Genomic DNA, 109129 nt, shown 5'->3' with positions numbered 1-109129 from the left:
TTTTCGCTTAATTAGTTTAAAAAAAAAAAAATTGATATTGATATGCGAAACTGAAGAAAGACTCAAGTCTTTATGAACAGTTTCGGGAAAGGGGTGGATGCTTTCATTATCAATGTTCCTTCCAAAGTTTTAAGAAATAACCCTCTTCTTCACATACCTCTTGTTTCATCTAATTATAGGCAAAATTCATATTTATGGCGAACTTTTAATAATTTTAATGTACTAAATAAATCATTTAACATAGATTTATTTGAAAATAATCTTAATAACGTGCGGCGTTTGCTTTCAAAATAACTCGTAGTATTTTTTTTCTTTTCTTTTAAATTTACATTTAATTACTATTCATTTTATGTTCGAGAATCTTTTTTAACTTACTGTGATGCTACTTGTGAAAACCTGTAATTGGCTTATTTGTTATTTGTTTTGTTATATAAATATGATATAATTATAGCTGTTGGTTATCCAAATAAATAAAATAAAATAAAATAAATAAAAGCTGTACCGCTGTCACTTACCAATATTTCTAGGTTTCCAAAATATGAAAAGAAAAATCGTAATTTTATTTATTAAGGTTCACAAACAATAAACAATACAAATGACATTGGTATAATATCCACAAATTGTTATTTTAGATATTGTTTATCTATTATATGTATTGCTCGAATATTTTTTATTTAAGATTTTGTCTCCACCTTGGACTATGATAAAACAGATTTTTTTCTCAATGTTATTGTGCATTACCGAACAGTTTACACTAAGTACATTTGATTAAAGATTGTTTTTATATGTTTTTTTTTATCTTGTACTACATTCTCTGGGAGTAAACTAACACTGATCCTGAATCTTAAATTTATACTTCGAAAATGGATTTTCTGTATTTACCTTAAATTTGTTTAACATTTATTTTTTATAATTATATTAACGAGCTTTACTAGACATTTTTTTTTATGTTTCCTACCGTTTTACATTTGAAACACGTAGTTTCTTTAAATTTTACAATTTTTAGGTAGAATATCCTTTTTTCAACATATTTTACAAATTTTTTATTTACTTGTTGATCGATATGTAGATCATCGATCTGTGGATCGATCGATCTTTCTAGAGTTTCTTTCTCTGAATTCACAAATCATATTATAGATAAGAATCATTCTTACCATTCACATAAAATCAAACCTTTGCACTATGTTACAAATAAAGAACATAAAAATATAGATATCAAAAAAAAAATATTCTGACAAAACTGCCTTACCCTTTCCACCCCACCCAACCTCATCCTTTCCACCCCATCATGCCTTACCCCCTTCAACCCTATCAGTACCTATTTACTATTCTGTATTCTGTACTAAGGTTTAGTCAATAGTTACACCTGATGATGGGTAATCAGAATACCTGAAACTGGTAATGTTATAATAATAAACTTGTGTGTAGTCAATATTATGTACAAAGTGTTTTATTTTAAATATATACTCAAAATGTTAATCTACAAAGTAAATGATGAAACAAGTTTAATTTAGACAAAATAGTAATAATAAATATAAACGAGAACTGATAAATGTGGTGAGTTTTGTCATTAGGCGCCATCTGCTGGCTGAGCTGGCTCCCCGGGGCGCGGCGCGGGTCGTGAGGACGCTCCGTTGTAAACATGATTCGCCGTTCCTACTCGTAACATAATAATATATCTACCATCGTCTTATTCTAGCATAATATTATAGTACCCAGTACCCTTATGCCGGTATTCCGTATATTCTGTGCCCGGACGGATGAAGAATACAGTTCTGTGTGATAAGTCCAGTCCGCCTTGTTGGCGCATTTTTGGACCATTCTTAAGGTTAACATCATAGAATTAAGAATAGTCCAGAAACCGCATACGCACATAAAACAGAAGGCGACTCAGCTACTCATAAATGAGTAGGTTTACGTTTTGACCCATTAGTTTCTTTGTAGACGTCGCTAAGTACGCAACTCCTGATCTGAATTCAACTATGCCGTGTTGTGTCCTTTGAAAGTTTAGAAATACTGCTAGGATCTTAAAAAATCAGGATGCTATTACATTTCATCTGTAATTTGCAAAAGAATGTGTATATATCAAATGCATTACTAAAAATTGATTTTTTTTCAAACAAAATGGAAATTTCGTTAGTGTTGCCAGGGTAGTAAATTTTTTTACCCTACCTTGCTCATCTAATGAAAGAATTAATGAAAATTAGACCTCAGATTAAACAACACCGTAGGAGACATTTGAACGACATTATCTTTAAAACAACAAATATTATTTAACATGGTATAAAAATATTCGTTTTATGTCAAATATATTTTTTAGTATTTTACGTTCATTAATTCAATTACTCTTATTAAATGACCCTTTACTTATCTACTCTGTTGTGTCAATCAATGTTTCCGCGTCCACAATAAAATTTCAGTGAAATTAACAAATTACTTTTGTTTTACTTTACATTTGTTTTATGTTTTTTTTTTTCCCATTTAGCAACATTACCCGGCGACTTCACGAATGCACGCGGCGAAAGTAAGGCGGAGTGAGGGAATTATTAGACACAGTCCGAAGTATTCAAATATGATTCTACGCTCTTTCTGGACTATTCTTAATTCTATGGTTAACATATTACAACAGAGATGAAGAACATTTTCGAGAAGACAATTTAAAAGTCTAGGCATCTACAGGGCTTATGACCGGTCATTGGCTGGTTTAAGTGGCCACTTTACACACTGTTCAACATTCACCGTTTTGCCCATATTTGAACATCTATATTCCTTCAATTCTTTAATCTGTTGATGTTTGTGAAGTGAAAGAGCTGAAACCTTGATTTATGCGCGTGAGATTCATCAAATTGAATTATTTCAGCAACATACTCGTACTAGGCAACAAACACCTGAAAATTATATTTGTTACAATTTCTATACTTCTTCATGGACCAGGTGGATTTATCAACAATGTTTTGAGTGTGTCCAAATGTTCTTTATCTCTGTTGTAAAGTGATAATATTAACAGCTCCCCAGGGAGTTGAATCCAGTCCTTGTCTACAAAAATTTGGACAAACTCAAAATATTGTTGTCATTCTTAAGGTACTGGGTTCGATTTTTGTACAAACAATAATATTTCATTGTTCCTATACTGCGACCTGAAGCTTAATACTGATCACCTTATCTTCACGTAACGTAATGAAAATCAATTGCGGAGAAAATGTGTGGATTTCGGCCTGGCGCGGCGCGGCGCGGCGGGGTCATTCGCCCGTGATTCTTTTAAAATGAACAGGTACCGCCGTAACTGCCAACAACTAGAGGTACAGGTCGATGATAACCAATTTTCGGTAGTTTGAATTGAAAGATATGGATCTCAACAACATGCGGTTCAAACAAAACGACGCTACGTGCCATACAGCGCAAGCCACAATGGATCTTCCAAACGACGAATTCGACGTGGTTACTTCGCGTTTCGGCGACAATAACTGGCCACCGAGATCGTGTGATTTAACGCCATCAGACTTTTTCTTGTGAGGCTCCGTTAATTCACTGGTATCTGCGAATACGACGCAGATGTTAGATGCTTTAAAAGTCAATATTATGAACAATGCCATCAATGATATGGAGCCCGATTTATGGGGTCGAGTCATCAAAAATTGGACCAATGGGATACGCTTAGTCCTGCGAAGCTGCGGAAACCAGTTAGCCGATATGATATTCCATTTTTAATGTAATCAAAAATTGATTAGTTTGGTGTTTATTTTGTAGAACTCCATATTTAAACTTATAATTAGATTTAAACTTATAATTAGATGATCAAAAATTCTTTCGAAAATATTAAAAAAAATTAAATTAATTGATGTTTTATTTTAATTAAAAGCTCGAGTGTCGTTAGTGGAAAACCCCTTTATTAAGAAATATAAAAATGAGAAAAAAATAATAAATTAAAAATCCAAATTTATTTATTAAAAACAAAATATGATCAAAAGTTTAAATATATCATCACTTTAAGCTAAATCTCTAAAATTTGGTATAAATTTTTTTACAGCTGTTACGCAGTAATTTTGTCAAATCGTCGCTTCAGTTAGTTTTTATCCAGCAGACCAAAACACAAATCTCCAGAAATAGAGCTTTAAAGTTTTTTTTTACGAAATAGGCAAAAATAATGACCACAACTTAAAACAAAATTCGTTAAAAAATCCATTAAACAATGAACAAAATGTATCTTTATCACTTTAATTTTAAAAATAAAGGTTTTCTGAGAACTCCTGAACACGTAATTCAACTTCGTTGAAAATGGTATGTTGTACAAAAACGAACCAAAGCGACAAAAAGCTTGTTTAATAGCCGCTAACGATGTTTTGATTTTACAAACTTCATAGAGATGTGATGTCAGCTCAGGTGTTTGTTTAAGGGCATTTAAAGTTTTTTTTTAGTAGCGGGAAAAGAGTACTTTACGGGACGCTAAAAAATCTTCATTATTTGTCGTATAATGTCGCCGCATAATATTGTGTATCCTCGGTCGGAGAATATAATATGTATCTAGTTGTGGATCGCCCACTGCTGCGTTCACATCTGTCATTTTCTAACCATGTTTTGGGTTGTTTTTTTTTGTTTCACCGTGATCTGTGATCGTCGCGCTGTCTCCCAGTCTCCACAAAGTTACTGGTTTACACACAAATCACCCGTGACACGGAGAGAAACACACATAAACCATTATACACATTCAATCTTGGACCTTTAAGTTAACATTTATATTTGTTAACTAATATTCGATAGTAAAATATTACAAGGAATATCGACGTAACAGAAAATTCAAACTATAATGTTTAAAACAAATTACAACAGGTATGGAGAATACCTTAAAGAAGGGAATATTAAAGTTTATGCATTTACAGGGCTTATGAACTGTCATTAGCTGGTTTACGTGGCCACTTTACACACTTTGTAACATTTACCCTTTTGCCTATGTTTAAAAATCATATTTCTTCAATTCTTCCATTTGTTGATTTTAGTAAAGTTAATGATCTGAAACCTTTATTGTTGTGAAAAGATTTGGTCCAAGAAGAAGTTTAAAAAACGGAAAATTGTTTTCAGGCGTTGCCTAGTATGTGAAATAATTCGATCAGATGAATCTCTTCGTGAAATGAAAATCAGAGGAATGATTATTCAAATATGCTGGATAAGAGGACATGCTGGTATCGTAGGAAAGGAGAGAGCGGATGAACGAGCAAGAGCCGCAACCTGCATTAATTAAGCATCTAAAATTAAGAGGGATGATCATTCAAATATGCTGGATAAGAGGACATGCTGGTATCGTAGGGAATGAGAGAGCGGATGAACGAGCAAGAGCCGCAACCTGTAAAAGAACGGCACCTTACTTCTCAGAATTTCCCCTTTGCTTTGCTAAACGCTGTATAAAACAAAATACGCAACATTACCGCGCTTCTTCTACAGGTAAAATCACTAAAATGTTTTTCCCAACGCTGGCTGATGCAGCAAACTTCCTTCGTCATCACCAAAGTACTTTCGAAACGACCCAAATTTTTACCGGACACGGAGTTATGAGAAGTTATCTATTTGGGTTTAAATTAAGGAATGATGACTATTGTCCATGCGATGATATTTCTTTACAGAGTATCGAACATTTGTTATTTCAGTGCCCATTTTTCAGTTTACAACACCATAATCTTGAAGCAGAATGCAGGAAAGATGGAATATCCTTAAAATATATCCACACTGTCGTTAAAAGTAGTTCACCCTGGACTTTGCAACAATGGTGATTGGACTTATAAAGGTAATAAACCAAAATCAGTGATCGAACATACCCTTTCCAAGACAAACAAAAATGATTTTTCCGAGTACCTTAGCCTTGTACATGACACGTAAGGGTACTAAATACAGGGGTCCAAATATATATTTTTTTTAAAGGCACCCCTACATCTGGATTGATAATCGACTGATCGGTTAGTTGGAAATCATCAGTAAACTATCATCATAATCATAATCGGTAGCATGGTTCACAAGAAAGCAATTATTTAACATTTATAAATGAAACTAGCTTTTGGCGGCGGCTTCGCTCAAGTAATACCTATTAGGGAGACATTATTTAGGTAATTAATTAATGGCGGCGTTTATCAAAAATATTTTGTGTTTATATGAAAATAGCTTGGTCTTCCAATGAGGAAGTTTACTGTTTTTTTTTTTAAATATTAATTTGTAAATAGACTATTTAACTAAGCCAAATTAAAAAAATATATAAATAAAAATACCGTATTATCAGCGTTACGATTTTTAAAGTCAGAGGTTCTCTTCCGTTTATTCCCGATCAGTTCTGCCCATTAATCCAGAAACCGGAAATCTTCTATAACTCTCTTATCATTAGTTGATTCATTCAACCAGTGACTTCGTTCAAAGTAGTCAGTTTTTAAAACATTTATTGTATCCAATTTCCCGTAGGGCTGAAGTTCCTCATTATCGCTATGAAATAAATACGATGATCCGTTAGACTATGGTATCTACGACCAGAAGACTACGTAGCATCGTTATTCGGTTGGCAATTCTAAGTTCCTACTACAAAACCGAAATGAAAAATAAACTTACTAAAATAGCTTTTTAAATATAAAAAATTTAAAGAATTCATTTCAAATCGATTATTTTTGACCTTCCCCTTACCGCCTACTAATTTTCAAATAATGTGGTTCATTGTTGACAATTAATTTTTTCCAATGAACTTGTTTTTAATTTGGGATAAAAAATAAGTATCCTTTTTCGCTTCTCATCTTGTCGGCTATCTCTATGCAAAACAAATATGTCAATGAGGAAACGTGAAGGAAACATAAACAAACACACTTTCAATATGTTTTTTTTTGGGTGATACGGTGTGTTGGATTTGTTCCGACGTTTCAGCTACCATTGCAGGAGCCATCTTCAGGATAAACTAAGTGTAATCTGAGAGCCATCTTCAGAGTAAACTTACTCAATTTACCCTGAAGATGGCTTCTGCAATGGTAACCGAAATGTCGAAACAAATCCAACACACACGGTATCACCTAAAAAGAAATATATTGATAACAGTGACCGTGAAAACCTTCGCACCTATTAAACACACTTTCGCATTTATAATATTAGTATTGGTTGCGCGAGTGGTTTGTGGCTGGATGGACCGCCAGTTGATGAAGGTTCACCTATTCTACCCATCCTGTGATTTCCCAACTTCCAATGTTTATTTGTTCTCTTCATCGCTAGGGCTATGAGTAGCTACGTTTGCTATGAAAACCATTTTCCATATCCATAGCAACCAACATCCATAATCTCGTTTTTCCTCTTGATAATTTGTATTGTCAACATAATTTGCATGCATCATAATTTTGTCTGCCCGCACCCACTCGCCTTTTAATCATCAGCCCGCATCCGCACACCTTTACGTATTCTGACCACCGCGCCGCCACATTCATCTAGGTTAGATTAGGTCATCCCTTCTTTGATTCTGCTGAGAACCTCGTCATTCGTGATGAGGTCTTTCCAGGAAAGTCTAGTAAACTAAATATTTTTCTGTAGCACCACATCAAAGGCCTTTAGTCTATTTTTATCTCTTTCGGTAAGGCACCATGTCTCACGACCGTACATATGCTCCATACATATGTCTTGGCAAGTTGCTTGCGAAGTTTTAGGTTTATATAATATTATTTGACAAGAAAATCTATGAACTTTCGTTTAAAGTAAACCTTGCTTGATGTATTAAGGGGAAAACCAATTAAAAGTATTTAAGTAAAACTATTTATAATTTTTTAGAAGTATTTGCGTTCTAATGATTCACCCAATATTTTAATTTTGGGGGCCATTTTCAACGAGTTGTAAATAACTCACTATTAGAAAATGGGAACCGAGTTGTGCTAGAGCGGGGTGCGAACCTCGGACCTCTGATCCGTGAGTCCGCGACACTAGCCACAGCATCACAACCCGGCTCTGAAATTCTTCGAGTTAGTGCTACAAATATACGTTTCATAAATATTTATATATTTTTAATCTATTATCAAGAGGGGAGGGATTTGAGTTGGATGATTTTCCAATTATTTTCCTATATTAGTCCACCTCAAGATCAGCGCGTTTGCCTACCGTTTAAAAGGTGGCTGTAAATGCCTAGACTACCATATTCTCCTCTCAAAAATGTTTTCCTTCTCTGTTGCAACAAATTTAGTTGAATGAAAATGACTGGGTGCGTATAATGGTGATGATGATGATGCATGAATGTTACCTACTACTTAAAGTTACACAAATCTAATTTTTGATTATAAGAATATACCTACATCATCCATTAAAAAAGTTAAATATTTTTGCTTTTAACAAAATAACGTTTCCTCACTAATAACCAGTATCCGGGACGCTTTACGGTGTGGGTACTTTTTTTATTTCTTTTACGTATGATAACAGTCCCATAAATATTTTTTAATAACATTATTAAAAGGAATCTGTGTTGATTGCCTTTCTTAACATAATTACTCAATCTTGTTTACAGTCCTCAAAAACATAGAACTTTTATCCGATGTAGATATGATATTTATGTAGAGAAGGGGGACAATACGGGATGACGGATGGAGTCTAGTTATGATTTGTCTTGTCGTGGGTCGTGGCCCTCGCAGTAGGGAGTCCTGGACACGAGACTCGGGCTCCGCGGGAAGCCCTCCGACCGAGATAGGTTTCCGTCTCCATAGTAGACTGTGAATTATAGGCACTAGTTGAGTCGGCAACGGGTGTTGTCTCCTGTCAAATAATGATGACAGTGATCAAACTCCTCACGAACATTTTCACGGCCGTTCAGATGCGCAATGAGTTTTTCTGGGTTATTATGCCGTGTGTCGTTCGGACGGTTTACTGACTTTCGGATCGCATTACAGCGTCCATAATCAGGGTTGATGTTATTTGTAAAGATATACAGGGTGTTCTTTAAACCCTGTCACAACCGAAACCACAATAATCAGTATGGGCAAAAAGACATATTAGCATGTATAATATTTAGAACAAAGAAAATTAAAAAAATAAAGTGTTGGTAGCGCGGCGCAATATCATGCTTCCCCCTTTCCCCTCCTCGTTTCTCCCCTGCAGAAGTAAGCAACCATTTGCTTTTTTTGATCTTTAATTTTTTTAAATTTTATTCGTTCTAAAAAATATTTTAATGTACCAATGTGTCTTCTTGCTCATACTGATCGTCGTGGTTTCGGATGTGACAGGATTTAATGAACACCCTGTATGTGTAACCTTAAGTACTAAGGATGTGTACTGTTTCAAAGTCGTTACCGTCAATTTGAAATCTGTGGCGCTTCACAATATACGCTTTAATCATCAATAAAGTTCTATTACGAGGTAAGTTTGGCAAAAGCATTATTTCAAGGACCCATGTAAATAGGATGCAGAGTTACTTTAATCATCTATAAAGTTCAATAAAATTTCTATTTTAAAAATATAATAAGTAGTATCAAATTACAATAGGGATGGATGTCATTTTCGAGAAGGGAATATGAATAAATTAAAATTAGAAAATTGTTTTCAGGCGTTGCCTAGTATGTGAAATAATTCGATCAGATGAATCTCGATTCAATAATAATTCGAATAGTTCGAACAGATGGAAGAATTGAAGAAATATGGATGTTCCAACATGGGCAAAATGGTTAATGTTACACAGTGTGTAAAGTGGCCACTTCGACCAGCCAATGACGACAGGTCATAAGATCTATAAATGCCTTGACTTCCATATTCCCTTCTCTAAAATTTTCTCCATTCCTGTTGTAATTTGTTAATCTTAATGACTCCCTAGGGGGTGAAATCCAGTATTTTGTCTCCAAACATTTGGACATACTCAAAATATGGTAATAAAAAGCAATTTAAAACATATTTTTAGAGATGTTATATAACAGGTTCCGACAATCAAACAAAAAATTTTGTATTTGCTGAAAATAGTTTTCAAAAAAAAAATTGTATTCAATTATTTGAAAAGCACGTATGTTAAATTTGTTAAGATACATTTATTTATATATATTTTTTTAGTTTTATTATTTAACGTATTAAATCACAAAGCCAGAGCTTCAAATAGGTATAAATTTCATTACCTTATTTTTTTGATAAATGTGTATTTTCACTCTTTTGAACACAATAAAAACAAACTTATCCCAACAAATATGTAGTTCTTTTATTTCAATTCAATGTTACATCATACAAAGAAAAACACCGTAAAGGCTCATTTCACACGGATCGTCTAAATCTACACGGCACGGTAAAATTGTGGATTGACATTTATTATATTATTTTGTATTTATTTTTTAAAATTCAGCGGCTTCTCTCAGGTAAAAATTCTGCAAAAACCACGTAAAAATCACGTGGAGATAATTCGGCCCCATGGTGTAGATATTGTGTATGCCTGGCATTAAATAAAAACATTAAAAAAAGAGATTAGCAAAAATTGACTTATCTGCTTTCCTTCCATACTTTTTGCTTATTTTGCTTATTATATGTATATATTTTTTTTGTTTTATTTAATGAGTACTCACTGTTGTTTGGCACATTATTTATTACACTAATTTCGTACTATAATATAGAGTGAGATTAGAGAAACCTAAATAAGAAACATAAATTATCATTTAAATTTTGTTTTTGTATTATTTTCTATTGATTTCAACGATACTACCATTTTGTATATTTGATTATGCATGTAACAAAATTTGTACAATTTATATTTAAATATTTATATCTGACTATTTTTTTACGTTGTCTTGTTTGGAATTTCATTATTTATTATTCTTAATTTGTTTTCTGGATTGCTATTCTATCGCATGTTATAACAATTTAATTGATTTTGCCATGTATTTTTTATTGTTGATTATTATGGCTTAGCACAGGCACAGCCTTAAAAGCTTTAATATATTCACGAATGTGTAAACGAGTGTAATTTTGAACAAATAAATAAAATAAATAAAATGAATAAAATGAATAAAATGAATAAAATGAATAAAATGAATAAAATGAATAAAATGAATAAAATGAATAAAATGAATAAAATGAACAAAATGAATAAAATGAATAAAATGAATAAAATGAATAAAATGAATAAAATGATTAAAATGAATAAAATGAATAAAATGAATAAAATGAATAAAATGAATAAAATGAATAAAATGAATAAAATGAATAAAATGAATAAAACGAATAAAACGAATAAAATGAATAAAACGAATAAAACGAATAAAACGAATAAAATGAATAAAATGAATAAAATGAATAAAATGAATAAAATGAATAAAATGAATAAAATGAATAAAATGAATAAAATGAATAAAATGAATAAAATGAATAAAATGAATAAAATGAATAAAATGAATAAAATGAATAAAATGAATAAATGAAATCCACCTTATATTGTTTTATCGTGCCGTGTAGATTTTACCATGTTGTTAATTGAGTCATACGTGTATCTAGGACAACTAAAATGTCTAGCTTATTAACTCCGGAATTTCCAATAATTTTCAATTCAATTTTCCTAATGTTTGAGTTTACTGTTTACCATATTGATGCCTTATATTTTGTTTTTTAAAAAATATTTTTAGGTTTCTGATCGTATATAATATTTGTGATGATAATATACTTATGTGTCTTTGTCAACTAATTGCTCGTCCCAACTCAACGCACGACTTTTAGTCCCATGGAGTTGGGACTTATGTCTCAAATAATGTGTAATAAACAACCTATAAGTATTTAAATTAGGCAGCCTCGGTGGTGTAGTGGTCAAGACGCACAACTCACACATGGAAGGTTCCGGGTTCGTTTCCCGGTGAGAACACAAAAAAATAATGTGATTTTTCTCATGCCTTGGTGTTCAGTGATGTAATTCACCACTGTAATTGGGCCTCCTGGCCTGTTGTGGAGCAAAAAAATAAATTATTGCAATAGAGAGGGATACATTTTTGAGAAGGGAATATGTGTTTTCAGGCGTTGCCTAGGGGGTGAATTGGTTCAGCCGGATGAATCTCACCCACATGATAAAGGTTTCAGCTTTTTCTCTTCGCAAAAGTCAACAGATGTTAAAACATAGGCAGAATGGTGAATGTTACACAGTGTGTAAAGTGGCAAATTAAATCAGTCAATGACAGGTCATAAACCCTGTAAATGCATAGACTCCCATATTCGCTTCTCAACAATGTTTTCCCTCTCTGTTGCAACAAATTTAAATATGAACAACTCCCTAGGGAGAAAATCCAGCCAGTCTGCAAGCATTTGGACACATTTTCAAAACATTGTTGGACCTATAAGTAAATCAATAAATAATGAAAAATGTAAAATGATAGATGAACATTCAATTTGTAATATGATAGATGGGGTGTACCATCAAAACTAATAATGCCCGGGTTCCCGGGTAAAGAATTTAATGCATGTTTCATTTATGAATTTCGCAATGACAATTAACGAACAACGCTTAATTAAATATCAAAGCACACTCCGTTTTCGAAATAATTGACTGTACCATTTCACGTGAATTGCCCTCATCCACCCGGGCCGCGACTCATTTATTATTTTCATTTTCAGCTTCAGCTCCAGGTGCATAAGGAGAGCCTCCCATCGGACCGTATTACGGGAAGGTTAAGAACAGGATGCCTCGCTCTACAGATAATTAAAACTACCACGGCCAAACATCATTATACTTACAGAGGACGGAAGCTTTTCAATAATTTACCACAAAATCTGCGTCAAGAAATAAATTACGGAAAATTTAAGGATAAATGAAAGAAAAGCTTCTTGACATAAATAACATTAACTGTATTTTGAAAATAGGGATGTATGTTTAATATGTGCCTGTGTTTATAAATTTTGTGTTATATTTTTTAGTGTTATATTTTCTCAATTTTTAAAATTCTGAAATTTTTTATTTATTTTATAATTTTGTTGTGCATTTTTTGTTTCTTTTTTATGTTATTTTGTAAACTTGCCAAACACAAGAGCCAGACTCTTTTTTGGCAAGTTCAACCTTAAGTGTTCCATTTTTTTTACTGAGTGTATTGTTTATAAAAATTTTTTTTTCGTTTAATTCATTTAGATTCTTAGTTGTTAGTAAAATAAATATTAAACTGAAGGAAAAATATTTTTATGATGTATTTATTTAAAATGGGTGTTTCCACACTTAAATATTTCGTAGGCCCTGGACTGGTATCTGAAGCGTAAGACTGATCATCTATCCTTCATGTAAAAAAATGATCGAGATACGCTGCGCTTAGTGTATCAATGTAGCGCCCTATGTACCATTAAGTGCGGAAAGGGAATGATGATAATGATAATTGTCCCCGTATCTGGACGAAATAAATAATACATTAATTATGTCTGTGAAATAGAATTAGAACTTCGGACGAGTGTAATCGACTTGACGCTTACTCTCGGGTGAAAAATCTGAAAAGGGGAAAGCGAATTGGGATAAGTCCACAGTCAAGTCTGGTGTAGTGGTTAGTGGATACGTTCGCCTGCCGTGCTCGAGGTCCAGGGTTGGATTTCTGGCAAGGTTCGCAATTCGCAAGAAACATTTCGAAAAGTTGTCTTACACTGCAATATTTCATTGTCCCCCTATTGGCATCTAAAGCGGAAGACTGACCATCTTACCTCCACGTTCAAAAGATCGAGTTACTCTGTATTTGTTGTGCTATTGCACTGTAGTGCAATATAAGGTGGAGATAAAAGTATGATTAATTAATTCATACATTAATTCATAAACTCTAAAGAGCCATAAAATTTAAAATAGGTCATTAAAGGAGACAAGTTTCTGTCCATTCTCCATTGTGTCCATTCTCTCTGCCTACCCCTTTAGAAAATGGCGTTATGGTTGCAGTATTCGTAGTAGTCAACATTTACAACATTGGTTTAACATTCACTAATTTGCCTATGTTCGAACATCCATATTTCTTCAATTTTTCCATCCGTTGATATTACTGAAGTTGAAGAGCTGAAACCTTTATTGCTGTGAAGAGATTCATCTGATCGAGTTATTCCACAAATTAGGCAATGCCTTTAGGTAAAAAATAGGGGGCGAAATCTAGTCTTTGTTTACAAACATTTGGACAAATTCAAAATATTGTGAACATTTTGTATTCGTTTTTTCTTTCATCTTTCCTGTTATTTGTTTTCAAACACTTACTTTCCAAGTTTTAGATGTTGTTTTGTGTACTTAGAAAAAAAGACTACTTCGGAAATGGCGCGTGCCACAAAAACACCTTACAAAATGACCGTATTTGAGGATAATTTTACCAAAAAACGGTAAATTGCCAGAAAATACTTCGGTAATATTACCGCTTTACATTTTTATTCCTGACCCGGACCAATAAAGTATCGGTTGGTACTTTATTGGACTTTGTTTACTTACGTTCTTAAAGAAAATAACATTTTGTTATTATTTTCGCATAATTTGTTTGTTCGCAATGTAGGTACTTTAAATTTTATTGAACACATTTTCTTTAAATGTTGAAACTACAGTATTAAGTTAAATAAAAAATATATTAGCTTTAAATGCGTGGTCCTCTCTCTTGGGCACATAAAATAATTTTTATGTGTTAATGGGTCGACGACATTGCCTCTATTGCCAGTAAAACGAGGATAATGAAAGCGGGTGATAGGAAGGAATGGAGACGTTTGGAAGAGGCAGTGGAAAGAACAAGGCTGAAGAAGAAGAAAAATAATCGTTTCTCATGTCTCGGTAAGTATTTTATTATTTAATGTCTAAAAAGATTGTTCTATTTTAGAGAGTTATTCGGAATGAATTTCGCGTTTCGCTATGCAAATCCTCAGTAACTTTAAAATAAGGAACGCGGGATGATTAATTAACACGGTGAAACTAGAGATAACCCCAAATTAATTTCTAGTGTAACATTAAGGTGGTGAATAACATTGCTTTGGTGAAATACTGTTGATTTAGAATTTAATTTAACGAAATAAAAGCCAACTTTCAGGCACTAATCTATTTTATTAATATAAATAGTTCTGATTTAACCGGTTTTCAACACATATTTATAATGTATTAGGAAAAATAACTATGCCACTAAATTATTTGAACTGTTAATATGTATTGTTAGTTTTTTACTGATAAATTTTTGAAGATCCTCATGACTTTTTCATTTGTTTTCACTATGTTTTTATTATTTTTTTAAATATATGTTTTCTTTGCTAAATACTTATACAATTTTTTTATTACATCTTTTACTATGTTTTCTACTATGTTTTTTTCTCTTTCTACTCGGTATTTTACTATGTTTTTTCAAATATGCTTTTTGCCATATATTTATTATTTTCACTGTGACTATAAGATATTTCTTTCTTACTATGCATTCTGTTTTTACTTCGCATTTTCCCGAGTTTTAATATATATATTTAATGTGTTCTACTATGTTTTCAGTATATTTTTACTATGTTTTCACGACTTTTATTACTTTGTTTTTACTATGTTTTGTACTACATTTTTTACTCTTTGTCCACTATCTGTTTGTATATTTTGATTACTGTATTAATATATTTTTTTACTGTCTTGGAACGGGGTAAATAACCCTAGTTAGGAAGTCAAAGCAACTTTGTATATATTATAATTTTATGTATGTAATATAATATGATAATAAATAAAAATAATAAAACTTTGAATTCGGGAAAAGAATTGTAAGGTTTTTTGGATCCTAAATTTTCAATGTATTGCCCAAACATTGTGAAACCATAGCCCGGAATCAAATGAATAAATTTATAAAAAAAATGGTTAGTGAGTTTGGATAGATGGAGGTCAGAAGAATTACTTAAACAATTTTTTTTTTAAATGCAAAATATGCACATGACATAATTGTAGTCCCTTGAGTTTGCAAATTCATTCGGGGACAGTTACAAGTTACAAGTTATTAGATTGAGACATCATTAGTTATTTGCAGGTAAACAATTCAATATAAATAAAACATAAAGTGGATAAATCCCAAAAACTTTAAAGGATAACTAAAATAAACACTAGCAAAAGTCAAGAGTTATCGAGGAACAGTTTCAGACATGGTTAATATTTAAAGACTGGATAGAAGTTGATTTAAAATTAATAGAAAAAAGGTTGTACTGAGTGGAAACAATGTAAACGATAAGTAATCGTAAGGATAACTTCTGCCTTGCATTAACATCGCACAGTATCAAAAAATTTCAAATCTCAAACAAAAGTGGCCCTTTACAGAATTTGTCAATTAAAATCACTGATACCGTTCAAAGAAGGTTTGAGGTCTTTGATTAGCATAAAAGGAATAGATAGACACCTTCTTAAAAAAAATAATTAAAATTTATAATGATATACTGCAAATAAATCTTGTCTTTTGTTCTATCAGCATATGTTAATCTCGTTCGTTTTTTTCTTTTCTTTCTTCATGGTTATGTCATACCTTTGGCCTTTGATACTGTCGACCATGATGTCTTATTAAATAAGCTGTATGAGATCGGTTTCTCGGATGGTATGTTAAAATTAATGGCGAGCTACCTCCAAAACAGAAACCAATACGTCTCCTACGGTCTATTCGCGTCAGAGTGTTTCCATACTTTCTCGGGTGTCCCGCAAGGCTCTAACCTGGGTCCATTGTTGTTCTCAATTTTCATTAATAATATTAAAAATGTAATTTTGAACTCGCGTTTTCTGTTGTTTGCGGATGACTTAAAACTGTTTTTAAAGGTGACAACTTCTGACGATTTTCGTCTTCTCCAAGCGGATATATCTAATATATCTGAATGGGGAAGGCGAAACAAACTTGGGTTTAATGTTTCCAAGTGTTCGGTCACGTCCTTCACTAGGGCCCAAAAAACTCTTTTTTTTCGCTACAAAATGAATGACCAGAATCTGATACGAACATCGAATGTTAAGGATCTGGGCGTTAGATTTGTAAGCACTCTGACATTTCATGAACACATAGAGACAATCAGTGGTGATGCATTGAAGATGTTAGGATTTGTTCTGCGTACTGCCAGGGTTTTCGAAAATACCCGCGTACTGAGAACTCTTTACAACTCCTTGGTGCGAAGTAGACTCGAGAGTGGCTCGATGATTTGGGGGCCACATGAACTGAAGTACTCTCTTATGATAGAGAAAATCCAAAAGAAGTTTCTGAGATATCTCTACATGAGAGAGTGCGGGTATTATCCTTGGCTCTACCCGACCGAGTTTCTCCAGGGTATGCTTGGCTACAACAGTTTAGAGACTAGAAGGAATGTGTATTTGACCACACATTTTTATCGATTGTTGCGCGGTATGATCGATAATTCTGAAATTATAATGAGCATTGGTTTGTATGTTCCTGATAATTACCTAAGACAGCGTCAGCATAGATTGTTTCATATTCCGATATTCAGGACCAACCTGCCTATGGTTATGCCTGTTGGAAGAGCTACCGCTATGTTGAACAACATCGCTCTGGATATTGATCTGTTCCATGTATCCGAAGGGGTTTTCCGGAGCAGGATTCTTCGACTCCTTTGACATGAGTCTCTTTCGTGTATTTTTTTTCCTTTTTTATAATATGTACGTATTGAATATATTTTTGTAATGTATATGTTATATTTAAAATAAATAAATTGAATTGAATTGAAATTGAAATACCATATTTATATGCTATAAACTTTTAAATCATTTAAAAAAGAATGGCCCACGCTCAGACGCTGAAGTCTTTGTGGGCATTTATCCAAATTATGTTATAGCTTAATTTTAAGATGTATTTTTAAAGTGTTTTTTTTTGTTATTAAAATTCTATGTAAATATATGTAAGGATTTTTTTTTTAACTATGCAACACCGACAACAGTGGGCGCTGTCTTTATAAAAGAAGAGATCGTTCTCTTTTCCACACCGACACCCTCCGAACGAATATGTGACGTATACTCTTTAAAGCTCATGATTGTAAATTATTCTTACCATCGTGAATTCAGTGAAAAATAATTATTTAAGTTATTCAATTCGCGTGTCGTGTTATAATCGTAATATAGAAATTCAAAATAACTGTAATTAAATCAGAATAGTGGTAGAAGTATGGTTGTAGTTTTTATATGAATCTCTTTTGTAAATATTTTAGCGCGCAGTTTGGAGAATTAATAAAGGAGCCCTTATTAATAAAGTGTGTATTAGAGCCAAGTAAGAGTTAAATAGGACGAGTGTCTGCGGAGTGGATGGAGAGTGGGGAGCGGAGGAATGTGACCGAGGCTGCCAATAGGTGGTGACACACAAAAAGACAAACGTCCTTTTGAAAGGACCGCACTCCGCGGCTACCGTAATTAATTGCTTACCTCGACTCCATGGGAATATAATGCGCCGCGACAGTGATCCGGATCCGAAATGCCATAAAACTTCGACTCCGCAACCGGGTAAAATAACGACAAAAGCACCAACCAATAGATACCAGATTCCTTTGCGTCTGTGAGTTCCTTAGCAGCCTTTGTCTTGTAGATGCTTTTGGAACTTTGCACTACTATTTTGTTTGTATCTGTTTTTTATCTCGGTCTGTTACCTATGTCGTAAAAACAATAAAGCTTCTTGTTAACTTTGATTTGTGCTAGGGTCAAATTAGATAGATTTTCAGCTAGAGATCTTATAAATTATTTAATGATCACTCAGTGAAATAAGCTGTCCGTATTATGATGCTCATTTAATATGAATACCGCACACCGCATCCGAGGACTCAAGTCTCCTCGGCGGTGCCGGGAGAAAAACGACAAAATCTGCCGAAGGAGCTCTCTGCAATCTGGTATCCTTGGTTAATTTCCGCTGAAATAAGGTAATCCAGAAGTAAATAATAATATTTACTTTATTAGATCGAGGAAGAGGTAAATTAATTCTTCACTGACTGGGATTAAACTGATCAATTTGTCGAAATGATTAGAAAACTTTTTTAAAGTATTAAAGTTCTTTTTGAAAGGCACTAGTCTGTATATCTGACAAGACCTATAGAAAGGCCATGGATAGAAGCGAGAAATTCTGTTCCGTATTCATAGAGAAGGAGAAAGGAACAATACCACAAGATGTATTCAAAAGATTGATTAGGATATCCGCAGCAGCACGAAGCCGATAGAAATAAAATACAATATGAATGACAGTAAAATATTATGCCGTTTTCTGCCTTGCGATGAAGTTGTTGGAGCGTTTGAGCACCGGGCATGTGGTCCCGGGATTGATTCCCGACAAGGTTAACATTAGGGAGGTTCCGATGTCTTCCAGGACACCCGCTGGCACATGCGGGCTTAAACGGTGAAACTCGGTTAAGCTTAGACTTAACCCTGTCTGCGTAATCTGTAAGTGTGAAAGCGCTAAAATAAATTATGTGCATCATAAAGGTATAATATTCTCATACTTCCATGTACATTTTACACACGCATCCTCACACAAAAAAAAACTCGCACACATGCACTTCTATGAATTATATCTAACTAACTGGATTTTTATAATTTTATTTATGTGGAAAACTGATTTAGCTTTATTTTATGTTCTTTTATAATGTTGTGAATATTTTTTGTATTGCTGTTGTTTTTCTGAATAAACAAAATTAAAAAATTTAAATTAATTTAAAAAAATAAAATTAAGTAACAAATTAGCGAGACACGCTGACATTTTTGTATCATTATAGTACCCTGTTCACCAGTGATTGCCGATATGCAAATCATTAAACAATATTAAATTAACAATATTTTTTTTTCCTGAATTTGTATTGCCTATGTAAGATTTACAAACCTAAAATGCATCTCTTTTTTACTACTTTACTACTTTTCTTCTATACTTCACTGTTTTACTATAAATATTTTGTTCTTTTTTCAATAGACATTACTTTTACTAAGTTTAACCATAACTTTGTATTTAACTTTAATTTTGTACAAATTGGCTACGGCCGCTAGTTATAATAATAAATAAATAAATATACAAAACGAAAAATACCTAAATATCTTGAAACTGTAGCAAATATAGATAATACGATAAAAGAAATAATCTTTTATTTTGATTGTGGTCAAATAATTTAATGGAAGTTCCATTAAACATTGTATTTTAAAAAGAACTATTATTATGGTGAAGGTAAAATGGGTATTGCATGTTGATGAATAAGAGTCCCGACGAAGAGACTTAGAAAAGTATCTATATATATTATTTACTAACATTTAATGAAATCATAAACATTCGAACCTGCATTTAAGGATACATAAAATAACAGAAAACAATGAGCCGTCGAAATAATGTTAAAAAGCAATATAATAATGTAGACATATACGTGTTGATAAAACGTACAATTTAGTTTCTTGTTTATGTTTAGCGCATAACAACATAACAACATAATAATAATTCTACATAATGTTTTAGGGTATAAATACTGCAGGAAAGAAACCCCTTCCATAAATACATTTAAATTAAAACAAATTTACAAATAAAGTTTCCAACATATTACTTGTTATTGAAATAATGCAGATTAATTGTGAATTGCGTTCCTCACAGTAATAAAAAATGACGTTTATTAAATTCATCATATTACTGGCGTCTGTTTTACCGACTAGTTTTCCAATAAACGCGCTCAATCTTGTCATTATAACATGTGACATTTGGTTCACATTGTAAAGTTGAGCCTAAAACAATTTTGTATATGAGTAAAAAATAAATAAATAATGTGAAATATTGAAGACGAAATGGGCTTACCGGAAGAAAGGCGTAAGTTACATAAATATTGAAAGTCATATATAAGCAATCCCTGTATTTAAATGGGAATTTCATCTTCTGAGTCGATGACTGTGGCAGGTCCACCAATATCCTTCCGCATGTAAACCTTTCCGCTACTGGGCCCGATTACAATGGAAAGTTAACATTTATCTTCAATTTTATCTACATAGTAGATAAAATTAAGCTTTCTGTATGAAAAGCAGAATACGCAAACATTTTTTCTTCTAAACAAGTTTAATTATAGGTTACCGACGATGATACTTTAAATGTTCATGCAAATATACTCATTTTCGTACAGAAATATCGGTTTTTCTTTATAGACCGTCGAAGATAACTCTGCATTGTAAGGCGAGATTGAATAAACAATTAGCACGAAAGTTTAGGCCTTCGGTAACGTATATTGGCGAATTACTCTCATCCAGTCGAATTGAGTTTTTGATCCTTAATTTTGTCGACGTTGAAATTTTTATGCTTCTGAGTTCCTCTCGCTTTGCTATGCATTTTAATTTAATGATAATGGGTTTGTGATAATTATTTTTAGTATGAGTTTTTGATCTGTAGGCTGACTCAACGTATGAAGCGCAGATAGTTGATTGAGTTACATTGCAGATTTTGTAAAGTTTTCAAGAATGTTGTCATTTTTTTCCTGTATGCCTCTAATTTAAATGTTATTAAGTTTGATTAATCTCTCACGCTTCTCTTGATTCCGGTCCAAGTAAGCGATTCTTGCCTCCATTTCCTGATTTTTCACTGTAAGTTTACATATAGTGGTTTCAACGGACTAATTTTTCGATGAGCTTTACCCACCTGTCACTCTCGATGGAAAGACACATCTTCGGTTCATCATAGCTGTCTGCTATCCGTCTGAGATCTGTTTGTAAAGCTGTTATTGCGTTGCTAACATCTAAGTTAGCCGAAAATGGGGACTGTGGAGAGGAGTTAATGTCCGCTCCCAGGAATTTTCTCTTGACATCTTTTTTGGGGGCCATTTCGATATTCGGAAAAATCCACATTAGTATCAGCAAGAGATAATTTTGTATTGTTTAGTATTTGCGCCTTCGCTCTTGCAAATCCGCAATCTTGCTAGCACGAAATACGAATGACGACAGTTTGATCCACGAATGAGACAGCCAGGATATTCAAATGACCTCACTGCCCGCCAATAGAAATCGGGAAAATCAAAGGCCAATGAGAGAAGCACTGCAACTATTCGTCCTACTTGTTTATAGCACTCTTTAATTACTACAAAGATTTTCAAGGATTCATTTATTATCGTTTCCATCTCATTTGACACTCAATGTTCAGTCCCTTCACAGGTTGGTATTGGGATCTTTAAACGTTTCTTTAACAATAGTGCAGACGGAAAAAAATATGAAAAAAAGCAGTTGAAAACACAGTAAATAAGCACCCAAAAAACTAACAACCTTCCCTTATTTTTTTAATTTGATGAGAAATTTAATCATAATTCTACAAACAAATGACAATTTCAAAGGATTTTGTTGCGTACATTTTCCAAATGGTTTTTTTCTTTTTTTAAATTAAGTACTAATAATTACGTTTTAAGATTAAGATAACTTATTTAACTTTACAGTACCACGTCCCCATCACATTACGTTTTTTTTTATTAAAAATTTAAATTGTTTTTTTTTAACAATAGGTTTCGTTATTGCCAAATATTTAAATCGACTTGATTACGGAAATTGATACGTATACAGAGTTCATCACCTGAACAAGATGAACTAGCTCTCCCTAAATTCAATGATAAATACGGGAAAAGAACACTAAAGTACAATATATAAAAAAATGTATAATATGCTCCCATTCAATATAAAAAATTAAAAAAACTTATCTGGCTCAAGAGAGAGACGTCTGCTGAGAATCTGGCTTTTAGAACGTGTTTTTTTTATTTTAAAAAAACGTGTTTTTCTTTTTTATTTGGAGAATTTTTTTATTTTCGATGCACATATTTTTTTCCACGGTAATAAGAGTTTTTTATATGTTTATAGAATTTAAGAGATAATATTATGTACATATATTAGAACTTAACCATACGCACCTGCTGACGAACTGCATTTTATGCAGTTCAGTAGGACTTGATAATTTATATTTATATTATGTTAATTTTTGTATGCTTTTGATAAATAATAAAAAAAATAAAAATTGCTTTCGGTAAAGACACTGAACAGTGAACACAAACCTTGTGGAGTGGAAGCCTAATAATATCATAGACTAATCAGCTTCAATTTTCTCAATTTAGAGTTCATATACAAAATATATCTTGAAATTAAGAATTTAAATTATTTTATTAAGAAATGGCAAAATTGCACTTTACCATAATATGCACATATTTGGATTAATTACTTTTAAAAAAAACCTACGTTACTTTTTACCCAAGATTTAAAAACAAACATTAAACCTAAAAATTATGTGGCACATTCAGTAGAAGTTTAAAACAATTAAAAAATAAATTTGAAAATAAAATTAATTAACTATCATTTCATTATAAATGACTATTTTTTCATTATAAACGAACAAATGTTAAGAAAATGATTCAACTTCTAGATATCATGACAATTGATCAAAGAATCAAATTCAATGTTGCCAATGAAATAAACAAAATTATTAAAGGAATAGTTCCGAGATATTTTCAAAATAAACTAAAAAATAATGAGTTCTTTCATAACTATGCAACAAGAGGATCTAAAAATATAAGACTGGAAAAGAAATCAAAAGCAATGTCCCAGAACTGCCTTATGTACAAGGGAATAAAACTATTTGAAGAAATGCCAGAAAGCATAAAAAATGAAATTAATGTAAATATATATAAAAATTAAATGTTAAAAGTATATATGTGAAAAATATTAGGTAGTATATAGTGTAAATAGTGAATATAATTAATGAAAATGTACATATGAAACAGTTAATATTATAAATTAGGATACTAAGTGTATAATAGTGATAAATAATGTTAGAATAAGTATAGATGTAAATATTGTGTTGTAAATATATATTAGACTGTGTTACATAGAACTAAATAAATAAATAAATAAATAAATGTGAAAGTTCTTAGTATGGTGTTTGTTCAAAATTGATGTAGTTGGTGCCTATTTAACTATTAATTTATTTTAAAGAACTTGGTGTTGTTTCATCACAGGATCATTTATTCATACAGATGAAATAAAAAATACGGTTAAAAGTCAACCGCCCCCTTTTTAATAAAAAATCAAATAACCAAATTCTGCATGTCACCAACAGCAAAGAATTTTAGCAATGTGTTATATGGGGGAAGAAATAACCCTCTTCTTACCCTCCCCTTGTAATGTATACGAATACGCGCAAAGTTGTACATATACCTACATGCACACCATATTACATGGTGAGAATATGACTCCTTCGGAAAAGCCTTTGATCTTTTCAACCTGCTGTCGAAGATTTTACGGTGAAGTTTCATAATATACATATCATTGAATGGATATATTGTATCTTAATTCGCGTTCCTTTTTATGAATTATTATCGAGATAGTTAAGTTTTTTTCTGAAATGACAACTCAGATAAATAATAGATAATTTAGTTCCGGTTGTTATTATTATTATTACTATTATTATGGATAACTTATATAGCGCCATGCTCGTGATATACTTCAAGAGCGCATAACAAAGTAATTCTAAAAATATTTACTTTATTTAAACTTATTCTACATACCCATATACCTATGTTGGGACATTCTCTTATTTTTACTTATTATTGTATGTTTTAATTTGTATTATGTTATCTTTAATTTTAAATAAATGTACATACTTTTGTTTCACTGCTGCACTTAAATGTATTTCTAATAAATGTAAAAGCCCATAAGGCGTGTAAAATAAATAAATATAATTGAAATAAAACAATTTACTTAGTTATCACAAGTTACGGATTTATTCAAATAGTTTACGAGAACGAGTGAGTTTTGTTTTTTTTTTCCGAAACATCACTTCACTTTCACAGTTTCACACTTTTGCCGGGAGAGCATTCATGACGCATGGTATGTGACCAAAAATGCGCGTTCACGAAATTTAGTGCGCTGGTTGAGTCTATGAATAATAACTTTTTCTCTCGCTGTATATGTAGCTGGTCTAAGCGTAACACGCCTGTCAGCTGTTTCATCTGGAATGAATAGTTCCTTAGATATTCCTTAGCAGATTTGTACTGTGACTTGTACAAAGCCGACCAAGTTTATATTCCACCCTCTGTGGAAAACGTAGGCAGTGTAATTCCCGAAGTGTAGTGATATGACTGAACTTAGAGATTTCAAAAATAATTGTCGCTGCGGTATTTCAAATGTGATATAATTTTCACAATCTCTATTGGATTAGAGGGCTGTGAATGAGAGAAAAAAACAATGGGGTAGTAAAATGTAAAATATGTATTTATTTTTACACGAGTACATTTTTGAAAAAAAAAACATGTAGACATACATTTAAATAATTAATTTTCCATAATTTATAAAAATAAACGGATAGTTTACCTCTGTTATGGCAAAATAAATAAATAAATCATAATTTCACCGGTCATTTTACATGCGTGCGTACATGCCACATCACTGTAAAAAAATACTGAATCTCTTTTCTCACAATCACCGATCAAAGAACAGCGTCTTTAATTTTTTGTTGAGAGTTCTATCTTCGTGCTCTCTCTCTTATACATATTTATTGCTGTATTGGCGTCATTTTCATTTTTTGCATAGTAAGGATAAATATTTTTTGTATTAAAATCCAGCCCAGTTAAAGATATTCTACATTCCAAATTCGGTGTGGAAATGTCCATTTAGAGATTACAAAAAATACAACTTCATCATTTTAAAGGGAGAGGTTCATCTTGTCTCGTATCGTATGTAGACTAGTGTGACATCCAGCCACACAAGAGTTAAACGAGCAAAAATAAAACTAGGAGAACGTTTCACATAAATTAAAAATAATAATAAAAAAACAAACTCACCAGCACGCCGTTTCCCCGTAAGGGTAGGCAGAGAGGATAGAACGCCATATAACTCTATCTTTGCATAAATACCTCGCTTCCTCTTCATTCATACATCTTCTCATGCACGCACGCTGAACTCCGACTCGATCATGCCATATCTTTCTCGGTCTTCCTCGTTTTCTGCATTCATCAACATTTGCGTCGTAGATCCTTTTAGCCGTTCTTTCGCTGTTTATTCGCTCTACATGTCCAAACCAACGCCGCACCCCATTCTTGATTCTGTCGATAATGCGTGTCTCAGCCTTACACAGTTTACGGATCTCGACATTTGTGCACCTATCATACATCGTTTTACCACACATTCGCCTGAGGGATCGCATTTCGACAGCATTTAACTACTTTCATAATTATTTTTCCGATTCCATACTTCGCTCCCATACATTAGAGTTGGCAATAGGAGTCCATTGTGAACTGCTAGTTTTGCCTCCTGCGATAACAATTTGTTTGCCAAAAAAGATTTCAGTGCACCGTTCACCCTGTTCCCGGCACTCATTCCCCTTTTAATATATTTCTCAGTCTTTCTATCCCCAATAAACATACTTCCCAGATACACAAATTCTGATTCAGAATATCTCCGTTCACACTGATCTCACATTTAGTTATATTTTTATCCCTTTCAAAAACCATCACTTTCGATTTATCAACATTCATAAGCAAATCGCTTGTCTTGCATACATCGTACACTTTTGTTACCAAGAATTGATTAAATAATAATCTGTGTAAAAAAATCACATTTATTTATGAAGTGTCATATTAGTGGTTAAGTTAATGGTTTTCATAATTTACTGTCAGTTGGGTTTAATTAAAAACCTGAAGTATTCATATTGAGGGTAATAAATCAGTGAGGCCATTGATGCATTATGCGTCTTCATGCACGAGCCGACAAGTGCAATAAAGGTACTCACTATCTATAGACATAATGTGATCCTACCTAGAGGGGTTGGTGGATAATAAAATGCAATAATATAAAATTAATTGATTAGATACAGATGGAGGCACTCTCCCCTCGCCGTCACCCCTAGCTGTAGTGTTGTGGGACCTAATAAAGCGCATATTATACGCTTTCAAAAGAATAAGGGCGGAAAGTGCACAAATCATCCCTATGCATATTCCTATAAAGGGTGCACGAGTGAACCGGATCAAGTAATTAATAATGAAAACATATTGGGTACGTCTAAATCTTTGTGGACCAAGCCTATAATTTAAGATTCTTAGGATTTCACCTAAATACACCAATATTTCAACGCAGACGAAGGAAATATGTATTTTTTAAGTCAAACCTTTTTGCAAAATACGCACTCGAAATACAGTATCTGCAGTGCGTTCAATTGTTAATAAGCCTATGCTAATGTATTAGTGCCGGTCGGTGAACCAAGTTAACATAATAATCTCGGTTGTGTTAGTAGGATAGAATATTTTATTTAAAACGTTCTGTCACGCATAAATAAGCAAAATTTATAGGAGATTTCAATGGACTGTACAGATATATTATTAGTTACAAGATTACCGAGCTAAGTAATATGGCTTGTCTGTGTACATTATTTATTTAATTCCAAATACTACTCGTTTTAAAACTTACGGTTTTTCTAGTAAAGAAATGACCTGGTTTAAAAGTTAGATGAGTAACCGATCACAGCAAGTTAAATTTAATAACGTTATTATGAAAAACATCCAGATTGGCTTGGTGTTCCACAAGGCAGTGTACTAGGGCCAACCCTCTTCAGTATTATATACATTAATGATATAAAAGTACAGTGACCCCATTTGAAAAATTTATTGCACGAAGCCCAATCTTTCTAACGTGTATATTTTTTATATAATTAAAGGTAAAAGGCACACCATACACTTCAGGATCTTCAACATTGCATTTCGATTCATTGAGCAGAAAGGACTCTTCATCTGAAGACCTTGAAGAGTTGACTTCTAGTTACTTTTTCACCGTTTCCCGGTGGCGACTGATTTTGAGTATTCGAAATTATGGACAGTGCTGTCTAACAGGCACACAGCTGCTGTGTACCTGAAAATAGGACACTACCAAAAATATTTTTCAAGTTGCATGTCAACATAACCTCATAAACTTTGACGTAAAATAGACGTGACATAGCAAATAGATTATGACACCTTCATATGAAACTATACAATAAAGTATTGATGCTCGCCAATTGCTGTTTAGTTCGGCTCAAATCCAATATTGTCAAAAACTAGATTTCCACGATTAAAATAATATATATATCGTTCTTAACACGCAGCTTCAATGCTCAGGTACTTTCTTCTATTAAAAAATGTCAACGTTATGAGCGCAAAAAAACCTTTCTAAAAATCATTTTGATTCAAATCCTAAAATATACTCGTACAACAAAGCATACATATTATTCAAAAAAGAAGTATTCAGGCAAAGAATTTGTGAAAGTTCTTTGATTCATAACAGTGAGCGGACAGCAAAGTCGCCGGTTCATGGGACCGAGCGTCTTCAACGGCTTGTCGCAGACGCTCGGGAATTAAAAAACAAAAAAAAGATTGGACTGTGGAACTGTAAGAGAAACAAGTTAATATCCAATGACCCAACTGATAAAACAAAAGTAATTTCTGTTTCGATACAGAGCTACTTAGTTGGGCAGGTAATTATAAAATAAAATATTTTTAGCAATTTTTTAAAAAATAATTATCCTACAATACTTCTCAATTTCATACATCTTAGACCAGTAGCCTATTTTTTATTTGTTTATTAATCTTTTTGTACCTACTGTTATTTGTACATTGGCCGGCTTATTGCCAAATGGCAATTGAATTAGAAATAATAACATATCACAACCGATGCTCGCATAAATATGTAGAATAGGCACGGCACATACAAAGCAACTATTGCTAAGCCAGCAACATGTATATAACTGGCCACAGCGAACAAATTGCAAGAAATAAATTAACAAAATTATTGAAAAAAATAAAATAAAACAATATAAACAAAATAAATTCAAAAGTTCGGTAAGCAAGCATATACAAGGATGATCTAGGGCAACAATGGGAAACTCCCCACCCCTATTACTTATATCAATAATATTATGACAAAATTATTATTATCAACCTTTAAAAAAGAGTAAAACACAACTAAGGGCATATTTTAGATGTTCGTCAGAGAGGATATGGTAAAAAATTATGAAAAATACATCACAACACAGGACGAATTCAGAAAAAATCTTTCCACGATTTTTTTGTTAAATAAAACGTGTTTTTTATGCTGTATTGGACATTTTATAATATATAAACCTTTTTGCAAATGTCATCCAAGTTCAGTCCTGCCTTTGCAGAGTCTTAGTGGGGCGTTCAGTGTTCACGAGTCCATCGCTAATCCGTTACAAGGGGTCGGGTTGAGGAAGCCAATATTAAAAACAGGTTGTTTTATTACTTTGGCAAATATTGGGGATAGTTTGAAGGGTGATTACATCTGACGGGGAGGATGCTCCAGATTCCACTCGACGCGAGAGGATCATCATACCCACTGTCCTGGATCTATTCATGTTATTGCTCTACTCATCATCGCAGATATCGCTAACGAATTATTTTTATTTATTCATTCAAACATCTGATAAGTTCCGTACCAGCCTGAGGTACAGTGAGTTTAGAATAAAATACTAAGTGGGTATTGATTTGAGTTTTTGTTTGGTTTCATAAATTGCTGAATGTGTATTATATTGTATTATTATTTTTTACTCGTTAAAATAATAATTTACTATCGAAGGAAATCCAGCCAGTCTACAAGCTTTTGGACATACTCAGAACATTGTTAAATTAACTACCTGGTAAAAAAAGAAGTACAAAAACTGAAAAATTGTTTTCAGGCGTTACCTAGTAGGTGAATTGGTTCAGCCGGATGAATTTCACCCACAAGATAAAGGTTTCAGCTCTTTTACTTCACAAAAGTCAACAGATGGAAGAGTTGTAAATGTTACACAGTGTGTGAAGTGGTCACTTAAACTGGCCAATGACCGATCATAAGCCCAGCAAATGCCTAGACTTCCATGTTTCATTCTCAGAAAATGATTTCCATCTTCGTTTTAATATGTTATTAGTTAAACTTTGTTTTACAGTGTTTTTATTTTATTCAGGAAGCATACAGTACAATATCTTAGTTATTCGGAACTCATCAGAAAATGAAAAAAAAATGTTAAACGAACCCTCCTCTAAACACGAGTTTTTATTCTATTGATGAGGTAAAAACGTCATTATAATTTATGTATCTACAAACCTTACGTTATTTATTTTTTATTTTGTAAACTAATTTTGATAAATAAATACATACATTTAAAAAAAGATTACCTACACATGTCATAAAAGCGCTATTAGTGAAATTTAAGCTGAGATATAATTTTGTAAGTATTTACAAAACATTATGTACGTTCAATGACATGCACCATAATGGTGCTATTAGTGAAATTAGAATATTTTTTAAAGTGGGTAATTCAGTTTTATGGGGAAAACACTAAATTATTGGAAAGGATAATACAAGGAGGGAGGGTAATATACATTCATAATCTGATGCAACCGGTTATTGGTCAATCAAAGTGAGCGAATTAAAGCGGCAACCTGTCATTACCAAGAAATTACATCAAATTAATTGAATATTAAATACATATGTGTTTTAATTTGTTTATGTATTTTTTATGCATTGATAAGGGACCCTTCAGAATAGCTGTCAATTGTTAGATTGACATATTATATGTGTTGCATAATACATTTTGTCGTTTGCAAGTTTGACAGATTTACTGCGTGCCATCAATACCCGACGCTATTTATAATTAGTTGGCAATGAACCGTGAACTGTCAATCGTTGTTGTACTATATGACAAGTTCCAAGTAGAGATTGTGCATACATTGACATCATTCCCTTTCCGCACCTAATGGTGGATAAGTCAATAGATTGGTACACCAATTGCAACGCATCGTGATCATTTTAGTTACATGTAGGTAAGATGATGAATCTTATGCTTCAGGTGCCCGTCCAGGAACTATGAAAGATTCTTATGAAAAACACTTGTTTTTGTAAATATCAACCATGCCAGGAATCGAACCCGAAACCTCTTGCATTAGACCGCGAGCCAGACAATATACAATACGTGATAATTAAACACGGTCAATTAAATTTTCATAGTAGCAACTGGTGATGCTACATCCGTTTGAAGTAATAAGTCAGATAGTCTGACCCGTTGAGATAGTCAGCGTCAAGTTTGAACAAGTTGTGATTCACAAGTCGGCTTCCAGAGTCAGAAGAGTAAGGTCGTGTTTATCGTGTCTGTCGCTCATCGTGGATTTCAAACAGCGCAATAGCATTAAGATTTATTTTAAGTTGCAAAAAGTACTAAAGAAGCTCATTAAATGCAATTTAAACTCTGGAGTACAGAAGAGCGATTGCAGATCAATTATGCTTATTGAAACTTGTGAACAATGTCATAGATTGCCCTGTACTTACAAGTTCTTTAGAATATCTTGTGCCCAACAGGACAAGACTCCAAACTACATTCAATTTGCCGATACCCAGGACGAATTAAAAAAAGAATGATTTTTTTTCTATAGAGCATATCATTATTACAATACCGTTCTCTGCGGTCACCCAAACATTTTTCATCTTTCCTATACTAAATATAAAAGATTACCAATAGGCGTTGATAACACGCTTGTATTATTATATGAGTATCCCATTAAATTGTATATTCATGTTTATATTTTGTACCTTCTTCAATATTATTACATAAGTTGAGTTTATTAAAATTTTATTTTCTTATTTAAAAAAATATATTTGTTAATGTACTAATGTTTCATATATTTATTTTATTTTTATTTATTATTATTTTTATTATTTTGTTTAATAAACTTTATCATTATTTTATTATTTATTACAGTAACATATTTTATCTGCAGTTTCTAAATTACTATCATTTCTTGACTTAAATATTATTCTATTACTAGGTTATTTTAATGAGTACACTTAATTTATAACTTACATAGCCGTGGAAATGATAATTGACTGTTTTTAAAATAAATAAACAAATGTTTAAATTGGCGTATGGCAATAATGTGGTGACTCAGAAGACTGTCTCCAAGTGGAGTGAGCGATGCAGAAATGAGCCGGTTGAAGACGAGCAACGGTCAGGACGTCCTTCGACCTAAAAAACACAAACGGGCGATAGTCTATTCGAGACCTTACCGAAGAAACGAATATCTCGTACGGGACCCTACAAAGCATTTTGATTGATAATTTCCAAATGAGATGAGTGAGTGCGAAATTTATCGCAAAAACTCGCCTTTGATCGGCAAGTTTTTGGCAAAAAAAAACTCCTGCCTGTCCACATCCGTCTTACTCTCCAGATTCAGCAACATCTAAAGGCCCTTTTCAAAATTTATATCCATGCTAAAACGAATACGTTTTGACACCATTAAAGGGTCAGACGGAACAGCTGATGGCCCATCCCAAAGGAGCCTTCCAGAAATGCTTCAAATCATGGAATCAGCGTTGGCATAAGGGTCAATAGTTAAGTATAGTTTACTTTACAGGAAAATAATGAAAATTTGACGTAAGCTTATTTTTTTTTATTTTTTATTTTTTTTATTTAAATTTTATTGATAAACCCTTACGGGTTACATAGATTTAACAAAATGTTTTCACTTTTAAAATTCACATTCTACTGTTAATAATAATATTTTTAACATCTTTTGTAAAGGTTGTCTGAGTCTTTTGTTTAGTTTTGTCTGGTAGTTTATTGTATAATTTCAGTCCATGGTTTATAAGTCTCGATTGTCCTTTTCTCGTTTTAAAAGATTGTATGTGATATTTTTCTGGTATTCTCGTATTGTGTTCATGTTTACCACAATTTTTTTCAAGTTTTAATTTATTACTTTGTTCGTGATAAAATTATTCACCGTATTTTTTTTATCAAAGGTAGGTAGAGATAATCTTTTAGATATTTCGAGTATTTCCGAATATGTGTAGACTACTGATGGATATAATTAGCGCTTCCATTCGCGACAAGATTTTCAATATCTAGACTTGAGATGCTGGTATCGAAATTTCGAGACCAGAAGTGCGACTTTGAACGCTTCGCTAGCATTTACCTACTAATTACGTGCTAGCAACGCCTTTTCTACCCCTTTAAGAGTGTTCAGAATTGCACTAAAGGTGTTAAAAAGAATGTCTATCACAGTCAAGGAATGGTGCTCGCTGGATAATATCATTTCGATACAGGTAAAATTTTGGTTCTGTTTAAGGAAATTAGACATGATCCGCGGACGCTTCTCTTTACTATATGACATTGTGATATAATTTTTAATACCTGTCTTGTAAATAAATATAATATAAGAAATCGTTTATCAATAAAAACATGTATAACTTATATCGACTTTTAAGTTGACAGGTAGGTGGTAGTTTGGTAGAGCATTCGGACTATCAGTATTTTTCAGATAGTTTTCAAATAAAAATAAAAACTATTGTTGACGTTCACTGCACACATTTGAACAGAACATATTTTCTGAACTCTGCAGTATTTACTACATTCACTATTTTTTTATACAAATTATCATTAGTATCGAAAAGTCTCGAAGTGTCGAGACTTGGTCTCCCCGTCTCGTCTCAGGCTCGAGACTCAAATTTGCGTCGAGGCTGGAAGCTCTAGATATAACCTTTAAGATCTAGATAGTGGTTTACAAACTTTAGGAATAATTTGAAATTATTTTTTTTCACGTTATATTATTATTATTGTGTTGGTTTTTTTTGCAGGTAGTTTGATATTTACTTTCTTTTATTACGTCTTCCATTCTCTCCTTTTCTGTTGTTTTTAATTTCCTTCAACTCCAGGCGGTTCCTATGTGAAATCCGTAATTTTCTGTCTAGTTATTACTTTCTACCTATGTATTGTATAATTTTGTATAACTTTGCTGTTTTTATATTGTTGTTTCTATGTGGAACCCGTAATTAGTCTAATTGTTTGTTATTACTTTGTGCCTTTATATTGTGATAGTGTACTGTCAGTTCCAGGATGCAGGACTAAGTTCGCATAGAGGCACTCCTTACATGTTGGTCCAAGATCCTTCAATCTTTTAACCAAGGAACTACAAAACATTAAATCACTGGTACAGTTTAAAGTAGGTTTGAGGTCTTGGATTAGCATGGAAGGAGCAGATAGACACATTCAAAAAAAAAAAAAAATGCATACTGCAAATAAATAATATTTTCGTAATATCAGCATATGTTAATTTGGTTTTTATTTTTATTTTCTTTCTTTCCATGGTCATGTCATACCATATATATGTGCTATAAACTTTTTAATTATTAAAAAAGGAATGGCCTACGCTCAGACGCTGTAGTCTTTGTGGGCATTTTTTCCAATTAATGTTATAGCTTAATTTTAAGATGTAGTTTTCTAAAGTGTATTTTTGTAATTATATTTCCATGTAAATTAATATATATATGGAAAAATAAACAGATAATTTATTTTTATTTATTTATTTTATTTTATTTGGGATTTTCACAGCTATTACATAAACAAAATAATTAGAAAAATCTTAACAATACTAAAGCCAATTAAAAAAATCCACTGTAAATATAATGACACATAATATATAAGAAAATAAGTTTAGTAATTGTATTTGTGTGACGTTTGTATTCATGTGTATGTGAATGTGTGTATGCGTGAATGAATGAGGGAGAGGATACATGTGCGTGTGGGAATGAATGAGGAGAGGGTGCGTGTGTATGGGTGCCGAAGTATGAAAATAATATATTTGCTTAAAACTTGTAAATTGTATTGAAAATGGTACAATAAAGAGCTTAGTAAAAAGTTAGAAACCTTTTTGTTAAAATTCAAATTACGAAATGATTTTTTTTAAATGTATAATTTTTGATGACTTTGTTGTTTTAAATAAATAAGCCTCGGCCTCGTGGTGTAATGGTCAGTGCGTTGGCCTAACACGCAAGAGGTCTCTGGTTCGATTCCCGACATGGTTGATTTAAATTATTTATTTTTTATAATTAACCCAGATTTTTTAATTTTAGGGCCACTCTCAGCTAGTCGGGAAAAACGGTACATAAATTTTTTTCCCATTTCAAAACTCTTTTTACGGGACCACAACCAGGTCCTGAATTTGAAATGATTATTTTTACTACATTTGTAATTTCAATTTGCAATAATTAATAAAATAAAATGTACGCGTCACGTGGGGTTCACTAAAAAATAATCGATATAAGTTTTAAGTGCTCCCTGTAGCTCTTTGGTGACGTATCACACACGTGCAAGTACACGTGCGATTGAATTCACAGTTTAGTAAAATTGAACCAGGAAATTTGCCCGTTGTAGGGCACGGATACCCACCCCATCATAGACCGCAGAACCATCGGGGACTTGTTAAATAAATCATTTTAGTAATACAAAAATGAGGGACCCTACTCATGGAAACATTTACAAATAATGTTGATTAATGTTGTGATATATATGATAGTATAATGTTGCAAATTTTATTCATAAAATAATTAAAGATTTGGGCATTTATCATGTTTAGTACAAAAACGCATTAATCATTAATCAGCATCATTTTTTGGCCGATTGTCTTTCATCCATAGCTGCTCCTTGATACATCTCGATGGTACTATATGATAATAATAAAGGTGACTCATGCCCTTGCCCCTTTTCTCAAATATATCCACCACAAATTGGAGCTACTTTTTCATGCATATGCATCATCACCTCACTTTTCGTAAATATATTATTTTACAGAAACAGCATACCAGCCTACATTAAGGGAAACGCAACAAAAGGATGTAAAGGAAAACAATGTAAGAAGAAAGAAAAAAAGGACACAGAAAGAAAGGAACACAGCTGTTATTTTTTTATTTTTGTTTCACGTTTTACATAACACTTTTGTTTTTAAATATGAATACCTCACTGGGCACAACCCATGTCGAGGCATTTATTTACATGATTTAGTATATACTTATGGTGTCTAAAAATATAAAATAATACATATTCATACTTAAATCCACACAGATACATAAATAATAGTAAGGAAAAAAATAAAAAATAAACAAAATAACAAATGTCGCCGCCAATTAATTAAAAGGGTGTTCATCAAATTGCGGCATTCAATCGAATGGCTAACAATAATAATTGTTTTATTTTTTAATTTACTTGGTTTTGTGGAGTTATGGTAGGTAAGGATAAAGAAGGAAGGAACTGGTGGGAATCGAACCCGCGACGCTACTTTCACAGTTAGCTGTTTAACCAACTGCGCCACGGCGCCTGTTTATTATTAAACTCAGCCCAACCTAGTCTAATCTAACCCGACGCTTTTTGGTTTGGCCGTTTCCAGAGAGCTAGCTTTCCACCAGCCAACACGTTGAACGTTAAGCTATCTTAATTGATTCAATAAACCCCTAGCCATTCAATTGAATGATGGCCTAGCCGCCGCGCCAATAGCCGATTTAACTATTTGGCGGCGACATAAACACTAATTCCTAGCAAACTCTTTAACAAAAGCAAAAATAGTGAACTACATAAATACACATTACGTAAAAAAAATTGTTAATGAGTCATGTCCCTTTAGCTCTATAAAGTCCACGCAGATAAAAACATGTAGTCCTAAAATGTCCGTTGATTCCTATTAGTAGATGTAATAATATGACACACAACATGGACTGATTGGACAGTGCTGATGGGGGACACGATGACCTGCAACCTGCAATGCTTAACAAATGAATCAGGATCAATATCTTGCTGAACGATTGACGTCAATCGAGGAAGGAAGCGAAGCCAATCGGCCAGTGTAATAATTATTTTCACTAGCAGTCTGTTACATGCTAGGGAAATCAGCGTACCAATCTAGATCATTTTTCGTTACATAGAAGGTGAGGTGATCAGACTGATCAGTCTAATGTTTCAGGTGCCTGTTCACGTATATTTTGTAATTAAAATATTTATTTAAATGTTATTAACTATTTGTATATAACCACTTACCGACTTTTCTATGTCTACTGGTTTCGAGACGCATCCGTCTCTTCGTCATGACACCAATTAAACCAACATGTAAACCAACATTTTCACGAATTCGCAAATCACCAAATCAATTTGAATCATGACTTTAATAAAAATACAGGAGTTAAAATCTTACAAACAAATGATATAGGATTAAAAATAAATAATATGGAAATATTTCACATTAGGAAAGCTTTAAAAAATAATGTTCCTTTGATCAATAATCAAACAAACTTTCAATAAAGCCAGTTATACGATGTTACACTGCAATGGTCACTCTAAACCTCTTAAGCTCACCCCCTCTCTCCATACCCTCTACCTTTTTTCAACTATTTCTCAAACAACATTTAAAATTTTCATAATTCAATCAGTGCATGTGCTTATTAAAATGCATGTCGTGTTGGTTTTATATTTTTGTGCAACAACTATGGTGAAGGTGTATAGTGGGTTTTGCATGTTGGTTTGCATGTTGGTTTAATTGGTGTCCTGACGAAGAGACGGGTGCGTTTCGAAACCGGTAGACATAGAAAAGTCGTTAAGTGGTTATATACAAATATTAAATAATATTAAAAAATTTTGACCACAAAGTTAATGATTAACAATAAAACATTTAAATGTCATGCCTATAATACGTGCCTATAATACGTGCCTTCAATACGTCAATAGGTACGCACGTTTTACAAATCAATTTTATGAGTCTACTTTATGGAGTCTCAAAGATTCTGGCCGCGAAATAACGAATGATTATTGCCGATTTTACTGGACACCTTTATTTTTTGTCACTTTGTGAGATATACATAAAAAGATAAGTAGTTTCAGTAAAATTGTTGGTGGATACCTAGATAAAACGTGGATGTAGCACCTAAAGATATCCAAAGGAAGATTGCGCATGTATACGTACGGGGGGACGGTGTAACGGTGGGGGGAGCGAGGGATACCTTCTGTGAATTTAATTAAAGCCCAGTAAATCTCGTCCAGGAGATGGAATAAATCAATCCGCTGTCCCATTGGATGGCAGCGCCGGGAGCACAAAAGACGAAGTGCTAAATTGCCACGCAAATTTCTCTTTGTGCATGTATTCTCGAATAAGACGCCGCGAGTGAGCTTTCACTGGGTAGATACCAGGGGCGAACCGTGTATAAAAGCGATTATGCGCAGCTTACCATTAGCTTACTGTAACTTTATTTACAGAAAAACAAATAAATAATTACCATTTATTTTAAATCATTTACACAGTTTGTATTTTTATCCTAAAATAAATATTAATATTAATAAAGCGCGCCTAGCGCCTGCGGTGAGCTAAAAAACTAGCCGATTATTCTAGCTTATTTTTTCATACAAACAAGTATACTTTATTTTGAGTGTCTTAGCCCTAGTGCGGGTTTTTTCTCCTAGATTAAACTTGCAGATTACACAAATTATTTGAAGATTCTTGATTTGGAAAACAGTATTTTAAACATTTTTTCTTAAGGGCTATTATTCTTTGAGATGGTGCTTTTGACATAAGACCATAATTACTTTCATGCGTCATATTACAGGACATATGGCGCTCGACGCGGCCGTTTTTGGCATTATTAATTTCTAGAACAATTCGGCCAGTTGACATTTCAATTGAATACCTAATATCGACTAAATTCATAGTGTTATTTTTTTATGAGTTATATATGAGTTAGTTAATTAATGAATAATATATCTAGTTGAAATAATATATTATGAAGTTACGTTGTTTGAGTTGATTTCACGGATGAGAGTTGTTGTATCACACAGAACCACATAAAAATATCCATTTATATTATATATTACTTACATAATAGTATGTACCTTCTATGTAGGAACAAATATGATATTTTTTTATGGCTTACCTGTAAATAAAATCACCATTCGTCACTGGTAGATACCGACTGAATGACACTTTTCATCCGGGATATTGGCCGTTTTTACAGCCACTTCATGGTATTACTTGTTCGCCAGTAGTAATAACTAATTGATTTATTTATTTTTTAGAGATATATAAATTAATTTACTTTGTTTTATGAACTCCTTTTTATTAACACAACCGACTAGTTTCGGCAACTGCACGTTGCCCTCTTCAGGGTTATAGAATAACTAAAATTAAAACAAAGAACTGAGATTCAAACAAAGATTAAAATTTAAAAAAAAAACTTTTATTAAAACAAAATAGGTTTATTTATATATCTCTGAAATATAACAATGATCAATAAAGTTAGTGCTACAAATATCCAAAAGATTTATACTCATTAAAAAAATAAACTCTTAAAATAATTACATTTGATACAAAGCTAGATTAAAAAACATGTATTCGATTATTTAAAACATAAAATAGTTAAGTTTTGTAAAAACCTTGCTGAAAATTGAAGTTCAACATAGCTCAATCCTTAAAAAAACTTTAGAAACTTCAACTTTCTCGCACGTTTAAATATATCACATTGACAGTTGGTTTTGAATGGGAATACCAACATAATAATAACGATTAATTGTGGCCAGTATTTAACAATAGAATTAAACTTGATAAATGTAAGTACCCTGTTTTCAAAACCAAAATTACCAACGTTCTTTTTTGAGATTTAATATGAGAGTCCCAATTACCAGGGGGGTGCCGACAATACTCCGGTTTACCCTACAAATTTAAAAATTGTTCTTTAATCTTTTTGGAATAGTCAGCCTTTTAAATGGAAATTGTTTTCATTATATAATAATATATTTTACAGGTACTTATAGGATCGATACCGACTGTTTTACATTAACTATGTACGTTCATTTATTTATAATTTGAAGAAATAAGAGATAAAATTTTATCGCTGCAACCGATGTTTCAAAAGAAAAGAGCATTAAATTCAAATAACTAACAGTTTTATAGCCTATTCTATCATAGGTGACATTTACGAGATAAATGCAGATATTGTACAGGTTGAGTGATGATCGCTTACCGAGTTCACTGTTGCCACAGGCAAACTGTCGATACCTACCAGTGCCGTATACGAGTCACAGTAGTTGATATATCTACGTTTAGATAGGTAGTCGCAATCACTTTGATCGAGGACAGGATTGAAATGTTTCGGGCGTCAGAAACATATTTCACCGGCCAACTTACTTAGCTATTCGTGTTGGCTGCTGCATTCAATAACAACATATGACAAACCCAAACATCAGCCAATTTCTTTAGTACACACTCAACCGAGTGATAAACGATAAAGTAATAATGAGTTTATACTGATTTATCTAAGATATTCTTCTTATTTTCCATGTGGACATCGCAAGAAGCAGACCCATCAGCAGATATTATCGCCAGCCAGCATTCTCGTCTCTTTTTGCATTAATCCCGCGTCCTGCCGAATAGGCAAAGCCGGAAAATCGTCAGCGACGCATTTTAAAACGTCGCAATGAGAGTTCGCAGGTGTGAAGAAGAGGTATTTTGGGTTAAGGCTCTCCTGAGGCATTCACAGCACGTGTCCATGCCAGATCCACCGCTGCTCCCTCAAGACAGTCGTTATATAAGGCTTCTGTATCCGTTCTCGGACTTTATTATACAGCCTTATATAAAATATTATTATAAAATATTATAGAAATTATTATTCCAGATATCTCAGTATGAGACTCAACCGCTCCACTGAGAATGCGAACGGGGCCTGGGCACGGTGTTGTTTTGTCACATATAAAATTTGGCGTGTGATTTTAAAATATTTTTTTGGAGTCATTTCTGCGAGATGCCTTTCTGCCGTTTACTTGCAAATCCAGAAAGCGTCGTTTGTCCGCGCGAGCAGAACTCTTGACAAATTTGTCATGGTTTCGGCAGTTTCTAAGAACAGCAATTTAATCGCGGTCTGTTTCACTGTTTCTCACTGCTTTCAGTTTTGCTCAATCTTAAATACTACCGTAGACTCCACGAAGAACATTCTTCTTCAGATGCGAAGTTTTTGCAAAAAATTAAGAGAATTTTACCATAAATATTTATGATAGTTATTTGATGTTTAACCTTTTTAATTAAATGGAAGTTTTCTGTACTTTCCCATTGTTTAGATAGGTACTTATTTCAAACACTTTTATTGATATCATAACTTAAGATTAGAACTTAGGTAATTGATAAATGGTTGATCTTGCACTGATAACGAATTCGAAATACCTACCTAGTTTCCGTTTTTAAAGATATGTGGTAATATTGATAGTTATTATAGAACAAAGTGAAGTGAGTTGAAGCGTTTGTAACAGATCAACTCCGTTGCGTCGCATCTCGTAGTTTAGACCGACTGCTGTCAGCAGTAGACGTCCAGGATTAGAAAACCGTGATGCCTTGAAAAGTCAAGGCTCTTAGAAAGCGATCTTTAAGGGTTGATAGTTTGATTATTATTAATAATAGTTTTCAGGAATCTTGAACTAGCATTTTACAAAAAAAATAATTTATCTAAGTACTTAGAATAAGTAATTCTGGTAAAATTAGTTACAATATCAAAATAATTGAGTGTATCGTAGTACATTATACGATTATTTTCGGTAGAAAAACAAAGAGGAGAAGGGCAGTCAGTATAAGTACAATGCTGACGAAGAGCAATCACTAATCACCGTACCCAATGATTCCATAACACGGTGTCACAAATTGGAAATGAGCAAAATACTGAACGAATAAGCAAACTCACGATCGAGACAATGAAAAATACCTCTTTAACCGCAAGGAAAATGAATAGGTTTTATTAATTTAAGTATGAAACCGTTGTTTACAATTTATTAGGTTTATGAAAAATGTTATAGTAACCTGAATAAGAAAAAACAAATACGAATGAACTGAATAGAGCATCTTCGAAACTTTGAGCATAAATACTTTCCTTTAAAAAAAATAGTTCAAACGGCAAGTTTATCAGTGTTATGAAATAAGATGGGTGCCTGCCTTCCAATCTGCCATACACTATGCACCGGGGGAAGGGTTCCTGAAAGCACCGTTTTGTTTCCCAGAGTAATAACTCAAAGGCTCACACTTACACAATCGGAAGCAAGATCAATTTTATTTCATTCGAATAAATTAAATGAACTATCAACACTAATTAAGGCTCCGTAGGGCAAAGGATCCCCTTACCCTTTCTGTTGCCGGCGCGGCACGGCGCGCGGTGGTAGGAAGGACAAACAGTGCAGATACTACCTCTACACATAGAAAGCTCGTTAAGTTCTGTTTCCGATAATTAAGAGTTGGGTGACAATACCCTAAAACTATTTTTAGGGTTGGTAGCTGGTATTAAATAGCAACAGAAGATAATTTCTGATTGAGAGATTTTGTATTTGTAGTTTTTTGCACGGATGTGTCAAACAAATGTTTTACATCACACCACGGAAACACCGATGTCAATGCACATTCGATGAAATTTACTTAAGATTGGCAGATATTTCAACAGAGATTCAGAACCTTTTGAAAGGAAATACGAAAGAAATCTCACCCAAATCAATGAAGTCTAATATAAAATAATTGTTAATGAACTGAGATATTAAACCCATGTGTTCAAACGACTAAGTATTTACGCCCAGCTAAATACTATTAGAATGGGATATTATGCACTTGTACAGTCATCGCTTTCCTATGGAATAATTGGATGGGGGGAACTTACACCAACCATATTAAACCATTAGAAACTGTTCAAAAATTTATATTAAAAATAATGCTTCACAAAAACCCCACTCTCTTTCCAATTGTTCCAAGAAGCTAAACTTTTAGACGTAAGACAAATATATTGTTTTCAATGTTTAAAATATAATATATATTCAATAACCAAAATTTATTTACAAGTAATTCAAATAGATCAAGTCAAAGAAGGAATTGTGTGATAGAAATACTACATTGTAAAACGAGGCTCGCACAGAGACATGCATATTTTGTAGGCCCAAATTTTTTTTTTTTTACTGATTCCAAACTTTCAAAATTTTACTTCTTCTAAAAAATACGCACTATCCTGGATTCAAACTAAAGATATGAACTCTTTTTTTCTATGATATATTTTGTTGCCCTTTAATAATAAGGAATATTTTTATGTTTTCTTAATATTTTCTATTTCCTTTTAATTACTCTTAAAAAATAGAATATTTTATTTTCTCTTTCTTGTGTTACACAAAAAATATTGTAAATGTCGATTTATTATAGGAGCAAAAATTCATTAACATTTTCTTGTATACCCACAAACAGGCCATGCCTTTGTGGGATTTTTTGTTTACTATTTTTACTATCAATATGTATTTCATGGCTTTGTAACTATCCTTTATTTTTGACTACTCTGTTTTACCTCTTATGTAAGATGTAAATAAAAACAACAAAAAAAATTTAAAAATTTAATATAAAAAAGGCTACATTTCTCTTACCTTAGAAAAATCAACAGATAGAAGTAGCCTCTCCATGAAACGTTCAACATCTTCTGTAGGACCTCATCTCGAAAGGTTCTATAGACGTTGCTTCTGTCTCCAACTATCGCACTACGTCTCGAAACCATACAACAATCATACGACTAGTTGTTATCATGATAATGACCGATTATTCATTTAATTAATTCTGATTAGTATGTGTAGACATAACAGTTAGGAGCAATTTAGAGTATTATTTGATTATGAATTAATTGAATAGGATCAACAGGTCATTTATCGTTTATCGAAGATTTAACTAACCTATTCACCAGGGATTCGTATTTGATTTCAGACACGGGTGGATTATTTGTTCCCTTTGACAATCTGTCACGACACAGGTGGAGGCGCTGTACTGCATCCCCTTGTAATTCTTCAAAGTACCATAATATAAATATAACAAGTTTGATGTTCCAGCGTGACAGCGTAAGCACACACCGGTATACCTCCCGGCTTCCAGAATCTACCTGCCTCTGGTCATACCGATAGAAAGAGCTGAGAGGCAGCTGAACATGATCACTTTGGAGATCGACATCTTTCACCTCAGTGAAACTATGTTCAAAAGGCAAATAATCTTGCTATTCGTGAGTAGGTAATGTGGCTTTATAATATCGGTTTGAACTACTGAGTGCCTCACAGAAGAACTACCTTCTCATTACTTCACGTTCATGGGCCTCAAGTTATATTTTATTTCAGCATTTACTTTGTGGAAAAACATGTATTTATTTAAAAAGTTTATATTTACACCTGATGATGGGTTATTCAGAATACCTGAAACTAGCTTTGTTATAATGAATATTAAACTCTTATGTGGTAAAAATTACAAAGTGTTTTATTTTAAATGAATTTAAGGCCTAAAGTTCTTCAATACTTCGGACCCCGCTGTAAAGTTCTCAAATAGGTTGAACATATTTTACCTATATTTAAAACAACAGTCCCTCACCAAATTATTCAGAACGATAATCATGATTCGTCTGAAAATGTATGACTCGAAACATTTAAGTAATTCATCGTGAAATTTAATATTTTTACTAATTCAATTTACATCCATCATTTTTACTTTAACGTATGTGAATTATTTTATTTATTATTTATTTTACCTGTTAATTTATTTCAATTCAATTACTTTGTAACTCGTTTTCATTCCCGACACAACACTGATTTTGTTTCTATCGTGTCGGGGGGTGAATACAAAAGCGGAGTCGTTCATTTATTGTAAATAACTGAAATATAATAATACATGAAATATGAATTACAATACCCGGATTGAGTGTATGGCAGCCCTGAGACCGATAACCTAACGACTATCGATGCTTTACTACTAATATTGGTGGGTCACCAGCCACTAGGCACTACCTGTCCTATCTATACCACCCAGGACGTGCACGCTTTCATCGAAATTCCAATGTTTTAAATACAAAGATCAGGACACTTCGTAGGTACGGTTTTTTTGAATTGGTGGTTCTTAAATATTACTCATCTCATGCAATTCAGCAGCATTTGGGTTTCTCTACTGCGACATTTTTATGGTAAGACTGCATTTTAATAAGGGTAGTATTTTAATGATCGAATATAAATTCAAACTAAGGGTGTCAAAAATACTGATTATGGCGTACTAAAAAACTAAGTGAGTGAAAGACTTAGGGCGAAAACAAATATTAAAAAAACCTTACCTAACCTATATTATTTTCACCCACTCAGTATTTTTTTTGCCCAATTTATTATATAATTTCGGACACTTAGAATTTATTCGCCCGGTTAATAATTCCTCTTTTAATAATAATAATTCTTATACGTTTTTTTACAACTTCTGATGTATCACTTAAACCAGCAATTGACAAAACTACAAGAGAAGATAAAAACAGTTAATCACGCATAGACTAAAATATAATGGTTAAAACAAAAAATGCTTTCACGGCTATTATCTATGAGTCATCTTTAACAGATAAACTTGGGTGTGAATTAAAATTAAACATTATAAAAAACCTGTTTGGATTCAAATAAAATGAAAATATCTCTAAAAACATACAATTGGATTGCAATTTTGAATAACAAAAAAAAATAAGGCTGGAATGTATTTTTATCAATTTTAAGAGAAACAAATTTCAAGTGTATACTACTGTTATTAATATTTCACATGCCAAAAAATCTGTAAAACTCTGGATCACGAAAAAGAATATTACAAGTATTCGAAAAAGGGACCATCTACATAAAAAGGTTAAAAAAGATCCGTATGATATACCATTTATAACTATTATAAACACTATAGAAATGTGTGTAAGAAAATTATTAAAAGTGCGAAAGAAAACTACTATAGAAAGTTGTGGAATGAATACGAGAAAAGTATTGGAAACTATAAGAGAAATCGTTGATAAAACCGACAAAAAAAAGACAAGACACGAAAACTGGTACCCTTACTTACGAGGCAACATTTTATGCAGCCAGAGTCAATTGCAAATTATCTTAATGACTTCTTCGCAAATATAGGGTCAAGCATGGCAATAAAAATTGAAGGAAGTAAAAATACGACATTTAATAATACGAGTAGTACACATAGCAAAAATGTATCAACTTTTAGTTCCAGTATCAAATTAAACCCTGTCAATGCAGATTAAACAATTCAGGTAATATTATAATAATTCGGAATAAAAGAACTACAAACAACAACATGAACAGGATTAGATGGAATGTCTGTACTTTTATTTTAAAAAATACAAAAAGATAAATATTGTCTGCACTGAAAATTCTGATAAAAATAAAAGTTTAAACTCTGATGTATTTCCTAAACACTGCAAGATAGCTAAAGTCATTCTAATCATTAAAAATGAATGCACAATAGCGCATAAAACTTGTTGGAAGCACCGCAATGATGCAATCCTTCAAATCGAACTTTGCAAGATTCAAATTAAACATTGCTAGATTTACGCGCTATGATAAGTGGTGTGTTAATATGCTAATAATTTAGCAGGTGTTTTTGACGAACATTTCCTGTTATTTCACGTTCAACACAAGCTGATTGACTAAATGTCCGTTTAAATCATATTTATAGAGACATGTTAATTCAAAATATTCAACGACGACAAACATGCGTGTGCAAACAAATCTTGCTGTACAATTATTGTGGGTATATTGGAAATATAAAAAAATACAATAGAAGAGACTACTGTAGGCTGCATAGTGACTAAATGTTTTTTACAGAATCACTAGAAAAATTAATTCAACGGGCGCTACCAAATATCCATCAAAATTACATAAATCCTGAATGATTGTGAACTTGCAATATCAGCTGCAAAAAGTGTGGATAAAAAATCAATTTATATCAGCATTTAACATGTTTTTAGGAGAAACAATTACTTTCAAATCAATAGTTACAGTTATAGATCAAGATAAAGCCGTATATTATCGCACTGAAATTCACTTGATTTAACTTGATTACCACTATGCATCATTAATCTGCTTGGCAAAGATAACCAGACAGCGGAGTTACAAAGAAGAAAAGGGTTAAGTTGGGCGCTTTCGGCAAACTAAAATATATTTTTGAAAATAAAAAAGTCCCTATATGCTTAAAAAGACAAGTATATGAATCGTGCATATTGCCGGTGACAACATACGGACTAGAAACCATGTCTGTAACACAAAAAAGTAGTCAGAAATTAAAATGCACGCAACGATCTATGGAAAGGCATATGTTCGGTGTATATCTAAGGTACAGAGTAAGAAACGAAGAAATAAGGCTCCGAACCGGAGTCATGGATATCATGGATCGTCCAGCGAAATTGAAATGGCAGTGGGCAGGACACTTGGCGAGGCAGAATGATGGCAGGTGGACACCCAGCACCCAGAATAATAAAGTGGAGACCATGGGCAAAAAAAAGTGTTGAAAGGTCACAGAAAAGATGGTTCGATGAAATCGCTTCTATTGCCGGTAAAACATGAACGATGAAAGCGGGTGATAGGAAGGAATGGAGCCGTTTGGAAAAGGCCTTTTTCAGCAGTGGAGATAATAATGCTGAAGAAGAAGAAGAGCTTTAATCTGAAGGTTGGTGTTTGAAATTGAAAAAAAAAAAATGAAAGATTTTTAAACAATGCCATTGATGCAACAATTATAATTGGCAAATTTTAAAAGAGAGGATGTGCTAATACCAAGTATCCCAATGGTAATGATACTAACAGATATGTCATTCCAATTCAAATTATTGCAATTTTAAATTAAACTGGCTTTTGTAATAATGATAAACAAATCACAAGGTCAGTCATTGCAAGTGAGTATATGGATTGAATATGGAGCATCCATGTTTTTCTCATGGCTCATGGAGCATTGTACGTTGCATGCTCCCATGTAGGATAACCGAGGGATTTTTTTTCATTTAGGCCAAATAGAATCACCAAAAACATTGTATATCCAAGAGCATTGCAATAAACTAAACGCGGTCTCTCTTTTATTTCATACAATCGTATTTTTGTATTTTCTCCCAGGATTATCGCACAAGCAATGATTTTTTTAAATCACTATGAATATTTATGCTGTTTTTTTTATAAATAGATTATTGTGGGAATTAGACTATCGAACTCCCTCTCTAAACACGAGCATATTGCTTCATTAGAGAGGTAGAAGCGTGAACATTAAAATATGGCATTTATTTATATATACATGACAAAAAATGTTAAACTTTCATCATTTCAAAATAATATAAAAACAATATATTCACAGCATGCAAGTCAAACTACAATAATGCATGATCATCATGCAATAGGTATCACTTTTTTAGGTTGTATGAAAGTAGTTCATAAAAATCAACAGGTTCACTGATACTATTTTAGAATCCACATATTTTTTGGGTAAATTTTATTGATATGAGATATTAAAGAAAAGGTATTGATTCATTAATTTTGTGGAAGAAAATATTTAAAAAAATTTACTTGTGGGTGTACCGATAGTCGAAGTCTACGTTCAAGGCGCACAGAAGGAATACTGTAGTATATTGTGACGCTGTCCGGTTGAATTAAGATAAAAATTAGCTTGCCGGAATTCACTAATATATTCTTCAATATCGAGGCACCAGTTTTTTTCAAAACTCAACCGAGAAGTGTCAAAATAAATTTTGCATTTCTTCCGGGCGCTTTGAACATAAACTCCATATACGTGTTCTACAATAATAAACAAACCACCTGCATTCATAATACTTCCGACATCTAGCGACAATCAAATGTAACATCTTATAAATGATTACACGAAGAAAATACGAAATCAAATTCCACTAAAATAATATTACGAAGGTCAGAAATATTTTAATTTATATTTTAATTATTTATACATTGGAAAATATGTAGATAGTTTAAAACAGTGTTTGTATTTCCTTAAAGTATTTATATACTCTAAGCGTATTTCAAATATATTTAAAAAATAACAAACTAAAAGTGTGGATTATTAATTTTTAGCTATGGCAATACTAAATGACTGACACTCGATCAGCGACAAGGTTGTGATTTCGAACAGTTTTATAAACAGAAATGGTGAAGAAAAAACCTTGATGGCGTACGTAAATGTTGCTGAATGGTCGGCAGACCAAACTGCATACTGGCTCAAAGGTTTACACAATTTTTAAACTCTCTTTAACTAATGTAGTTTTTGCCTGCATTCTTTGTTTATTGCAGTGGTCAATAATGTATTTGTTGCTTGTTTTGACAGGTTTGGATGCAGTCATTCTTCAATATATACCTTTGTTTTTGGAGAACGAAGTTAAAGGTCAGCAATTACTGAATTTGAGGGCTGATGATCTTGAAAATTTAGGCGTCATAACTATTGGACATCAAGAACTAATTCTAGAGGCTGTTGGGCAATTGAGAAATTTCGTAAGTTAAAAAATATAATATTTAGAGATATTTACTGATTACCTACAGTAAATGTGTTGGTAACCCGGGACAGAAGTACATATAAATATTCATTGTAGTTATGGCAAAAAACAATGTAATATGTAATATTCCGTGCCCAGATGCCCAAAATCCTGGAAAGTCAATAAAAAATCGGAAGAGTTTTAAATACTCGGAGTATATGCAATGGAAAATGGCAGCTTTCAAAAAGAACTGGAAACGCTGCTAGTATTGGCAGGTGCCACATTCAGAAGGCTGTTTTGGTGATAAATAGTTTATTTCGTAAAAAAACAAATGCTGCCTATACAATGGCTGCATGGCAACGATTCTTCTCCGCGGATGCGAAACGTGGCAGCTAATTAGGGCCTTAAAAAGCAAACTATTGAGTTTTGAAAATAGGTGCCTCAGAAGAATTTTAGGCTTGTGATAGTTTGACTTTGCAAAGAATAGTGAAATAAGATGACTGACGTAGAAACCTCCGGTGACAACTGTAAAAGCGGAGGCGATATGGTCGGCTGGGCCATATACTGCTGATACCTCACGAGAGCTTAAACCACGCTTACCTCTTTTACAAGGTTCTTGCGGTCCTGGACGTCCACGGCTGACAATTTGTCAGTAGCCAAGAGGCCTGGAGAGATTCGGTGAATACCATACGCTTCACTTATGGAGCGGACATGGATTAAGTAAGACAAAATAGACATTTGTGCCTTTGTTTATCTTATTATAACGAATGTATCAAATGGGTTTTATTCAAATTATGTTCTCATACGAAACTTGTAAATATGACTTATTTCTTTACTAAATTGACATTAAGCCATGATCGCCGAAACATAACTGAAAGGAGTAATATTTTATGTATTATTAAAGAATATTTATTTTATTCAGATCTATAAAATAAATAGAGTTTGATTCTAAAAGTGTGTTTCTTATTAATGAGAGATAGAGGTGTTCTTCTGTAAAATATTGGTTTTATCAGTTAGGATATTTCGGCGATCGTGGCTCTATATGGTATTACCGCTCTGTTACTTTCTAAACTTAGCATTTCTTAGAAATTTGAATGATTCTTTCAGTTAATTAGGTATTTGAATTCCACATTTTGCTTCGTAAACATTTTGTACCGAAATACTGTCAATATTATTAAATAACATATTACTGACCTAAGCAAATGTTTTGTAAATAGTTTTTCTGTCGCTCTCGCAGATGTCTCTCCGAAAACTGTGCAAAAAACACAACTGCACATCTGACTGATTATGCCCAGCTAAAATTAACAAAATCGAGGTCTCTAGTCCAGTTTTACGCACCCCACAACTGAACCGATTACATATTATTTTTTTTAAGAAAGAGTATTGGAAAGAAATTTTCTGTGTCGACGTGTTATACTTTTTAAAAATATTTATCATATTTGTATATCGTTCGCGTCCAAAGGCGGCAGATAAAACTAGACACTATTGAAGATTTTTGGACGGCCCTAGCTCTTATAAAAGACAATTGGTGCCATACGGAATACGTTTGTATGAAGAAAACTCAGATTATCCTCTAGACTATGCATGTTAGTGTAATGTTATTTGTAGGAATATCTGGCTTTAGCCCATATCTATCTGCTTTCATCTTATTTGCTCCCAATAATGTTTAGAGCAGTGTCTTCGTGGATGATCGCACTAACACAATTCATCTATTATTTGCAGAAATTATTAATTGTTATAATATAATCGATGCTTTTAATTATTCATAAACTTTTTAAAAAAAAATCTGCTTTTATTTAGAGATGAATGTAACATTTCTAAATATTATCCTTTGCTCACAAACTGTTTTATTTATGCTCCCCTGTTGCATCCTAATTCTAAGATATTTTAGTAAACAAGTTTGAATATTATTAGGGGTATTATAAATTTAAGTAGTACATAAATACATGTGCGTACATTGTGTTGTAGCATTATGAGTTGGACCGTGAGAATCTTCAACATCTCGCCCTGCAGTTGTCTTGTGTGGCTACTTCACTCTATAATGAATTAATACATCATCAAGATAGCTCTAAAGTAGAAACCCAAACCCTGAGTGATGTCACTAATGTTATAGCCATGGTGAAACCTTTGGCATATTGGCTGGACATGTGAGTATTTACTATTCCTGTATATTTGGGCTTAAGAAAAATCACTTTTAGTTTTCTACTATTTAGAACTTCTGAACATTTAAATTTACAGGTATTTAATTCAAATTGAAATACTATGTTCAGTAATAGAGTTTTTTTAGTGAGTGCTTATAATTATTTATTTATCAAAAAAATTTTACCTGACTGTTATTAACTTCCAATTATATTGACTCAAATCAAGCATGGGAGTTATCCTTGTAAGTAATAAGGAAATTATATTATAGTAAATAGTGCAAATGGCACCTAGCAGTGTTAAAATTACGATTTAATAAATGATTTGCTTTTTACAAATTCAGTAATGTTCAACGCAGCATTCTAATTTTGGTCTAAGACTTTTGAGCAATCGTTTGTGATAACTCCATGGAAAAGTATCATTAATGCAGTTTTAAAATGTGACGGAATTATTTAACCTATTGAGATTGATGTAACCACCGTCAAAGTAATGGAAGAGCTTTGTACAATGAAAAGAAAGCTTGATTTTTCAAATGTCCTTGCTCCTAAACTTTATAACACCTACTTTAAAGACAAAACAGAAAATGATAATTTAAGCCTCTTTTCTAATAATTTATTTATAAACTGTGTCACAATTATAAATGTCAATGATTTCTTTACCAGATAAACTTTTTATTTGCCTTTGTAATTTTTCTTAATTTAATTTAATTATTTTTTGCTTTTCATCTATTTGCTATTTTATCTATTTCTTATTTCCACTTACTCGTTTTAAAAAAAAATCTGAAAGAAACTTAAAATGTTTATTTTATATGTCTCCATTTTTATTTATAGATACATCTGCACCATGGATTTCAAAATGTATTTTAGATTTAGTATACCCACGTACAGGGCATGCCTATGTGGGAATTTGTTGTTTTGATAAATATAGTGATATACATATGTAGTAAAAAAAATACCAAATGTAAACAAAAAAGTTGTTAATAAAATAAATAAAATTCATCCTATAAATACATATTATTTCAGTGGAAAGATGGTATGTCACTTTTTATACATTTTTAAAGTTTGATGGGCTCATGGGGTTTGAAAAATCAAAATTTTAGTTTACTACCCTAATTCTAATATCAGTAGATGTATTAAACATTTGTTTCTCCAGGATTTTTTATTTAAAAATGCTGAAAATTTCAATTTTTATCCAGACTTCCCAGACGTATCATACCTTTGCCATTAAAAAAAATACAGCAAAACAAGATATGTTTGACATTTCTTAGCCATCTTTCAACTGACACGACATACCATCTTTATAAATAGAGTAATGGCTGACAAAACAAGATGTGTTTGATGTATCATAAATGCTCAACCATTACTCATCTAAAAATGGTATGTCACATCTTTTGTCATGTCATGTTTGTTGTAAAGTGACATATCTCAATTCGCTATATTTTTCGAAGACATGCCATATTTTGCCAGACTGTAAATCTCATCAGATGTAATACCACACACATCTATCCCGAAATACATTCCCAGCTTCTTCCACTTTTATAAATCTTTTTGCGTCTCTTTCGTCTCGTTTCTATTATGGTCCAAACAATACCTTTAATACTTAATATGAACACTTGATAATTAAATATACACATTAAATCACCATATATATTGTTGGTGATGTGGTGATATGTCCTATCTAATTTTTTTAGTGCAATTAATTTTCTGCAATTAATAAGTTTTGAAGCTATATACGTTGCCACATTGTGCAAAGCGTTTTCACAATAAAGTATCTAAGGTTGACGCATTTCTACATTCATTTTTCTGTAAATAATAATAATAATAAAATAATTAACTTTATGAAGCTATATACGTTGCCTCATTGTACAAAGTGTTTTCACAATAAAATAATTCATCGAATACCTTAAATATCGGAAAGTAACAATTTAAATTACAATATTTAATTCATCATAAAGTGTTATGAAGTTAATGACAATTCTATTAAAAAAATGCCATGTTTTAAATAATTTAAACTTAAAATGATTTCAAATTCACCTCTGTAAAATATACACTTTTTATATAGTAAATGTTGCCAGATCACCATCACCATCATTTGCTCCATATTTTATTCCAAATTCTATAAAATGTTTAATGTTAGTAAATATTAGTATCTAACCACATACTGACTTTTCATGTCTACCGGTTTTGAGACATACCCTTTGCTTTGTTTTGAACATAAAAAATAAATCTATAACAAGTAATTAATACCTCACTCAAAACGGGGGAGCTTGATTATTTATAGGATTTTAAAACTTTTTACCGTTGAATTTTGTGAAAAGGATAGCCGAGATGGGTAACTTATGTTTTACGGGAAACTTATATACATAGTTGATGAAACAGGCATATTACCTGAAATTTAGAAACCCTGTACTAATGTTTATGAATGTTTTATGGTATGTTTAACGATCTACATTGTGGATTCTTGCAATTATAGATCACCGTTTTCCGGTCAGCCAAACTATTATGAAATAAAGTCTGAAATTCTTAGACTATCAATAGAAATGGCAACCAGTGCCCAAAGAGACAGGTTTGCCGAGAGTCCGCTATTGGCTATCAAGAACTCATGCAAGAAACTAGCTACTTTGGCTGACTACATAATACAGGTACCTACATAAATTACCTTTACTTTGCTTTAATCTTAATTGTTTTTCTCTGTATCAGACACCCGGAGCCGGGCTTACCGTAGGTTCAGTTGGCGCAAAGAACCGGACACTCACTTATAAGGGAGGGAAGAGCAATATGCTCGTATTCATTTACGAATGTGTATATCCCGTCCCTATTCAGTAAGCGACTGGGTGTAAGATCCTGTTAGATCTGGCGCTGTTGCCACCCATCTAACTTGTCTTGTTAAATTCAAAGATACAGACTGTACACATATCATATTACCAGTACTGAAATGAGTCCATAAATTGGAAAATGAAGCATGATAAGATACTATGTACCATAATGCTAAATATGTATATGTTTTCACTATCGGCTTCCTAATCCTTCATCTTCTTTTCCACATCCGTTCCTAAGGAGCATGTGGACATCGCCAGTCAGCACTCTTGCCTCCTCCCATGTCAATCCTGCGTCTTTTAGTTCCGTCAAATAAAGCCGAAAGATCATCGACACCCTTCCAGGATGGCGGGAGCCCGCGGAAGAAGAGGTAACTCGGGTTTAGGTTCTCCGTATCCTCAAGATGCTCGTTAAAGGAGGCTGCTGCGCCCGTTTTGAACTTTAATGTTAGTTATGTAATGTAACCACCCTATGCCTAATATTCTCCTCAACCACTTACTCTCAAAACTCAGAAGTTTGGTGTTTAGAGCTTTGGTAAGATGCCAAGATTCGCACCCATATAGGAGTACTAAACTTATCCTTGTCTTCATTTTTTTTATTCTTTATTCGGATAACTGACAGATACATTTGTCGTTTTAAAAAAACTAAACAAATAAGCCAATTACAGGTTTTCACAAGTAGCACCACAGTAAGTCAAAATATATTCTCAAACATAAAATAAACGGTAAACTAAATCCAAAAAAAAAAAAAAAACTACAAATTATTTCGAAAATCTATGTTTAATGATTTTGTTATTACATTAAAATTATTGAAAGTTCACTGTAATATGAATTTTGCTTATAATTAGATAAAACAACAGGAGTTTCAAGAAGGTGATTTCTAAGAACTTTTGGAGGAAGATTAATAGAGAGTTTGTATATATATATATACATCCCCGTCCTTATCCCAACCGTTTTACAGCAAATATATTACTTTTATTTGATGGTGCAACTATTTTTTGTATTTCTTTTCTGAGACTTAAATTGTATAATTTAGCTTGCCACTGAAATTGAGTCCATGCAATATTTTTTTCCGCTATAGTGTGTATAAATCTAGAACTGTTGGTTTCCCAAATAACAAAATAAACATTATGACTGCTCATCGTTAAATTTTAATATAAAATTGTATTCTCTTCTAGGACATATCTGATCCAATGTTGCTCCAACCGGCGACTCTGGATTTAGCTACAGTGAAGAAACGAGAACAGGAAATAGGTTTTGATATTTTACCGAGTGCTAATGGTATTCATCAAATTGTCAATATTAAATCTTTAGCCCATTCTAATGGTAAAATTGAAGCTGGCGATGAAATTGTTCAGGTGAGCATTTTATATTTTGGGAAATGTAGATATAATACCTATTGCTTTCAGTAAATAAATGTTTAAAATGGGTTGTACCTATTCCAATGCTGACGTATTGTGTTTTTTCAGAATATGAGCTTAGAGTCAAAATTAATTCACAGAAACATATTTAACAATATAATTTGTGTTCAGGTCAAACTAACATACCATTTTTACCAGGATTTTCACTATGCACATATTTACAAAAGAACTTCAGTTATATTCATCATACATTTACTATTATGAATATTTTATTAAGATATACATATATCTTAATAGAAATCGGGGGTTTACGCATTTACAGAGCTTATAACTTGTCATTGGCTACTCAGCACGTTCACGGACACTTCTTTCTCATATGATCCACTCATAACGTTCTTTTTTTTCTCTCAATATTTCACTTTGTATTAGTTGATGGTTTGAAGTAAATCTTTTTTGACTAACAAACTGGGACACTTTTGTTGCTGACTGCTTTTTATAGGGACACAATATCTCTTCCTACCATATAATTACTTCAGTTTCACGTAGGCTATAGCCGTTTTTTCACTTCCAATGTCTTTCGAACTGACGGCTATACACGTCATTTCCTAAATGATGGACACGATTTTGGCAGCTACAGCCGGCATAACCGCAAACTAAAACATTTTCTGCAAAAAATATTTTGTGTACTTTTATTATGTTCCGTTTTGCCAAAAAAAATTGTTTGTTTTTTTCAATCTGTTTGATATAATTGTTTTCTATTACACAGGTTAATAACTTTTAAAGAATATAAAAAGTATAATATTTGAAAATGAAATCTTTTATGTTTTTTCAAAAGCTGAAAACCTAATATGTATTGTACAGTTATTGGTACGTTATCCTTACACAAACTTCGGTGCCGCTTACTGTAATATTAGTAGCGTATAATAAATTAGAAGTATAAATTGGATTGGATTCAGTTACTGAGATGCGGGATTTGGGTGTGATTTTTGATCAGAAATTGTCTTTTATCAGTCACATTAATGATATTAGTAGTAGATCTTTGAAGTCGCTTGGGTTTATTTTGCGCATCACTAAGGACTTTTAAAATATAAACACTTTAAAAATTTTATACACCTCCTTGGTGAGAAGCATCTTGGAGTATAATTCTACAATATGGAGCCCTTATTATGCCTCTCACCAAATTACCATAGAAAGAGTTCAGAATAAGTTTTTGAGGTATGATTATTTATTAAATATATTAAATTTGATTAAATTAAGGGACAGGAGAACTATTAATGATTTATTAGTTCTATTTAAAATCGTTAATTCAGTATTGGACAGCCCTGAAATTTTGGCCCTCATCGGTTTTAAAGTACCAGTTAGAGTGACTAGGCTAGTTCAACGTTATCACTGCAACAATCATATCTCAATATATTCTAGCAATTCAGTACTGAATCGTCTACATGCGCCTTGTAATAAACATTCGGATTTAGGTGACATATTTTTATTGAAATTTCCAGCTTATAAACAATTACTTGTAAAACATTTTAGTGTGGAATCAATATTTTAATTATGTTCTTTCTAAGTAAGCATTGAAAAAGTTGTTACTGTATATACTCCACTGTAAATACTTATGTATGTATGTAATGTAAAAGGTACTTGTACCGTTAATTCTTGAAAAAATAAAATAAATAAATAAATTTGACAAAGTTTATTTATTTGCTTTCTTTAGTTATGTAGTTAAATAGCTAGAGATAGTATCAGTCTATTGTATATATTCCTTATCTTGAAGGAAATGTATATTTATAATGAAATTTTATCACTTGCATTCGGAACTAGTGACCATGTCATGACAGTCATTCGGCCTTATCTGTTTAATAAACACTCATTTCTGTATCATTTTTATACTTATAAAATATTAACATTGCATTTACAGACAGTAAGTTATTTAACATTGTTTAAAAATACGTAATATTATTTTGTAAAGTGTAAATTTAAATAATAATTCTCTTCAGTAGGATTAGTTTTTTTTTGGCTAATTATAATTCATATCTCAAACAAGCTGAGTTTGTATATGAATGCATTTTTTAGGGTGAATGTCTATGCTAGTGATTTGGTGAGTATTATAATGTCAAATACTTAATAATAATAAAATATTAAAGCTGGAAAGGCTATTTACTGTAAGCTACATTTTACAAACTTTACCAGAGAGCCATTTAAAAATATTATATCTCATAAATTATACCTCCATTCAGAATATCGTCTATAGACGGGGTAAATCATATTTTAATGTGTATTCATTCGCCTATTTATTGAAAATATTTTACAAGTCCTATGTCGTTTAATGTAATTAGTTCTGTCGTTATTAAAACTGCGATGTCACTTAAAGTAAATAGGCTTTCCAGCGTCGATATATGTTTTTACATATCATCGATGCTGGAAAGGAAAAAATTACCAAGTGATGATTTAGTCTAATTTGTATTTAGTTATGTATATCATTGGAATCGAAAAAATATTCTGCATCCTTGTCTTACTCTCTAGCTTCTATGCTCATTTTGGTTGTCGCTTAGTATTTTATATTTTGTTAACTATTTACAGTTTTCTGCAACCAAGCAACTAAGATTTCGATCTTTTTTTTTCTAGGATTACATTCAGGACTTTTGTCTACTTAGTTATTTTTTTGTGTTTTTAATTAAAAATATTTTTGCCTTTAGTCTCTTTTTTTCGATCTTACGAAAAAATAATTATTTATCTACTGACTGTTTTTTTTTTACTGTTTCTGACTTTTGCCATTTTACATTTCCCTAAATATTTTGTATTTACCATTAAGATAATTTTTAAGAGTTGTCATTTGTAATTTTTTTGCTTCATTTAAAAGATATTACATTTGTCGCTTAGGAAAATATGAGATGCCATTTTTTATGTTATTTTATTGCGCTTAGGTATGTTTTGTGGGAAAGAGTTTTAATTTAAGCGGAGGATGACCCTTCTGCACATATCTTCTATCGTCGTTTTACCATACTGCAAGTGGTCTTGGAGTGGTTGATGAGAATAAAAAAAAGTTCCTTAGTAAACTCGCACGTCCCACTGTCTCGCGGCTTGTATACGATATCTGGTAACTATTTTCGTTTAAAGTGCGGGACTGGCACCTGAAGCGTAAGGTTGATCGCCTTCACGATGATCGATATACCCTGCCTTTGGTGTACAAATGCAACGCCTTATGCACCATCGGATGCTGACAGGGGTATAATGATGAATGTTTGCTATGAAAAAAATAAATATATATTCTTATGTTTATGTACTGTTTTGTTTTAGTAGTTAACATGTATTTATTATTTTAACCACCTTTTGTTTTGTAAACATGATAGTATAAGTTATTATGAAAATAAAAGTTTATTGCGAACCCCGGGGAATGGGAACGCTGGAAAAAAATTAAACATTGTTTTCAGGCGTAACCTAGTATGTAAAATAATTCGATCGGATGAATCTCTTCGCAACAATAAAGGTTTCACCTCTTTAACTTCACTAAAATCAACATATGAAAGAATTGAAGAAATATGGATGTTTAAACATAGGCAAAATGGTGAATTTTACAGTGTGTAGTGGCCACTTAAATTAGCCAATGACAGGTTATAAGCCCTGTAAATGCCTAGACTTCCATATTCCCTTCTCTTAAATTTTCTCCATCCCCGTTGGAAACTTGATTCTGGTCGTAGAATCGTGTTTCTATTGTTTTAAGTATTTTTTCCGCACTTTTTATCCATAAAAATATCTACATGGGACTTTTTTCATATTCTGAAAGTAAGTGTAGCTTGTCAGTTGGGCATTTCTTTTTGTTAGTGATTTTGATTAAAATATTACTAAGCGACAATGACTATTTAAATAGCAAGCAAAATAAGAATCTATCCATGGATGTTAACAAAGGGTCTAAATAGGTTTCAATTAAAGTTGGAATATCACCAATATTATAAATAGGAGATTTGTTATAAATAAAAAAAATAAGCACACTTAAATTGGTTCTCCTGTAAAGTAAGCCTCTCGTCGCTTAGTGTTTTTTTCCTTTCCAGCTTCAATATGTATTTGTATGCTTATTTGCATGATTTATAAAAGAAATTGTTTTTCTTATCTGTTTCTCTATTCATTTAAATTCAATATCAATTTATTAAAACTTAATAAAAATATTACCATTGATTACTTCCTTTACAATAAGAATCGTGATCGTCGAATGGTTAGAATTAAAAGCTTTTGGAAGATCTTTAAATTTTCATAGTTCATTCACTGGTGTATTTTATGTCAGTTTTAAATAGGCGATAGCAGCTACGGTGCATATGAGGATGAGAAACTGCAAAATATACTATTTATGTATTTTTTCCATTTTTTAAAACGCAAACAGGTATATCAAGAAAACATGATTAATACAAGTACAGTTCATTCTTATAGTTTTTCTTTATAGGTAAATTACCAGACGGTTGTTGGTTGGCAACCCAAAGAGGTCCTCTTGTTGTGCCAAGAGTCTCCCGCTGATGTTTTACTGACCCTAAAGAAGCGACCGCGGCACACGCACACATACGGACAGATATATATCAAACCGTATCGCCTTCCCAGTAGGAAGAGATCTACCGATTATAATCGCTGGGGAACCTTACCGTCCCCCCGTCCTGAGCTGCTTGCGATTAAAGACTTTGAAATGCCTCTTCCAAGGTAAGTGTTGTTATCTTCCTAAATAAAGTACCAATGTAACAGATAACATACAATTGTTTGTTGCTGACTAATGTACATGTGGCCTCGTAGTGTAGTGGTCAGCGTGTTTTGATTCCCGGCATGGTTGATATGAAATATTTATTTTTTATGATGTTACATAGTCCCTGGACTGGCACCTTACGCGTAAGACTGATCATCTGACCTTCATGTAATAATTTAAAAAATGATCAAGATACGCTGCGATTGGTGTATCAACCCAGTGCTCTAATGGTGCAGAAAGGGAATGATGATGACCTAATAAAACCTAATACAAATTTAAAATTTGAGTTGCAGTAAAATTGTTTTAAGAACAGTCAGTCCAGTCAACCTGTATGTAGGATATTAAGTAAAAAGGGTCAACACAATTTTTAAACTATTCAATTGAAGTCTCAACTTTTTTATATTCAAAATTTATTTGAATACCGGTTCTTAAAGTTTTATCTCGCAGGTATTCAATTACCGGGATAGCAATTCACCCCATATAAGCAGATAAAGTTTGTACTGGAAGAAATCATATAAAAACTGGAACTTTTGCATTATTATAGATGGGTTTTCCAAATTTTAAATTTTATTAGCTTTGTGCTTAAACTGATTTATATTTCTAGATCTATTCCGGTTCCTCTACCTCCCCCTGAGCTGGATTTGGAAGTCAGTTCATCATCTGATGAGAGTGAGATTTGTTCTCGACCAGAGTCACGTACTTCAGATTATATATTATTGTCTTCCAAAAACAGGTATATTTTTTACAATGTATTTTAATTAAAATGACTATAAGTACAATGTGGTGTACTCATATGATTGGAACTCGAGGTTTTTATATTAGTTATTAATAAATGTGTAATTTTAGTAGTAATTTTTAAAAATTATTGAATGTTTTTATCTGCAAATACTTTTATTTACAAACATAAATAAAGTAACAAAAGTAAAATTATTAAAAAATATGTTAAATATGTTTCTACTACCAACTTAACTGATTTAAACAATCACATTTTCATTGACCCATTTTTTTGCGTATTTTTCAAAGTTGTGGTGGGTAAACTTCTCGTATCTTTCATACTACACATCGACGGCAAAAAGGCTAAATGACTGATGCGCCATAAAGTTAATTTTACAGGAGAGCCAATCTAAGTTTTTTTTTAGGAAAAGTGAGCTTAACTTTTTTTGTTTTAAATCAATTCTAAATCTATCTAGGTAAGAATATCATAAAACTTTTTTTTCTATTTTTTAAAAATATATAGATTAATTTAATAAAAAATAAATAAAAAATTAAAGGCATATTCCTAAAATGATAAAATCCTTATTTGACTCACAGAGGAATTTTACCTGAAACGCCAAATATGCAACAGCAAAAAATGGGTAAAATGACTACTGTTTTCTTCGTACTTCATACGTTTTGAAGTTAATTGACATACAAGTTTCATTTCTATATGAAGTAAAATGTTTGTTGTATCGACATTTGTTAACCAATAAGCAAAATTTGCTGAACAGTCCAAAAGTATTATTTAGAGTAAACCTAAATGACAATTCTTCAAAAAAGTCAAATTTCGTGTGATATAAATCCGTTAATTTTATCAACGTCATACAAAAAGGTTTTTTATGTAAGTGCCAAAATTTACGTCCGATCTCCATGGGAGTCAGCTCATACGATGCAGCTGAAACTTCCGAGTAAAATGGTATATATAACTCAATACCGCTTAAAGCGGCACATCAGTCACTTAGCCCTTACCATCGACATGAATGCATTATGTTATACATTCTTTTGTCCTAATCTAGTTTTACAGATAGGGATACTTTGGTATTAAGATTAAACCTCTGACTGCTTTGATTTTGATTAATAATTGTAAATTTGTATTTTTTTTAAAGGAATAACCCGCTAAGTTTCTTTTTTTATGGGCTTGTCAGCAGTTGGGACAGACGTAATTTCGAAGCAAAAATTCACCACAACATTCAGAACAATTGAGAAAAAAATCTTTCTTGAATGTTTTTTCTTGCAGCTGGCGGGAATCGAACCCGCGGCGCCACGGTCTTACCAACTACGCCACGACGCCTGCTACGAGTTTGAAAATTTCAAACTCTGTATGTTAGATTGTTAATAAAAAAACAGTTTAAATTGTACTGAAATGATGAATTTTTTTCAGAATTTTTTTACCTAAACCACGGTCAGTTGTGCAAAGGCGGAATACTACTAGTGGCAGTAGTCCAGTATCCAAAAGGCCAAATATCATTATTGAACAGGTATTCATTGTTTCCACTATTATTGATTACAGATACTTACATATTTTTTATATTTTATCATTTAAAACTTTTGTTTTATAGATTTGGTTAGAATTAAAGAACCAGCAATCTCTTCAGTATTCAGGAAGTGCCCAGATGGCCAGAAATAATGATCCAGATGATATTTCGGATAACTTGTGCAGAAGAGATAAGTCCGTTTCATGCAGTGCTGGGTTGGAATTATCTCCTCGTCCTAAAACTTGCCTGGGAGTTGGCCTAAATCATTCCAAGGTCATCAAGTTAAAGGATAGGCTAAATAGCGACGTGGATGATAGATGTCCCTCTAAAACGGTCAAATTCTGTGATGAAGTAGTAAGCACTAACGATGAGAGATATAGTAGTAATGTAAAAGAAAGGGGAAAATTGGACAAAAGTCACTCTACTCCAGCTTATGATTTTGGTAATGTGGATGATGACACTTCTTTATTAATGGAAGACATCATTCCCGAGTCACCAACTTCCTCCATAGATAGTCCGTCTATCATTGTACACAGTCCAGAAAAGGTAGATCAAATATTAGGCTTTAAAAAATCCAGCCAACAAATTGGAGGCATCATGTCTGCTGATCAAAGAGAAATTGATCATAGAAATCACTTAGTGGATAGCTTACACAGAGATGATGTCATACCCAACAATACGGATACAGTCGATCAGTTGTTAGAGACCATCAATATTGCTCTTTTAGAGCACACGAGCAAAGAATATAGTTTAAAAAATAGTAATTGTAAAGGACATAGTATATTTCATACCGAATTTGGAGAAACCCATAAGAAAGAGAAGCAAATTCAAGTCATACCGAACGAATTGTTAGGAGCTATAAATGACCAAAGAAAATTAGCATTAGAAAAATCCAAATCTACGCAATTGAACATAATATCGAAACCCGATGTTCCTCCGGAACCTCCTCCTCGGCCCCTCAGTACCCAGCGGCCCGGATATGTTCCACCTAAATTCTATAAACACATTCAGAAAGAAGATATTCATGTGATTCCTAATGAGACTCCTGCGCCTTCTATAATTCCACCGAGGAATGATATTCCGGTTCCCATTACCTTAGGAACTATTTCTGAAACGAAGGTATCCTCAGGTAGTGATCCGTCTTCTCCACATACTCCTCTAATGCCAGCAAGAAATCTACAAGTCCTGGATCCCGAACACAAAGGCTCCAATACTAATTTATTAGGGATTAAATGTGATGCATCAGTGACTTCTATTAAATCTAATGATACCCCCAAACTCTCAGTTTCACCAGCTAATAATATGGTCAGAGGATTGTTATCGACGGGTAAATCAAAAAGCCTTAAAAAGAAGAATTCGATATTAGCTAGTAAGTACTGCAATACATATATATTTTAATTTGAATGTATACTATTGTTGTAATTTATTAATATATATTTTTATTCATATTGCAGAAAGGCGAAAGATTTCTGTGAAAGATTTAGGATCTTGCGATATGGAAGGATATCTCTATCAAAGGGTTCGTTCAAAAAATAATGCTAATGTTAATTGGCAGCAGAGGTGGTTTGTCCTTATGGGGAATACCTTTTACGGATTTAGGTATAAAGATGTAAGTATTGTAGAATACATAAGCCAACAAACAAATATGATTACAAATATGCCAGCTTTCTTGTTCCGTAATATGTTATCATAATGTTGTTTTATTATTATTGCAGTCAACTAAGGCGGATTGTTTGATATTTTTGAGTGGTTTTACCATATCCGCAGCTCAGGAAGTAAAGTCCAAACAATTTGCTTTTAAAATATATCATACAGGAACAGTATTTTACTTTGCATGTGACAATGCTGATTCTGTGGCTATTTGGGTTGAATGTATTACGAAAGCTACTTTAACAAATAACGATTCTTGGGAAAGAGCTAGTAAAAAAGATAAGAAAACAGATGAATCTAAACATTTTTCCGAAACAGATTATTCAGATGATGATATTCAAAGTACTTCAGGACAGAAGGATAAAAGTAAAAGTGATAAACAGGAGAAATCCGAAAAATCTCATAAATTTGGTTCATTAAAGAAATTTACTAATAGAATGCATAAGTCAGATTCGCAAGAGAATGTAAACCATTCCTCTACTAGTCTCGATAGAAAGTATTTTAATAGATTTTTCTCATCCAAGTCCACTAAATCTAAAGAAGAAAAATCTAAATTAAAAAGTAACGATGTACCCGTCCCTACCGACAGGTATAGAAGTTACAGGAAGATTCCACTTTCTGGCTCATCTATTACTGATGTATCTTTATTTGGGAAACCCACTACTTCCCAACATCATCAAGAGGTTTCTTCTGAGAATAAATTGCAGAGTATCGCCAAAATAAAAAAATTAGAATGTATAGAACACGATAGACATATTCTCGAAAATGACAATCTTCCAGATTTAACTCGTAAGCACTTGAAGAAACCTCATAACCCTATCAATTTTATCCACGCATCTAATCCAAATTTGTTAGATTTTGAAAAAAGCGAATTTGTGGCAAAACCTAAGTGCGGTGCCCCATTTCTTAAAAATATTGCTCAACGGCCAGATAACTTTATTGGATTTGTGACACTAGAACAATTTATGTTGAACAAACAAGAAGAAGAAAGGATGCAGGTTTACTCCAATAGGGTCCTAATGGGAGTGGAAAGGGACTCCAGAGAGGATGAAAAAAATCAGCTAAAAAAACAGGAACGCAATTTAAGAGAAAACATTAATTTACAAAAACAATTGGATAAAATTGTTCCTGATGTAATTTATGGAGAAATTCCAACATTTTTAGAAAAAACCATTACTCAATCTAAAGTGGATCAAATTCAAAATAGAAGTTTACCTAAAACTCCATTAAAGAATAGCAATAAAGCTGATGTTTCACGGAATAACAATTCTAACATTACCGATTCAAAAGGAGAACACGAGAATTTAGAGAGTAGGCTCCTAAAACCTGAGTCTAAAAAAAAGAATGATGGTTATGAAACTATTAAGTACGATGAGATGGATGACCACATCTGCTCCCAACAAGAAACACTAGAAGAAGTTTCTGCTTCTAATCCACCTTTGGTACCGAGAACCTTTACAGCACAGACTACCAAAGATGGATATGCACCTGAATCCGATGTCAACTCAAAAAAACAGGTATCTAAAACAAATCCAAAGATCAAACCTGATTATAAAACAAACCAACATTGCAAAGATTTGGGTTACGAGTACATTTATGGTGATGATCAGAAAACCCAATTAGCAGATTCTCATAAATCTAGTAACAAAAATGATTTAGGCTATGAAACAATTTTTTTAGACAAAAGTATTGATTTGAGTAATGGCGTATTTGATGATGATACTAAGGTACCTCCTAGAAAACTTTTGATTGAATTCAGGAAGCCTATCCCTCCTCCAAAATCAAACTCTAAGAATAAACAACCGGTCAGCCGGCAGGGATCAATAACTTCCATCGGCGACAGAAAGAGCTCCGGAATCGATACAAAACCCGTGTTCAAGCAAGGTGATTGTCCCGAAAAGTTTTGGCTAGATTCTTTGAGAAGGAATGATAAAATTTATACGGCCAAGCATAGTGATAATTCCTTATCAAATGCAAAACTGGATAAATTTTTCACCAAACACAGTGAGCCACCTACTTACACAAAGAGTAGCGAAGCCACCATCGTAAGGCCCGATAAGCTACAGAATAAGCAATCGCCCAATAGTGAAAGTACATGTACGGTAACTTCCGCGGAGCACAAGCCACTCAAAAGCGCCACACAGTATACTCCGATGTCTTTGCAACTGGTGTCTCCGAATAAAGCTCTCAAAACCTCACCAAATTTCCAACTTTCTTTAGATACCAGGTTAGTTCACCGTCTTGTTATATTATAATTATTACGAACCAGCTAGCATCTATTTTATTCAGGCTTTGAAGTCTTCGTCTTTCTGTGACTTTATTATTTTCTCTTTGTTTTATCGCGATTGACAGTTCTAATAGCTACGATCCACCAGTTGGCTACCTCTGCTCTATAGGATATGCATGTATGAGTAGTAAATATGTCACAATCTGGTAACTATGCTGTAAAAGAGTATTGACTTTAAATGTGTCGTGTAGAGAATCAGGCAGCGGCATTACTCGGCTGCGGCAGATGTTCCAGCCCGGGGGGCCTCCTACGCCCCCAGCTCCCATACGGGAGCGGACCTTGCTCGGCTCGCCGCGCCTGCACCGTGCCATCTTCCGCAAGAACCACGCAACCACCCCTGCCGATGAATGGACGCAAGATTTTGTATATTCAAAGGTGCTTTTATTTATTACTAACTTTTACCCGCAGCTTCCCGGGTATTCGGGATTCGAGGTATTCGGGAGAAATTAGTAGGTTAATAAATCAGTTTTATCGTTTATTATTAAGAATTTTCCTGATGGAATAATATATTCATTCGAAATAAGTTTTTTTTAGATAGATTCTTGGTATATTATGTATTTTTTCATTGCATTTTTTTTTAATTTGGGATGGAAAAAAAAGTATCCCCAAGTAAAAAATTCTGTAAATCAGTCGCTCCGTTGAGGCGTGAAGGAACACACTTTTGTATTTATAATATTGGTATGGATTAAGAATAATCATTTACCTCACCTACCTCTTACTTCGATACATAGTTCCTATTAAACAGCAAGTGCTTTCACCTACGTTTCATCCTTTAGACTGGCAGATAATACTATTTTTTGCAAGTCTAAGGAGATAAGAACATCAGTGCCTCGATCGCAATGGCCGCACTTGACGCAATAAATCTTTCTCACCGTGATTGCTCGTCATTTTAGCGATTCCAATGAAATATCGACTGAAATTCGTCGATCGAAAATTATTATATTTTTTAATACTGCCACACTTCAACCTCATGCGTGGCAACACTAGTATTAAATGTCATCACTCAAAATATGTGCGTTTTCCAAATTACGATATTTGGCACTGTTTAATTACTACATTAATTAAAGAATGGAAAATACATAATGCAATTTTTTTTATGATGTTGTAATTGTTTGCTGTATATTTTTTAAACTCAATTTGAGACAGAAATAAAATGAAACATTAGTTAAACACGGTACATAATATTATGATGACAACATGTTCTATTACACCAATTCGAGATGTGGTCCCGTGGCTAGTGTCTTGGACTCACGGACCAAAGGTCTGTGGTTCGAATCCCACTCTACCCCAACTTGATTCCCATTTTCTAATAGTGAGTTATTTACAACTCGCTGAAAATGGCCACCAAAATTGAAATATTTGGGCAAATTATAAGAGCGCTAATATTTCTTTTTCTTTAAAAAAAAAAAAAAATTCTATTCTATAAATTCTAGCTTCATTGAAATGAAGTTATGGTAAAATAAACTTTTTGTAAGTTATCCTTTTCATCATTATTATTAATTACTCGCATAAATAATACAACAGCGCTTTATAAGGTATCCTATTATTATTGTTAATGTTAAATTATCTTTTAATTATTATTATTATTTGTGTGATTTTTGATTATTATGTTTCGAGTACTTAGTTCCTTTTTCTGTTTAAAAGGGAGTGCCATCGGCTTCTTACTCGGACAAGCCGCCTCATGAGTCTTACCTGTTCCCCGGGAGTGACCTGCCTAGCACCCCTGACTACCCCCACCTGGAGTACCCGCCCGTGTTTGAGCCCGAGACCTACACTCTGGCGGACCCTGGACCGGCCATATTAAGGAAATTCAACATTGATAGTGATAAGAAATTGCCCCCAACCTGATATTTGACTTGTTGCGTGTAATTTCTTCATGGACATTGAGAAACTACCAGACTCAATAGCTTAAAAATGATAAATAATTAGGAAGTCCAGTGGTTTTATTTTATTTTATTTGTAAATAGACAATTAAACTAAGCCAATTTTTTTTTTAAATTTTATATATCGCATTATCAGCGCTATGATTTTTAGATATGTTTTGACTGCAATTAAATTAAGAATTATCGGGTCAACGTTTAAAGTTTCGGGTAGCACTAATATTGCTCATGCAGGTAGCACCAAATTGTATAAAATGCGTACTGGAGTAGACTTACCTTGAAATTATAACTCAAAAATTAATTCCACAAAGATGAAAACACTATGAGGAACTTCAGCCCTAGGGGAAATTGGATACAATAAATGTTTTCTTGCAGGCGGTAAAAATTGGAGCACTAAATAGGTAAATATCGCATCTTTTTCTTTTACATTTTTAAAGTAATAAAGGTCTATGAAATACTGTCCAGTAAAAAAATATTTTTTTGCTAATTATTAGTAGCATAAAAATTACTTTTAAATTTGTAATTTTGAAATCCCGCAATAACGGTCATTCCCTATAGTACGTCACGATTCATGTTTATTTGTTCCTAGCCATTGTAATTTGTTCAGAACAATATCACGAATCTTGACACCACAACAACCAAGGCCAAACACGTCACATTTTTCTAGCAATGTATTTTCATTAAATTTCTTTTTTACATTTATGTATGAAAACATTTCTCCATACTATCCATATCGATTTTGAAAATACAATTAATTATTCTAAATCCATTTCATATATTTTTTTCGGTATTCGTAGTATGTGATATTTCCCTATTGTACGGAAAAGTTTCCTGAAAATGTACAAAAAAAAAAAAAAACGAACTAATTTGAATGACGCCGCTAGTTCTTATGAATCAACCAACTATGGAAGATTTCCAGTTTGCTTGCCGTCAATGGACCTGATCGAGGATGAGGAGGATAGAACCTCTGACGTCACACGCAGAGTTATTTCAGAAATACAAAACTTTAAAAATCATAGCACTGATAATACGATTCATAAAAATAAAAAAATTCTCATTCATAATAACACATTAAAATAATTACAACAGCCCAGATGATGGACGCGACAGTATTGTCTTTATTGTCGGCAAAAAAGACAAACAACACACTGCACAAACCCAGAAAAATATCAGTTTTCTAGTAGCTTGTCATAATGGCGGTTCGTTAGTTGATTTTCACAATTTTCATTTTTGGAAATAATTCTTCGCAGAGATATTTTACTTCTAAATATAATTATTATCCGCCGAGCAAAGTGAACCATTCTATTCTATTCAAGTTGACAATCCCATAATGCTTAGATAGTTTATTCCAAGGCTTTTAATTTATTAATCATTTCATTGATAAGTTTATTTGGTCCTTGGAAAACACCTTGAGCTGTACATAAATAATGGCCTGCCACCTCATGTTGCTTATCACTGCTCGAAATTGACAAGTTATGATAAAGAATGTAAACCTAGAAATATTTTTGATCCGTTAATTTTATTGAGTGGTGAATATAAAACAATCAAAAGTGTATTTATTATAAAGTACGAAAATTAAAGTAGTTTCTAATGAATCAATATTAGTGCTTGCTTTTTTTTGTTTAACCTATTGTTATTGATACTTGGAAGGCTCGCTTTTATAAAATATACAACATATTTTGTAATATTCTGTATTACTGTGTAAAGGATTAAAGTAGTGGGAGACATTATGTGTTTACAGTTTTGCAGGTTTGTTTACATAATGATTGACATTTCCGCTTAATTATTTGAGTATTACAAATACAATTTTGTTATTATTTGTTATTAAAAAATATTATGTAATACAAATACAGTAAAACCCTTGTTTTATGTTTTTTTAAGGTAGCAACAAAATAAGTGTAAAACTGAGGAAAACTCTTAAGTGAGGAAATTGAAAATGTATGGAAAAAATGAAATTACATAAAAATATAATTATTGTACTAGACCATACTAAATATACTGCAGAAAATTTTTAAGAACTCATAATTGGGGATTATTCACATTTACCAATGATTAAGCTAAAAATATTTTGTACTTTTTCAAGCAATACTATTTTTTATTGAATAAAAAAAAAACATTTTGAAATAATTTTATGTAGGTACTTAACTTAAATATTGGGAAATTTTGTTCATATGGTATCACTTTTTTCAGTATGGCACCACAGAATTTTAACTGTCATTTACATTGCGGCAAAACTGTTTCACACTTTTATGATAACTGTTTAAACAATCTTCTTTTCACATTATGTTTATAACTTCAAATAATATTTCTATTGCTAAATTTTTTAACTTTCTGCACCGTAATTTATTGATGTAAATACTTTATTCTTCCTAAACATGCGTCAACTGCATGTCACTATTTAGTAAAATGTTAAAATTAGACAAAATGGACAGTTACACGGCACCTACTTTGAGTTTGAGACAATAATTTGCACATTTTTTTGTTTACCTCGATTTTATTCTCCATTTACGCGGCGGCGCGCGGCTCGTTGTATTTTGACAGATCGAATGAGTTTTAAAAAAATTTCAATGTAAAACCGAGGTTATGAAAAACATAAATTGGGGGAATATTTGAATGAGAATGTATGAAAAAAATGGGACCTAAATATTTCAGTGTAAAAAGCGGAAAAACATAAAATCGAGGAACGTAAAAACGAGGTTTTACTGTATGTACTAGTGTGGGCCGATACTTTTTTTTTCCGAATTTTGAAAATCAGTATGATTAAATTTTATAATGTGCATTAAACCTTATTAAATAAGCATCTAAGGGCGTGAGTTGCACTTTGTTTTGTGATAAATGGGTAGCATTGTTTTCGTCAATATTAGCCAGGCGCTCAACGGAATCAGTTCCACGGAGTGTACACTTTTTGCATTTCGGTAGTTGTAAAACGTGTTCGAATTTGTAATGAGATTAAGTTATATCTTTACTAACGAAAAAATAATTTTATCAATATAGATAAATTACAAAATGTTCAGACACTGATAAACTTCAAACCTCGGTCGAGGGCCAAAAGAAGTATGAAATATATTTTTTCAATAATTTTTACGTTCAATGTGATTCAAAATGCAACTTTTTAGACCCCTTTCACTTTGGTGTCTAAAAAAATAAAAAAACTTCATACATCATCGGCCCACTCTAATGTACATGAATGCAGAATTCACTTAAATAAAGTCTTATGTTTGAATTCAATAAGAAAAAATAGTTGTACTTTAAGTAAACGCTTGACAATAAATACATTTAGGTCTTCCAACAGATTAAAATAAACAAAGAATTTACAAGTACTTTGTTAGCAAATATTTAATGAATAATTAAGTAATGTAATATTTAAATTTGAAGCACTAACTTTGTGGTTATTCATCATAATGAAATAAATATAAAAGAACTTTTTTTTTAACCACTTATTTTTATTTTTTCTTCCGACCGCTTTCAAAGATACACAAGCTTCTTTTTTAAGGTATACTTAACTTATGAATTTTATCCTATTTTATTTTTTAACAGTGTTTACTTAATATTATATCGAAACATATGGAGCAGCTATCAAGTCAAGTCTTTTTGTCATGTTGTTCTTGTTATAAAGATATAAGGTATGGAGAGATGGATACGATCCTTAAAAGTAAACAGGAGTGGACTAAAGCAAATATTGTTTTTTTAGTTATTTATGATTTTTCAGTTATTTTGAATCGTTTTTTAAATTTCTAAGATTTCTAAGTTTTCAAATTTTAATATTTTATTTTGTTTGTATATATTGGAAAACAACTAAAAGAAACTCTAATATTAGAGTAAAAGAACACTTAAAGTGCATAAATAATAATGATTTTACTGAATTTGCAAATCATCTGATATAAAATAATCAGAATTGAAATTATAATCAAGGCTTTGGATTAAAAGTTCTTCATGTTAAAAAGAAAATTAGAAATCTTATAAATTTGATCCATGATTAGAAAAGAAAAAAAAACAAATTAAAAATATTTCCTTAAGTCCACTCTTGTTTTTTTTTTAAAGATCGTATCCATCTCACTCTACACCTTCCATCTTTACAACAAGAACAACATGACGAAAAGACTTGACTTTTAATTTCCGTATGTTTTGATATAATATTTAGTAAACACCGTTAAAAATAAAATAGAATAAAATTTATTAGTTAAGTATACCTTGAGCTTCTTTAAGCTTGTGTAGCTTTGAAACCGGTGGGTAGAAAGCAAAGTGAGTACTTAGTTAAAAACAAAGTTGTTTTTTTATTTTTTATCATAATAATCAAATATTTGCTCATTTTTGGTTTTATTATGTATATCATAGACTATAATACTACATTTCTGGCCAATGAATGCAATAATAAACTAGATAATTTTTATAGGATATTTTTAAGAGTGCACTTTTATGATTAAGTTAAAATATTTTTCTTTATCTGCTTTCGTGTAGATGAAATATTGTACGTAAAATATTAAAATAAATAATTCACATGATTTTTTTGAAATTTGTATATATTCAATCATAATATGCACACTGTTTTTAAAATCTAATAATATTTCATATTCTCGTTGTAACATTGCAATGTTCCTAGCTTTAATATTAATTATTGAATATTTTATTTATTCTAAGGCATCATTATTGTGTATGTTTTAACAACAAAAACAACAATCTGAAGTTATTAAAAAAATTATAGATTCCTACGTAAAATAAAATTATAATACTAATGAATTAAAATAAATAAAATATTTTTACACATTTTATAAAAAAATATGAATCAATATATTTTTTATATCTGAATAAATATTTCTTTATAATAGTAAAATATACTTGGAAAAACGAAATTTTAGTAAAATTGCATGCTAGTTTTCTTAAGACATGTTTAATAAGAATTTATCCCTTCCTTGATTCAAAAATTATTTGCTCCATGTTAATTTGTATTTATTCAATAAGATTTTCTCATTTTTATGTTTGCTATACGTATACTGTTTTCAAACAAACAAACCGTCACCCTGTTTCCCCGTGGGGATAGGCAGAGAGGATAGAATGCCATATCATTCTTTCTATGCATACAGAGCTCCCTTCCTCTACATTTTCATACATCTTCTCATGCGCGCATGCCAATTATTCCGACTTTTAACATGTCCATCTTCAAGTACTTGTTGAATTTGAACATGCCCTGTTTTTCTCGGTCTTCCCCGTTTTCTGCATCCATCAACATTTGCATCGTAAATCCTTTTCGTTGCTTTCCATTCGCTCTACATGTACAGACCGACGCAGCAATCCTTTCTTTAATTTGTCGATAATGCTAGGTATCAGCCTGACATGATACACGAACCTCGACATTTCTCATACATAGTTTGACCACACATTAGCTCGAGAGATCAATTTCGACAGTATTCATCCTACTTTCATCCTTGTTTTTCCAATTCCATACCTCACTCCCATACATAAGGGTCAGCAATGGGACTCCATGGTGAACTGCTAATTTTGCCTCCAGCGACAAACTTTTATTTGCCCTGTTCCGGGCACTCACCCTCCTTTCAATATATTTCTCAATCGAAAGATTGATTAATCAATCAATCAAGAGATGGAAACATCTCTAGTGAACATAGATGTGTGAACCGTGGGGTACTCGAGCCCTCGGTACATATCGATGTACCTACCTCAAAATTTGACTATAAAGGATCAGTTGTGTATCTTCGTGAACGCTCGGGAGAATTGATCTTTTAATATGACGTCACATTGAAGGTATGTCACTTTAGTGCGTAGATGTTTTTACCGTGGCGTACGCGTCCATTTGGTACATATCGATGTGCCCACTCGAAACTCGAAAATAGAGGGTCGGTAGTGTAGCTTTGTAATCACTCGGGAGAATTTATCCTCATCTGTATTGTCATGGTGAAGGTATGGCGTCCTCAACTTCCGATAGTAATCGCTGCCCAGGTACACTTCTAAAACACCATATCAGCAGCCATACAGCAAAACACTCCACACATAGCATATAATCCGTTTTTGAAGTTTCAAATCCACATTGTTTGATCAGAAAGTTTTAGACTAAAAAAGTACATCGAGATACCTATCAATGCTATTTCATTCGCCTGTGTTGAGATATCGGTCTTGATGAAATCCAGGGAGAGTTAAATTCCAGCATAAGTCTATAAAGATTTTGACATACTCAAAATATTGTCCAAAATATATTTACGTATATATACTATGTACTCAAACTTTCAAGTTCAATTATCTCAAAACTAATTTTATTTTTTCTCATTAGTTTTACCAGAGTAATTATGATATTAATATGTAATTATTTTTATCTGGAATAAATAAATAATTAATCTTAGAGGAGAGCATGACTGAATAATTTTCCTCATTTGTTTTTTATTTTTCATATGTGAAAGCACGATTATTTTCATGTGTAAAAGTTCCACGATTATTTTCATGTGTGAAAGTTCCACAATTATTTTTATGTGTGAAAGTTCCACGATTATTTTCATGTGTGAAAGTTCCATGATTATTTTCTTACGTGAAAGTTTCATGTTTTGTAAAAAAAAAATAGGCAATTAAAATTATGTTCCGATCTTTTTAAAAATTATTTCTGAATTATCGTTTTTCACATAGCTACTTATAATTATTTCATATTTTTGTATTATACATAAGTAAAACATTTGGGTTGTAATTTTGAATACCTTCTATTTAAATGGCCATATATATATTATCGCATCATGACTATACTTTAGTGTATTAAAATAAACGAGTTTTGTATATTTTTACTCAATTTATCAATGAGTTGTTAACTTATGTACACTAAATAATTATTCATGCCTACGAAATATTATTTATCAGAATATTGTCATAAATGGTAAATAAATAGATTATAACTCTTAAGAAATCAGCGTACAGGGTTATGCAAGTTTTAATATAATTCATTTTATATAATATAGATTTAATAAATTTATATTTTGTGTATTATAAATTATAAGCATTATTGACTTGTGGCAGAGTATGAATTAATTATGTTTCTAATTTTATAAAGTTACATAAAGATCGACTTAAAATAATAACCTAGGTCAAAATTTAAAAGATGAAAAAATGTTATCAAAAGTGAGCTAAAGTGGCCTGTGCGCATGTAAACAGGTATTTAAAGCTTATTGCATACTATTAATGAACTAATTTTAAAACAGAAAATTATACAGTGTATTGGCCTACAACAAATAAAAATTTGCAAAATTAGCTAACAGTATTTATTGGCCAGGTTTCTGACTGATTTCTTATTTAGTAGGTTCCGCATAAGAAGAATTCTGTGCTTAAACGTTTTTGGAGATTGGAAATTAAATTATTTAGATATTTTGCCTATTGATTAAATTGTGATATTAAACTTTGATAAAATGCTACAATTTTAATTATTAATTTGCATGTTGCAATTTTTAATTATATATACTATGTTATAATATGTAAATATATATAAATTTAATACTAATTGTTTTATTTCTAAACTTAGAGATCCTTTTTATATTAATTTGTAGTTGAGTTAGTAACAAAATCAAACTGCTGAGTGAGTAACGGGTCTCTAGTTGGGACACATGACAAACTTTTATAGAATAATATAAACGAATCGATATTTGCTATCATGTAAATATTTATTTTCTGAAAAGTAATATATTATCAAAAAATAATAAGTAATATCTAGGTACATACTTAATAGGCAGGTAATTAGGCATTAGACATTATGCCCTGTCTTACTATGCGAAGTTTTTTGTTTTATGATATGAAATTATAAGTAAAATATAAATAGTGCACATTAGTTCACTCATTGATGTAAAATTATTACTTCATATTTATTTATTTATTTTTTTTTAGAAAAAAAGAAATATTTGCGTTCTTATGATTTACCCAAATATTTTATTTTGAGGGCCATTTTCAAAGAGGTGTAAATAACTCACTATTAGAAAATGGAATCGAGTTGGGGTAGAGTGGGATTCGAACCACGGACCTTTGGTCCGTGAGTCCGAGACACTAGCCACAGGACCACAACCCGATTTCAAATTCAAATTTATGTCAGTACACTTTTGTTAAAAAACTTAAATTCTCTTAAATGTATGGCTCTTTTGAGTTTTTTAGGGTATTGCAGTCCGCCTCTGGATTAATGGTAGTCCTTTTGGGCATAAAATCAATCAAAAAGACCCCCTTGCAGTCCCAGAAAACTGGTGCCTTAACTTTTCCGGCTGAATGGAACTTTTGAACTTCTTGGTGGATGGGGAATATGAATGATGCCACTGAAGTGATTGTTTTTTGGATTCTGGGATGTCACGTGACACACTCACGTCTCATCAGAGTCCAGAAACGCTTCTCCTTCCTGTGCAAAACGATCCAAAAATTCACGCGCGGCGGTCACGAAATTTTGACAGTGTTTCGCTGTGAACATTCTGGGCACAACTTTTTGTAGGTACCTTACAATGTTTTTCCGATACAATTTCATCAAGGAGACTTCGAGAAATGCCAGGAAAGTTTTCGTTAAAGTCGTCAAGCGTCATACGACGGTCCTTTCGCACTTGTTCTTTTATTTTTTGCACAACTTCGTCAGAAATCACCGATGATCTCCCACTCCTTGCCTCGTCGTGAGTATCAGTACGGCCTTTTCTGAACAACCGAACCCATTTCGTGAGATTGTCGACTTATCACGATCACTACCATAAACTTCCACGAGCTTCCGATGGATATTAGCGGCGGTATTGTTCAGCGAAGTCAAAAAACGGATGACCGCGCGGATCTCGCACGGATGGGAGGTGGCGGGAGCGTGCGACGTGCTCTCCACCGGAAAAATATACTGCGACTAAGCTGGACTAAGCAAAATGGCTGACAAACACGCGCGACCAAATGAATTGACCGTTAAGATCTTCCCCTACACGTCAGGTGCGCCAACTTTGGAAGAAAAAATTCCCGCGGCCTCAGGAGCCTTTGTTACCTTATCCATGATGACCCTCGTATTTACAAAAATCTATTGTACGTTCACAAATATATTGATGGCTTAGCGGAATATAGATTTCCATAGGTTCAACACAAGGAATACAAACTAAGTCAAAAAAATAAAAAATAATCGTTACCGGATCTGAAGAAAGTTCGGAAGAAGACGTGGTCTACTTGTATTGTCCAATGAAGGCCGGTGTTTCTCTTTTTTTTAGACACTATTTTTGTGTAGTAGTTATATATTTAGGTAAGTTAAACACTCGTTTTTTCGTATATATTTATATATACGAAAAAACGAGTTATTTAAATAAATGAATGGACAAATTGACAAAACATGATGTTATTCATTTCAAACTCTCACAAATTGCAATCAAAGCTTAGCTTCCCTGTTCCGCCCCGGGTTCCCCCTAATATGGAAATATTTCACACTAGGAAAGCTTTAAAAAATAATGTTCCTTTAATCAATAATCAAACAACCTTTCATTACATGATTACTCGATATTCCTATGTAATGGTCACCCTATACCTTTTAAACTCACACTCCTTCCTCCATCCCCACCATCTTTTAAAAAAAAGCTATTTCTCCCACAACATAAAATATTTTCTTTACCAAATCAAGGGTTGCTTATTTAAATGCATGTCGTGTTGGATTTATATTTTTGTGTATCTATGGTGTAGGTGAATAGTGAGTTTTCCACGTTGGTTTAATTGGTGTCCTGATGAAGAAACGGGTACGTCTCGAAACCAGTAGAAATGCAAAAGTCTGTAAGTGGTTAATATCCAAATATTGAATAACATTAAGTAAATTGTTTGACCCCAAAGTTAATGATTTAAATATTGAGAACACACATAACTTTATGTATGCAAATAATGAACATTACCTACGCTAACCAAATTTAGAACTTAAGCACATTCCTTCAAATAATACATTAAAATGTCTCAGTAAGATAATACGCGTAATATAGTTGTTTTCATGAAAGTATCATGTACATAATTGTGTAAAATAATATCATGGCATAATTGCGGACGTTATCTCGCACACTATTCATCCCTAGAAACCAATTCGTCCTAAAGTATACGAATAATGTCACATCAAGGATAATATTATCACGCGTTTACTAAAATTAAAGCCGTTGAACAAGTGGGTTTTTAAGTTTTTTCTGAAACATCGCCTGACACCTAATACCGACTGAAAAAAGGACTGAAATTCATTTTACTCTGTTACACCATTTTCAGTAATACAGGGTTGTCTTTAGGGGAGTAAGTTCTAAAAAATAATAAATTAAAACGCAAAGGACTAAATTCTTTGCGTTTTAATTTTTTAAAATCTATGTAAATACATAAATATGTAAAAATATTAAAAGTTAAGTGAAAAGTACCTGTTCTGAGATAGCTAAATAAATAATTTGTTTTGAAATAAGTCATTTATTTGACGTTATTGTTAGTACAATATCGACTAGAATAATGGTATTTTTATTTGCTCAAATTATCAGTATTTTCTCATGACTGACAATTTTCAATAGTTGAGTAGCGTGTTTAGGAGTTAATGGGGGGATTCACATCTTGGTTTGCGATCTCAAAAAGTGTGAAACAGGGATGTGTAATGTCACCATGGTTGTTTAATCTATACATAAACAACTGTATGAAAGAGATAGAATGTATGGGTATTGGAGCAAAAATGTATAATTTTTCAGTAAGCTGCTTGTTGTATGCTGATGATGCAGTTCTGTTAGCAAGCAGAAACGAGGATTTGCAAAAAAATGACTTTAGAATGTATGATGTATGCCTGGAGAGCGAATTGGCGATCAACGAAAGTAAGTCATAAGTGATGGTATTTGAAAGGGGGAGTGAGGTTACTGACTGCTAATAATTGTAAACAACGAATGTCTTGAACAAGAAGTTGAATTTGTGTATCTGGGAAGCATGTTTTCAAGAGAGAGAAGAGAAGAAAAAAATGAGCGGCGCATTAAGCACAGTAATTGCTAATAAAAACATATGTCAATCGAAGCTAAACTGGCAGTGTCTAGCGGTGTTTTAGTCCCAACACTTATGTATGGAAGTGAAAAATAAAACTGGCAGAGGAAGGATTAAAGCCGAGTGAACGCGGTTAAAATGCGATTTTTTAGACGAATGTGTGGGAAATAAATGTATGACAGGGTTACGGAATATGAAATCAGGCGATAGTGTAAATCTGAGTCAAGTATAATTAATAATATTAAGAACTGGTCTCTGAAATGGTTTGGTCATGTAGAACAAATGGACGACGAAAGAATGGTAAAACACTTGTTTTTATATACTTATATATGGCGAAAATGAACGACAACGTCAGACGAGGACTACTAAGGAAGACGTAATATTATCAGATAAACCAAAATCTTAAGTCTGGTCATGTCAAAAATAGACAGACCCAAAGGGCATGTATGGCAAGATGTATAAATGTGGAAGAAGCTAGGAATGTACATCGGGATAGACGTGTGTGGCGGTCCATTCTCTTTGCCTACCCCTACGAGGAAATGGCGTGATGGTAGTAGTAGTGTTTTCTCTACATACGGTAGGTTTCCAATAATAGGGTGTTCTAAGTTTTTTTTTTTATTTCTATATATATAAGCAAAAATTATTTTGGCAATGCTTAATAGCCAATAATAATTTATTTTTTGACATGTCAAGTGGCATTTTCAAAGGTGAAGCTATTTCCCATACAAAGTCGGCGTCGCCTGCCTGTTTTCTAAGACAATACGCCCTAACTCTCGGAACCCCTCTGACCTTTAGTAGCAGTACCTACTTTACTTTATTTTAAATGGTCATTTTTATCGAAAATACATTCCTTTTTGTGTTGCGTAGATTTCAACATTTGAGATATAACCAATAAAATAATTAACAACTTTCAATCATAATGTTTTATTACACGGTAATATATTATTTACATATTACATATATTTTGTACGTTTGAAATATGTGGTGTGTACAATACAATGCAATACTGAAGTGTGGACAATATTTAAAAATAATTCCAAAATTACATTTATTGTTTCCTAAAATTTAGTTTTACATCTAACGTGGGTATTAATGTTTACATGTTATTTTGAAACCATTGAAAACCAGCAGAAAACACACTGAGTGTGTATTTACCTTATTTACTTAAATTTCATCATCGTTCACAGATATTGTTGTTTAAGAAATTCCATGAATTGAAAATATGTTTTAACCGTAGTTTAAAAAGAAGCTTTTTATAATTAAAGTAAAATACAAATTACAACAATATGTTATTAACTGTTTTTTTTTCTTACAATACTAACCGATAGATTTTTTCTGTCATTTTTTTTTTAAAGGATTTGAGCTTAGTGTTCACATTTACATGACATTTGATTTAGGCGCTGAGTTCACTTGCAATCTGCAAGAAAGATGATTTTCTTTTTTAAATGCCGAATTTGAAAATAGGAGAGACTGGTTCAAAATAATCCCTCTTAATTTATATATCTCTACAAACATATCTAGAAAACACATTCGATTTACATGGCACTGGTGTAAAATTAGCAACGCCGATGATAGAAATGTCAGAATGTGAGGACGAATCAGTTCAGTTTAGATCAGTGCTAAAATACGGCAAAAAAAAAATTACGTAGGGGAAGGTGTCGTGCCTTGGACCTAGTAGTACCTGGGTCCTATTGCCATTGTGCGCAATCTAGTAGCTTTTAAAAAAATGTATTGATGATAGTTTGTAGGCAAACCATTAAATTGGATTATAAACGTCATTTGACAGTTGCTAATTTCAAAGCATTTAGGTGAAGTGAAAAAAACATTTTCGACTAAAAAAGTTAGTTTTTTTGTTTATAAATGTTACGTTTTCCTCACCCCCTGTACTTTATTATTGCGCAATTGACATTTTATGATGTTAGGCATAAAAGGTCCGACATGCAGTTGTCGTTTTCAAATAGCATCGGAAAGGCATCTGCAAGACAGTGACAGAAAAACAGTGTTCAAATACAGATTCACCATAACTTCCTTCACAGCATATTGTCATAATTTATCTAATCCGAAACACGAAAATAATCATGCATATATCTGCATCTTATTTTTATATATGATATGTACATAATCTAATCTAAGTACAATAATTGACATCAAACTTTGGATTGTGTTAATTTAATCTATATACGAGTAAATACTCAAATCTAGCAAAAGCAAAACATTGCCGGCTTAGATTCTCCTTTATAAATGAAAAAAATCAGTCTGCACAAACATTGTATTCAGAAACATTCTTTTTAAAATAAGTTCATTTAAAATTGAATAAACTAAAGTAGCTAATAATTGCGGATACTGATTTAAGGTTATCCGCCATGTGATTCGAGGTTACCCGCCAGTGTATTTCAAGGTCGCCTGAGCTTCCCGGTCATTGACCCCTCTGAACTGGGTCAAGGTCACCACGTGTCGGGAAAACTAGGTTAGGATTGTCACCTCACACTAGTAGTTCGCACTTTGCCTGAAGCACGCGGGCCTCCCTCAGCTGAAAAATAAAAAAAAATCTTAATAAATCTGGAGAGAGGGTGACTGAATAATTTTTTACTTTTTTATAAAATTGACTTAGGTATATTAATTAGTTTACAATGAGGAAGTTTAGTGGTTTTATTTATTTTTATTAGTTTATATGAACTAGTGACGTCGTTCAATGTGATTCGTTTTTATTGAAATATTTTTTTATCTTTTTTTATACATGTTTAAGAAACTATGCCTTACAATTTAATGCTCTAGTTTTTACCGCGAATAAAAAAACATTTTCTAAATCCAATTTCCCTTACTCATTATATCATCAATTTCTTGAGCGAGAGAGAAGAGGGTTCTGTTTTCCCAAATAAATAATGGATTTTCACAATAAACACACCAGTAAAATGGGTTTTGATATCTCCAACCAATTTATTATATCGAGATATGTTGTTTTACTTTTATTTATTTTTTTCGAACTGTTTAGCTGACGGGGGCCTGCGCGCCTAAGGCAATGTGCGTACCACCCTGTTGTGCACCGAAGTACACATTTTTAATCATGGTTTTATATTTTTATTAGGTGACGACCTTGACACAGGTCATCCGGCAGGTGGTGACCTTGACCCAGTTCGGAGGGTTAAATGACCGGGAAGCTCAGGCGACCTTGAAATACACTGGCGGGTAACCTTGAATCACACGGCCGATAACCTTGAATAAGTATCCGAATAACTTCGATTTTACTCCTTAGTCCTTACTGATGGAGAGACGTCAAGTCAAGTAATTAATTATACGTACAAACAAACAAAATCTGTGTTAGGATTTTGCCGGTAGTGTCTTAATAATTTTATGTTCCTCTGTGATTTGTTATAGATACGTATTGGTTTTCTTCTGTTAATTGAGCGCATATTGTATAGGGCAAATTATTCTAATATTTCCTATATGTATTTAGGTTTCGTGTCGTTGATTGATTTGTTTGTTTTACTACGTTCTTCTTCCTTTCCGATGCGGGATCTGGAACGTGCGGCCGTGGTCTCAATTTGGAACTAACACTGTATTCCTCCACGGTCATACTAGGAAATTAGAAAAAGGTGATTGTGCTGACCATGTGTATTTGATTGATCACAAACTGACAATACTGCAGTGAGGGGTACAATGAAAGTTTTTAAAATTTATTTGTTTTGTTATTTTCGTGGTTTGATTGTAATGAAAAATTGAATTTTCGCTTAATTAGTTTAAAAAAAATTGATATTGATATGCGAAACTGAAGAAAAACTCAAGTCTTTATGAACAGTTTTGGGAAAGGGGTGGATGCTTTCATTGTATACGCACAAACAATTGTTTATAGCCCTACTGAACTGCATACTTACAGTTCGTCAGTATGTTCAAAACATAGTTAAATCATATACAAACTAGCATGTTTTATACTAATAAATGTACAATATAATATTTTCTACTAACTTTAAAAAAAATTATACAATATTTTTTTAAAAAGGTACAAATAAAATTTATGTTCGTTATGAATATTGTAATAATATCAACATTATAAGAAAAAAATTTGAGAAATGAAAAATCAATTAATAATATTCAGTAAATTAAATCAATATAAGGATCCAGTTCTACAGCAATACATAAAAGCATTTTTGTGAGAAAATATTATATCAGAAAATAAAACACATAAATGATATTTTTATTAAATGTTGGAAGTGAGATACTCCCTTGAAAAATACGCATCTATCAGGTAATGATAACGATATTTTATTTACAAATTAACCATCTAATTACTAATAAATCACAGATTGTCCGTATCCAGGCGGAAAAACAAATGGTTCTGTGTATGAAATAGAACCAGAATTCTGGACGAGTGTTATCGACTCGATGGCAACACTCAGTTAAATTTCTGAAAAAGGAAACCAAATGGAAATAGGTAAACGCAAAACATGTAGTAGTTATACATTCTCGTAATATTACTGTACTGTACTGTATGCGGTAACTCCAAATATGATATAATTGAGTTACTACCACGTCGAAATATTTTTTTTGTGCTCTATTACATGGTAAATATCAATTACAGCTTATACCTTTTATAATATTTTTTTCATGTTTAGTGTAACTCCACACCAAATTAGTCCAGTAAGACAACACATAGTACTCTCAAAGATTTTTATTATGTGTGTTTTTGTAATGTGTATCAATGTATTATGGAAAATCAATTTACTTTAAAGTCTCTTCTTGAAAAATAAAATATTAAAGTAAGGAAAATCATTAATTTGTCTCTCCTGAAAAGTTGGGTTTTCGGAGATCCTGGAGTTTACTTTTCGCATACAGATAATAGGTCGTCCGTCATAAAAAAAATGTACGGAATGATGGAGTTTCCGGATTATCAAGAAACAGCTTGATCAATGGAATTTTGAATGGGTTGTCATTTGTTGGTCATTTTCGCTTTCATAATGCGCAGTGCTCAAACATTTCAAACCCCCAGAAATGCACGTCGTTAGTCTAAATTTGGCTGCTTTGAATTATAAATGCAATTCAACCATGTTTTTTTTCTTTCTTAGGATTTCTTAGGATCTTCGAGCGAGATACATAACAAACTTCAGTATTTAGTAAAATATCGAGATAAACACAGTAGTAATTTAAAGCTACAGTGTTCTTTTCATATTTTAAAAGTCAAATGAGCAAACCAAAAAAGGAAAGCAAAACAAAAAATAATGGGGATTATAACGTCAAAATACATTATTTATGCGGACATTCGTAAATGTTCAAAAGTCTGTTTTTGCTCTAGTGCAAAATGGCTGATTTAGACATACCGACAGTGTGCCTACTTCTGGGGGTGCAACTGGCAGGTTGCCTAGATTCAGTACCGCCGTTTATGATCATTTTTCGCCTAATTTAACTCATTGCTTAGAGACGGTCCGGGTCGTTCGGGGGCTGACCCCCACTCAGCTTCGTGCAGAGGGGGCCGAGAACGGCGTGGCCAGGAGGCAGGTGACGCGCCAGCGCGCTGCCGCACTGCAGCCGACGGGACACGCGAGTTCCGGAATTCGTCACTTGAGTTCCGTTTCTTTTTTTGGTCTTGTTTAGGTTCAGCATCTAAAGAAAACAAAACCATTATATTTTTTTCCTTTCGGCGCTGCAGATCAGTGTTTATTTATTAAAGTATTCAGTTACATGTCCTTTTAGTCACTCTTCAGCCTTAAGGTGTGAAAACCAATTAAAAGATAGAATTTCGGAGTTTGTATCATTCATTTATAAGGGTTTCAAAAGTACATATATAAATTTTGAGCTAAAAATATTCATTAAAACTAAAGACACTTCCCTCAAGCTCTAAAGACACCTCCCTCGAAAAAAATATATGCTTCCACGAAATCATCTAATTGGCCTATTTGAAACTAAAAAAATTGGCAATATTTTAATATGTAAGCTTATATCCACAGCATAGACTATTATGGAAAGAAAAATAAAAAAAAATGGATTTTTGACAGACTTTGGAACAAAAAAAAACGAATTTCATGTATTTTTTGTGAACTTTTTGTTAAAAAAAACTATTGAAATAACTTAAATTTTGGAGCGATGATATAATATTTTGTGCGCCTATTCATGTTGAGTCGACCCTACAAATTTGAAGTGAATCGGTTAAGCCGTTCTCAAGATATAATGGAGGAAAGTTTGAAAAACATAGTATTGAGAAAAACACGTTTGAAGATTTAAGTACAGTTACAACTCACACCAGCGCCAGCGCTCCAAATACCCGCCTCTTCTAACTGCTGTATCTTAATAATGGCTTCGAATTTAAAAAAATCACTTTACCAACATATTTAAGATATATTAAGAAAACAATTTATGTAAAAAAAATAAAGTATTTCTTGAACCCATCAAACCGGAGAAAAAACTTAAAACTTTTCTGTCGGACTATTTTTTTTTATTTCACAGTTGTTTTTTACAGACAAATATAAAAATAAAATGGATTTATTAATTACCATGAAACAATTACTTTAAGATACAAACGGGGGTATTTTTCCATATCTTTTTATTTATTTAACTCTTAAAAGGCTGTGTTACAAAATTCCTTTACACGCGGTGATGTAACATAGTTTTATCACAATAAAAAAACAGAATATTCTAAAGATCAGACATCTGTAAAAAAACAACATAGAAATATGCTGTAAATAATACCTTTTCCATAATTAAAATAATTTAGGCCTGTTTTAGCAAAAACCACTTTCACTATTTTATATTTACCAGTTATATAACTGTGAAACCAATTCAGCATATTCCCTCTGACTCTTAACAAATCCAAATTCTTTACTAAAATTTTATGACAAACCTTGTGTTATATGAAAAAATATTAAAGCCCCTGTATTTGTCCCTTGCTAAACATTGTTTCGAGGAGTGATTGATCATTCAAATAATATTTTTCGATGCATTGTGCAAGTGCAGAATTTTTTTATTTATTATTACATACACACAATTGTAATTTATACAAAGTTGCTTTGACTATCTCTAACTAAAGTTATTTACCCCGTTCTAAGACAGTCAAAAAAATATATAAAAACAGTAGTCAATTTATACAAACAGTTATAACGATAGTGGACAAAGTGAAAAACAAAATAAAAAATGGAGTAAAAACATGGAGCAAAATGTAGTAAAAACATAGTAAAAATGTAGTAAAAACATGTTAAAAAATGAAGCAAAAACATAGTTAAAACGTAGTTAAAACAAAGTAATAAATGTTTTGAAAACATAGTAAAAAATGTAGTGAAAACATGGTAAAAAACATTTAAATAATATATAATATAAAAAAATAAATATTTTAAAACCCAGTAAAATGCAAAGTAAAAACAGAATACATAGAAAGAAACATATTTAAAGTAATAGTAAAAAAAAATGTATGTGTATAGCAAAAAGCGTATATAAAAAAAACATAGCAAAATACCGAGTAGAAAGAAATACATCAATACTCAAAAGATACGCTGAAAAAACTACTATTCAATAAATCTAAGAATAATCTGTCATCTGTCGTAGCACAAATTTTACGCGAGAGGGGAAAGAAACATAGACAACTGAACTGACAATCTGCTGACAAATCTCTAGCATTACCAACAACTGCATGGTATACTGTTAGGTGGAGACGTGTGACTAAATTCATAACCAACCTAATAAAATGGCGTTTTTGAAAAGCAGAATGTTGTAAGTGGAATTATTGGTTATTAGGGCTTTTATAAACACTCAGAGTCTTTGAAAAATCCTTTATATGTACAGTAAGTTAAATTCGTTATTCATCTCGAGTGACAATACCCTATTGTATATTTTCTAAGAACTTCACGGAGCCACGTGTTAATCTTACAATTCGAAAAACGTATTTTGGGAAAATCTGCGAAAGTCTTCTAGAATCAATTCTATCGCACGTGATTCGGTCTTGGGGAATAACTCACAAGACAACCGCTGATAGAATTAACAATCTCCAGAAGAGAGTCCTTAAAATAATTATTGTAAATGACGAAATAAAAAAAAGATTAGCAAAGAAGATGACACAGCTCTAAATAGAGCATCGTGAAGTACTTACGGCGAAGCGATTATACCACGTTGATAATGGAGTACTTCGATGAGGGAAAAACCTTGTTCAGTCTCCAACATGGAACATGGTCGATTTCAGACAAGAAGCTGGTAGAGCCCAGCGCACAGAACTTATATGGAAGCAGAACCCCTTAGTTCCGCTAAAGAGGATCGTTATATAAGGCTGCTGCGTCCGTTCTCGGACTCCAATGTAAGTTACAAAATCGAGCCACCTTATATCTAATATTCTCCTCAAGCGCTTACTCTCAAAACTCTGAAGTTTGGTGTTCCGGGCTTTGGTAAGGTGCCAAGATGCACACCCAATTAGGAGTACAGGCATTATACAAGAGTAGAATAATCGGCATTTCGTTTTGACCAAGTATAGACTAGAGTTCCAGACAACACGCAAATCATAATAAAGGAATAATAGGAAATCGAACGTAACTCATATTTATCGTAGATGCTCTAAATTTAGATTACTTTGTCCCCATTTAAGTAATACCAAATATTGTGACTTCAAGCATAAACTTTTTAAAACACTCTAAAATGGAACATTTGGCAGAGTGAAATTAATATATTTAAATTTTAATACGTTAATGTTATTGTGACTACAGCCAGACAATATAAGAAGGTATTTTTGAAAGATTACAATAGTGTTGTTACAGTCATTTTTCATTTTTCATTCGATTTTCGATATCGATTTTGAATAATTTTCCGTTAAATTGGGAAAATAGAAACGGGTTTTCACGACTAAATAGCTAAATACGTATTGACAAATTACAAAAGAGATGGAGAACATTTTAAAGAAGGGCATGGGGAAGCCTAGACATCTACAGGGGTGATGACCTGTCGTTGGCTGGTTGGAGTGGCAACTTTACACACTGTGTTTCGCCATTTCGCCTACGTTTGAACATCCACATTTCTTCAATTCTTCCGTTTGTTGATTTTGTTGAAGAAAATCAATTGATCGAATTATTTCTCATGCTAGGCAACGCCTAAAAACAGTTTTTAAATTTTAAAACTTCTTAAAAAAGAAGGTCCAGGGACCAGTTGGTTTTATTACAATATTTTGAGATCTAGATATCCATTCTTCCGTCTACAAGCATTTGGAAAATCTGAAAATAATGTGACACGTAATATTTCAACTTTAAAATATCGTCGATTAATTTTAATTAATCGTATTGCGATTTCATTACAATAAGATAAGTTATTTTTTGTTTTGTACACAATTTTCTGAAGGACTGAAATTATATTGTTATGGTATTTGTTACAATCAATATAGTGTAAAGTTTCCGCAAACAAAGTTTTGTAAAATTTCCATTGAAAATAAACGTAAAAATAGCATTTTTCCATAAGAAATTATAAAAGCGCCATCTATGAATAATTTTATATTTTTGTTTGGAATCACCTTAACTGACAATATTTACAGAACTTTATGAGTCTCTTCTTAAATTGACTGTAGAATAAATGTGTTATGTGCCATTTGTCCGTACAACATCTACCTATATGATTACGCCTAGCCTAGTAGTGAGTGGGTTTGCTCATCATGCAATAGGTCTCGGGTTCGATTCCCGTTACAGTTGACATGAAATATAAATTTATCTACGGGACATCGCTAAGCGAGCTTTTTACCTACACGGAGAATGGAACAGAATATAGCCACATACCTGGAAATAGCCCATGTGGTCGGGGGAGGGGTTGCAGTCTAAAGCGCTGGAGGAAATTTCTGGGCGAGCTTCCCAGCGGACCTGCCACGGACCGCATCGGGAACAAGGGAACATAAAGTTAGTAGGCATTATACGAGTATTCTGTATATTAAAACGTTTTATGAACAGACACATTTTATACAAAAATGTTGTGATTTTGTCCAAATTTTTCTAGACAAGAACTGGATTCGAAGAACTCCCTTCTCAAAAATGTTCTCCGTTTCTCTTGTTGTTTGTTGTTCTCTTGCTTAAAGAAAAAAAAGGAAATGGAATGACACAACTGTATACTCGTATATACAAGTATTTGCTAAATGACGAACCTTCCGTTCATAATCATGCGCATGTTATAAATTATATTTTTGAGGCGTGTTTATATTTATTTTATTTATTCTACGCGCTATCCGTTCGTGATGTTTTGGATTTCAGCCAAAGTGACTTAATAATAGCAGACGTGTCGGTTAGAGATACCTGACGCGTTATCCACCCTAGAATTAACCGAAACAAGCCAAATTCTTTATAAGACATTTATGGCGTAATAAAATTGAACAGTGTTAATCAATAAAGAGCACCTGAGTGATTTCGAAACATTCCCATTTTTTTTTATCTTTGTAATAAACTGTAAAGGCAGACATTTTTATGCAAAATAAACAATAATATAACTACCTACTTGTTAATTAACTAAACAGTAATACAATATAAATTTATACCATTTATTATGTAAGAATGTTTTTTAGTAAATTTTCCGATTTTTCTCGACCTAAACATGGTAACCAATTTTTTGCAAATTTATTAAATTTAATCCGAGTCATGGTTTTGCAATGTTTGGGTAACATATTGAATAGGTATTTTGGGGCCCAGAAAACAAAAATTTCTATGCCCGAATTCAGAATTTGTGGTAGACCCCATGACCCTTTCTCTATTTGACTTCTGGTAGTGTTCCTTTTGAGATTTGATAGAATATTTTGCTTTTACAAACATTATTATTCTAAAAATATATAATTGCCTTATATCTAAGATCTCAAATCCCTCAAATACCTTGACGCTGGGGTACCTGAAGAGTTTTTTAAAAATTATTTTTACTATTAATTTTTGAGCAGATTCGAGAGGTTTTAATATCGATTTATTAGTGCCTCCCTATCCTATTATGCCATAAGTTATAAATGAGTTACATAAAATAAAATAAAATATAGTTCGTTGAGTTAAATTAGGTATAAGATGGTACGTATCGACTTGAAGATATGGGAAAATTTTTTAATTTTTTGTGTTTTATATTTTGTGTTCTGTCCATTTAAAATATCTCTCAATACTTATTCCCAAATATTTTATATGGTGTACTGATTCAAGTATTTCAGGGCATATTTTTAATTGAAGGTTATGTTTAGGCTGTCCTACAGTAGTTTTACTAAATATTTTATATTTTGTTTTGTCAATATTTGAAGTTAATTGGTTCTTCAATTTTGATAAAGTGATAGCAAATACATAATTTTTTTTGGTCATCAGTGTGTTTGTTTCCGAGAGAAAATGAATGAATTCTCGGGAACAGATAATTAATGTGCGAATTTGACTTAAATATATATAATTTTATCTAAAATAAACATGATGCCACATCGGCCTATTGGGCACATTGAAATATGTAGACACATTTGACGAAATCAGTAACATTAAAAATATTATTTACACTAGTATTGGATGAAGCCTGCACATTTAATTATTGGGAAGTATAAACTATTTTTTTATTACCATTTTGTTTGATTTCATTTATTATTTTCCAATGTTTTTGTATCAATATAAAATTTATTTATTTATTTAATCCGATATAAAATACAAATACATAGTTTAAAAAAATGTTTATACAATAGGTAGGTGCATTCAATATATATATATATATATATATATATTTATGGATATAGCCACTCTACTGGCCCACAGACACGTTCCGGAGTGTCAGTGTATTATTGTGTAAAATTGTGTTTAAATTGTGTAAAAGTTCAAAAGAAATAAAAAAATTAAAACAAACCTACATCAATAAAACGAGAAAGGATTTTCAAGAATCTAAAATTATATTCTAATATATGAAACAGCTTCCTGTCTAGTCTTTTTAGGAATCCATTTACGTACTCTAGCTTTGAAAATATTGTTTTCCATTTTGTTCGCCAATATGTCCTTGCTTAAAAAGTTGTATGGCTTAGGGGCCAAAAAAGTATAATACCTTTGTCCGTAATTTGTGTTTTTCTTTGGGAGCAGAAGTATTGTCTTTTGTCTTTGCCTAGTGTCGTAAATTTGTTGGTCGTCATTATGTCTGTCAGGATTTTGATGGAAATGTCTCAAAATTGTCTTTATGTATATTTGTCTTTTGTCTAGTACTGGAAATTCTGTAAAAAGTCTGTATGTAGAGTATTGGTAAGGCTTTTTGTTGGCTACTCTTAGTAAGGCTTTTGTGCTTTTATTAATGGTTCTAATGTAGTTTTATTTATTCCTCCCCATCCTATTATCTCATAACTAATAGTTGATTGCGCTAGAGCATAGTATACATGAATTAAAGTTGCTTTGTTCAGGATGTTTCTAATGTTTTTAAATAAATATATCATTTTTCTTAGTTTGGTTGCTGTCTTATCTACGTGTATGTTCCACCATAAGTAACTATCAATGTGCATACCTAGATACTTTGTATGATCAACCTTTAATAAAATAAAATAAACATGTATAATTTTTTTAAATGCCAAGATTTTTATTTTTATTTAAATATTTTAAATTTCAAATATTGTACGCACACTTCATGAAAATATTCATAGTGATATATGTACACAAATACGTACACAATAATGAAATGTATTCTGCAGTAACATTTTCCAAGAAATTCATTTAACAAACATTTATTACAAAACGTAAATTCCCGCCGTCGCTAAACAAAGCATTATAAACAAGTTTTCGCTGAGAAGATAAATATTTACTATGATTCTGAATTCCTTCTCAGACCGGCGGATGTTGAAATAAATCAACCAATTTATTAACTCAGTATTTGATATCGTTGTCACTATTGAAGTTTGTATGTAGCTACTAGCTACAAATTCTTGAAGATCTTTTAAAAATTGCATCGTACTCGTACTCGTGCCTAACAAATAATATATAGTTTCAATAATATGAGTAATTTTATTTGTGCCTCAAAAATATATAGTTTCAATGTGAGAAATTTATTTGTGCATCAAAAATATATAGTTTCAATAATGTGAGAAATTTTATTTGTGCCTAAAAATATATAGTTTCAATAATGTGAGAAATTTTATTTGTGCCTAAAAATATATAGTTTCAATAATGTGAGAAATTTTATTTGTGCCTAAAAATATATAGTTTCAATAATGTGAGAAATTTTATTTGTTTACCAGCCCATCTACTGAGTTTCAGAGCAAATTATCAATTTTTTGAGTTTGCCCAAAATTTGTGGACAGACTGGACTTCACTTCCCTAGAGAGTTATTAAGATTACAAAAGAGATAGATAATATATATATATATATATAACGGAATATCAGTCTAGGCATTTCCAAGGCTAATGGCCACTTTGCTCACCCCGTAACATTCACCATTCTGCCTATGTTCAAACATCCGCATTTCTTCAACCCTTCTATCAGTTGATTTACGTAAAGTTAAAAAGCTGAAACCTTTATTACAGCGGGTGAGATTAATCTGACTGAATTATTTTACTCACTAGGCAACGCCTGTTTTTTTCTTTCTTTTTGTGTTACTTTCTCATGGATCAGTTAGTTTAATTAACAATATTTAGGGTTTGTTTAAATTTTTGTAGACTTCAACTTTAATGAAAATCAACAGATAGAAAAGTTAAAGAAAAATGGATGTTAAAACATAGGCAGAATGCTAAATGTTACACAGTGTAAGTGACCACTCAAGCTATGGTTTCCTAGGAAAGCGGTGCCAATATCTAGCGGCCGTAATATACGGTGATGCGGAATGGCCGTCTTTACGGTGTCTAGAGAACGGTTTCCTAGGAAAATGGCGTGACAGCTTATCTGTCAAAAATATGCCCTGGAATGCGATCTGTCATATTTTATATTAGTAATGAATAGTTGATCCCAGTTTTTTATTAGATCTGGAAAGAAGTCCGCCAATAGTCGTTTTTCTAGGTCCGCAATCCCTCTGATTAGCTCTCATCATCCCTCCTCCTCGGTAGAATGTTGCTATGTTACATTCGACCACCCAGACCCTTTGTTGTGATCCCACAACAGGAAAACATAAATACTTTAGTATGAAACATTTAATTTATTATATAAATAAAACACGAGTGATACTTAAATCCACAAATTTGAAATATCCAGTGACCGGTTTCATCGCTTTCGCGACATCTTCGAGACTGGTATCTTTATTAAAAAGTTAAATGTATTTATACAGAACAGAGGTAAGGATACATAATTCAAAGTTATACGTAAGTAAATTAAATAAAGTTATTTTTATCTTAAGGATCATTATCAACAAATTTTCTATGGGTTAACTAATGAATTGATTTAATGCTATTTTAATGAGTTTAAGTATTTTATTTTATTTTTGGTGTCTCATCCTTCGTGAGTGTGGTTTTGTAAATAATGATTTCTGAAAAACAAAGGGTAAAAAGTCATTAGTAAAATTATATTACAATGGGTAAAGTAATGGAGAATGCACATGTGTTATCTGTTCATTAAGTAATTCTACGTCGGGTTTATTTTTTAATCTATTAATTTCGAGAATTTCTAATTTGTCAAGTTTATGGCCTTTGGGTGCAATATGAATTATTTTTACATTATTTTTTAATTCGAAGGAATGTTTGTTTTCTATTAAATGATTGGCAAAATTTGAATTATCTTTATTATTAGACCATGATTGTATATGCTCTTTTTGCATAAAAGTGTAAAACAATGGTATCAAACCAAACCTTATGTTAGTTGGGTAAAATAATTTGTAAAAAACTGTTGGTATAATTGATCATCATTACTTCCATACTATTAATAGAATTTGATTAAGTAGTCAATTTTAAGAAAAAAAAATACATAAACTTTTTTTATACTTATTTGCGCATGTTGTCAACAATATCTATACATAAAAATTGTAATTATAATACCAATGTCGTAGGTAATGTTTATTGTTTGTGAACCATGATAAATGAAATAAAATAAGTGATTTAATTATTACTTACATTTTAGTACAAACCTGATATTTCTTGTGTTATTCCGATATTCCTCCACACATTTTGTTTTAACCAGGATAAATTATAGTCTTTGCTCTTAACATTACATAAAACTTCCTGAATTCTTACAAAATCAATCAACATTTCGTAATGTCACTAGTCCAAATCACATTTGCAGTAATTTGCACTCATTTTGACAGGCAAACATGTTCACCGCTAAACGAGAAAAACCGTTCGAAAACTGTTCGCATCGCTATGACGGCTGTCCTGCGAATGGCGGCACCGATGTTTGACGTTCTGCTCTCAGTCAACGTTCTCTAGGAAACCGGCGCCATTGATTTATACAGATAACGTTTTAATGACGTCATCTGCCGCGACGTGACGGCCGCTAGATGACAGCACCGGTTTCCTAGGAAACTACAGCTTTAAACCTACCATTGACAGGACATAATCTCTGTAAACACGTAGACTTTCATATTTCCTTCTCTAGAAATGTGATCTATATCTACTGTAATATATTAAAACAAATATTTATATTTTTTATGTTAAAAGGGTTTATTCCTCCTCTTTCTGTTAGGAAACGTGGACAACACTGCAATTAGATCATCAGTTGAGCTAAAAGATGATGACTAAATTATAAGTTCTAAAAAATTCAGGGTTATTCAAGGCTGACTCAATTTTGTAACTCCGTTTATTTTTTTATTTCAACTAGTCAAAAATTTGAAAGAAATTACTGGTTACCCTCCTAATACGGTCTCCAACAACACGGCTTCAACATTTCGCGAAAACCCCCTCACAACACGTTTGTGTATAATGTATATATATATGATGTATTTGGCAATCGTCACTTAAAGCAGAAGTTGACCACGAATCATCAGAAAATAAAAATTTTGGCATATTAAATTTGCAAAATTGATTAGGGACGATGGTTTTGACGATATAAACATTTGGGACGTTCAAGATTTCTTGATGGAAGAACTTTTTGTGTCGTCTCAAAGCTCCAGGCCGGTTCGTTTACATCTTTCGTGTAGAATTCGTCACCAGATCATAAAGATAAATTTTTGGCCGGGGACTTCAACTTTGTGTACCAGTAGGCTTTATGTTAAGATTTCTTTCAAACTTCACATGTCTTGGTTTAGATTGACTCGCATTCGATCTTCATATTAATGCGAATACCATTATGGATGGTTCTTGAATTAATTTATATTGTACAATAAAATATTTATTACATTTCCCGATTTGAAATACTGACTAAAGTAATATTTAAATGGGCGGGACTAAAATTCACGGGCCAGAATTTGTAGTAATAAATAGTATACACAAGGAAAAAAGGAACTGTTGGAATTTCAACCGAAATTAAAAAGACAAAATTGATTTTAATGCCAAGTTGAAACATTGAATTGAATTGATTTTAAATTAATTCAAATGCACTTACACGACGTGATCGCAGTCCCTTCATAAATATGGCACATTTTGGCTACCATCTGCTACAGTTCTGGATGAAAAAATAAGAAGCTTAGAAACAATATTTCAAAGATGCGTCACCTACAGACAATATCAAAAGATTGGTTGCATGACTTTTTTCTGAAACGAAGAACGTTCGAGCATATAAAGTAACTCGTTACAACATATACCTGTATAAATCCTTCGTTCAGATTGATTATTTATTTACTGACCGACGAGCGCCGAAGCGGGCATTTAAAAAACCACTCTTAAAAGACTACCTACTCGTATGTTGTTTAATGTTTACTGGTGACGAAACAGATATTCGGCAAGCCCCTTGGCCGGATATAGAATTTCTCTCATAGTTAAAAACAAAATTGTAATGAATATAAAAAAAGGGATTGAAATATTTTCACTTATTTTTAATGATCACTTCAATGAATTTCATATCAACATGGTTTATAAGTAGATAAATTAAATAAGTATAATGGTTTTGGGCAGTTTTACCCCCTGCGTTTTGCCGGTTAAATTCTTTTCCTAAAGTGTACTCGTATACTGAAAACTGAGAAACGTTTTTATGCAATACGTGGGTTACTTCTTTTTTCCCAAACACGGTCGATATCAATCAATCAATTTAGTGGCGTTGATATCTTGAATAATTAATAAAAGGTATCCGCCGGATATTAAGCTACTATCCGGTATCCGGCCGGATAGCAAAATTAAGCCAAACCCCGGATATCCGTTTCACCTTTAGTATTTACCAGGTATCTTATTTTTTAACTATTGTTTTAAATGCGTACCAACATTGTACTTTCAAAACACAGTTATCGATTTATTCTGAAAACATTAGTTTTTTCCAAAATGTACCAAATAAATGTACCAAAAAAATGGATGATTTTTTTTCCAACTTTCTATTATTTTTTCAAATGAAATGGTAGGTACTCTTTAATTTGATATTATAATTGATAAAAATAAATACTAAAATGACGAAAACTTACTTTACGCTGTTGTCGATTTCTGGTTGGTAAATTTACCGGAGTTCCAAATATAAGTTTCTTGACAGATCTTCTGAAGTTTTTCGTGAGAAAACAGTAAACAATTGGATTGATTGCAGAGTTCATATGTCCTGTTGAATCGAGTAATCATATTAACCAAAATAAATTCTCATTTCAATTTTAGGTTGTTGCGAAAAATTTCATTAAACATATGCCTTTGGTTAATTAATTAATATCTAAAATTGTCAACAATATTTGACATACGTCCAAATGTTTGTAGACGAATTCTGTATTTTCGACTAACAGGATTGATTGATGGTTTTAAAAAACTACTGATATAAGGATTGACGGAACCGTCTTGAAAAAATCAAGAACTTGCCTACAAACATTAAGACATTGGAATTTAACAATTAAACCAACCATATTATACTCGTATACAGAATTTAAAAATGTCAAACGTGAATATGGAAGTTAACTACGTTGTTACGAAATTATTTGTAATCGTGTTATATTATTCGGTCCCGTGGTATAATGGTCAGAGCGTTTGCTTACCATGCAAGAGGTTTTGGGTTCGATTCCCGGCATGGTTGATATGAAATATTTATTTAAAAGGGTGTTTTCATACTGTAATATTTCACAGTCCATGGACTGGTACCTGAAGCGTAAGACTGATCATATTACCTTCATGTATCAAACATGATCAAGATACCGATGCAGTGCCCTATACACCGTTAGGTGCGGAAAAGGAATGATCATGATAATGCTGATATTATATTATCAAGAACCTCCCTGTTTTTAAAGTAACATATTTTCTGAACCACCTAAGATTGCTGAAGTTTATTGGAATTAGTACTAGTGTTTTCCTTAATATATTTCCGTAACACATGAAGATTTTGCGACAGCAAGCAAACATCTCAGATTACAGTCATCAGTTGCGAAGTCCTTAATTACACGTGCTAATGACTGATGAATTTTTACTAAAGTATTTTTCTTAAATCTCTCCCTTAACTCACCAAAATAATGACTCATGATGTGCGCGGCCTAGTGAGAATTTGTTGATCTATATTATAAATTATAAGTTTTGCCAAAAAGATGGTAAAAAATTAATTGTTGTTTAAATTGTGCTCTTTATGTTTGTAGTTGATAATATTTGTCTGGGATGAGCCAAAGTTGAGATGTGCTCAAAAAACAAAAAATCCGAGGATATTTTGCATTAAAAAAAAAACTTCTACTTAGAATTCAAGATCGCAAATAGAATTTGTTATGAAGAATTCCTAGCTCTATCTAACACGCTAGTTATAAAAACTACTTGAATTATTTCCAGCTAGAGTACAATTTAACGACCTGGAGTCTGGGTCAAATGTTGAAGCTAAAGAGGTTACCAACTGCTTTTCTAACTGAAATTGGTCGCGGATAGTCCAAGAGATTAAGGATAGCTAATGTATGTCCAAAACACGTTCATGTTTAAATTGTTATTTTTATTGTGTATTTTAAAAGTTCTTAATTTTTTATTGTAAAACCACATCTTTGCAAAAACACTTAAGAAAATTGTTTTTTCATATTTATAAAATTACATATTATTTTGTTTTTGACTAGTAAAATAACGTATTTTTGACAGTAAAAATAGGGTCACTAACCCGAGTTAGTCAGTCAAAATAGCATTATATGTTATGTCCTAGGTATAATGAGATATGTAAATAAATAAATAATTTAACCACTTAAAATAACGATGATAAGTGAAGGCATGCTTATTTATTTATTAATTTCAAATTAACTTACACTTTGTTAATGAAACCGTTATAAAATAATGACATTACAAACAGGCAAAATACCAACAATTACTGCTATTAACATAACCGCCACAATCCAATAAGTGAAAAAAATAGATTTTTTTTCGATGTTGACGGTTTTTCTGGGTTTTATATACTGATTCCATTTTTATGAAATAAATCCGTTTTGATTTATGAACTAGACCTTTTAATGTGGTTTTAACTTACCCAATAGGAGGGCGTATGGCAATATCCAGTAAACGGAACTCTCCGAAATGCATTCGGTATCTAGTAAAAGCTGAATCCCGTTGTAAGGGAGCCAACAGAATGCGAACAAGATGGCCAACAGTAACAGGATCCACGCAATTCTCTTCCTCTCTTTCACGAGACGCAAACTCTGGAAGAAAATTTATTTTGAACAGTTTTTATCTACAAATGAATAGCAAAAGAACTGTAGTGTAATTTATTTATATATCAACGGTTCGAATAACCTTTTACAATAAAAAAGTTTACAGAAATAATCACAGTGAACAATTCATTATGTAATATATAATATGGAATATAACTATACAATTCAACTAAATAATTAAAACTAAAAAAATTAGTTTTTTTTTTTTTTTAAACTGCAAAAAAGTAAAAAAGAAACATACGAATATAAGATGACAAATAAAAGATAACAAATTGAAGTGAGAAAACTTTATGTTCTGAATATAAATATAGCAAATTAAAATTGAGAATAATTTAACAAAAACATTAAGTGACTAGTGAGCTAGGTTATAATGAAACAGAAAAATAATGCTACAATAAGATTTTATAAATAATACGTTTTTTGGATCAATGTGAAAGCTTAAATAATCTTAATAACACCTTTATATTATCAGTTGGTTGGAAGAAGTTGGAATTTGGCAATAAATCCACAAATGTATAATTTATATATAACGAAATAAACAAAAATACGTATCCAAAAAATAAAAGTTAAATTAAATCATATACTTTTAAATAAATTCATTCCTTTTTTAAAAAATAACGAGCGAGATTACATTTTAATGCATTTACAGAGTTTGTATTTAAAAAAATGGGTGTTATCTTTTTATTTGTGTACCCAATGACTACATTAGGGCATGTCCATAGAAACTGGCCAAACGCGACGGGGTGGATGCTTGCTGGCCTCCATACTGGTCAGCAACGACCCTATCTGGCGACAAGCAATTTTATACATTGGTTGTAGAAATTAATGAACTTGAAATCAACACAAATAGAGAATAAATGGTGAATTTTTCACTTTGAATAAGAAACGGTGACTGAACCTTGCAAACATTTATGCAGCATCTAGTATGAGTATATTTGAATTTCCGTACGACGACTTACCGTTTGTAACCCCTTATTTGTTTGTGCGATGAGTGTGGAGTGTTTGTTTATTTGTCTGTGTAATATGAGTATGTATGTGTAGGTACCTTCATTTGACCTAATACAAACATACGCGTTTGTATGACACGTACTGTGATTATTGAAACATGAAACAGGTAGAGGAATTCGTGTATCTAGGAAATAAGTTTACTGGGGATAGAATTAATGAGAAATATATTGAATGGAGGGTGAGTGCCGGGAACAGAGTGAACGGTGCAGTTAAATCAACCTCGGCAAATAAATGTTTGTCGCAAGAAGCAAAATTAAAAGTTCGCAATGGAGTCCTAGAGACGACACTGATGTGATGCAAAGTATGGACTATGAAAATTAGTAATGAAAGTAGGCTGAATGTTGTCGAAATGCGAAATGCGGTAGTAAAGCTATGTACGATAGATGCACAAATGTCAAGATCCGTATATTACGCGAGGCAGAGATAAGCACTATCGACAAAATCAAGAAAGGAGCTTTGCGTTGGTTTGGACATGTAGAGCAAATGGACAGCGATAGGACGGTCAAAAAGATTTACTATGCCAATGTTAGGATGCAGATATAGAGGAAGACCCAAAAAAACATGGCAAGACCAAATCCAAGAAGTATTTGAAAATGGACATGTCAAAAGTCGAAATAATCGGCGGGCTTGCATGAGAAGATGAATGAATGTAGAGGAAGTGAGATCTGTACGCAAAGACAGAGTGATATGGCGTTCTATTCTCTCAGATACCCTTACGTGGAAACGCATGATGGATTGTTTGTTTAGTAAAATGTTTGACCACAGATAAGTCTGTTTAAGATGCAATGTAAGCATTAAGATGCTTTAAATATTAATATTACATCTTATAATTATTTAAGAAAAAAAATATTTTTCAATGTTTTGGATATATGTATTAATATATTTTTAAACAATGAAATTTAAAAAAAAATCTCAGCTGTTTATAGAAACATAAATAAATGGGTTTTTTTTATTTATGCACCACAACTCGCTACGTAATATATCGGATCCGCGGTAGGTACTGTTCTTTAGAAACTCGCTTCCTATTGATCCCACGCATATTGTATAATTAGGGAACATCCAATAAAAGTTATAATTCCCCAATATGTATATACGATTTTTGTCAAAATTGTAGATCGGCGGTAATGCACGCTGACCGGTGATTTATAATTTGAATATAACAATATATTTCACGTTACACGTGACTGGGGATTCATCGATTTATTTAGTGGAAGATATTCGGACAACAATCATTAATGCATGTTAGTACATGGTGTGATAAGGTATATAAAAAAATGTTTTATACATTTGAACAGGTTGCTAAAAAAAAGGGTCGAACGTAAAAAATTTAACACGCGTGTTTTCCATAATATTTTTGAGAAATATTATGCATAACAACTACTCACGAAGTTAGTGCTACAAACATCCAAAATATCGCCTGTTTTATGTGAGTTTAAGCTTAATTGACGAAATTAATATTTTAATAAATAAAAATTCAAAAACACGCCGTACGTTGATAACAGTTTTTAAAAAAAATAAAACACTGTTATAAAAAATAAGGTTAAATTGTATATAACTTTTAAAATCTTTATTTATTCTTCTAAAGCTATTTTTTTGTCTTCAAAGTTCTCCCCTTCCGACACAATACACTTATGTAAACGTTTTTTCCAATCTTTGAAACAATTGTTAAAGTAAAATTTCGGAATGGCCTTAGAAGCACGCAGCGATTTGGAATTTATCTCTCCACTCAAAATGGTGTCCCCGGAGCGGTCTCATGGTTCTAAATCAGGCAAATACAATGGTTGTGGAACAATATGAGTTGAATTTTTGGCGACATGGTCTCGGTTTGAGATGGTCCATTATCGTGGTGCAAAAACCAAGAACTGTCTGCCCATAATTCTGGTCTCTTTTTGCGAATAGCTTCACGCAAACTTTGCAAAACGCTCAAATAATATTCCTTGTTAACAGTTTGGCCCGGCAGAAGAAGTTCATAATGCACCACACCACGATAATTGAAGAAAATTGTTAATAGGATCTTGATTTTTGAACGACTTTAACGCGATCTTTTAGGTATTGACTCACCTTTTAAACGGTATTCGCTTGATTGGCCGGTTGTTTCATAAAATATGTATGCATAAAATCCAAGTTTAATTTTAGGTTATCATGTATTGCATCTTATACTGATAGTCAGAAAGCATTGTTCCACAGACATCAACGCAACGCTGTTTTTCCAAAAAAATAGTATTTTTGACACCAAAAGAGATTTCACTCTTTTCAGGCACAAAACATCTTTCAAAATGGTCTAGCAGTGGATCAGTATCCAAATGAAATTTCAAAAGTATCAACAAGGTCTTTGATTGTCAATCGATGATTTTTAGCACCAAATCTTTGAATTTCTTGACGTCTTGTTCATCAATTGATGTTGATAGTCTTCCAGGGTGATTTTTGTCTTTAACGCTTTCTCTGCCTTCTTTGAATTATTTTTACCACTTGTAAACTTTTTTTGTGACAAAACCTGGTTTACGAAGGCTTTTTGCAACATTTTGAACGTTTCTGTAGCGGAAATTTCATTCCGCAAATAAAATTTAATCGGAGCTATGGCGATTGTACGGAACCTATGCAGATTCGGGTGACCTTAAGCACTCGGCCGTTTCTGTCACCATCGAGAAAGTTAGCCCTTTGCGTTGAGTCACGAGAGACGGCTGTGAGTTTTTGGTCCGCGTTTATAATAAACTGCCAAATGCCAGCGTCCAGGTTATTTTAATCTATTTTTTATTTTATTGAAATAAACGGCACTTAGTGCCTTTTACATATTAGTTACAAAAACAATTGAATATACATACATGTAAGCATAAGTAATACAGAGCATTTAAAACAATATTATTAATTAACAAATTAAGAATGTTTAAAAAAGATAAACTATAAAAAAAAAAAAAATATTACCAGTTATAGAATTATCGATAAAAAAAAGATAATGTGGTATTAGAAATACTTTGAACCAGTTAAAAAAAAAACTAAGAAAACAATTTTGAATAACATTAGAAAAAAATAAAAATAATATACATGTATTATTATTTAAAACTAATACTTAGGTACACACTAATAAAGAAGTTTAAAACAATTCTTAACAATAGTAACAAATAGTTACCTAGAACTATTACCAATGAAATAAAGAAGACGAGCCGTTCTATATGTACTAAATTTCACGTGAAATGAGTCACCAACGTCCTGGTACTCATTGCCTAGAGAGTGAAGTCTATTGATGACTATATATTAGGTTAGGATGAAGATATATTCTTACTGTTTTATGTTTATGCTTATTATATACCTAGATTCGTCTTCTTTCAAGTTCAGTTCGTCAAATTGTGATTGAAAGTCGAATAAGATATTTATGTTTTTACTTTTAAAGATGGTAGTCAGCGGGTAATGGAAGCTGTGGTACCGATGCAGAAGTTGCGAAAAGTGGGCCCATAAAGAATGTTCTGGCAACGATAGTTCAGATTCTTAGATTTGTGCTTTTTGTTTGGGTCCTTAAAGGATCTAGTTTTGTTTTAGTTTAACAATTACTTACATAATATAGTAATTTTCCTTTAATAATAATAATTCCTTAAATAATAATAATTTTTGATGTTTATTTCTTTGTTTTTTTTTTAAATAGTTTGAATATTAAGAAGTTAAAATAAATATATTTTCAGCATGTTTATATTTCAATATGTTTTTTTTTTGGGTGATACCGTGTGTGTTGGATTTGTTCCGACGTTTCGGCTACCATTGCAGGAGCCATCTTCAGGGTAAACTCAGTTTACACCAAAAAAAGAAAAAATATTGATAACAGTGACCGTGAAAACCTTCGCACCTATGTTTATGTATATTTTTTTATACTTTTGTAATTCGACATCGTGTCCATTATTACTTATTAAATAAATAGTTGATTTTTTTATTTGTGTTACAAATAGTTATTTCATGCCTGAATACTAATCCAAACTAAACATTAAACTGTAAAAAAATGTACCTTAATTATTGTAGTATAATAAATAAAATAATTTAAAAAATCTTGTGTAAATTTATGTTTTATTTTTTTATTTCTTATTTTCTGTCATACTTTTTCAACTAATTGAAATGTAACTCATAAATTAAAGTAAGTAATTTGAATGAATAATTAAAAAACTAAATAACGCTAATGAGAGCTCCCCAATTAAGTTCTTAAAAAAATCAAATGAATACCACTGCTGGTTTGGTGGACGTGTTTTTAACGAATTCCCGGATATTTGCTTCACTGAGGCATCGACTAATAAAATAAAGAGAGGGAAGTGTTTACACGTTTTGATTGGTTTTGTTGTCTAGGCACTAGGGTGGATCGATCATATCTGGAGATTTTTTTTTTACCGAAATTGCCTTGTACGGAAAATATGTTCCGTAGTATGTAGAGTAGGGTAAAAATAAAATAAAGATTTTTCAATAGTAAAGTTTTCCGGGAGGGGGTTGAATAATTTTTTTTATTTTTAAAGTGACGTGTTTCGGTCAAATGATTTTGGATATAAAATGATTGTTTTTCTGCAGTTTAAAAATGCCTAAATTATAAACGCTCAATGAATATTATATTAGAATACTTTTACAAATTATCCCCATCCCCGCACTCTCTCAAATCAGTTTCTAAGAGCTCGTCCAAAAGGGGCGAATTCACCGCGAAACGTTTCGCGCGAATTTATTTATTAATTTGATATCATTTATTAACACCGTTTTCCTAGGAAGCCACTCTCTAGTCACCGTTACGACGGCTGTTCACCGCATCACCGTTCACTACGGCCGTTAAGATATGGGCACCGCTGTCCTAGGAAACCCTAGCTTTAGCGAGATACTAAGCGCCAATACATCGCGTCCACAAACATCGCGCAAATTCAAAATACGCGCGTAAATCGTGTTCACTTCGCCAGACTCTCGACTCGCGCTTGATTTGCGCGTGTTGCGCGCGAGTCGAGATACTAAAGACGCCTTCTGCGTCCAGTTGACGCGCGAATTCAGGAGCGAGGCGTTTCGTTCAACTCCATGTTTTTACTGACTTATTTCGTCCCCAAATGCTCGTGCGTTGGTACGCTTTTCTGGACGCAACGGTCGCGCGTATTACGCACGAGAGAATCGCAGCGAATTCGCCCTTTCTAGATAAGCTCTAAATATGCATCAAATTAGCGTCAGAATAGCATAGCAAAGGCAGAATGGTGAATATTACACAGTTTGTAAGTGGCCATTTCAACCAGCCTACAAAACATCTGGATATACTCAAAACATTGTTGATATATTTTATTTTTCCCTTAATCTGTAAGCTATGGGTATTTTTTTTCCACATAGAACCGTTTTGAAATTTCGATAAATTAGAAAGCGAACCATCTCACGCACCATGGTATAATAATATGGTACATTTGGTTTCCTGTCAACAGTTCAATAGAACCACCGCAAACAATATTATCTTCATGATCACGTTTCTAGCACGGTTTTCTGTATCATATTCCCGTGTATTTTTTTGCTTTAAAAATAGTAAAACAACTGTAATTAGCACTAACGTATAAATAAATATACACGTTACTCCACTAGCTACATCTGAGACGAAGAAAATATTGTCAGTCTCAAAATAGTAAGAAGTATCTAATGCAAAAAAGTGAAAATTTAATTACAATTATTATGGGGACTGCTTTTCTTGACATTTGGCTTGCCAGCCGCCGCCGCCGGTTAAATGCAATAAATAGCGCGATAAATAATAAATAAATAAATAAAGATAGCAGTTTAGAAAATTTTCCATATTTACACCGGTGAAATTCAAATATGGGATTGCGCAGCAGGATTATACGTCGCGAAACGTAAATATTTTGACATTTAATATTAGGCGTTCACGGATGTTGCATTGTGATCGCGAAAACGTTAAACAACCATGGTGAGAAATTGTTATCACGTCGCTTATTAGCACGTCGATGGTTATTTTTGATTGAGCTACAGGTGAGGATAAGGTCACGATTATGCATTTTAGAGCATAAAGATTTTTCCTCAAAAACATTAGGGGTCACAGGTCACATGTGATTTATAAATCCAACGCACTACGTATTTAACTTACTTGCTGCGTGCTAGAATGACCTTCATTATCATCAAAGGGGGGTTGGACAGAACACAGCATTTGCCCCATGAGAGAATAGGCAGTCAACATAATAATACCTGAAAAAAATTACAACGTATGTAACACAAGCCTTGCTGAGTATTTAATTTGTATTCTTATCCGTATATAAATATTTAAAAAATTATAAACAAATAATAAATATACACGTATCTAAGATGAATAAAATATTGCGATGTCTTCACTAATAAAAAAGAGATATTAAATCACGACATACATGCAATTATAAATGTGAAAAAAATGTATGACTGCATATTTCCTTAGTTTATATTTATTTCTGTGTGACTCATTACCAAAGATACGACACCAGCTTGCTACTCAAAAATATAACTATTCGTCTACTTATTCCATAAATTTAATTGTGTTTACGAATAAAACGGTACCTACATCTGTTTCATTGTTACTTCTCGGTACCAGCGTCATTTCTCAGGTACACGAAGACAAATAATCACATCTCTTAATTTTCTAAACTAATCTACCCCATTTTTAGCACGCATCTAGCCAAAGATTTATTCTTTACAAAACAATATAATTTTTATGTTGGTATCCCCACGCTTGTTCTGACGTTTGTGATTTAAAACGATTGTTTTCTTAATTATTTTTTAACTTAAAAAAACTTCAAAATGATAAAGTTTCTTTTTATTTTTACATTTATACATGTGCATAATATTTTATTTTTTTTCATTTAAAAAAAAAAACATTTTTTCTAAAAAAAAATACAAAACAGCAATAAATGCCTTTTTTACTCTTTACCTTTATTTCACACCCCTGAGCCCCAATATCATTCCTGAAGAATATGATTTTTTGTAAACTTAAAATAATTTTTTTGGGAAAATTTTTGAAAAAATAATTGAATTTATAAATGCAACAAAAAATATTTTTTACTCTGATACTGAGAGGGTTTTAAAAAAATCGGAATGCCATTTTATTTGCACTTCTAATGTGTCTATTTAATTATACTCCAGTGAAAATAATCATATATTTGACTACAATGTTTTTGAGTATGTCCAAATGCTTGCAGACTTGCTGGATTTTCTCCCTAGGGAGTTGTTTATATTTAAATTTGTTGCAACAGAGAGGGAAAACATTTTTGAGAAGGGGATTACTGGATCTAGGCATTTACAGGGCTTATGACCTGTCATTGTCTGGTTTAAGTGGCCACTTTATACACTGTGTAACATATTTGACTGAGTAGACTATAAAAAAACCAGTACTTTTACTAGGCAGACGTAAAAATAACATTAAGCAATCATTTAGTAATTAAGTAAAATTAACACAGTTTAATATATATGAGGCTTATTGTAGAACGCCGGGTAAAAAAGTAGACAACCTGGCATTACTAACACCACCCGCTGACTGTGACTTTTTGTGGGGCGTGACTTTTTGTCACTGTGGGTGCGCTCACTACTCACTGCTGGTGACAAAATGTTCCTTTAGCGATGGATTTCGAAGAGGTCGCAGTGATTTGCGCTCTTGAATTACGCAGAAGGAAAATTAAACGAAAGAAACACTGCTGGGTCTGGGTACATCTCATATATAATGAACAATTATTGAAAGGAACATTGTACTCCCTGTATTCTGAATTACGTCAATATTCTCTCAAGTTTTTAAAATTATTTTCGTATGTTAATAAACAGTTTTGAAATAATATTTTTAATTGAATCGGCATTCACTTCGTAACACTTCATTATAAATTATTATGAAAATAAACTTTGTTATCAGTGTTACACAATTTTATTCTTTTACAAGAACACCCCTCGCCTTTATTGACTATGTTCCCTTTGCGACCACCCTCACCGCACTCACCCTCTTAGACCCGCGTCTGTTAACACTCTCTTAGCCGAGCGATGTCTTCCCACACATTAAATCTTAGACTTACTTATTGCAACTTCCACTTATGTGCTAAATTTTAAGAAATAAATTCGACTTAATGTTTTGTCCGTGTTTTCATATCTGTACTTAAGATAACCATCCATTCATATGCCAACACCTTAGATAAGAATAAAAACCCCTGCTCTAAGTTTCACTGATTAATCTGTTTATTTTTTGTTTAGATTCGATGACATTGTGAACAATATTCTGTGTTTATTATATTAGTTTTGTATCACCCGTCGATGGGAGGAGTGCTCTCCCGAAACTATAGTTGTGTTCTTGTAAAATAATAAAATTGTGTAACACTGATAACAAAGTTTTATTTTCATAATATTTTAGTTTTGAAATAATTTAATTCAAACCTCGTCCCACAATTTCCTTTCCAAATGAATATCAGAGAACTCCTTTAATTTTTTGCATACAATGCTGGCTTTTTCTCTATGTCTTCTATTAACAATTCGTTGTCAAAATCATCTTCTTGAAGAGAAGTAGCCATTTCAAATCTCGCTCGCATAAATATAGGTTTCAGCTCTTTAACTTCAACAGATGAATGAGTTGAAGGAATATAGATGTTAAAATATGAGTAGAATGGTGAATGTTTTACGGTCTATAAAATGACCACAAAACCAGCCAATGACAGGTCATAAGCCCTGTAAATGCCTAGATTTCTATATATCTTTAAAAAATTCTTAACTAATTTCTTGTCTAAAATGTTCTTCATCACTGCTGTTATAATATGTTTATCTTAAATATAACTGAAAAACTCACAACACACGTCCGTTTGGTAGGCGTCTGCTAGCAGAGTGACAAAAAGTTTCTAGTGAGCGCACTCCCATAGTAATGTACAGGCCGGGGCCGGGTGACAGTCACGTCACGCTGGAACTTTTTGTCACCGTATTGTCATGTCGCCACAGTGAGCGCACTCTCATATATCTCCATAGCACTTGACACTTGACGAAAAAGTCACGGTGACTTTTGTCACAATCAGCGGGGGCTCTAACAAAACGTCCGCACTGTTTTATTTAACAATCTGACCGACGATAAAATAACCGATTTCTTAAATAATATTATTTATGAATTCGCTACATTCACATGGAATGTGATCCCACTCTATTTCCCTTTTATCCCAGCAGTATTTTGACACTTAAAAACGACACAACACGGCGTAATTAAATCCAAATCGGCAGTTGCGTACTAAGCGACGCCAACAGAGTAACTAATGACCAAAACGTAAAACTACTAATTTGTGAGTAGTTTTGTCGGCTTTAGTTTGATGTACCTACGCGGTTTTTGGACTATATACTATAATTTTATGCCTCAATCTATCAATGTGAGTAAAGTTCTTAATTCTCACCTGGTATTGCGTATACAAGGGTAAAACTTAGTATCCCAAACAACCTTCGGTTCTTTGGGGTCCATTCTTCTGAACAAAAATAAAGGGTTGCTTCCTGCTAAAAAGACAAAAATGAACACACTTACTAACAGTATCATTTGGTCGCGTATCATATTGAAAGGAATTCGTTAAAAGAATGCGAATTAATATGTATGAAGAGGGAAAATAATTACTGGACAGTAATGTTGAAGTA

At 32.4% G+C, this 109129-nt stretch overlaps 2 protein-coding genes across 2 annotated transcripts; one reads left to right on the top strand and one right to left on the bottom strand.

Annotated features, from left to right (window-relative positions):
- The first annotated feature begins 48546 nt into the window (after positions 1–48546).
- cnk (connector enhancer of ksr) lies at positions 48547–69193 on the top strand. The gene is made up of 13 exons (XM_088239796.1): positions 48547–48698; positions 48799–48962; positions 50912–51090; positions 53555–53723; positions 55076–55255; positions 59691–59938; positions 60583–60711; positions 62116–62212; positions 62294–63578; positions 63664–63818; positions 63925–66086; positions 66338–66521; positions 67791–69193. Exons 1-13 carry the CDS (start codon positions 48641–48643, stop codon positions 67992–67994), a joined length of 5214 nt encoding a protein of 1737 aa, XP_088095922.1. The 5' UTR covers positions 48547–48640; the 3' UTR covers positions 67995–69193.
- Positions 69194–79931: 10738 nt separating this feature from the next.
- LOC148272627 (uncharacterized) lies at positions 79932–108990 on the bottom strand. The gene is made up of 7 exons (XM_088239797.1): positions 108898–108990; positions 105615–105712; positions 98344–98512; positions 96350–96477; positions 88699–88779; positions 84286–84568; positions 79932–81503 (listed from the first exon to the last, which is right to left on the bottom strand). Exons 2-6 carry the CDS (start codon positions 105702–105704, stop codon positions 84380–84382), a joined length of 657 nt encoding a protein of 218 aa, XP_088095923.1. The 5' UTR covers positions 105705–105712; positions 108898–108990; the 3' UTR covers positions 79932–81503; positions 84286–84379.
- Positions 108991–109129: the final 139 nt, after the last annotated feature.

Source organism: Micrasema longulum, unplaced genomic scaffold, assembly GCF_059751315.1.
Source record: "Micrasema longulum isolate JH-2025_06_02 unplaced genomic scaffold, ASM5975131v1 h1tg002266l, whole genome shotgun sequence".
Taxonomy (NCBI): Eukaryota; Metazoa; Arthropoda; class Insecta; order Trichoptera; family Brachycentridae; genus Micrasema; species Micrasema longulum.
This window is presented reverse-complemented; position numbering and strand designations above follow the sequence as displayed.

Coding starts and splice junctions, on each gene's coding strand:
- cnk (XM_088239796.1), top strand. CDS start 48,641: ATGGCGTACGTAAATGTTGCTGAATGGTCGGCAGACCAAACTGCATAC. Junction 59,939..60,582: donor TTTGAAATGCCTCTTCCAAG/GTAAGTGTTGTT, acceptor TTATATTTCTAG/ATCTATTCCGGTTCCTCTAC. Junction 66,087..66,337: donor CAACTTTCTTTAGATACCAG/GTTAGTTCACCG, acceptor TGTGTCGTGTAG/AGAATCAGGCAGCGGCATTA.
- LOC148272627 (XM_088239797.1), bottom strand. CDS start 105,704: ATGTTGACTGCCTATTCTCTCATGGGGCAAATGCTGTGTTCTGTCCAA. Junction 88,780..96,349: donor GAAATCGACAACAGCGTAAA/GTAAGTTTTCGT, acceptor GGTCCGTGGCAG/GTCCGCTGGGAAGCTCGCCC. Junction 84,569..88,698: donor ACCACATGGGCTATTTCCAG/GTATGTGGCTAT, acceptor TGTTTTCTTTAG/ATGCTGAACCTAAACAAGAC.